The sequence below is a fragment of the Schistocerca americana genome, chromosome 1 (assembly GCF_021461395.2).
Source record: "Schistocerca americana isolate TAMUIC-IGC-003095 chromosome 1, iqSchAmer2.1, whole genome shotgun sequence".
Classification (NCBI taxonomy): Eukaryota; Metazoa; Arthropoda; class Insecta; order Orthoptera; family Acrididae; genus Schistocerca; species Schistocerca americana.
Genome location: NC_060119.1, coordinates 688095288 through 688239466, shown reverse-complemented (window position 1 = coordinate 688239466; position 144179 = coordinate 688095288).

Here is a 144179-nt window from a genome sequence, read left to right as displayed (position 1 = left end):
CAACAGCTCAGGGGCATCGACGTCTTTTGGCCGCTAGTGAGTGTTCATTTGAAAGCATAAAATAACCTTCGACCCGTGCAAGAATTGTAACGTTATGTCATTTTGTTCCATTAATGTTGACTATCAGAGAATGCCTACATTTTTCTGGACTCCTGTGTACACTCGTTTTCCTTGCTATGTGAAGCCTGCGGGTAGGGCAACAGTGCCTGCCGGATCATTAACCCCGAAGCCCGCACGTGTGAGCCCCGCCTTTAGCGCGCACATGCGACGCCGCAGGCCGTCAGCAGGGCCACTGCAGCGACAGTAAAGGCCCGGCGTGGAGGCCAAACACGAGCGTAAAATAGAACGCAACGCTCGCCGCCGCGTGCGGAGAGGCGCCGAGCTTCGCCGTGTTAGTGGGGCGCAGCAGTGCCTGCGGTCTGCACCAGCGGCATGTGGCCGGCGCGTGGCTGCACAGAGGGCGCCCGGTCCATTCTCCATTCCTTCCTGTCCCGTACTGCAGTGTGCCACCCGCCTCTTTCCGAGCGATTCTACGAGTACAATGTGTCACACATTGCCTGGCAATCAAACTTCCAACACCTTGTCGCTGCCAGTTTCAACGCTTCAGAGCGTCATCTTCAGGCCTGTATGCATAAAACATTAAAGATAGCATTATCAACTTATCGGTCAAGTTAGATAGAAACAGATTAAAACAGAAAGAGAAACAATGGCAAGATCCTACAAATGAATTTACACCGAACGTTTGACAGAAAGAACAGATACGTCCATTGTCACATATCTAAAATAATACAAATTTCCACTCAATATATCGTAAAATTACACTATCTATTAAAAATTTCTTTAAATACTATTCATGATTCTTATTGGACAGTCGGACACATTATCTGCACAACCCTGAAACAAACGTCATCCTATATTGTAACAAATAAGCCCTCGGTTACAAATATTAAGTCAAAATTTTTCGACGCTACTATGAGCGTCGTCTTCAGAATTAGACTAACTGTACTAAAACATTAGGTATATGGTACATTAATAAAATCAAAGTTTGTACTGACTCGAAAAGATGCAGTACTTACAAGTCACATATTAAAAAAGATCTCAGCCGGAAAGGCGACGTCATGAACACTTGTGAGATGGCGAGCCGCCAAGGGCTGCTCGTACAGTGAACAAGGGTTGCAACAAGAGCTGGCGATGCAACCGCCTTCGCCCGAACGTCAGATTTTCGTACAACGTATCAAAGCCCGTTTACTCTGCATCAGGGCTGAGCAGCTAGAAGGTGTCCGCATCCGTGCGAGAGTGCAAGACTGCATCCCCAACGAAATGGCGTCAGTCTATCACATTGTCCGCGAGAGGCGCCACCGCAAACGTCAGGTCATCATGGCGATTTACACTAAGAGGAGCGGACGTGCATTGACACAAATGGACGTTCGCCTGGTACTATGGGACCTTGTACAAGGAAAATACGCGGAACATACGTTATTATGAAGAGGCTGCACGATTTTCTCACCCGCAGGGACGTAGCACTCGATGATACCCTGGTGTTGCTTAGCACATCCAACGAGCTGACGTCGGCCTTGGCACGTGAAGCAACGAACAAATCGCCAGGGCCGGACGGTTTACCCCTGGTATTCTACAGCACTTTTTATGATCTTAGGGGCGACAAATGACTTAAAATGTTTCAAGAACTGATCCGTCCCGATTTGACTGTCCCCATGGAATCCTGACCCCAGTTCTGAAACCGAATGGTGGTTGTAGGTGGCAGGACTTTCGCCCGTTCACACTCCTCAACAACGACTACAAGATCTTCGCCCGCTTCCTCCGCTCACGCCTCCACACCACTATCTGGAAAGGACCCTCACCGATCAGACATTTTTGGGTTTCAGAAACATTTATACAGCGTTAGAACCATACCGCGACGTCATAGCACTGACGGCAGCCTGTAAAATACGAGGCGGCCTAGTTACCGTCGATTTCCACCTCACATTCGAATGCGTCGACCTCGGATTTTCACTCACAGTTTTTGAATGCGTGGGCCTCTCTCCAGAGACTGATCCACGGGGTGTGTTCCCGCATGGTGAACGGTTACCAGGCTGATCATTGTTGTTGGACGATCAGAGCGACAATGATGCTCCTTCCTGGGCATATTATTTGTGGCAGCTCTCGGACCAGCTTTGTATGGTCTACAGGAGCAATTGGCTGGCATTTGTGTGCGGGACGTGACCTTTCGTTGTGGTGCATTTGCCGATGATGTTTTCCTGGCCAGATTAGGGATGAAATACACACGGCGATTCAGTGGCTACGATAGTACGGGGAGGTCGCTGGGAGCGTCATCAACATGCAGAAAACAAAATACATGGATGTCGGAGGGGGCTTCCCCAAACAACAGCGATGCATTTTGTCAAGGTTCACGTACCCAAATGTTTGGGAGTGCTGTTCTATAACAATGTTCGCAGCACGGCTGCGAACACGTTATGTTAACACCTATCTTTTCTCCAAACTGAACTACTTTGCCCACTCCTTCCCTTGGTGGTTACGATGGCCGACAGATTTCAAGCAGCAGTTACACTTTCCGTGAGCACAGGTCTTGTTTTTAAAGTCCTATACACCATTGAAACGGTATCGGTTTATTTCATGTGTATAACGGTGCGCGATCGCTCTATCTCAACAGTGCGTCGCAAGTGGACCTTCCCATGCCAATCTGACAGGCACACTGATAGCTGAAGTGACACCGCGATCTCTACAACCCCCCGGTTTCTGTGTGCACGTCTCACCGGCACTTGCTCACGTCAGAGAGTTCTTGTTTGACCTCAGCTACGTTCGGACCTGCCGTCAACACGGACGCCCAGCACGAAAGACAATTATCGTCTTTACCAACAGCAGCAACCCATCAATACAGACAGAATGACCAATGAAAGGATAACGTTTTACGAGTCAGGGCATGGAATGTCAGAATTCTGAACATGGTAGGGAAGATAGAAAATCTGAAAAGGGAAATGCTAATGCTCAATCTAGGTTAAGTGAGGGTCAGTGTAGTGAAACGGAAAGATGCTAAGCATTTCTGGTCAGATGTGTATGGAGTAATATAAAAAGCAGTAGAAAATGGTATAACAGGAGTAGGATTCGTTATAAATAGGAAGGTAGACCAGGGAGTGAGCTACTGTGAACAGTTTAGTGACAGGGTTATTCTCATCAGAATTGACAACAAACCAACTCCGACAACGATAATTCGGGTACACATACCGACTTCACAAGCAGAAGACGAAGAGATAGAGAAAGTGCTTGAGGATACTGAATGAGTAATTGAGTACGTAAATGGAGATGAAAATCTAACAGCAATGGGGGATTGAAACGCGGCTACAGGGGAAGGAGTAGAATAAAGGGTTATGGGAGAATAAGGGCTTGGTACAAGCAATGTGAGAGGAGAAAGATCAGTTGAGTTTTGCAATAAATTTCAACTAGTAATAGCGAACACACTGTTCAAGAAAAACAGGAGGAGGAGGTATACGTGGAAAAAGCCGGGAGATACGGTAAGATTTCAGTCAGATTAAATCATGATCAGACAGAGATTCCGAAATCAGATACTGAATTGTAAGGCGTACTTTGGGCCAGATACAGACTCAGATCACAGTGTAGTAGTGATGAGGAGTAGGCTGAAGTTTAAGAGACAAATCAGGAAGAATCAAAGGGCAAAGAAGTGGGATATGTAAGTACTAAGGAATAAAGAGATACGCTTGAAGCTCTCTGAGGTTATAGATACTGTAATAAGGGATAATTCAATAGAATTCAGTTAAAGACGAATGAACGTCTCTAAAATGGGCCATCGCAGAAGTTGGGAAGAAAACCATGGGTACAAAGAAGGAAACTGTGAAGAAAACATGGATAACAGAAGAAGTATTTCAGTTGATTGATGAAAGAAGGGAGTACAAAAATTTTCAGGGAAATTCAGGAATAAAAAAATACAAATCATTTAGGAATGAAACAAATAGGAAATGCAGGGAAGTTCAAAAAGGCTGCATGAAAACAGTGAAGAATTCGAAAAAGTAATGATTGTCGGACGGACTGACTCGGCATACAGAAAACAACCTTCGGTGGAATAAAAATCAGGGGTGAAAGATTAAGAATCCAGTGGGCATTCCACTGTTAAATGCAAATAAGAGAGCGGATAGGTGGAAAGAGTATACTGGGGGCTTTGTGATGGGTTAGACTTGTCTGATGACATGATGGAAGAAGAACTAGTAGTAGATATGGAAGAAATAGGGGATCCAGTAATAGCATCAGATTTTAAATGAGCTTTGGAAAGTTTAAAAACGAATAAGGCAGTAGAAGTAGATAACATTCCATCACAATTTCTAAAATCATTGGTGGAAGTGGCAACAAGATGACTATTCACGTTGATACTTAGGTTGTGCGAGACTGGCGATATACAATATAACATTATCCACACAATTTCGTAGATTGCAAGAGCCGATACTTGCGAGAATTTCGCACAATCAGCTTAACAGTTCTTGCATCCATGTTACTGGCAAGAACCATATACAGATAAATGGAAAAGAAAACTGAGGATGTGTTAGGTGACGATAGTTTTGACTTTAGGAAAGCCAGAGAGGCAGAGAGGCAATTCTGACGTTGTGGTCGATAATGTAAGCAAGACTAATGAAGAATCGAGAAACGTTCATACGATTTGTCTACCTGGAAAAAGTGATCGACGGTGTCAAATGGTACAGAATGTTCGAAATAGGCGAATACAAAGATAGGTGTAAGTTATAGGGAACGACGAGTAATACGTGTACACAAGCCAAGAGGGAACAGTAAGAGTGGAAGGCCACGAACAAAGTGCTCGGATGAAAAAGGGTGTAAGAGAGGGATGTAGGCATTCGCGCCTGCTCTTCAATTTACACAGCGAAGAAGCAATGATGGAAATAAAAGAAAGGTTCAAGAATGGGTTAAAATGCTAGATAAAGGGGTATGAATGATAAGATTCGCTGATGTCATTGCTGTCCTCAGTGAAAGTGAATAAGAACTACAGGATGTGCTGAATGGAATGAAATTCTAATGAGCACAGAATATGGATTGAACATAAACCGAAAGACGAAACTAATGAGAAGTAGTAGAAAGGAAAATGGCGAGAAACTTATCAGTAGATGAAGTTAAGAAATTCTGCTATCGAGGCGGACGAACGGAGCAAGCAGGATATAAAAAGCAGAGTAGCACTGGGAAAAAAGACATTCGTGTCCAAGAGAAGTCTAATAATATCCAACACAGGGCTTAATCTGAGGAAGAAATTTCTCAAAATGTATCTTTGTAGCACAGCAATGTAATGAAACATGGACTGTGGAGAAGCCGGAGCAGAAGAGAATCGAACCACTGAGGACATACGTTGCAAGTGAAGAGGTTGGCAAAGGAGAGGAAATCTTGGCGGGACTCATGAAACCGGTTAGAGGACTGATGACTGAAGAGAACTACGATTAAGATTCGTTGGGCAGCAGTCGTTTTGCTGCCGCAATATGACTGGGTAACGTCGAGGGTGACTGTCATTCAGCCGAGCCAAGCTGTGGATCTGCGTGCACAGCTGACGGCGGCGAGTTGTTGTAACCTTTACGTCTTCTGATATCAGGTCTTTTAACTCTAGTACCGACATAAAATGTTCTAAGTCGTCATCCAGGACATGTGTTAATTTCTCTAGAAAGTCTAAAGGCAAGTCCGCCTTCGGGATATTTAACACGCCTTTATGAGAAATTGGTTCATCCCAACAACGAGTTTTACTCGTATTTCTCAACACATCTACGAGGAATACCCAACTGAGTATGGAAGAGCTCAGGATTGCCCTTTTGACATCTTGACGAGTACTTAGATAGAAATGCTCTTTCAAATTGTTCGTAAGTTCGACGAAGTTCTGTCGTGTTCACGGCCTAAGTGCGCCTTTACCTTGTATGTAGCCTGTTGTGAAGCAGATTTTTTTTGTTGTTCACTCCACGACGCTGTATCACGCCCATGAACGCCATTATGGACGCAACAGGATGTTACGTAATTTTATCTGTCAAAAAGCCTTGGAAATGTCTTTGCTTAATTACACTTTCTCCTAGCAGTACTGAATATAGTGTGGGTGTTACTGCAAACAGTATACTGTACGTCATGTGCTTTGCAGCAGGATTACTGTCACTATCAAGCGGTGTATTAGCAGAGGATGAGGTGTCCTGGACTATGCCCGTAACTGCAGACAATTTCTGTTGCACTGTCGTAAAATCATGTTCAGAAAAAAACAGTCACCTTGAACGACTAAAGATAGGGCGTTAATGGTCACAGGATATGTACATTAGTATGTTCTGCAGAAATGATTAGCATTTCAGTCACCTCGGTCAGCATGTCTCCCATTGTGCAGTAGGCACAAGGTCCGCCATGGTCCTGATAACTTCTTCCAATGATGATGGCATCGACGCGTATATGGCGCGAATGGCGACCTGTGGTATTGCCATCCACATTCCATTCACCAGGTTCCAAAGTTCATCTGTGGTGGTTGGTTGGTACTGGGTCACAGCATTGCGCCAGATATTTCACCATACCCCAGATATTTTCGATTGGCGACAAATCTGGTGATCCGACAGGCCAGGGCAATAGGCTGACATTCTGTGACGTGCAGAAAAATATGGTCGTGCATAGTCTTGCTGAAAAATGGCGTCAGCGGGGTGTAGGAAGGGTATGACTATGGGTCGCTGGATGTCATTCACCTAAGTCACACTGGCCAAAGTGCCCCTGGATACACACCAAATGCGATTCGTGGTTGTAGCCAGTGTCACCCCACACCACAATGCTTTGGGTTGGTGCTGAATGTCTTTTGCGAATGGAATCACTGTGATGCCGCTCTCCCTGTCTGCATCGAACCAAAATGCGTCCATCATTTTCAAAGAAACAGAACCCAGATTTGTTCGAAAACACTATCTAATGCCATTCCTGTCCCCAGTGATGTCGTTCCATACACCATTATGGTCTAGCATGTTTCTGTACATTCACCAAAGGTAGGCTGAGAAGTGGACGACGTGCATGTAAGCCTCGTCTTAATAAACAGCGGCGGACTGTCATCCCTGATAGTGTACGATGTGTTACACTGTTCCACTGTTGCGCCAGAGCCACGGACGACGCAGATCTGTTGTGCAATGCCATTCAGATGACGTGTCGATCTTCCTGGGTGATGGTCTGGGTGGTGCGACCTGATCCATCTCAGTGTTCGATAGCATGCGTATTCATATTAACATGACAGTACGCTATATTTTAGTCTCTCTTCCCCAATAGTCTGCAATGCATACAAGTCTACTGTTCAATGTCTGTAATTCAACTTCTACCGGGTTTACTGAACGTTGTGGTGAACAATAATTAATTCTGAGCAAATTTCAGACGCGCTTGTCCTTAAGCTTTATTTTTCTCTCTAATAAGTGATGTGAGTGCATTCCAGGGTGGTATATCTTCAATAAACGCTTATGAAATTTCTGAACTAGTTGAGATACTTTCAAAGAAGGAGAGCCCGTTGTCACGATTAATGCTAAAATGAGGCCTGATACTGCTACCCATGACAACAGGTATTTGATTATGTGTGGCCCCAATCCACGTGCTATACTATCACTTATTAACTCCACCAGTCTCCGCTTTCCAGACCTGCTGCATTTCAAACCATGTCTAGTGTAGTCCCATTCCCAAAAATCCCTGCTGGCACCAGTGCAAAGTGAGACAGGCCAGCAGTCAACAGCACTGTTTCCAGCTCCTTATTTACCAGCTGTACAGTGTTGCCAAGGCGAGGCCCGTCAACCCACTGGAAGAGCTCAACCATGCGCACATTTGTAGAGTTCGTGCTGCCAGTTATGGAAGTTTTTTGCTCAGTTCACGATCTATATTGTACACCTTGTCCATACACAAGATGTTCCCTGCCCCATCCGTTATCTGATCATAATTCTCACAAACAGGTTATAAACCTTCTATTACGTGGATGAGCCCAACACCTGGATTGTAATTGTTCCTGCCAAAATTTAGAACCTAAATCCCTGCCAGGGCTGGTACCTAGCAGCAATACTGTCTTCTTGCTAACTTTAGTGGTAGTCACTGTCTTTTGTACTCCTGCACTATCTTGAGACTCCCCTCCCCAATTGAACTACTGTTGTTGCAATTGCTTTACAGTCGATTCTGATGAGAATAATCCTGTCACTGAACTTTTAACGGTAACTTACTATCTGTCCTACCTTTCCTATTCATGACGAATCGCACTCCTGTAACATCGGTTTCTGCTTCTGTTGGTATTACTTCTGTATTCGCCAAATTACAAATCCGTACCTTCTTTCCATTTCACTTCACTGAACCCCACTGTATATAGACAGCGCGTGTGAATTTTCTATTTCAGATTTTCTAACTTCCCTATTATAGTCAGACCTCTCACATTCTACACCCCTTTTCGTTGTTTATTAGGCTTTTTCTCATGATGATCAGTCCGTTTGCAATCCGACTGGGGACTGATCCAGAATCTTTTGCCAATGGCGAGATCACCATGACACTTTTTTAATTACCTTCCACATATCCTGTGAATACACAGCATGTGTCTTTTATTCAGTGATTTCCATTACCTTCTACATCCTCGTGGCTAATTCTTCCTCCTTTTAGGGGCAGTTTCCTATCCCGAGTGCTAGAGGGTGCCCCAAACTTTTGTGCGCTACTCCTCCCTCTTTGACAAGTCTGTTGGCACAAGAAGGGAATGTTTCGGGTGCCATTGCTGATGATTACTGTATTCAAAATTTAGGGTGTGGCATGGATCGACCCCAGGACCCAGAATTTTTTAATTATTAAAAACGCTATCACCGGATGGCCGTGCCATGTACTAACTGCACGAAAAATTTAGGCAGCAGCTGCAGTGGTGACAGTTCAGTGAGAGAGCCGAGCGGGTCTTAACAAACCCAGTGGAACTCCAACACCGTAAACGTCACTGCCACCAGATGTAAGAGGTCTCGCGCTTAAATATACCCAAATAAACAATTTACCATCATATGCAGTAAAGCTGCATGCCCTCGGGAAAAATTACGGCTGTAGTTTTCCCTTGCTTTCAGCCGTTCGCAGTACCAGCACAGCAAGGCCGTTTTGGTTAGTGTTGCAAGGCCAGATCAGTCAATCATCCAGACTGTTGCCCCTGCAGCTACTGAAAAGGCTGCTGCCCCTCTTCAGGAACCACACGCTTGTCTGGCCTCTCAACAGATACCCCTTCGTTGTGGTTGCACCTACGGTACGGCCATCTGCATCGCCGAGCTGCATCAAACCAGTCTCAGGACTGAAGACCACAACAACAACAACAACAACACGAAGTTAAAACATGGCGTCGCGATAAACAAAAAGCCTCAGTATGGGGCTGATCCTAACGTTACATCTGTGCAGCGACCCGGGCAAGAGTTTGGCCTCCGGAGCGCATTATTCGCACGTAAGCCCTATGACATAACATCATTGTAACAAACTGAGGTCGTCTCGCTTGGCCTCGAGAGCTGCACCACAGTTCCGTCGACCAAAAAAAGCATTTTAGTGTCCTTGTCAGAACGAAGAGTCTTGTGAAAGCTGACGGAGCATTTCAGTGGCAGTGCAGTCGGGTGACAACGTAAAATTATTATGCTACCGTAACCACGAGGTGGTGTAGTAGCATTGCTCGACACTGGACGTGTATTTCGGAAGGGAGAAGTTTCAAGAAACTGTGTGGCCATCCACGTTTAGATTTTCGGTGATTCCTCTAAATTGCTTACGGCGAATTCTGGAATGGTTTCTTAGAAACAGCAGGACCGATTTTCCTGCTCGTTCTTCTCCAGTCAGAGTTTGTGCTCCACCTCTAATGACCTGATCGGCTGGGCGTTAAATCCTGAGCATCCGTCCTGCCTTCGTATTTCAGGATAGCACTCAGCTAATAACAACTGTTCAGCAGCGGAGAAGGTATCTGAGATACCACTGAGGTTCCACAGAGACTGAGGAAGTACTTGTTCCTCTTCTAGCGGTAGTTTATCGTAGTTCAAATGGCTTAACACCTGGGGTCATCAGTCCCCTAGAACTTAGAACTACTTAAACCTAACTAACCTAAGGACATCACACACATCCATGCCCGAAGCAGGATTCGAACCTGTGTCCGCAGCGGTCGCGCGGTTTCAGACTGAAGCGCCTAGAACCGCTCGGGTTTATCGTACTGCAAACATTATTTAAGGCGACAGTCTACAGCACGAATATATTTTAGAAAATGATTGTTAACTTTCCAGAATGAGATTTTCACTCTGCAGCAGAGTGTGCGCTGATATGAAACTTCCTGGCAGATTAAAACTGTGTGCCCGACCGAGACTCGAACTCGGGAGGCAAAGGTCCCGAGTTCGAGTCTCGGTCGGGCACACAGTTTTAATCTGCCAAGAAGTTTCACTGTTAACTTTGCTGTATTGAATTTTATTCATTTATCCCAACCGGTTTCGGTTGTCAGCTATCAGCCGTGGAAAATAATACGACTTTTACATTTCAAATATCATGCTACAGACAAATGCCACACTACAAGGGCATATTTTGTTAATCGTCAACAGCTGTCAGTGACATATTCTGACTTATTCAGCTGAGAGACTGAGACTGCCAACACCGTTACATCACCGCAACCAGTTGCAAGAGTCTCGCCCTAAATGGACCCAAATAAACAGTCTACCATTCTACGCTGAAGTTAAAACATGGCGATACGTTCGATGCAGCCACGACAAACAAATGGCATCAGTATTTGGCTAATCTTAACGTTACGTTAGTCTCTGTGTCTCAGCTGAATGAGTCACAATATTTCATTCATCGCTGCTGATTTATATCGTAATATGCCCTGAAGTATGGCATTCGTCTGTAGCATGGTATATGAAATGTAAAAGCCGTATTTTTTTTCACTGGCTGATGGTTGACAACTGAAACGGTTTGGCATAAATGAAATTCAATACAGCAAAGTTAAATGCATTTTCTAAAGTTATCGTAGTTCGCTGGAGCAACGGTAGCAGTCATTGGCCTCTATCGCTGACATCAATTTATTGTAGAATTATGGAACACGTTTTATGCTAATGCGCTATGCGCTTTTTAGAGAATGAAAACCTCCTTTATAAAAACCAGCAAGGATTCCGCAAACACAGATCCTGCGAAACTCAGCTCGCTCTGTTCGTTCGTGGAATCCAGAGCGCCGTAGCTAAAGGCACCTGGGTTGACGCCGCGTTCCTTGGCTTCTGGATCGCGCTTGATACAGTTCGGAACTTTAGTAAACAACATACGAGACCGCTGAGTATGGGACGAGATTTGTGCTTGGATATAGTGCGAACAGAACACACCAAATAGTTCTTAACGAAATGGACGGATATAACAGTAATTTTGTGATTACTCCAAGGGAGTGTTGTAGATCGCTACAGCATCTATTAGTAATAAAGTGGGTAATGTTTTAGGCTCCATGCGGATATTCGCGGACAAAGCTGTTGTTTACAGGGAGACTGCAACGCCAGACGACTTTTGAGATGTGAAAGGAGACCTGCAGAGGGACGACACTTTGTGCACGGACTGGCTTTAATCCTGAACGTAAATAAATGTAACTCACAGCGCATGAACGAAGAGGTCCAATACTGTACGATTATGCTGTTGGCGATAAATGACTGGAAACAGTACTTACCGTAAAAACTTTGCAGTAACCATACGCGGCAGCCTGAAGTGAAATGACTATATTAGTCTAATTACAGAAGAATCAAATGCAGGGCAAAGTTTCAGTGGAAGAATGTAAATAAATTAATTCATCCTCGGAACTATAACTATTCGACCTTTTTCACAAGTGTGGAACCGTTATCAAGTAGGAGTAATAAAAGAGATAGGAGAGTGGCGCTTTTCGTCAGGGGAGAGTTTAGACGGTGCGAGAGCGGTACGGAGACACGCAACAAACTGCAGCGGCAAACCCTACTAATGAGGCGTTGTGCATCACGGAGGGGTTCACTGTTGAAATTCCCAGAGAGTACGTTCCAAGAAGTGTCGGCCACCATATTACTACATCTCAGATAGGAGAAGGGTGAGCGTGATGGACACCCTGAAGTTTAGTTGCTCTTTAAACCTCACTACAATCTGTCTAGAAATTCTCGAATCACAGGGTGTAGTCAGACTAGCCTCCGACGTGCTTGATTTCTTTTTTGTTGGACAACAGAAAAAACCTAAATAATTAATAATACGTCAGATACAGAAGTGACCATTTTCACGAAGTAGTAGGGCTTAATGGCTACATAACTAAAAAGCGCTAAACAAATTAAGAAAAATCAATTTTAATTTTGGCCGGCCGGTGTGACCGTGCGGTTCTAGGCGCTTCAGTCTGGAACCGCGCTACCGCTACGGTTGCAGGTTCGAATTCTGCCTCGGGCATGGATGTGTGCGATGTCCTTAGGTTAGTTAGGTATAAGTAGTTCTAAGTTCTAGGAGACTGATGACCTTAGCTGTTAAGTCCCATAGTGCTCACAGCCATTTGAACCATTTTTTTTTTTAATTTTGAAAAAGCGTGTTGAGGGAAAAAGGAACTTATTTAGTAGAAATTGCGTACTGAAAATAAAAATTTAACAACAAAACAGAATTATAATTGCTTTCAAGAAAAAGAAAAGATTCAAAAAATTTTAGACGCAGTTTTCGCATAAACAGTTATTTTCAGCCTCACTACTAGCGTGGACTGTTTGTGAGCCCACGGCGCACACCCTGGGCACTTGGACTCAACCGCGATGTTCGAAACTTTTTCCGGGAACGGGGCCGGCCGAAGTGGCCGCGCGGTTCTGGCGCTGCAGTCTGGAACCGCGAGACCGCTACGGTCGCAGGTTCGAATCCTGGCTCGGGCATGGATGTGTGTGATGTCCTTAGGTTAGTTAGGCTTAACTAGTTCTAAGTTCTAGGGGACTAATGACCTCAGCAGTTGAGTCCCATAGTGCTCAGAGCCATTTGAACCATTTTGAACCGGGAACGGGCAGTCCACCCCCTTTAGCCATTCTGGTCTCCTTATTAAACTTATGAGGAAGAGTGCTTCATCTCGGACAGTCCGAATGCTGCACATCGCAGATCTGTAAACGTCTTGCCAAGAAACCTTAACGTCAGCCGACGCTCGTAATTTTTCTTTTATGTCCTCTGATAAAAACTGACTGAACCCCCAACCCCCAAGTACCTTCTTGCAGTCAGTACCACGTAGACTTCAGAACTCTACCGTTCAATGCCTTCCTTGGAAGTAGATATAGGGTTGCAGCAGTTTTGAAAGCCGTGGCATCCTTCGCTACCTGTACAGTTTTCCCTATGCCACATGGGTCCCGTCTCCTTTGCGCTTAGACTGTACGTGTATGCAATCATCAGTAAAAACGGAAGGACAAAAGTATTAGTTCATGCTGGGTATATTGGCCACAGCTGCGGGCATCTTGGCCACTGGCTGTCTATTGTGTCCACCAAGACGCCGTTTCACAAAAATAGTTGTCGACGGCCCCCGATGAAGTATTCACCGACATGGGAATTTATCACCAAGTAGCCACTTTTTCTTCACAAATATGTCAGAAGAACGTAACATGCTATGTATTTCTGTTATAATTACGTGAAGTAAGAACTTAGGTCAGAAGGGCCCAAAAGATGACTGCGAGGCAACGCTACACCCTGGCCCATTCAAACGACGCTGCGTTACTGAAGGGGTTGCGAGCGACACGTTTATGCGGTTGCCGAACGATTACAGAGCTGCACGGTCTTAAAAGTGCAAGTGGCCGTTATGCCCGCACTGGCCACTATGCCCGCACTTCCCCTACGCCTCACGAAGTGACCATCACGAGAAAATCACAGAAATTGCGGCTCTTTCATACGGAGCTTCACCGATAATCGTTCTGCACTCCTGCCGTTCCTGAGTGGTTCAGCACAAGTGGATAGAGGCAGTGATACCATGATACCCTCCACGACATACCGTAAGGTGGTTTGCGCTGTGTAGATGTAGATGTAGAGCGCTACCTGACCGATGTTTTTCCGTGAAGTGCCTCTGCATGTATAACATGGGAACGCACATATCGTGAATGGACAGCTGCTGTTCGGAGATCCTCTCCGGTATTCTGTTCTACTACTCGAAAATGTTCATTCAAGCACAGATGTCACAGTCAGGGCAGGAATTCATCCTGCTAATTTTTCTTTGTTTTTTTGTTTTTGTTTTTTAAGAACGTTTCTGGTAATGATGGATTATGAATTATGGAGACGAAAATGGGAAGTAGTGAAATTGACGATGTTGGAGAAAAAAGCACTGAATTGCTTCTGTGGTTTCTTTGACGTATAATTACTGTACATCCACACACAGATTTTTGTTACAGAAACGAACTAATGAAAACTTTTTGTAGAGATCTCTCTTGGAGGTTTAGATGGAATACGTCTAAAAATATTCTAATTTTTCGGAGGTTATTGTGACTGCATCTCTGAGTGCGAGAAAAACACTGTGTGTGGCAGTACTGTACTAATTGTTTGAGATTATTTTCTATCAAGCTTTCAAACACAAATCCAGCGAAAGCACTAAAATAGTACAAGATAGTCTCTATTTTAAAACCACGGAGAAAATGGGGAAAAGATATGGGTGCGCCCACGTAATTGGAAAGTGTCCATGAAAATTACAACAAGAATTTCGTCATAAAACCATTCTGAAACGTATACTCAATATAAAGGAGCTGTCACTGCAAAAAAATGCATTCTATAGGTATTTCCATCATGTAATAAAATTCTAGGGTTGTGAGGGAGAAATTCATGTCAAGAGTAAGACGAGGCGAGTGGGATGAAAGGGTGAATTGGAAGAACTATGTGGCAGACAATTTTTCGCTAAATGTAAAGAGAACGGTTACAAAGCTGTGTCGGGAATAACATGACAGCAACAGTCGTGAGCTAAATGCAGTTTCTGTGAACATTTTTATGCTGCAGTTACTAAAGGTCAAGCTTTCATCTAGTTGCTGCCATCGTGCATGTTGTTTGTATTTCTGGTGAAGCAAGCAGCGTCACTCACGTCATTTCTGGTGTTATACTTCAGCACAGGCTGCAGAACAGTCCAGTGTGATCTCTGTAACCGTCACATTACAGAGCTCTGCAGAGGTCTTCTCCTCATGTTAAGAGCATTTTCCGAATGTTCTTCCAAACACACTTAAGAAAGAAATGAAAGGGAGGGAACCTTAGTTGATTCCATATCTTAGTAGATAAAGTTATTGACACTGATAACACAGGGAAGTATTCGCTCTTTTGCTTGCAATATGCAGGAGATACGGATATTAATGTGCTACGTGGAACAGGAGGCCTTAAGTAATTTTATATACTCTTAACAAACATGATTCTGAATCGTGTGTTTCATCGTTACATTGTTGCACAGCAGAGCCAATTTCCTGGTGTGTATATTAATTTTAAAAAATCTTACTTGGCACAAACGTTAGAGAGCCAGGTACAGCTTATACAGGATGTCACAAACAGTATCTGGAGCATGAGAACGGTGCGCATATCGCAGAAGACGGGACACACTCGTAATACATTTCCATGTCCAGCCGAGCCCTACTCAGGCAGTGCAAACGATGCTATACGATAGTTTCCAATACGCTATTCTGCGAGCCACGCAGTACGGAGTAATAACATTTGACGTCCAAACTCAACCGCTCCACAGCATCCTAGCACTGATGGGAAGTGCTACGGTAAGGGGAAAAGACAATAACTGAGACACCACTGTATGGGGAAGTCCGCTGACACCTCTGGATGATGAGAAATGCTTCACCGACCAAGATGACGTTATGTCCAGCTTAAATACCCCAGTTTCAGAAGCCTCAGATTCAATGTCTATTGATCCAATCTGCATTTCTGTTTCAAACGGAATGACAGTCTCGCTAGTAACATGATTGAAGAATCGTGATATGTTGCTTGTCTGAGTGAAGACTTCGCCACCGAAACTGGTGCCAGCCGACTGCAGTGGAACTCAGCCACTTCTGTTCAGTGACCTCCATGACTGAATGAAGACGCGCCGATGAAAGATGGCACCAAGTGACTGCAAATCACTGGCTTCAACTCGTTGGGCAAGGCACCGGAGTACAACTCTCCTGGTAGTACATGTTGCTGCCTCCCAGGTTATGCATTCCTAGACTTCTGCTTTCACGACGACCTGCATACATGACGTGCTGATGGTACACGTCTAAGCACGTGCCCCTCTGCGAAAGCACTGAGGCGATCTGCACAAGCAGCTGGTGAGCCACTGTAGGCTTGCGCCTGCAGATTCCCGATCCGGCTATCTGCACGACATCGCTGTAGGGTCCTGACCACTGCGCGATGCCAAAGTGCTGTGTTCACATTCCTAGTCGCACTCGAATGTGTGATTCAGTATGCCGCCACGTCCGCAAAGACCATTCTTGTTGTGAAACCACGAGCGATAAACATGTTTCCAGACAACACTGTTCGGCTAACAGCTACCCTCAGCAGCTCTTAGGCTCAGCCTCATGCACCTGAAGTGCCCTCACCTCAGCTGCTCACCTTATACGCCTACTAAAAACTCTGACTCGAGAAGTGATCACTACAGTACTAATACTGGAACACAGTGAAAGCACGCCGAGGAGTGTAACAGAAATCGTTACTCTTGCTATAACGGTCGATTTGTCACAGAGAAGGAGCACAAGAAGGATTCTAATGGCCGAATTGCTTTGGTAGTGCTTGAGATCATATTTCACAGAATCATCGAGGAAGAGATGGTCGGAGGGATCACCGTCTCCAGTTATTTGCAGAGTAAGTCAGCCTGGAAGACACTCAGTTAGTGTGAGCCAAGAAGACGTCGACATATTTATTTTGACTTTCTTGGAAGTGCTCAATAAGTTCGAGTGCTGTGAATATTTCCGTTGGTGAACAGATACATTCTGTCTGGAAAGTGTCCTGTCTGAGGCGATTGTTCAACCAGTTTTTCTTGGTCCTTAGGTTTTTGTTTCTTCACGTGTGGGTCTTAAGCTTCGATGTAATTTCTGAATGTTAAAATTATTTTAAATGTCCATTTTAGGCTGTCAAGTTTTTTCTACAATTCTTCTTTATTGCAGTATTTATTGCATTACATTACTGGCCAGTTGAGGCCTATGCCCACTTTCAAATGCATTTGGCGTCTGTAACGTAATGAGAGTGTGACGCTGTTGTGTCAACTCGGTGTTTTCATAGATTTTATTAACTTCAGTGGACCAGAAATGACTTATTTTAAAGAATCAAGATGTAATAACAGTATACAGCAGTAAGACCTGTCCGACGCCCTTTGGCACCGTAAGAGATGTCTCCAGCGCCTTGACGACAACGACGTTCGTAGTCAGTATATTGAGTTAGATGCACCAGTTTCGCACTGGCATGAGACCTAGTGAACACTCTGCTGTATGGTCTCTTTCGCTGAGCTCATCGTTAGTAACATACTCGTGCTGCATCTCTCATATTCGCAGTAGCATGCCTATACATGAAATGGATGCCAAGCAAAAACTGTGTGAAGCCATGGCAACCGCTTAAAAAGCTACACGTACACACTATGTCTGCTGTTCACTGTACCTGGAACTAGGGGTCGTGTTTATGCCACAGCATCTTTGCTTGCAAATCGTCGGCCCGGACCGAACTTTGAACTGTGATTGGTTGCTTCAAGGTGACTTTTTGCTCCTCACCAACGAACTCATGAAACCGACAGCAATGTGCCAGTAGCGAAGCTACGTCATAAACGTGACCACACGAGGAAATCATTGGTATACTATTTGGTTGTCTAATGCAAGGAATACAGTTTAAAAGTTTCTAGGAGTAAAACGAAAATAACGGTATTCCAAGGAAAATATCCACGAACATCACAATTATTTTATATGATTCAGCTTTGAACAAGTCTGCTCCAATCTCTAATAAGTTTTGATTTTGACTCCGATGTTGAAAATAAAACACACAAATTCCAAGCTGTCTGTGGGACCGTTAGCAGAATACTGGAAGGTGACATTCTGCAAAATGATTGCGGCTTCTGTCTTATCCTACGGACGCGAAAGTTGAGTTACCAAAGGTTCAAAATGGTTCAAATGGCTCTGAGCACTATGGGACTTAACAGCTGAGGTCATCAGTCCCTTAGAACTTAGAACTACTTAAACCTAACTAACCTAAGGACATCACACACATCCAAGCCCGAGGCAGGATTCGAACCCGCGACCGTAGCGGTCGCGCGGTTCCAGACTGAAGCGCCTAGAACCGCGCGGGCATTGCGGCCGGCACCAAAGGTTCCTGAGGATTACGAATGGCTGCACAAGAAGAAACATTATTAGATATAAAAATATTAGAACAGAATTAAATATTTTCAACATGAAGGCAAAAATTCAAAGGTGTAGCGAGAACTGGAAATACCTCATGAGAATATCGGGTCAAGAATTTCCCAGACGATTCTGGGAAAATGGCTAGACATGATTTCTTTTTTGTGATTTAGGAATGGGAAATAGCCTAATCTTTGAAAGGAAGATGACGATGATGCTCGTTTCATTGTCCTACACTCGTCCCTTTCGTTTCTGCATGTGATACTTCGTATGTGTGTCGGATGAATCACCTTTGATTGTACTGGAACGCGGGCGATTTGGATGTAGTGGGTGCTTGCTAGTGTGACCCAATAATGTCGCTTCGGGGCCGATAAACTGAAGAATACTGATGACTGTAGGCAGGTAAATACGCAAAGTTCTTGATAATATTCATTCTCATCCACATGATAAGCATGATTAAAGTGACAACTAAGAAAGGATTGCTGCAGTGTAATTAAAGAATGCTGTCGCGGGTAGCAGAAGGAGATCCTATACGCCGTTAGGCACGAAGACACATCGGATGCAAGCGGCTTTCATCTGAGCTCGCCGCCTGTGCCCTAATGAACCACCAGCGGCGCTGCTGCTCAGTCGATAATTCGCCGCACACTGTGGTGTGTGTGTGTGTGTGTGTGTGTGTGTGTGTGTGTGTGTGCGTACTGTCACTGTGTGCCCAGTAAGCAGATGCTAGCGGCTAGCGTCACACACACACACACACACACACACACACACACACACACACACACACACACAGATGTTGCGTAAAGCATGTCAAGAAGAATTTTTAAGGATACGCCGAAAAAACAAAACGATGACTGGAGCTCTGTAAAGATGAAGTTTGCATCCAGTACAGTTCAACACAAAAAAATTCTTATCTGTGTGACCTATTATGTCAGCTTTTGCACATATCACAAACACGTTGGTAATCTGAAAATGTGTTAATTTTGCGAAATTACAGTAGACTTAATTGTGCTCGTCAGAGGGTACGGCACGAGTGATAAATTTTGTGTATTGCTGCTTTTTACTAACTAGAATGGGATATTGTGTTTATATCTATGAGACTTTTAACAGAGAAATACTCATTTGGAACTTTTTAAATTCGTCACTTCTGGAGTGTTGAGCAAATAGATGAATACATATCCTGCAAGCCACCGTATGATGCGTGGCGGAGTGTTTCTTGCACCACTACTAGTCATTTCCTTTCCCGTTCCACCCGCAAATAGAGCGAAGGTAAAACAACTGTCTACACGCTTCCGCACGAGCCCTAATTTCACTTATCTTCGTGCTACCTTCGAGAAATGTACGTTGGTCGCAGTGGAATAGTTCTGCAGTCAGTTTCGAGTGCCGCTTCTCTAAATTTTCTCATTAGCGTTCTGCGAATAGAACGTCGTCTTCCCTCCGGGGATTCCCACTTGAGTTCACGAAGGATCTCCGTAATACTACCGCGTTGACCGAACAATAGATATAGCAGCCCGCCGGTGAACTGCTTCGATGTCTTTCTATAATCCGACCTGGTCGGGATCCCAAACACTCGAGCAGTACTTCAGAATTGGTCGCACTAGCGTCCTATATGCGGTCTCCTTTACAGAAGATCCACACTGTCCTAAAATTCTCCCAATAAAGCCAAGTCGACCAGTCGCTTTTCCTACTACCGTCCTTGATGTCCATTCCATTTAATATCGAGTTGACTGCGTCAGACACTATACGACTAATGCCGTGTTCGAACATTACGGGTTTGTTTTTCCACTCATCTGCATCAACTTAGGATTTTCCATATTTAGAGCTATCTGTCATATACCACATCAACTAGAAATTTTATCTAAATCATCTTGTACCTTCCTACAGTCACTGAACGACTCCAACTTCCTGTTTATCACAGTATCATCAACAAACAGCCACACGAGTATATATTCTTTAAGGTTGTAAGTAAGATTTCATTGCATGACGGTAAAATAAATGTGCAGTGCTCACCAACGATGATCTTTGAGTCGTATGTTTAATGGCGTGTGCACTTTAAATACAATTTCAGAGTAGAAACATTCTTTCATCAAATTATCGTAATCACTTCATTAGTTCAGAAGGAATGTGATGTCCATGTTTACAATAATATAAAAATTAATATAATTACTCAATGTTAAAATTAGCTACAGATCATCCACAAACTCTTATCATTTAACCAATGATATACGATGTTCAATAAATCGGATAATTATATTCAGAACCCGTCAAAAGACTGACAACACAAAAAAAGCATTGGTCAGACTCACCTCAGCTTCTCTGTTATTCCCTCATTGATAATATTTGGTCCTCTTTTTTTCACGATGTCTTCTGGTGTTTCCTAATCTTCAGTGGTGTTCAGTGTCTTTGGCTCGTTGTAGGAGAATCTCCCCACGGCCCTTTAGCTATCTTGCTTATGTTGATTCTTTGCGTCTTTCCATCAGGTCTCACTATCACAGAGTCGTCCGCAAAGACTAGGTAGTCCACGTGGACCCTACCGTCCTTTTTGTGTCCCAGATGCACCTTTCGTTTCTTGTTTTCTACTGTCTAATCAATTTGTTCAGCGCAGTACTGAATAATATTTCTGACGGTCCTCCTTGTTTCACACCGGTATCGATCACATATTCTTCCGCTGGTGCTCCTCTGAATCTTACCATTGCTTTTGTGTCTGTAGAATTTCTACCCCCAGGTGAAAACGACCACCGGCTGCCCGACAGAGACATCGTCTAGTATTCGTTACAGCAGGAAGATTTCGAGATATCTTTGCTGATGCTCTATCCTACTTTACATCTGCCCACCTCATCATCTTGGCTGCTGTCCCATTTCATGCATTTGTTTATAATTCTTTCGGCCGATTAAAGCACAGGCAACTTATTCCCTGGTTGGAAGTCGTCATTGATTCTCTTTTGTGTCCGGCTTCAATTCCAGTTGTCCTTCACGCGGTTCACATTTCAGTAGATCGTGAAAGTATCGAGCAAGTAACCCAAAGTTCTCCTTCGTAATAATGGCCAGTTTCCGTCTCTTATCTCTTATAAACAGGTCTCTACTCATGTATCTTGTCAGCCTCTTTTTGAATTTCCAGAAAAATATCTAGTGTTGTTTTTCCTAGAGTTTTTCTTGTTCCATCCTCAGTGTTCTGGTCTACCTTATTATTCTGGCCACTTCCTTCCTCATTCGCAGGAAATTCTTTAATTTTTCCGAGCTTTGGTTGCTTTAGTCACTCCAGGCTTTGCTGCCGTTCTCTACTGCTTCCTGATAGTCTTTGTTGCATCATCAGTGTTTCTTTTTCTTTTCTTTCTTTCCTCATAGTTCATCCTGCTTCTCTGCGTTCAGTTTCATGTCTTCTTATTCGTTGTACATTGTTAATTTCTCGAATTTGTTCATGGAATTTGGATCCTGGAGGAATTTTATAAGGGGGACTATGCTCCAGACTAAACGCTGAAAGGCATCATCAGTCTTAAATGACGATGATGATGATGATGAATGGTCCGATGCTATTCTTGTATTCTTACTGACTTTCTCATTATTCATCATATCTTTAGTGTTTCTCCGACTGATTGCTATATAGTCAATCTCGAATTCGCCACTCACGGTGCATGGGGTTGCCTACATCTTTGTCTAAATGGGCTTGGTTCAGAAGTGTGTTGTAATCAGCCTGATTTTGGGTTCTTGTCACTGTTCAATCAATCTTTCTGCGTTTCTGTTTGTCCTCCAGAACTCGGGTTACTGTCCTGTTCTTTTAAGTTGGTGATGGCGCTATTTGTTGTCTTTAAATGTTAGTGTCATGGCAGGTTAAAATTGTGCACCTGATCGGGCTCGACCTAGAATCGTAGTCTACCCTACCCACTGAGTTATGCAAATAGAATTACACTGAGATTAGTATGCCCCCCCTGTTTTTTGTCCTCAGTCTTCTGACTGGTTCGATAAGAATTTCTCTCCTGCGCCAACCTCTTCATCTCAGAGTAGGACTCTCTTCTTCTAGTCAGTGTTTTCTATATATTCTTTGATTTTTGACTGGATTTGTGGTAAAATCCTATGGGATCAAACTGCTGAGGTCATCGGTCCCTAAGGTTACATACTACTTAATCTAACTTTAACTTACGCTAAGGACAATAGACACACCCATGCCCGATGGAGTACTCGAACTTCCGACGGATGTAGCAGCACGAACCGTGACAAGGCGCCTCAAACAGCGTGGCTACCCCGCGCATATTCCTTTCCTCACCAAATCTGCGGAGACCTTCTCACTGATACCTTATCAGTCCACTTGATTTTCAACATTCTTCTAAGGCACCACATTTCAAATGATTCGATTCTCTTCTGTTCCAGTTCAAATGGTTCAAATGGCTCTGAGCACTATGGGACTTAACATCTGAGGTCATCAGTCCCCTAGAACTTAGAACTACTTAAACCTACCTAACCTAAGGATATCACAAACATCCATGTCCGAGGCAGGATTCGAACCTGCGACCGTAGCTGTTCCAGTTCTCCCACAGCCCATGTTTCGTTTCCCTACAATGTTGTGCTCCAAAGGTATACACTCATAAGTTTCTTCTTTAAATTAAGACACGAATGCCCTCTTTGCCAATACTAGTCTGTTTTTTATATTCTCGTTGTTACGTTCGTAATGGGCTATTTTACTGCCTAGGTAGCCGCTTCATCCAGTTCGTGATCACAGATCGCGATGTTTTCTAGTTGTTCTCATTTCTGTTACTTTTCATTACTTCCGTCTTTCTCCAGTTTACTGTCAATCCGCATTATGTATTCATCAGACTGTTCATTCCATTCAGTACATCCTGCAATTATTCTTTATTTCGCTGGGGATAGCAATGTTATCAGTGAAATTTATCATTGATATCCTTTCACTTTGAATTTTAATTCCACTCGTGAATCTTTGTTTTATCTCTGCCACTGCTTCTTCGATGTATGGATTGAACACTACGCCCTTTTTAATCCCAACACTTTGTTCTTAGTCTCCACTCATATTGTTCACTCTTGGCTCTCGTACAAATTCTATATTACCCGTCTTTCCTTATAGCTCACGGCTATTCTTCACAGAATTTCGAACATCTTACATCGTTTTACATGGTTGAAAGCTTTTCCCAGGTTGATAAATCGTATAAACGTGTCTTGATTTTCCTGCAGTCTTGCTTCTCTTATTAACCGCAAAACCAGAACCGTCTCTCGGGTGCGCTTAACTTGCCTAAAGCTGAATTGATCGTCATCTAAAAGATCCTCAATTTTGATTTTTAATCTTCTGTATATTATTCTCGAAGGCAAGTTGGATGTGTGAGCTGTTAAACTGAGCCGGCCGGAATGGCCGAGCGGTTCTAGGCGCTACAGTCTGTAACCGCGCGACCACTACGGTCGCAGGTTCGAATCCTGCCCCGGGCATGGATGTGTGTGATGTCCTTAGGTTAGTTAGGTTTAAGTAGTTCTAAGTTCTAGGGGACTTACGACCTCAGCAGTTGAGTCCCATAGTGCTCGGAGCCATTTTTTTTTTTTTTTTTTTTTTTGTTAAACTGATTTTGTCCGATAATTCTCGCATTGTCGGCTCTTGCCATCTTCGGAATTGTCTGGATGATGCTTTTTCCGAAAGTCAGATATCATATCGCCTAACTCATACATTCTACTCACAAATGCGAATAATCATTTTGTTGCCACTTCCCGCAGTGATTTTAGAAATTCTGATGGACTGTTAACAATCCCTTCTGCTTTATTTGAATCTTAAGTCTTCCAAAGGTCTTTTAAATTCTGATTGTAATACTTGATTCACTATCTCTTCTGTAATGACGCCTGTTTCTTCTTCTATCACGTCATCAGATAAGTCTTCTCTCACACTAAATAATTTAGTCCCTGGTTAGTCATCGAGTACCTCGGAGTATTTTTGTTTTGAGACATAAGGTTTTGATGACCCTTATGAGTTATGGGGCTAAAACATTGTCACCCATTCTCGTCACAATTTATTGAGAAACATTTTAATTTTCAAAATATATGGGAGCAGTGTGGTTTTAAAGCCATAATAGTCGACCTGGATGTATTTTCAGTCTGCAGAGGAGTGTGCAGTAGTTTGAAATTTCCTGGAAGATGACTGTCTAGGATTGCGCTTCACGGCAATACCCTTACTGACTGAGCTACCCAGCCATGATTCAGGAGCTTCCCTCACCGCTTTACCTCTGCCATTATCTCTTCTGTAACGTTCCACGCTTGACAGAAGTGCACCTGTGTACGTTGCGTAGTCCCGCAAGTAAACTTGGAAGAAAGGAAATTGCCCAGAATTGGTTTAACCACAGCGAGAGGATTGTTTGCAGGATTATTTTCCACGGTGAAGTGGAGTACGTGCCTCCTGGAGGATTAAAGCTGTGCACCGGATTGACACGCGAACGCGGGTAGCTCTGCCTTTCGCGGCCAAGTGCTTTCGTGTGTCGTTAGGTAATGAAACCTCGCAAGTATTCCACCTGAGAACAGTGCAAAGCCCTGGAATGTACAGGCGTTTACGAGGGTTCTTTGTTTATGGTACAATGAAAGCACTGCCAGTGCTTTACAATGATATGGAGTGCGTTAATGCGTAGCACGAAGCATGAAATACCAATTCCAACGAACTGATTCCGCAAGGCGTCTCGCGCGCGGCATGGGGCGCGTGGCGCCTCCTGGAGGGCTGCTCGCGGCCCTCCGCCAGCAGGCGGCTCCACTCCTAATTAACTGGAGCCGCCGCGCCAGCCGTGCCTCGCCCCGCCGCCTGTGTTTGCCTTTGCGGCGAGCGCTGGAGCCAGCCACCTGTTCCCCTACACCGCCACCCGCCTCTGGCTGCGACGTCTCTCACTCACCGTCGTCACAGGCTGGCAACCCCGTACCCCGGCCGTCTTCTGCCTTCTGCTTCATTTCTGCATCCCTCGGATGTCATATGTACACTTCTCCCCCTTCCTTCCTCGTCTCCTCTCTCTCTCTCACACACACACACAAATATAAACAAGTACACGTCACATTAACTGCAATCTCAGAGGCCAGTAGAAGCCTGTGATTGGACGGATGTGGATACAGCCTTAACTTGATGGGACGCTTCGTGCCATCGAAATTTGCTGCTCTATGTATGTATATGCCTATTGGTCTTCAGATGGGAACATTGCACCAGGAGGTTCCCCTTTGCTACAGCAGATTTCATGTCAGAAATGGATATCACCATTCTACTGTTATTAGTCATCAGAAACACAATGTACTTAATACAGCTGTCTACATTCACAAATACACTCACGTGACAGGTCATAAGACCTCTCTAATAATAGTGTTGGGGCTCCTTTTTCCCGGTGTAGTGCAGCAACTCCACGTAGTATGCAGTCAGCAAGTCGTTAGAAGTCAACTGTTGCGCAATGCTCCTTCTGTAGCCATTGTAGCGGCACCACCGTTTTAGATGGGAAAAAGTTAGCTTCAGTGCAATATTTCTGAGCGCACAAGTTACAGCCAGGTGCGGGCCTGTTGACAGTGAGTTACGCTACCAGCGGTTGCGAAGTAGAATGGAGGCCAGAGCTCCGTAGACCTGCTGAAAAGAGTAAATGCAGTGGTTTGCATGGCGCAAGTTACAGGCAGAAGGGGCCCACTGGCCCAACCCAGGTGTTATGAGTACATGACTCGGAGTGGACGTTAGCAAAGCAGAAGCTCACAGCCACGTATAAATAGGCGCCGGTTCACTAACGAGGCATTCAAGTGTGACAGCTCTCCTGGACTGCGGGGCGTGTCACACCACGGACTACACACAGCAGCAGATGAGGCGCCTGTGTTACAGTTCGTGGGGTCCGCAGCCAGCTAGCGGCGGGCCACGCCATGGCTCGCTACTCCAGGCAGTCTTGTTGGCTCCCAACACATGCCAGATGCATCCTGAGGCGAGGGCCACAGATTCGGACGCCAGTTCTCAGGCACTAGCCACGCCGGCGAGGAAGCACACCATGGGCCACTTTGCAGGTCCCAATGGACGGCACTGACGTGGCAGGTATGGAGACTGCTGAGTCAACCGCCGGCACATCCTGACATCATCAAAACTCTGCGACCGTACAAGGCCGACACACAGCAGAGCTATGCACGAGTCGCTGAGGCAGCCATTCCGTACCAAGACATTTCAAAGACAGTGAAGTGGTGTCCTCAGCATTGTGGGACCCGGTGATGCAGACAAAGAGGAATGGGAGCACTGTAGCTGGAATTAATAAATCACTTGGGAAACTTGGATGAGTTTTAATACGGCGCATCCTGACAGTTTCCATCCGTGTCCAACATTTCTGTACACCGTCCACAACTGCACAGGTGTTACTGGCGCAGGATTTTGTGCACAAACTAACCTCTTGACTTTGTCCGTAAATGTTCAATGGGACTTATGCTGTACAACTCCAATGGCCTTGCAACGTTGGTAAAACTGGATCCTGCTCGATCACCTAAGTTAAGCAACAGTGGGCTCGGTTAGTATTTGGATGGGTACCAGTCCACGAATTATATATATAAATAATGTGTGTATGTGTGTGTGTGTGTGTGTGTGTGTGTGTGTGTGTGTCAGGCGATTGGGTCACCAACCTATCCACTTGAGTCGTACAGATTGTCCAGAATGTTCTTCAAACCAATCGCAGACAACTACTGTCACCTGGTGACATGATGCATAGTCATTCATGAAAATTCCATCGTTGTTTAAGAACATGAGGTCCATGATTGGCTGCAAATGGTCTCCAAGTAGCCAATCATAATAATTTACAATGATCGGTTCAGTTGGACCAGGGGACCCATTCCATTCCATGTAAATGCTGGTCATACAACTAGGAGACCCAGTGCATTCCATGTAAATACAGACCAGACAACTATGGAACCAGCACCAGTTTGCACAGTGCCTTGTTGGCAACTTGGGTCCATGGCTTCTGTGGGGTGCGCCGCACTCGAATCCTATCATCAGCTCTTACCAAGTGAAATTGGGGGTTCATCTGACCAAGTCGTCTGGGGTCCAACCGCGAAGGTCACGAGCCCTGGAGAGGCGCTGCAGGTGACATAGTGCTGTTGGTAAAGGCACTTGCGTCGGTCGTCTGCTGCCATAGCCCATTAACACCAAATTTCGCTGCACTGTCCTAAGGGATACGTTCGTCGTACATCCAACATTGATTTCTGCAGGTATACCACACAGCGTTGCTTGCTTGTTAGCATTGACTATCCCTCAGAAATGCAGCTGCTCTTGGTCGTTAAGTGAAGACCAACGACCACTGTGTGACAAGAGGTATTGCCTGAAATCTGGTATATCCTCAGAACAATCGACACTGTGGATATCGAATCATTGATTTCCCTAACGACTGCGGAAGTGGAATGTGCCGTTCGTGTAGCTCCAACTACCATCCCGCATTAAAAATCTGTTAATTTATTTCGAGCAGCCATAATCACATCGGAAACCTTTCCACATGAGTCACCTGAGTACGAATGACAGCTCCGCCAATGTACTGTTCTTTTATACCCAGTGTACACGATACATACATACAGATCATACAGATATCATACGTGTAACCTCAGTGTAACATGCAAGTCTCATTCATCGCAAGAACGTTGTCAGTGCACATGCAAAAACAAGAGGTTTATTGACAGAGTCACTCAAGCACTCATTGGGATTTTTTTTGAAGGGGGTGGTCTAAGCCATCGGTAATAAAGCAAGCAGTTATATTTGCTTGTTATTTATATAAAATGTTTAAGAGTGGGGATCTTGCGCTTGTAGATATAATCAGTGCTTACGTAGGTACACTACACAGTCACATCAAACAAAGTCATCGATTTTACTGTGCAAACCAACAAGCAGATACACCTATAGATACACTAGCTTTTAGTTTTTTTTCTGGAACATACCCTTTCCAGAACTGCACTAAAATAGTTCCCGCCCCCTGACTCTAACCAAGTTTTTTGGGAGGTTCACCTTCGCTGTAAGGCAAATGCTGGAACTGAAAATTCCCTCCAAAAAATTCCCAACTGGTATTCTCTCTGCCCCACTATCAACTCTTCTAATGTTTGGATGAAAAGTCCCCGACTCTAAAACGGGTCAGAACTCGAATAGTCCACTCTAGGGGAAGTGTATGAATATTGAACAAAAATTGAAATTATTGTTCATTGGACATGAATAAACGATCAGAATTTCTGGCTACAAAATTGACGGGGGTGGGTGTTCGGGGGAAGGGGAGGAGGCGTTGTATGGAGGGTTTGAGCCTTGGCACCTTCAAGGGAGGAATAGAATGACAATCACACAAGTTCCTGTGGACAAATAAGAAACTTCGTGAAGCAGAAGACTGGCCTCGGGTATGAAGTTGATTTTGAAGCCGCATCAGCTGAGTTAAGATTCTTCAGCTTTCGGCAGCTGTTACCATCACTCTCTTCAGAAGTTTCTATCGGCTGTCAGTCGATGCTTCACCTTCTTTGCTGCGAAAAAAAATTATATCTCTTGGTATGAGGCTTTTTCTTTGAATCATGCTGTTCATGATTCTGCAAAGATTTTCCACAAATTTAATCCAAAAGTAGTGTTTATGGGCACAATATGTTTGACATATGCTACAACATCGTGCGTGTAACTCTCGATAGGGTTGTTTCCTAATCGTCTACTGTACCAAACTCAGCCTTTCCTGTTGCCTTTCATAACAGGCACAATTGAGTATATTTAGGAAGCACGAAGACAATCCCATATCATTTTACAAAATCGGCTGTGCCATTTCAGTGGAATCTTCCCTGCATTCGCCATAAGTGACATAGGGAAATAATTGAAAACCTAAATCTGGATGTCTGTGCGAGGAACTGAAATGACGTCCTCCATGTTGTCTTTTTCCCCTAACTGAGGACAAAGGTACTCTAACATTTTTACTAGCTGCTCAGAACTTAGTATAAATAAAAAAAACTCGAATGTAGCAAATAATGTTCTATTTTACAGGGTCAACGAGAATGCCACCGACAAAATTTCAGAGGCTGTTTAGGGATATTTTCTGAGTACTTTGGTACAGCGGGCCTTTGGTATTTGGTGGCTCTTTACAGAGGTTTTACATGTCGTTTGATTTCTTACCCAGTTTATCTACGTCTCTGTAAGGTAAAGGTAAAGTCTGTGGGCCAAGTCCGTAACCAGGCTACCTATCGAACTGGAGGTAAGGTACAGCCTTTGTCTGGCGCGGCCAAGGAGGGGTAGGGTGGTTGACCGATCGCCCAGGCCGCCTTTCATCCCTGGGAGAGATCAGCAGACTTTTTATCGCTGTACTGAAAATCAGGTTGAAGAATAAGCTCCAGGAGAAGATGTTAGAGAAACAGGCAGGTTTTACAGTTGGAATATCTTGTATGAGTCATATTTTTATCCTTAGGCGAATAAGTGAGACGGTCATTGTAAGGGTCAGGAAATGTACCTAATATTTATGGGTTTAGAAAATGCGTCTGAATTTGTACCCATCAACGGGCTATGGAAAGCAATAGAGTATATACACTACTGGCCATTAAAATTGCTACACCACGAAGATGACGTGCTACAGACGCGAGATTTAACCGACACGAAGAAGATGCTGTGATATGCAAATGATTAGCTTTTCAGAGCATTCACAGTTTCCAACCGATTTCTCATACACAAACAGCAATTGACTGGGGTTGCCTGGTGAAACGTTGTTGTGATGCCTCGTGTAAGGAGGAGAAATGCGTACCATCACGATTCCGACGTTGATAAAGGTCGGATTGTAGCCTATCGCGATTGCGGTTTATCGTATCACGACACTGCTGTTCGCGGCGGTCGAGATCCAATGACTGTTAGCAGAATATGGAATCGGAGGGTTCAGGAGGGTAATACGGAACGCCGTGCAGGATCCCAACGGCCTCGTATCACTAGCAGTCGAAATGACAGGCATCTTATCCGCATGGCTGTAACGGATCGTGCAGCCACGTCTCGATCCCTGAGTCAACAGATGGGGACGTTTGCAAGACAATAACCATCTGCACGAACAGTTCGACGACGTTTGGAAGGGCATGGACTATCAGCTCGGAGACCATGGCTGCGGTTGCCCTTGACGCTGCATCATAGATAGGAGCGCCTGCGATGGTGTACTCAACGACGAACCTGGGTGCACGAATGGCAAAACGTCATTTTATCGGATGAATCCAGGTTCTGTTTGCAGGATCATGATGGTCGCATCCGTGTTTGGCGACATCGCGGTGAATGTACATTGGAAGCGTGTATTCGTCATCGCCATACTGGCGTATCACCCGGCGTGATGGTATGGGGTGCCATTGGTTACACGTCTCGGTCACCTCTTGTTCGCATTGACGGCACTTTGAACAGTGGACGTTACATTTCAGATGTGTTACGACCCGTGGCTATACTCTTCATTCGATCCCTGCGAAACCCTACATTTCAGCAGGAGAATTCACGACAGCATGTTGCAGGTCCTGTACGGGACTTTCTGGATACAGAAAACGTTCGACTGCTGCCCTGGCCAGCACATTCTCCAGATCTCTCACCAACTCAAAACATCTTGTCAATGGTGGCCGAGCAACTGGCTAGTCACAATACGCTAGTCACTACTCTTGATGAACTGTACACGCCATCCAAGCTCTGTTTGACTCAATGCCCAGGAGCATCAAGGCCGTTATTACGGCCAGAGATGGTTGTTCTGGGTACTGATTTCTCAGAATCTATGCATCCAAATTGCGTGAAAATGTAATCACATGTCAGTTCTAGTATAATGTATTTGTCCACTGAATACCCGTTATCATCTGCATTTCTTCTTGGCGTAGCAATTTTAATGGCCAGTAGTGTAGAAACATGTAGAAGTATGTAGAAGCACAACAGACATCCCTAATTCAAAGAACGAGTCGTAGGCATCAATTAAAATAGGGAGAAAGGTGAGTGAGATATCCCTAACATCGAAATTTCCTAGAAAAGTCTGCAGTATGTCGTGTTACCCTGTTTAAAAAATATATTCAGTATACACTGGAATGGTAGGACAAGTCATGCAGAGGTATGGAATTTCCTTCCTAGAATGGTACTGTCTACTCATTATTATATGCTGATGGTCAGGTACTGATATCACAAAGTAGGGAGGATTTAAAATTTATGATAAAGAAGTTAATGGAATGATCTGAAAGAGGCTGGCTTGGAACGGGTATGAACAAAACAGAATATCTAGTAGCGGGAGGAGATGGAAGGGATATTGTCCTGCTGCAGGGAATTATTAAAGCAGTAAAGCTATTAAAACCCTTAGGATCGAATATCCATTTCTCGGGAAGCAGATATGGAACCTAGGGCCCAACAGGCAAAAGGAGCAGCAAAATGCTAACTGGAGATCTGTGAAGCAGGCAAAAGATGATGATTCTGCGAATAGTAGTGAAAAGTATACTAACATACGGTGCAGAAGGATGGATCCTGGGAGAGCAGTGGAGAAGCAGAGTAGAGGCCGTGGAGACGCATGGAATAAGGAGGGCAGCCAGAATATCCAGGACAGAGCGGAGTAGAAATGAGAAAATTAGGGAGATTATGGACATGGGGCAACCAGTCGTGCAAAGAACTGAGAAGAGAGCTTTTCTGTGGTATGGCCATGTATGACGGATAGAGCAAGAACGATGGCCAAAAGCAATGCTGTATGGTCGCCGCCAGGAAGGAGGAAGCGTGGACGGCCGAGATCGGCATGGAGAGCGGGAGTAATTGGAATGATGAGGGAGAAAGGAAAGAGGAAGACAGCCACGAAAGTGAAAGCTAGCGAATGGGAATACAGGGCAACTGAGGAAGAATGGAGAATCCCTTAAATGTAAGTAAGTAAGAGAGATCACCAATACTGATCTTGACTGTAGGTTGAGTAGAATTCGGGCCTTCCTGGAGGATCTGGAACGAGGAAATATCCCTTCCGCTATCCAAGACTGAACCAGGACATCAAAGGGGATGGAGTTCGGTCCCTTACCAGCTACACCACCATGGCCACTGCTTTGCGTTGATACTGAACTGAAAATATGTTCAAAAAGTGCAAATTTCAGCGGTACGTTTGATTAATTCTCGGTTCTTGCTATTGATGACGCTGTTATCCATATTACTCGTCACCCTCGAGTTTCCATTCATTACTACAGGTACTTGATTGTATGGTAATGTTTTTTTCTAACATAAAGTAATTTCTGAGCATGACTCCCCCGCAGTACTTTTAGTGACTGGCAACCGTGTTTAAGTGTGGGTCACAGGAATTAACCGGTTGGAAATGTCTCAAAGGCCACGTTTAAATGTCCGCAGCTCGTGGTCGTGCGGTAGCGTTCTCGCTTCCCGCGCCCGGGTTCCCGGGTTCGATTCCCGGCGGGGTCAGGGATTTTCTCTGCCTCGTGATAACTGGGTGTTGTGTGATGTCCTTAGGTTAGTTAGGTTTAAGTAGTTCTAAGTTCTAGGGAACTGATGACCACAGATGTTAAGTCCCATAGTGCTCACAGTCATTTTCAGCTACGTTTAAATGGGTTCCCAAATCACGTATTCCATAAAACACTTTCTTAACACCGCTTCTGGTTGGCTATGTAAACACTCCAATATAAAAAAAGGAATTGCTGTTTTGGGTGCCAGATTTCCGCTTCCACAAGCGGTATTCATGCCATGGTTGTCACCATGCGACTTGCCTTTCAATATTTTGGGCAATATTTAGCGATTTTACGTAGAGTGAAGGAAAAGAAGAATCATTAGACTCGCAAGGAAGTATTCTTCATTTAACTGAAGAGAAGCACATATTGTCTTCATTACTTGGGAAGTAATGAGGGTACATTTGCTGAATTAGAAAAATCGAAGTGACTGGAACAACTTTACATTCAGTGGAGTTGAAAGTTCTTGTGATAAAACATTCGCCAATACTGTGACTCACTCTCTTGGCTGTTGTGGGCACAATGTTCTGCTGTGCAGTGACAGGGGGCAGTGTCCGGGATAGGGGCGACTGAGCGGACTGGATTAAGCATGAGTGACTTCACCATGACGACACGAGTTTTTCGGCACCTGTGAGAAAGAAACTTTTGGAAAGTCCTTGTAGCAAGCAACACCTCAATAACATGAGCCGACATTGCCTAACGCAATGCGTGCTCCTTAGACATTTTGGCCTTAATCTTGAAACAATTTTGCTACGCAGGAAACCAATCGCTTAACGCTCAAACGTGTTTCGCCACCTTTGTGTCTTTGACACTGTGTACTTTTATACAGGTCCGTACATGTTTCAAGTAATAATTACTGGAACGAAAGTTGTTTCGCCAACCAATCGCACAATAACAGCATTTCGATACAGATGGTAAGCTTGGTAATAATGCAACGGAAGTTCTGCAGGCCATGACGTTCTAGAGGATAAGGTAGTAATCGAAACATAAATAAACTGTGTTTAGGTCTCAATCTCGTTCCGTCAGTTTTTACTGAAAATATGTGTGTATTTAACAGACGTGAGTAATGTACCCCAATTGCATAGATGTGCAGAGATATGTTTGTGCATTAAAAAGCTATGCCGTTTCCATAACGGACGGTTCTGCGTTTCAAAATGGTTCAAATGGCTCTGAGCACTATGGGACTCAACTGCTGAGGTCATTAGTCCCCTAGAACTTAGAACTAGTTAAACCTAACTAACCTAAGGACATCACAAACATCCATGCCCGAGGCAGGATTCGAACCTGCGACCGTAGCGGTCTTGCGGTTCCAGACTGCAGCGCCTTTAGCCGCACGGCCACTTCGGCCGGCTCTGCGTTTCAGTAATTTGCCTTAAAAAGTCAGCTGCTGTTAGAGCTTTAAAGCCAGACGATGACAGTTTAAAAACGCCTACCTTTAGCTCTAAATTGCTCCCACAATCGTTCTCGCGTAGCTCCTACCCATAGACGTGACACAGTGGTCAGCGCTAGAAGCCCGGAGTATGGCGATTCGGAGTTACATTCTCTATGATTCTACTAAACAGCTTAATACTTGTCTCGATGGTTCATTTCCGAGCAGTGCTTCGCCTCTCATACAAAGGAAGGAAGATTGGATTTAGCGTCCTGTCGACATCGAGGTCATTAGACACGGAGCACTAGCTCAGATGGTGTCAAGGATTGGGAAGGAAATCGACCGTGTCCTTCAAAGGGACTATCCTGGCATTTGCCTGGAGTCAGTTAGGCAAATTACAGAAAACCTAAATCTAGATGATGGAACGCGGGTTTGAACCGTCGTGCTCCCGAATGCGAGTCCATTGTGCTAACCACTGCGACCGTCTCGCACGACCTGGTCGTTGACGGTACATAAGATCACTAATTTCCTTCCTTCTTTTATCACACAGCTCATTGGCAAGAGCACTGTGTTCTAAAGCACATCTTGGATTCGAGTTGCTGTTTGACGTATTGTTTCGTCATGCAGACTACATTGCGTGAAGTTCCGTCCAGCTAGCTGAGTGGTAGCCGGCACGGTAGCTCAGCGTGTTCGGTCAGAGGGACAGCTACCTTCTGTAACAAAAAATTGAGTGACTTCACCATGACGACACGAGTTTTTCGGCACCTGTGAGAACATAAACAAGTGTCATCGGACGTCCGCCCCGAACAAATTCAGCGAACAATATAGAACAAAATGTGATTTTTAAAAAAAGTGATCAGCGTGACGGACTGTCATGTCAAGTGGCCCGGGTTTGATTCCCGGCTGGGTCGGAGATTTTCTCCGCTCAGGGACTGGGCGTTGTGCCTTGTGTTGTCCTGATCATCATCATCTGATCCCCATCGACACGCAAGTCGCCGAATTGTTGCCAACTCAAAAGACTTGCAACAGGCGACCGGTCTACCCAACATTTCATTTCATTCCGTGAACGATAAAGTTCTCATTTTTGAGCAAAATGGGAAGTCCAGAAACAAGGAAAAATGAGATGGTTTGACACTCTTACTCGAATAGTGGCAATTTTACTTGTATTTTCGATACTTTAACCTTGTGCCGTGTGTGGCACAATTGCCTAGATTGGCGCTATCAGCCCTAAATACACTACTGGCCATTAAAATTATTACACCACGAAGATGACGTGCTACAGTCGCGAAATTTAACCGACAGGAGGAAGATGCTGTGATATGCAAATGATTAGCTTTTCAGAGCATGCACACAAGGTTGGCGCCGGGCGACACCTACAACGTGCTGACATGAGGAGAGATTCCAACCGATTTCTCATACACAAACAGCAGTTGACCGGCGTTGCCTGGTGAAACTTTATTGTGATGCCTCGTGTAAGGAGGAGAAATGCGTACCATCACGTTTCCAACTTTGATAAAGGTCGGATTGTAGCCTATCGCGATTGCGGTTTATCGTATCGCGACATTGCTGCTCGCGTTGGTCGAGATCCAATAACTGTTAGCAGAATGTGGAATAGGTGGGTTCAGGAGGGTAATACGGAACGCCGTGCAGGATACCAACGCCTCGTATCACTAGCAGTCGAGATGACAGGCATCTTATCCGCATGGCTGTAACGGATCGTGCAGCCACGTCTCGATCCCTGAGTCAACAGATGGGGACGTTTGCAATACAATAACCATCTGCACGAACAGTTCGACGACGTTTGGAAGGGCATGGACTATCAGCTCGGAGACCATGGCTGCGGTTGCCCTTGACGCTGCATCATAGATAGGAGCGCCTGCGATGGTGTACTCAACGACGAACCTGGGTGCACGAATGGCAAAACGTCATTTTATCGGACGAATCCATGTTCTGTTTACTGCATCATGATGGTCGCATTCGTGTTTCGAGACATTGCGGTGAACGCACATTGGAAGCGTGTATTCGTCATCGCCGTACTGGCGTATCACCCGGCGTGATGGTATGGGGTGCCTTTGGTTACACGTCTCGGTCACCTCTTGTTCGCACTGACAGCGCTTTGAACAGTGGACGTTACATTTCAGATGTGTTACGACCCGTGGCTCTATCGTTCTTTCGATCCCTGCGAAGCCCTACATTTCAGCAGGATAATGCACGACAGCATGTTGCAGGTCCTGTGCGGGCCTTTCTGGATACAGAAAACGTTCGACTGCTGCCCTGGCCAGCACTTTCTCCAGATCTCTCACCAACTCAAAACATCTGGTCAATGGTGGTTGAGCAACTGGCTCGTCACAATACGCCAGTCACTACTCTTGATGAACTGTGGTATCGTGTTGAAGCTGCATGGGCAGCTGTACCTGTACATGCCATCCAAGCTCTGTTTGACTCAATGCCCAGGCGTATCAAGGCCGTTATTACAGCCAGAGGTGGATGTTCTGAGTACTGATTTCTCAGGATCTATGCACCCAAACTGCGTGAAAATATACTCACACGTTAGTTCTAGTAAAATATATTTGTCCAATGGATACCCCTTTATCATCTGCATTTCTTCTTGGTGTAGCAATTTCAATGGCCAGTAGTGTATTTCCGGGTGCCTCGTGGTCTGCTCTCTCTGGTTTCAGAAGCATTTACCTGGCTGCACTGGAGAGATGAAAGTGATCAGTTGGCAAAGAATGTGCGGCGATTGGGTGTATTTAAAATGTGTTCACGGATCTGGCCATACATTGTATTCGTGTGATTCCACGTGAGACGGGCTTCGTATGAGTATACGCTATTACTAGACAATTGTTTGAGTACCTGATAGTTATTTCTATGGATCTGACTGCTGAATGCATTTAAATGTTGTTCTATAGCGACAGGTTTTGTGTGAGTGCACATTGGTGGTGAACAGCCGCCTTCTTCGACTTGTACATAAAACTGCTGTACTCTCTGGCTCTAGCAAAAAGCCATGGTACACTGTCCCGAATAGTGAGCTGGGGCTGCAGAGAACTGACGTCCACGCGCCAAAGCACATTCTATGACACAATGAACGCTAGGGATCGAAAGGGCTATGCTACGGAAGTTACCTACTGCTCATGGTGCAACGTAAATTCAGATTTGGTGCCGATCTATTTGCAAATTGTTAACATAAGCACGTTTTTTTTCTAAAATATGGTTAAATTGAAATTTTATTTGGTTTTAATTAAACTAGTGGTTGTCATTTTAAGTGATTCGATTAGATAGTGCTTTATTAAATATTTCATTTTTAAAACTGAATAAAAATTGGAAGTACTTGTTCAACTTGTCATTATTCTTATGACCAGTTGCTTGTGATACTAAATGCTTTAGAATTTTATTGCGTCTTAGTGTTTAAAATATTTTACTGTTCTCAGTTTGATTTCAGTTATTAGGGCAGTTTTTTTGGTTAAGTTCAATTGCGCTTGTTTTATTGATCTTGACTGACACTAGTTATTAATAATTGAATAAGTATCCAAATGTTAATCTCAATAAGTCGATTCCACCGTTTTATCCTGTCCCTCAAATTCACGCTATGACCTGGAAATTTTTATGCACCTACGGTTAATACACATGAATATTAGAACCTTCGAGCGGAAGTACATTAGTGTCTACTGTTGAATTATGGAACCTGGACTTATTCCGTTACCCCCAATGAAGGGCGGAAAGCATTTGACGTGTAGGTAACCTTGTCGTGCGGCCTGTGACTCGGGGAAGTTGTGCCTCATCCTCTCGCTGGGCGGAAATGTGATTTATGCAGAGGGCCGCAGACAACGGCGGCTGAGCCTACAATGGCACGTTCGCCGGCCTTTGTCGCGCCGCCTCGCTACTTGCTTTTCATTTTTGTTGCAGCCACGACTGCTGCTGCTTTTACCTGTATTGTTTATCTCCAAGTTTTGTTCTTCTCCGCCTTTTGTTCTGAGGGCTTTTGCTCTCTACTGCAGCGGCGGGGCGAATGGGGAAAATGTTTTACCATCCCTTCTTCCTGAGAGAGGCAGCGCATCTGGGCTTTCGCGGGGGGAGGAAGAACGCCGATGTTGAGTAGGCAAAAAGACGTAATGGGTTTTACGTTCGTCGGCGGCGTACGGCAACTGTTCCAAATGTCGTTGCGCCGGAAATTCCCTGCGGGACTGCCGAACTGCACCCGGCTGTGTCTGCTTCCCGCTGTTGTTGATCCAATTTCGGGAAGTGAGTTAGCGTCACTGCGTTACACACAGCTAAACCGCGGGATGCGTGGATGCCCAGTGCCCAAGTCTGCTCCTGACCATTTATTAGTTAGTTCCTGCTGCAAGATAATTCGTGTAAGTCCCGATGTAAATTCTCTTTTTTTTTTTTTACGAATCACCAGATTAGGGGAATATTGTTGGTAAGGCGGGTGCCAGGTTGACATTCATTGCGAAAGTACTTAGAAAATGCAGTCCATCAACAAAGGAGGTGACTTACAAAACACTCGTTCGACCTGTACTTGAGTATTGCTCATCAGTGTGGGATACGTACCAGGTCGGATTGACAGAGAAGATAGAGAAGATCCAAAGTAGAGCGACGCGTGTCGTCACAGGGTTATTTGGTAAGCGTGATAGCGTTACGGAGATGTTAAGCAAACTCAAGTGGCAGACTCTGCAAGAGAGGCGCTCTGCATCGCGGTGTAGCTTGCTGTCCAAGTTTCGAAGGGTGCGTTTCTGGATGAGGTATCTAATATATTGCTTTCCCCTACTTATACCTCCCGAGGAGATCACGAATGTAAAATTAGAGGGATCCGAGCGCGCACGGAGGCTTTTCCGGCAGTCGTTCTTCCCGCGAACCATACGCGACTGGAACAGGAAAGGGAGGTAATGACATTGGCACGTAAAGTGCCCTCCGCCACACACCGTTGGGTGGCTTGCGGAGTATAAATGTAGATGTAGAATATGTCGCAACTGGACAGTGGTCAATTTGGTCTTAGAAAATACAAAAGTTATCGAGAAGCAATTATGACGTTGCGCTTGACTTTTGAGGGAAGACTTCATAACGTACAGAGCGTCTTGCAGCGGTCACGACCGTTTTAAAATTAGATAGCGAGGTAAGTAAGATATACACTTGATTGAGGCAACGAACACCGTGTACCCATCGGGCGCAAGAGAGGGTATCAGCGCCATTCTTCTCACGAACCCCTACTTAAAAAGAGTATTATGATGTGGGTAAACAGAAATCTCTTCTATCTTGCCAGCCAGCCAGACCTAAAAATTCACGATCAGTGTCTAAGAAAGCCAGAATATGTAATATATACTGACGAGCAGCAAGTGTATGCAGAAGTATTTGTCTCGAAATCCAAAAGCTATTCCGCCATTCTACGCAAACAAAATGACAATGACCGAGTAGTAAAAGTTTCCAGTAGCGTTGTACCATCATTTTGCGACGTTCTCTTCCCGTGTTGCCACCCAAAATGTGAGTACAGAGAGTATTCGCAGAAATCTGAACGCAAACTGGCTCACAGGAAAGGAGTATGTACAACTCTCATACAGACCATATTCTCTCAGTAAAGTACGCTCGCTGTAGGTGATGGATACACTCTTGGACATAAGACCTGGCCAGGGGCCGGCTGTCACAGAGTCCGAGTCCGAGCCGAACGCGACGTGGGACAAATAACATCGCCGCGCTGATAAATTCATTAACAAGGAACACCTTGAGTGCGAGGTCGCAAGTTCAGTCTTTAATAACTCTCACTTGAAAGTGTTGTGTTAACAAACAAAAAAAAATATTAGCTGCTAATGCCTCACCGTATGCATAACGAGGGAGACTGAAAATGTGTTTCCAGGAGGTGCAGAGATCAACCTCCTATGGGATGTACGTACTTCTCTTCACAAAATGGTCATCTTCGACATTCAAGAAATGTTCAAAACAAACCATTAACTTGCACCATGAACACCGAATTTAAAATGGAGCAGTACAGTGTTTACAAAGATTAGCACCATCAAGATCAAAGGCGAACTGCTTGGGACTTACAAAACATGCAGAACGCTCAGCTAGGTATCCACTCTTAAGGAATGCATGTAGAATCATATTGGTCCACTGGGTGATCAGAACTGATGGAATGTGATGGCATGCAACTGAATGCGAAACAGTCTGTTGTGAACTTTATCGTGAAACTGACAATCCTTTATGGCGTAGCTGCAGATAGTGCGATAATGTGTTCTATAGGCACGGCAAAAACAAACATCTAGAGACCGGATTTATCCGCTGGTTCCAAGTAGTATAAACTGCAATGTCACACAATTTTCAGGAGGGATAGTTTGCTCTAAATGATTTGTATACCCAGACCAGAAATAAAGTTAAAGCAAGTTATTTTGCAGCTATTGGTCAAAAACAGTGCTCAAATCATTGTTGCAGTTCTCTTACGCCCATTTTCCCACGCTTGCTTGTTGTGACGTAAATATTGTCTACTGCCCTCGTAAGATCACGCACACGAGAAAGAATCGTAGGGGAAAGAGCACCTCCAACTTCTCGCAGCGGAATAAACAATTTTATAGCCATTTTATCATCCAGATTGACAGTCAACATAATTGTGTATGAATGCGTTAAGGCTTGATGTTAGCTGATCCTGACATAATTCTCCTGGTACCTCTAAATTCCAGGATTACTTTCATATGCATTTCTTCTTCGTATCCCGATTGGAAGCAACTCAAAACAAAATTTCCTTACTGTACGATTGGATAAGCTTGTTTATCTCATCTACAAATTTTCGGGCCAACTCCGCGGTGTGCTGTGTTTCGTCAAATTGACGCTTTGTTTTAAATTTCATTATGTCCTACACATTGTGTAGCACAGTTTGAAATTATGCAACTATCCATTGCATCCCTTGAAATCACTGTAATCTATGTCGCGCGCAATTTTATGTGCATGACATAGTAGGTCACTGCCATGCACTTCCCGTAAATTGTATCGAGCTTCTTTGAAACTCGCAAATACCAACTGTGGTAACAAGTGCACCTTGTCCTCCCTTGAATATCCGTAGTTTTTCTTATGTGTTACACGGTCATATTCTTGTGAACTTATTCGAAATCTGTTCATAATTTTTTCTTATATACTGCGGATGAGCTTGCAAGTATGTAATTGTATTTAGTACCCGCTCCTTGCACAACGATTGTCATTTACTAGATTTCACTGGATTTGTGGCTCCCAGTCCGATAAGGATAATAAAGTACGTGGTTCGGCACCTGTTTCAGTATTACTTTTACTTATTAAGCACGTATCGTCATCATTGTACTCCTCAGGTACGTTGTCCACACAGTCGAGCGTGTACGACACCACATGTTCCTGACTCACATTGCAGAAACACTAATGTTTCACCTGTCGCTGGCTGTAGTTGCTGCTTGCTGTAATTGCTGTAGTTCGTGTTATGAAGATTTCCTGTGAGATAAGTGACTTATGAAAAAGTATGGGTTATTGTTAGGATTTCTTGCAATTCAGGGCCATTCTTTTGTTTTAATTATTTGAAGCCATATTGTCATTGCATAGCATTCAGATTGCGTTGGGCTTGTGCATTGTGGGTAATAAATGAATAGGTTAAGTTTGAGTTGTCTTTGTCGGGGAAAATTTCGTAGGTCAGTGTTGGAATGATAAAAATAAGTAAAGTATACTCAGTAGTTTCACCAAGTGAAGAGACAGAAGTTTCAGTTTCACTCAGCAATTACACTCAGTAGTTTCAATGTCAAGAAAATTTTGAAGGTAGTTCGATATCGTGGTCTAAGGTATACATCGTAAAAATTTCAGAAATTTTCTGTGCATAGCCGACTTGGAATCCGCGGCTACGGTTTGGTCCGCTGCTGTGGGGGGGAAAAACTGGTGAAAAACGCTTTTTGGGTTTTTTCTTCAGGAACCGCCCATGAACTTTTTGTGGACTGGCAAGACAGCCAATCCACTAGGACGGGAGGCCGAAGGGCACGCGTTTAAACTCACGCAGGCTGGCGTGAGGTCTGGAAAATGACAAGGAATTGAGACTAGCGAAAAAGGTACGTAGCTTCTGGAATACTTAACTTTAATCCATAATTGGTGAACATCGGTCTGCGGTACATGCATCACAAGGCAAATAGCAAATGATAATGGCGCCTTGCTAGGTCGTAGCAAATGACGTAGCTGACGGCTATGCTAACTATCGTCTCGGCAAATGAGAACGTAATTTGTCAGTGAACCATCGCTAGCAAAGTCGGCTGTACAACTGGGGCGAGTGCTTGGAAGTCTCTCTAGACCTGCCGTGTGGCGGCGCTCGGTCTGCAATCACTGACAGTGGCGACACGCGGGTCCGACGTATACTAACGGACCGCGGCCGATTTAAAGGCTACCACCTAGCAAGTGTGGTGTCTGGCGGTGACACCACAGATCTAATGGTGCCTCTGTCAATTCCCATCAAGCGCACTGGAGACTACCTCAAATGCAGAAAGAACCAACCGATTTTCTCCATTTGTTTAAGAAAGAGGAAGCGTTTGATGTTCATACTTTGACCCTGTACTATAGGATAGTGGCACTAAGACGATCCTTTTGTTTGGTATACAAACAGTTCCTAGGCAAAGGGCTATCCAAAACTTTGGCCATACCTTTCTATCACCAATAGAACCTAAGGTATGAGCACGGGAAATTCGCGTTGTTATGTGCGTCGTTTAGGTAAGCATGCTGTCGCATACATGCGGATAAATGTGAATTCTGTTACGGTGAGTACAGAAAAGGGTCACCTTTTTTTACTGAAAATATGTAACGTAGACGACAAACTTCGTTAACGACCTTCGCAGTTTGCCGCCGTACAGTCACAGAAGTTCTGCAAGGTTCGCAGGAGAGCTTCTGTAAAGTTTGGAAGGTAGGAGACGAGGTACTGGCAGAAGTAAAGCTGTGAGTACCGGGCGTGAGTCGTGCTTCGGTAGCTCAGTTGGTAGAGCACTTGCCCGCGAAAGGCAAAGGTCCCGAGTTCGAGTCTCGGTCGGGCACACAGTTTTAATCTGCCAGGAAGTTTCATATCAGCGCACACTCCGCTGCAGAGTGAAAATCTCATTCTAGTCACAGAAGTATCTCAGTCTATGTTGCTACAACACTAATTTTACCGAATGTATTCGCGACAACTTCTTATGAATTGATGAGGTGAGATGGCTCACTGGTTGAGTCAGTGGACTTACATTTCGGAAGAATTCAAATTTTCACCAGGCTATTTAGATTCACGTTTCTCGTTGAAGCACTTAAGAAGAACGCCGGAATGAATCCTTTCGAAAAGTGATATATGATTTCTTTCCTAGTATTGATTTCGCCCTGTCTCCAATGAAATTGTTACCGGGACGTTAAGCTGTTATTTGTTTTCCTTCTCTCCGGTTGTACAACCTTGGCCACAGAGGAACAGTATAATGAAGGCTCCTAGAGTCCCATTTTTACTTCCGAGCTGAGAGGCAGTGGGTGAAGCATATCTGTGGGAAAATCCATATCTGTGGGAAAATCTTGAGAGATGAAACATATTTCACTACTTCAATAGCTTAAGAGGACTCGAATTTATAGCACGGTCTGCCAGGGACCTTTTCAGAGGTGAAACAATTGCATAGAGAGTTGAAAGGGCCTTGGATCTGTGGGGGCATTGCTTTGAGATTCCTATGTAATTGGAGGAGTTTCGTCTCTGAACACGTCCCCTACAGGAGAAGAAGAAACTTAGTAAAAAGTGACCTCGGTCTCTCAGCACGGCAACTTCAATTAGATTCTAGAAAGTTAATGTCGTATAGGTTATCTAGTTGAGTTGGAAACATTTGAGTATGACCTGGGGCCTACCAATTGAATGGTCACCTTGAGTTTCTAATCGCTTTGCAGTGTCGTCGCTTTTAATTGTCTGCGAGAAGTGGCCTAGGCTTGGAAGACTGAGGCCGCACTCGTGGTTTGTCAGCTCGGTGTCAGGCAGTGCGCCACGTTCTCCGCTTATCTGTCCTCTCCAGCCCTCCCTGGCGCCATTCGTCGACCTGCTCTTCTTTGCTACTCTGCGCGTCTTTTCTCCTCTTTATTCTTCGTTCTGGCCTGCGGCAGTCTTCAAAGAAATACCCGGGGGAAAGACGTGGACATAGGCGACGACGACGCTTTCTTTGAACACGGCGCTTTGACGGATTACTCGTATGTAATGCAAAAGCGGCCAGCGACCACGTCCAGGTCGCCTGTTGCGTACGGCCTATAATGCGGTGTAAAGTTTATACTACAATGTCTGTGTCATAATTTTATTTTAATTTTCTAAATGTCTTCCCATCACGTTGTATAGCGTCTGTTAATTCTCACAAGTTTCACGAATTTCCTGGAACACCGGGATGGTTAGATAAGTGGTCTAAAAAGTCTCAGATGATAAATTACGGTGTCTGCCTATTTTGAGAAGCCACTTCAAACTGCTTGCTGCGTTAAGATTGTTCTTTGTTGTAGTGCTGTAGTTATTAGTACCTAGATAAACATCTTTTTACAAGGGTGTAGCAGTTTAAAGCATAAAAGGCAATAGAATTAGTTTGGAGAAGCATTTGTAATTTCTTATGGCTCAAAAAAGTCATTTATATCTGTTGTAAAGACATAGGACACCTGTGAAGCTACGTTATTTCATAGATTGTTGACTTAATGTGTGATTCATTTGCCGGCCGGAGTGGCCGATCGGTTCTAGGCGCTACAGTCTGGAACCGCGCGACCGTTACGGTCACAGGTTCGAATCCTGCCTCGGGCATGGATGTGTGTAATGTCCTTAGGTTAGTTAGGTTTAAGTAGTTCTAAGTTGTAGGGGACTGGTGACCTCAGAAGTTAAGTCCCATAGTGCTCAGAGCCACTTGAACCATTTGTGATTTATTTAATTTGTACACAAAACATGTTTCAAGAGACATACTCCCATTATCAACCTCTTAAAAAATTACGCCTTTAAGTATAGTAAAAAATTTCCAAACTACACAAATGCATTATCAACCATAAATAGATAATGAAAGGAATTTACTGAGATAATAAGTAAGTTCCAGCAGTAATTACGGACTTTATACTATGTTATAGTAAAAAATAATGTAGTCTTGGGGTAGCTATTTTGACTGGTAATTAAAACATTGTGGGTCCCTGGTTCGACTCCAGTAAACCTTAAATTTAGAATATAAATTATTAGCAATGGCAGGCGAACTTACGGTACGAGGAGTCACATTTGTTCTGCCAAAGGTCTTGTGAAAGAGGTCGGAAGTGCCATAACCGTTGGGGGCGTTAGCTTGCTCTTGGGCTGCAAAACTGTCACTGAAAGGCGGAAAAATCAGCCGTAATCAACAACCTGAGGATCTACACTCCTGGAAATTGAAATAAGAACACCGTGAATTCATTGTCCCAGGAAGGGGAAACTTTATTGACACATTCCTGGGGTCAGATACATCACATGATCACACTGACAGAACCACAGGCACATAGACACAGGCAACAGAGCATGCACAATGTCGGCACTAGTACAGTGTATATCCACCTTTCGCAGCAATGCAGGCTGCTATTCTCCCATGGAGACGATCGTAGAGATGCTGGATGTAGTCCTGTGGAACGGCTTGCCATGCCATTTCCACCTGGCGCCTCAGTTGGACCAGCGTTCGTGCTGGACGTGCAGACCGCGTGAGACGACGCTTCATCCAGTCCCAAACATGCTCAATGGGGGACAGATCCGGAGATCTTGCTGGCCAGGGTAGTTGACTTACACCTTCTAGAGCACGTTGGGTGGCACGGGATACATGCGGACGTGCATTGTCCTGTTGGAACAGCAAGTTCCCTTGCCGGTCTAGGAATGGTAGAACGATGGGTTCGATGACGGTTTGGATGTACCGTGCACTATTCAGTGTCCCCTCGACGATCACCAGTGGTGTACGGCCAGTGTAGGAGATCGCTCCCCACACCATGATGCCGGGTGTTGGCCCTGTGTGCCTCGGTCGTATGCAGTCCTGATTGTGGCGCTCACCTGCACGGCGCCAAACACGCATACGACCATCATTGGCACCAAGGCAGAAGCGACTCTCATCGCTGAAGACGACACGTCTCCATTCGTCCCTCCATTCACGCCTGTCGCGACACCACTGGAGGCGGGCTGCACGATGTTGGGGCGTGAGCGGAAGACGGCCTAACGGTGTGCGGGACCGTAGCCCAGCTTCATGGAGACTGTTGCGAATGGTCCTCGCCGATACCCCAGGAGCAACCGGTGTCCCTAATTTGCTGGGAAGTGGCGGTGCGGTCCCCTACGGCACTGCGTAGGATCCTACGGTCTTGGCGTGCATCCGTGCGTCGCTGCGGTCCGGTCCCAGGTCGACGGGCACGTGCACCTTCCGCCGACCACTGGCGACAACATCGATGTACTGTGGAGACCTCAAGCCCCACGTGTTGAGCAATTCGGCGGTACGTCCACCCGGCCTCCCGCATGCCCACTATACGCCCTCGCTCAGAGTCCGTCAACTGCACATAAGGTTCACGTCCACGCTGTCGCGGCATGTTACCAGTGTTAAAGACTGCGATGGAGCTCCGTATGCCACGGCAAACTGGCTGACACTGACGGCGGCGGTGCACAAATGCTGCGCAGCTAGCGCCATTCGACGACCAACACCGCGGTTCCTGGTGTTTCCGCTGTGCCGTGCGTGTGATCATTGCTTGTACAGCCCTCTCGCAGTGTCCGGAGAAAGTATGGTGGGTCTGACACACCGGTGTCAATGTGTTCTTTTTTCCATTTCCAGGAGTGTATAAGGCAATGGAAACCACTGTGTAAAAGACACATACTGTGCATCCACAGGATATGTGGCCTGCAATTGAAAAAGTGTTACGATCATCTCAACGTTGGCGAAAGATTCCGGACCCCGATTCGAATCGCCTAGAGGGATTCCCAATGAGGAGGTGAACATGAGAAAAAGATCGAATAACCAACGAAAGCGTAACAAAGTGGTTCAAATGGCTATGAGCACTATAGGACTTAACTTCTGAGGTCATCAGTCCCCTAGAACTTAGAACTACTTAAACCTAACTAACCTAAGGACATCACACACATCCATGCCGAGGCGGGATTCGAATCTGCGACCGTAGCGGTCGCGCGATTTCAGACTGTAGCGCCTAGAACCGCTCGCCCACGGAAGCGTAACATTCTATTAGCCGGAATGTGGAATGTCACAAGTGTGAACGTGATAGGAAAGGTACAAATTAAATGCAGAGGCCGGATGCTGTGACCGAGCGGTTCTAGACTCTTCAGTCCGGAACAGCGCTGCTGCTACGGTCGTAGGTTCGAGTCCTGCCTCGGGCATGGATGTGTGTGATGCCCTTAGGGTTAGTTGGGTTTCAATAGTTCTAAGTCCAGGGGACTGACGACCTCAGATGTTAAGTCCCGTAGTGCTTAGAGCTATTTCAAGCATTTTTGAAATGCTGAGTCTCACCCTCAATATAGTAGGTGTCAGTGAACGAAAATAGAAAGAAGGGGAAGATTTTTGGACAGACTAATATATAGGGTAACATCAACAGTAGCACAAAATAGTATAACGGTAATAGGATTCGTCATAAGCTGGAAGGTAGGGCAAAGAATGAACTACTGTGAACAATTCAGTTCCAGGATTACTTTCATCAAAGTGGATAACAAACCACAACAACAAAATGTGGAAACCATCGTATAATTGGCTTAACAACTCATGGATCAAATTTTTTGTGTTTAGAAAAGGTAAAGGCACCAGAGAAGCAGTTCTGACTTTGCGCTTTATAATGGAAGTAAAACTTCAGAACAATGAAGGCATATTTTTAGGATCTCTCGACCTAGAGAAAGCTTTCGGCAATGTCAAATTGTATAAGATGTTCGAAATTCTCTGGTAAATAGTTGTAGCTATACAGTACGTACAATAACCAAGAGGGGGCAATGAGAATAGATGGCCAAGAACGAAGTGCCCAGGTTAAAAAGAATGTAATACAGGAAAGCAGTCTTTTGTCTGTACTGTTCAATCCGGTACGTTGAAGCAGGATTGATGGAAATAAAAGACAGGTTAAAGAGTGGATTAAAATTTGGGGTGAATAATGTAAATTATAAGGTTTCTTGATGACAGTAGTATCCTCAGTAAAAGTGAGGAAGTATAACAGGATCTGTTAAATGGAATGAATAGCCTAATGAGTATAGAATATGGGTTTAGGATAAATCCAAAAAAGGCGAAAGTGTTGAGGAAGAGTAAAAATGAGGATTGCGATAACTTAACAAAAAATCTGGGGACCACAGTGAAGACTAAGTGAAGGGATTCTACCTTGGAAGCAAGATAATAAATGACGAACGAAGTAAGGAAAACATAAAAAGAGACTAGCACGGGCGATCAGTGCATTCCCGACCAAAAGCCGGCCTGGGTGACCGAGCGGTTCTAGGCGCTACAGTCTGGAACCGCTTAGAAGTCGAGTCCCATAGTGCTCAGAGCCATTTGAACCATTTTTGAACCCGACCAAAAGAAGTTCGCTAGTATCAAACATCGACCTTAATTTGAGGAAGAATTTACTGACAATGTACGTTTGGAGCACAGTATTGTAATAAAAGTCGAGAGTCGAAGCTTTTGAGAAGTGTTGCTAAATAATGACGTTGATAATTAGGTAGACTGATAAGAAATGAGGTTGCCCACGAAATGTGCGAGGATAAGAACACATGGAGGATAAATGCGTTTTTCTTTTATTTTCGTCAATGATCACAAAACTTTTGGTTCTTAGATATCGGTTTCTTCAGATCTGCAGCAAAACATAGGAAATGAAACACAACTAATAGATAGATAACATCTTAAACAACAAAATGTGCCTTAACGAAAAATTTTTACTTTCGTGGATATGGAGACATGTGCTTAAAATAGTATGCCATGTGCTAACATAATAAATCTATAGAGTCAACGTCACAGAATATACAGGTCAGTATCAGGTCAGTATCAATGTACATATTTAAAACAGGGTCTAAATTAGGTCACAGTGCAGTCTAGGTCATAACTTTCAACAGCACCACTGTTCATAATAAACTGCAGTACAGTTGCCACAACATACTGTATGTTTGTGCCGTAGGCTCGTTAGCTGTCGCTTCTGTAAGTCAACACATAGTTGTCAGTTACATAACCATACAGAATGCGATAAATGAAGGACACAACAGTTAAAGTCTACAGTGGGCTTGACAAGTGTACAGGTTATTACAGTGATAAAATGTAATAATTGAAACCACATATGGAGAACACTGACAAGAAGAAGAAAAAGGATGACAAGTGATGTGTTAAAACATTAGGGAATAACTTCCATGGTACTAGAGAGAGGTGTACAGGCCAAAAAACTGTAGGGGGAGACGGAGATTGGAACATTCTCAGTCTTCTGAGTGGTTTGATGCAGCGCACCATGGATTCCTCTCCTGTGCTCCTCTCTTCATTTCAGTGTAGCAATTGCAACTTGTGTTCTCAATTATTTGCTCGATGTATTCCAACCTCTCCTACCTCTGCAGTTTCATCCTGTACGGATCGCTCTAGTACTATCGAAGTTATACCCTGATGTCTTCACAGATGTCCTATCATCCTGTCCCTTCTTCTTGTCAGTGTTTACCATATATTCCTTTCCTCGGCGATTCTGCGGAGAACCTCGTCATTCCTTACCTTATGAATTAACCTAATTTTCTACACTGTTCTGTAGCATCCCACTAAAATGTTTGGATTCTCTTCTGTTCTGGTTTTTCCACAGTTCATGTTTCACTACTATACAATGCTGTTGTTGAAACACATCAAACAAATAACTGAGGACGTTAGATGCAAGTGCTACACTAGGATGATGAAATTCTCTCAGAGTATGTCGTGGCGGGCCGCATCAAACGAATCAGAAGGTTGATGACAAAAGAAGATATCTTGTATACGTGTTACAAAGTATTTTTACAAGTATTTGACAGTGCTAATGAGACGATATCTGCCGAAACGCGCTGTGTTTTGTAATTAAAGAAATCACATATTTGAGCAACTAGCGCGCAGCAGTCTCCAAACTGAAATTTCTCCGATTTCTTGCCACGTGTTTACGCGACTTTTCGGAAAGCCTGTTTCCCTTTCCATCTTTTGGCGAATATTAAATCTTCAGATTTGGCGTCCAAATGATTGATCCATTAGATTCTGGGTATACATCCATAGAAATCCTATTTCTTCACGAGTCTGTTGGCCCACTCGGCTGATGGTCGAATGACGCAGGGCCGAAATATTAGATAACGAAATAGAGATTCAGTGCTTGCAAGCACGTAATCTAATGGGACAGTCCGCAGTTCGTGGTCATGCGGTAGCGTTCTCGCTTTCCACGCTCGGGTTCCCGGGTTCGATTCCCGGCGGGGTCAGGGATTTTCTCTGCCTCGTGATGACTGGGTGTTGTGTGCTGTCCTTAGGTTAGTTATGTTTAAGTAGTTCTAAGTTCTAGGGGACTGATGACCATAGATGTTAAGTCCCATAGTGCTCAGAGCCATTTGAACCATTTGAACCTAATGGGACATTAAACCGAGAAGATTTCCGAGATTCACTGACACCTCGCGAAAACCTTAATTTGCATGTATTTTTTTTCCTTTGCACTTTCTGTTACGTTTATCGAGGGTACTCGCTGTGTCGTTAAATGTGGCGCTACCGCAGATCATTAGTGACTGGTGAATGTGAAATGGCGACATGTGTCGGGCAGGTCGGAGATATCTGCAGAGTACAATTTTGTACGCCTGTGTGGTTTAGAACCTTTCGTCCTGTCTTGTATGTCCTTCCTCTCCGTGACGCGCTATCTTTCCGCACACTACTGGTTCCCAACCTAGTGTTTCCCTGCAGCTAGTATTAACCTTTCCTAGGAGTAAGACAAAAATGATATCATTGTATTTTATTCATGTCTCTGAAATATATAAAAATAGTCTTTATCATCACTATATTATTAGATTATAATATTTATTGAATATATACTCTCCTTGTGAAGTTTCAGTCCAATAGTGGAAGAGTCTAGCATCCTTTTAGAGCATTTGATTGCCTAGGTCGCAAGTTTTGTTACGTAGATAACCAGTTTGCCTGTTTTCGTCACCAGTACGACTTCAAATGGTTGCCATGTCATGCAGATAGCGCGTTGTATTGATTACGGTTACTATCTCACAAACGGTAAGATGTCATAGACATGGATTTCCGCTCCGTTTCTTTGCACTATGTGAAAGTGCTCAGTACTCTATACAATTTCTGGGATTGTGGAAGATGGCCACTGTACTGGCTGAAACTGGTTACCTACACAACAAATCTTGGGATCTAGGCAATAAAGTGTTCTAAAAATAGACTAGATTTTCAAATATACACACATCAAAAAAAGTTTCGCATCACCCCGGTTCCCAGAACTCCTGAACATAGACGTTGACTGTGGTTATTGTATCACAGACACAGTCCCTTTGACTGTTCAGAGATGTCACTAAATCCGCCCAAGATGTAAACAACCATAGATGAGCAGCGCCTATTAGACGGAGGGGGCCCGACAGCCGATTAGTTCCAGTCATTCCATCAGGAAGCAGGTACACGGCTCGTGTTGCTGTAGTTCAACCGTGCTTAGACAGTCAGTACCGCGGTTCGATCCCGTCCACGTTGTTACTTTGTGCTAGGAAGGCTCCTCAACAAGGGAAGTGTCCAGGAATGTCGGAGTGAACCAAAGTGATGTTGTTCGGACATGGGGGAGATACAGAGAAACAGGAACTGTCGATGACACGCCTCGCTCAGGCCGCCCAAGGGCTACTACTGCAGTGGATGACCGTCACCTACAGATTATGACTTGGAGGAACCCTGACAGCAACGCCACCACGTTGAATAATGCTTTTCGTGCAACCTCAGGACGTCGTTTTACAACTCAAACTATGCGCAATAGGCTGTATGATGAGCAACTTCACTCCCGACGTCCAAGGCGAGGTCCATCTTTGCAACCACGATTTCATGCAGCGCGGTACAGATGCACCCAACAACATGCCGAATGGACCGCTGAGGATTGGCATCATGTTCTCTTCACATATGAGTGTCGCGTATGCCTTCACCCAGACAATCGTCGGAGACGTGTTTGGAGGCAACCTGGTCAGGCTGAACGCCTTAGACACACTGTCGAGCAAGTAAAGCAAGGTGGAGGTTCCCTGCTGTTTTTGGGATGGCATTGTGTGGGGCCAACGTACGCCGCTGGTGGTCATGGAAGGCGCCGTAACGGCTGTACGATACGTGAATGCCATCCTCCGACCGTTAATGCAACCATATCGGCAGCACACTGGCGAGGCATTCGTCTTCATAGACGACAATTCGCCCCCCCCCCCCCCCCCCCCATCGTGCACATCTTATGGATGACTTCCTTCAGGACAACGACATCGCTCTACTAGAGTGGCCAGCATGTTCTCCAGACATGAATTCTATCGAACATGCCCGCGATAGACTGAAAAGGGCTGTTTGTGGACGACGTGACCCACTAACCACTCTGAGGAATCTACGCCGAATCGCCTTTAAGGAGTGGGACAATCTGGATCAACAGTGCCTTGATGAACTTACGGGGTGGTACAATATGCAATGCATGGTTTTCATGAGCAATAAAAAGGGCGGAAACGATGTTTATGTTTATCTCTATTCCAATTTTCTGTACAGGTTTCGGAACTCTCGTAACCGAGGTGATGCAAAACTTTTTTTGATGTGTGTAGAAGATCGGCTACTGCTCCCACTGACGACGTCATGTAATCATACCTTAATGGAAGCTTTCTCTCAAAACTGTGTTTAGTTACCAAAAGCTTTACAGGCCAAGTTTATTCTTCAGTTAATTTCTTTTACTGTCCACACAGTCTTAGCTGTGGGCAACTGTTACCAGCAATAGAGTCTAAATTGTGAAGTCTATCCCTGATTCGAAATCCGACAAATTAATTTCTTGAGTTTTTCGACTGTATACAGTTACTTTCATTTGAACCAAAATACTGTTCGCACCGGTGGCAACACTTAGTGGATCAGTATCCATTATTATTGGCAAAGCTCTTTATATTACCAGTTGCAGTCACCTCAACTTGCGGATATGAAACTAAATTTCTGACTACGGCAGCAACAAAAGCAAAGAAAGAAGGCAAGTTAATTTCTTGCATGAGTTACGATGGATGGATGGAACGAACGTGAACGTAAAAGAGGGTAGAAAAAACCAGCACTAACCATCTCATTGATTAACTATTCATTACTTTAATACAGAAAAACCTATAAAAACACATAGTATTGTTTATTAGAACATTATATAATCTATCATAACTTTACAAGAAGAAGAGTTAATGTAACCCCCTTCCTCCCATAGTCAGTACAGTGCAAAAATTTGTTGATGGTGTCTGATGTCGTTCTGCATTAATCGTCTGACAATAGTTTTGCTTCGCCGCCAAACACGCTAGATCGATCGTCTTCAACGATGTGTCCAATAGTTTATATACTTTAATGAAATCGCCATTGCTTAGATTAATGTTTTACGTACATCTCTCATTCTGGTAAGGGCTACTCATAAAATGGTTCAAATGGCTCTGAGCACTATGGGACTTAACATCTGAGGTCATCAGTCCCCTAGAACTTAGAACTACTTAAACCTAACTACCCTAAGGACATCACACAAATCCATGCCCGAGGCAGGATTCGAACCTGCGACCGTAGCAGTCACGCGGTTCCGGACTGTAGCCCCTAGAACCGCTCGGCCACCGCGGCTACTTATAACATTTTCCTCTATATTCTTATCTAATATTATCCATTTAATTCATAAAATTTTGTTACTGACAGGACCTCATGTTGGAACTCAATAACGTGTGACACTTCTGAAATGAAAATCTGTGAGAAAGTTTTGTTTCATAATGTTTTAATCGCAAGAGTCTGTTCACGTTTCAAGAAGGATTGTCAAATAAACACACACAACTAAAGATCTAGATCATAACTGATGTCAATTTGTTGTAGAATTTTAGAATACATTCTATGATCGTGTATTACGAGCGAAATTCTCCTCTGCGGAAATCAACATGGATTCCGCGAAGACACTGTTCAACCAAAAGACATAGGAGGCAGTAGGTACCGCCACACAGTGGGCCAACTCGCTTCAAAACCCAAACGTAACAGAAAAATTGATGTAAAATCTTACAAAACGGTGTTCTTTTTAGATTGTTTGGGTCACTGATTAGGATTCCGATGTCGGAATTACAAAATTCGAAATAGCTGATCCAATTTGGTGGATAAAAAATTATGAATTTAGCGATTTCGAGTAAAACTTCGGGTATGAAGTACTGAGATCGTCGATAACAAATTAGAAGTAGCAATTACCGTATTGAAATATTTGATTCGTTATTTTACATTTTTCAATCGAAATCATAGTCACATTCGTCGCTTGTATCCTTATTGCTTTCAGAAGGGTTGCTGTCAGTTTGTCCTCTAGCAGGTGGTTCGAAAAGCACATCTTTTACCTCAAGTGGCATCCCATCATCTTCTTCAATTGTCATTTTCTGGACTGTGGGGAGGAATGGATCCGAAGATGCAACACGCGTCTTTTTCTTACGGAAATATTTGGTTCTAAAATCTTCTCGGTAACGCCGGGTATCACTATATCGAGTTCGCATCTTCAGACGATCAATCGACGAAGGAGCAGCTTCTATTACGGCATATTGGTGGATCCAGTGGTCTGATGTTGACATCGGGCATTATTGTAGAACGTTGCGAGTCCGATGAAGTTGGCACCCGACTTTCGAGAAGTATAAATTTTTTCAGAGTTCTTAATAGGTATGTTTTAGTTCTGGAGTCATCTGTACAAAATTTGCGTAGTTTTGGGGAATTTCGCGCAAAAAAAAACAGTGTTAGTCGAGGAAATATTATCTTCCAAAAAATTATTTGGCAGTTTGAGAAGAAAATTATGATCGCAACTCTGAATAGCCCCTAAGAATTCTAAGGAAAACCCTAAAGACATTTTTTTTGCAAATAGTATTGTGTGAGATAAATCCAATAATGAGGGACCCATTTTCACCATGGCACACTGTTGCATGGTAGAAAAATGAGCGTCCACAAAAAACCGTGCAAATTTGTGCACCCAAATACATTGAACCCATTAACTATACTTTAAAGTGATAGGAGAGCTATTTACGAAAGTGAAGCCATTTAAAGGAAATTTTGTAGGGAACGATTTTGAATAATATCGCTAATAGCTTAGTTTTAAGCCGATGTGTGTCGTTACACCGATTAAAAAACTATAAACATACCTTCTGGAGTGCTACTCATCTGATCGTATCCCGACAACTATGCAGATTCGCTGCCTTATATTAAACAATCAACACAATAACCTCTGAAATATGTGTCGTTGGCCGAGTCACTGTTTATCGTCAACTGGAACCGCATGCATGAAACCACAGCATTGAGCAAGTATGCAGCAGTGAAACGTACAAAAGATTTCGCAGGACTAAAGCCGGAACAGGCACCTATTTTTCTATTCTGTCCTGGTTTCGAAGAGAACCGTCGCACTGTGAGCTGACCCACTGTGCGGTACCCAGATTGATACTGCCTTCAATGACTGCTGCCCAAGGTGTTAGATACAGTTCCGTACTATCACCAGATCAACAAAATACAAATGTCTAGGATATCAGACCAGATCTGTGACAGCACTGAAGATTTCCTAGCAAACAGAATACAAAATATCATTCTTAACTGGGTAAATCTTAAGGCGAAAAAATATCTTCGGACCTACTCCAAAGAGAGCGTTATATGACCATTACTTATCAGAATATACATAAATAATCGAGTGGATGACCCCGGAAACATGACGAGGCTGTCTGATGATGATGGAATTGCATACAGAGAAATCACGACGCTACAAAATTGTAGCGAAATGCGGGAAGGGCTGTCTAGATCCAGGAGTAGTGCAGGGATTCACAGTTGACTATCAACAAATACAACTCAAAGAGCTTAAATCCACGGAAATAGCCATTCTTGTACGATTACACCATACGCACCGAGCGACCTAAAGTGGAATGTCCACATAAAACTAATCTAAGAAGTCGGAGGTTTACTGGAAGAATCGTCAGGAAGAGTAGTCCACCCACGTACGAGGCAGCTTACAAAATCGTATTTCGACCGATGCTTGAATATTGTTAGCCATTCTGGGATCCATATGACGAGGATTGATGGAGGAAATAGATAAGCATAGCAGCGCGTTCCGTCACTGGGTCGTTTAGTAAGCGCGAAAGCGTCACGGGGATGCTGACCCGTCTCCAGAGGCACACGTTTTAAGAGAAGCGTTGCGTACCGCGGTCTGGTTTGCTCTTACGATTTCTTGAGCGAATTTTCCTAGAGGAGTCAAGCAATATACAGCTTTCTCCTACTAATATCTCACGAGAAGACTATAAATTGTAATTGTGACATAGTGTCACGCAGGGAAGAGTTGACCGTATTAAAAATCAACAGGTGTACTGCACATTCATGTATTGATCACTTAATAATAAGCAATTGGCTGATAAACCGATGACTTTATTTGACGTATTTCGGGTAGAACCCGTCCTCAAATTGTCATGAATATCTTGATGATCAGGTATATATAAAGATAGTATGTCAAAGTTGTCATGACAGACTACGACAACATTGTTACATGCTGTCTTTATATATCTGATCACCAAGATGTTCACGATAATCTGAGGATGGCTTCTACCCGAAACGCATGAAATGAAGTCATTGGTTTATCAGCTAGTGGATTCTTATTTAGTGACGAATATAGCAGCTGTACAATACTCCTGCTGACAAATGTGGAAATATTCGAGTTCACACCAACACTCGTTCTTTCAGTGCACCATTCGCGGCTGGAACAGGAAACTGGGTAAGTGACAATGGTACACATAATAACCTCCACACACACCATGAAGTATCTTGCAGAGCATAGATGTAGACGTAGATTGTAATATATCTTTTGATAAAGACGCAATGACGTACTCTTGTGCCTGATTATACAGTCCTGAAAGGACATAATGAAGAGAGCCGGCCGAAGTGGCCGCGCGGTTCTGGCGCTGCAGTCTGGAACCGCGAGACCGCTACGATCGCAGGTTCGAATCCTGCCTCGGGCATGGATGTGTGTGATGTCCTTAGGTTAGTTAGGTTTAACTAGTTCTAAGTTCTAGGGGACTAATGACCTCAGCAGTTGAGTCCCATAGTGCTCAGAGCCATTTTTTTGACATAATGAAGAAACAATGTCAAATGATATTCCTGCTTGTGGACTGCCATGTAACAGCGAATAATATTAATTTAAGTAAAAAGTTTGCGATATTATGTCAAGACTATCTGAATTAACAGAAAAACAGTATTTCTTCTTGTTGTACTTTCGTAAAACCAAAGGCTTAGAAAAATCAATATCTTTAACACACTGATGTTATAGCAATCATTCTTCTCCATTAATTATTCGATCTGTGAAATATGCGACACTAGATTATTTTGTTCCTCTTGTTCTGACAAGGACATGATTCGTATGTATGCTGTACCAGATGTACCTTTTGTCAGTAATAATTGGAATATTGCATTTTAAAACTTTTTTATTCTGTAAAAAGGCAAGCCAGTCAGTTCTCCTGTTTTAATTAAATCGAACAATTAATTTCTCGCCATTTAAATTAAGTTGGAGGCGGCTAGTCTGGTGACGCAACTATCGAGCTCCATAATCGCTCCATCGTTAGTTATTTTAATAGAAAATCGAACCTGCAACATCAAAACAAAGTCTGAATAACTTTTTACGAAATAAAATACTTCCTTTGTATCAACATTAACTATTTACACTGTCTATTGACACCAAACGCGGCGTTAACCAAGAGAATCAAGAGAACTAAGAGAATTTTCATTCAATCTATTAAAGTCAATGAGTTTAGTTATTTCATCTGAAGAAAAAATGATCAGCATTTACAAAATGAGATAGTTGCACAACCCTGTTTATAGCCTTTGGGCCTCGCAGGATTAGCCGAGCGGTCTAGGCGCTGCAGTCATGGACTGTGCGGCTGATCCCGGCGGAGGTTCGAGACCTCCCTCGGGCATGGATGTGTGTGTTTGTCCTTAGGATAATTTAGATTAAGTAGTGTGTAAACTTAGTGACTGATGACCTTAGCACTTAAGTCCCATAAGATTTCATACACATTTGAACATTTTTATAGCCTTTGGAATGGATCCTTTTGTTTGAGACTTTATAATATCCCATAATTTGCAAAATTAATCAATTTGTATGAAAGGGACAACTTCAAGATGTAGACATTGTAGATTATCACATCGGATAGACGAGGCATAAGACAAATCACTTCTCAGTTTAATGCTTTATAACAACTAGCGGGCAGCCTTTCCATCGACAACTACCTCGCACTAGGATTTTATCGCCCCAATGTTGTTGGAAGTAAATCAAGTAAATCATGAAGTTAGTCTCCTTAACGTGTGTTGGTGTGGGCACTACGAACATGTCACGACCCTCTTCCTGCTGCCGGAGGGGTTCTTTGAAATGTTGGTTCAAATGGCTCTAAGCACCATGGGACTTAAAATTTGAGGTCATCAGTCCCCTAGACTCAGTACTACTTAACTTAACCTAAGGACATCACATACTTCCATACCCGAGGCAGGATTCGAACCTGCGACCGTAGCAGCAGCGCGGTTCTGGACTGAAGCGCCTAGAACCGCTCGGGCACAGCGGCCAGCGAAATGTTGGTCCTTGTATATATCTACGAAAAGAGAAGATCGAGAGAACGTAGGTAAATGTGGAAAACCTTAAGGAAAATCCGTGTGAGCCCGCATTTTCCTTTGTGACACAGTTTCGCGCAACCGTCAACGAGTGTATTTCTGTGTTTGTAGTAGTACTTCCAGCTACTTGTCGTTGGACGTGCGGCTTTAATGTACTTAGTAACATTGGAGCACAGCCATACAGTGAAGCACAGTTAGCTGCGGCTGTTCAGTGAGCTGTAGTTTATCAGTGTGGTTTGGCGGTGCCGACGCCTCGGACTCAGCGCGCTCGCCGTGTCCGCTGCCTGCACCCCGTCCCCCGGCTATCGAACGCAGGAAGGCGCGTGCCGCATTTCATCGCGTCGACCCCCACACCGGGGGAGCGCGCTTGTCCGGTTTTACGGTGCGAAATGAAACCACCCGACTCCTCGCAATATCGGAAAATCCTGCCGCTTTCACGAAGCTTTCTTCCCAAAGCCGTTCCTGCCCGACAGCAAGCCATTTGTTCTTAGGCTGCATAAGGCCGACACCGTGAAAATGAATGCAGAATGTTTCAATCGCTGTAACGGAACTCACAATGGACGCCGCAAAGATTGCACCTCATATCAGATTGAAAGAGGTGAACACTCCAGAGATGTCGCCTTCTGGAAAACCTGTGCCGAAGCCCATCCTGCTACTGCAACCTACATCTACATCTACATACATACTCCGCAATCCACCATATGGTGCGTGGCGGAGGGTATCTCGTACCACAACTAGCATCTTCTCTCCCTGTTCCACTCCCAAACAGAACGAGGGAAAAATGACTGCCTCTTATCTTATCTTTGTGGTCTTTCCGCGAAATGTAAGTTGGCGGCAGTAAAATTGTATTGCAGTTAGCCTCAAATGCTGGTTCTCTAAATTTCCTCAGTAGCGATTCACGAAAAGAACGCATTTCCTCTAGAGACTCGCATCCGAGTTCCTGAAGCACTTCCGTAACACTCGCGTGATGATAAAACCTACCAGTAACAAATCGAGCAGCCCGCCTCTGAATTGCTTCTATGTCCTCACTCAATCTGACCTGATAGGGATCCCGAACACTCGAGCAGTACTCAAGAATAGGTCGTATTAGTATTTTATAAGCGGTCTCCTTTACAGATGAACCACATCTTCCCAAAATTCTACCAATGAACCGAAGACGACTATCCGCCTCCCCCACAGCTGCCATTACATGCTTGTCCCACTTCACATCGCTCTGCAATGTTACGCCCAAATATTTAATCGACTGTGTCAAGCGCTACACTACTAATGGAGTATTCAAACATTACAGGATTCTTTTTCCTATTCATCAGCATTAATTTACATTTATCTATATTTAGAGTTAGCTGCCATTTTTTACACCAATCACAAATCCTGTAATACAATTTCATTCGCTATAAATAAGCTGAAATGTTTCATAGAGACGGGGATCCAGTTCAAAATCTGTGGCCAAGTCCAGACTAATACTACAGTGTAATATCTACTCTTGAAAAGTTAAATCTGCGAGATCTCTGATGTAAATTAAGACGTATTTTTCGTCCTGTGCCAGATAAGACTGTCTTGTGGAAGACAGCCATGGTTAAATACACAAATGAAATAATTACTTCGAAAACAGCTCTGTGAAAGATTCAAATGAAGTCAAATCGTTGATAAAAACAAAAACAAACACGAAAAAAGAGAGCTATGTGAGAAATGTTGGAAGACTGACATCTTACGGGGCAAACTTGACAAATAAAAGCTAAAAGTAAAATTAGTAAATAGAAAAAAATTACCTGTCCAGACACTCGTTAATCGTTACACCGATACAGAAGATAATAAAATAGAATTAAATTCTGTTGCTGATGTAGTTTGATTCAACTCTCTGTGCTACTCTGTGATGTGCCAGTTGCTTCATCTATACATAACTACTGCAGCCTACATCAGTTTGAATCTCCTTACAGTCTCGAGCCTTGGTCTCCCTCTAAAATTTTTGCTACCACCCTCCCCCCCCCCCCCCCCCCCAAAGCCCCCTCACTTCCTTCCAATATGTAACAGACAATTCACTTGTGCTTCAGAATGTGTCCTAACAACCGATCCTTCTCATAGGCAAGTTGTACCATAAATTTCTCTTTTTACCAGTTCGCTTCAGTATCTCCATATTAGATACTCGATCTGCCTATGTAATCTTCAGGAGGACGAGCTTCTACATTTGAGAAGAGTTCTTGAAGCCAGAGGGTACTCTCCACAGCAGATACGTAAGGCACTACAATTGAAACCAAAAGTGGGCATAAGGAGTGCAGAAGAAGATACGAAAAGTTTTAAAATCCATGCCTTTTCTGGCATATGTTGGAAGCCTATACTTAAAAAAAAAATGATGGATCCTCATCAAACACTAAGTGAAAGTGATTTTTTGCCCTCCACCAAAGACAGCAGCTTTCCTGGGTTACGTTAAAGATAATTTGGTGCTTTGGGAGCTGTGAGAGTGGCCGTTCATACATGGGACAGACGTACAGTCCTTGGGAGATGCCCTGAGCATCGCAGGTACATCCCGCACTTACAACCTAATAAATCGGTGGCAGAATACTGTATTAACACTGGGCACTCTGTGGTGTACGATAACGTCGTAATTTCAGCCTCGACTTCATCCTTCTGAGACTGAATAGTGAAAGAAGCGACTGAAATTCCGTTTGCGTCGAATTTAATTAATAGAAATATTGGCTTCTGCTTGGAGAAATCATGGAAACCGGCACATTCTAGGATAAACTCACAAAGGCGTCGCGACGGTGAAGCTCGCAGTGATACATCGATATCACCGCGCGGATCGACCGTGCAGCCACAGATCTAATTTCATTCATAACAGTTTGCCGCCGATCACCGTCTCGGGTGGCTTGTATACCCGTGGCCGCATGCGCAGTAGCGCGTTCCGCGGGTTTAAAAGTGCTGAAATGTGAGTCACATCGGCTCACTCTGAAGATGGCTGGACGATACACAGCAGAAATATTAGAATTTATGCGGCTGCACGCCCAAAATTTTATGAGACAGTCACTGCGCCGCGAAAATATGAGTCCATACCGCTCTCTCTGAACACCGCCTAAAGAACAGTTCCTGCTGGACGAACAACAGTATTTTCTTTTCACCAACTCCTGAATGAAGATTTAGACACAGAGGACTCTAACATTCAATCGCATATGTTCCCCGACATCTTATTTTTTCGTAGAGTTTTCAACAAGGTAATTTTGTGATGTTGTGCAGATTTTATTTTATTCTGTTACGTAATTCTCTGTACGTATACTTTATACATCTCAATTGTGATTTCGCTCGATTCTCCTGAATGCATAGTCTCGCTTTCTCATAATCTGAAGAAACTCTACAGTTAGACAACGAACTAATTAGTTTGCTCCATAAGCTATAGAAAACAACTCCTCCATTTATCTACGAAGCAGGTATTTAAAGAGATGTCTGCACACACTAAAATGATATTACACATGGACAACTGAATGTTAGAAGTAATACGTTTTGGAGACAGATTCTACGAGACATGATATGCATATTCAGATAGACAAGAAAATGGACGTCTGCATTTCCCACTGGAGAGCTGGCGTGTGGTGGCAGCCAGGAAGACCTCGTTACAGCTGTTAGCGCCAGCCAGCTGGGGGGCGTCCAACACGGACGTGTCATGACCCACTTGCTGCTGACATGCTCGAGCGTGCAGCTGTCACATTACGATATCTAGATTTACATTGCATTTCCACACCGAGATGACAAACTTCATGAGTTTGATATGCACATATACACAATGTATAAGGGGGCAGTGCATTGGCCGAGCTGTCATTTGTGCTCAGGTGATTCATGTGAAAAGGTTTCAGATGTGATCGTGGGCGCACGACGGGAATTAACAGACTTTGAACACGGATGGTAGCTGGAGCTAGACGCATGGTACATTCCATTTCTGGAATCCTCAGGGAATTCGATATTCCGAGATCAATATGTCAAGAGTGTGATGAGAATACCAAATTTCAGGCATTACCTCTCACCACAGGCAATGCAGTGGCCGACGGCTTTCACTTAACGACCGAAAACAGCGGCATTTGAGTAGAGTTATCAGTGCTAACATACGAGAAACACTGTGTGAAGTAACCGCAGAAATCAATGTAGGAGATACGACGAAGGTACCCGGTAGGATAGTGCTGTGAAATTTGGATTTAATGGGCTATGGAAGCAGACGACCGACGCGAGTTCCTTTGCTAACGTCACGACATCGTCTGCAGCACCTCTCATAGAGTTGTGACCATATCAGCTCGATCCTAGACGACTGAAAAATCATGGCCCGTTCAGTTGAGTTCCGATTTCATATGGTAAGAGCTGATGGGAGGGTTCGAGTGTGGCGCAGACCCGTCGAAGCCATGGACCAAAATTGTCAACAACGCACTGCGCAAGCTGATGATGGCACCGTAATGGTATGGGCTGTGTTTACGTGGAACGGTGTGGGTTCTTTGGTCGAACTGGAAATGTCTATGTTCGGCTACTTGGAGACCATCTGCAGCCGTTCATAGACCTCGTGTCACCGGGCCACCATTGTTCGCGATGTTATGAAGATCATTCTGGTCAGTTCGAGCGAATGATTTGACCATACAGGTTGTCCGACATGAAAGCCATCGAATACTAATGAGAGGTCATTTCGAGCACAAAATCCTGGCCCGGTAACGCTTTCGCAGTTACGGACGATTATAGAGGCAGCATGGCTCAATAATTCGGCAGTGGAGTTCCAGCGATTTGTGGAGTCCATCGTACATCGTGTTGCTACACTACGCCGGGCAAAAGGAGGTCCAAATGGCTGTGAGCACTATGGGACTTAACATCTGAGGTCATCAGTCCCCTAGAGTTAGAACTACTTAAACCTAACTAACCTGAGGACTTCACACACATCCATGCCCGAGGCAGGATTCGTACCTGTGACCGTAGCAGCAGCGCGGTCCCGGACTGAAGTGCCTAGAACCGCTCTGCTACAGCGGCCGGTGCAAAAGGAGGACCAACACGATATTCTGAGGTATCTTATGACTTTTATCAGCTCAGTTTGTTCATCGTGATACCACGAATAAGGAACTCTTACGAAAGAGCAATGAATCAAAATAACACAGAAGTTATTCAACCGTTTACTGTCTGCTTTCATAAAGGAACCTGAATCCGAAAACGTGTGATTTTCTGAATGTGTATTTTCACCTCCATATTTTTGTGTCAAAAATAGTCTCACAGCTACAGTAACGTTTAAGAGCCGTAGGCACAAGAAAAAACGTCCAGAATGCTTGCTGAACGGTTTTACTGCGTCGTAGTTATATTTTTTTTCATACCGCATATGGCAGCCAGAAAAGGCTCGTTACAACTGTTTACGTCACCCAGCTGGCGGACGTGCACTGCGGAAATGTCGTGAACCACTTGCTGCTGACATGGACGCGGGAGCAACAGTGTTTCATACTTAATACCACCTCATCCTCGCAAGCTACAGTTGACAACAGTTTCATTTTGTTCACACTTATTCGGGTGTATAAAGACGTCTCGCTATTAGTTGTATCCTTACTGGTAGATGAGAAATTGCTTCAGCGACTGTACGGCGGGTATCGTTGCATGTGACCTGTCTCCGTGTATTTGAGAAACACATTGTCTGAGAGAAAAACGTGAAACACCCTGATGGGCACGAGGAAACGAAACGATAGTCCATGGGTTGAGAGGGTATGTGAAATTACTTCAGTGCCTAAAGGAGAGTCAAATTCACAAATAACTTGGCAGTATGAGTCCACTTGTCAGTACGACGCTGCACGCCATCTCACTGGGATACTTTCAGATTCCCAAGATGTCGTATAAAATAATAATTACTCGCTGCTACAGCTCTTCAGTTGTGTCGATGATGGTACTGTACACTTATCTCTAATTCGGGGGAGACCATATTCTTTTTTTCTAAAAAAAGAAAGGGCTTAATATGGATCTGTAGCGATATTGATAAGAGTAGTGCGAAGAGTTGGGCCTAGGCTTGTTGAACAAACATTGCGGTATTCTCCTCCAAAGGAGAGAAAACACAAATCTGGATGATCGGAGCTTGTTTGAAACCTCAGTCTGTTAATCTCTGTGCCACCTTTCCCGGTAGCATTCTACCGTAATAAGCAAAGACAGAATATTTGATGTCGAAAACAGTCAAAGTTGCAAGGTACAGTTTTTTTTGTATAGTTGATACCTTGTTTCGGATTACGTGAATCCATTTTCAAATCATCCTGCGAGACAGAATGTAACTGTTACAAAAACTGAGTACAAATTACTGGATACAGAGGATATCCGTACCACACAAACAGAATGGTATATTCCGTAATAGCAAGCAAACAACACGTATATCAAAGTTCAGTTTCTTTATGAACATCGGCTTAACAACCACGCAACTGATAGTCTACTTTCTACGCTGCCACAAAGAAGCCTCAGGTCGGTGCCAACCTATCAGAATGCACAGAGTTTCTTTATTACAATTCCCATTCATCACGGATAAAACAATTAATACAATGAAAATACAAATCTACTACCACTGTTCAGCTTCTTAAAATTTTCCATTAACAACAGGTCATTTAAAAGTTTTTCCAAAAATAGCAGGAAGTAATGATCAGAAAACAATAGCAGCGCATACAAACAAAAGTCGTATGCTACAGCAAGACATAACATCGTTCGTTGGCCTGCTGTTTGTGTTTGGAAAAATCTTGAAAAGCTTTTAAGTCTCCTGCTGTTTCTGGAAAATTTTAAGAACCTGAACTGTGTTAGTTGTATTGTGTATTGAAACCGGGGACCTAGAAACGACGGAGAGGCTTCACCCTGCCGTAGCCCTCAGACAGCAGTTCACTCACCCTACCGTCGCCCGTCACCCACTCACCGAACCCAGGGCTATTATGCCCCCAGTGGAACCCCCCTCCCCCCTCCCCCGCGGGAATGTCTCATGCCAGACGAGTGTAACCCCAAATGCCAAATGTTTGCGTGCTAGAGTAATTATTGTTTGTTCGCGTACGTGAAAGCAATGTTTGCGCAGCAATCGCCGACATATTGTAACTGAGGCGGAATAAGGGGAACCAGCCCGCATTCGCCGAGGTAAATGGAAAGCCGCCTTACAAACCATCCACAGGCTGTCCGGCACACCGGACCTCGACACTAATCCGCCGGCCGGATTCGTGCTGGGGACCAGAACGCCTTCCCTCTCGGGAAGCAGCGCGTTAGACCGTGCGGCTAACCGGGCGGGCGTGGTAGTTGTACTCCCACTGCATCAATTTCTTTATCCTTGATTAACGGAAATTGTGCTAAAGAAAGTCCTACATCCCGATAGCTCGCCCCCTACCTGATTTTTCTTTGTGGCAGCGCAGGAAGTAGACTGTCATTTTTTCCTGCAATGTTCGTAAAAAAAAAGTTACTTTGATATACGTGTATTTATAGTCTTAATATGGTTTCTTCGCCATTTATCGCAGGGTCTGTTTGGTGCGTATGCTCTGTATCCTGTAATATGCACTGAGTTTTTGCAACAGTATATTGGATAAATTGTAATTTTAACTTCTCACAGGATGACCTGGAGATGGATTAAGATAAGCCAAAACTAGTCATCAATTAGTAAAAAACTGAATATTGCAACTTTGGTTTCTGCATCAAACTGGTTAACAGAAGACTAACACAAGTTGAAATCTCATTGTCAACCAAGCATACTGAAAGTCAGCAAATCATAGTTATTTTACAATTACGAGCTACATGAAAAATCTACAGTTGTTTAGCCAGCTCACCATGTCGTTCGCTACTAAGCTTTGCATGTGCATGAAGGTTGTGGTCATCATCAAGTCACTGCTCGTAGTGTATCGCGAACCCAGCTACATCTGCATCTAAATACACTACTGGCCGTTAAAATTGCGACACCACAAAGATGACGTGCCACAGATGCGTAAATTAACGGACAGGAAGAAGATGCTGTGATATTCAAATGATTACCTTTTCAGAGCATTCACACAAGTTTGCCGCCGGTGGAGACACCTACAACGTGTTGAAATGAGGAAATTTTCCAACCGATTTTTCATACATGATCGTGTAAGGAGGAGAAATACGTACCATCACGTTTCCGACTTTGATAAAGTTCGGATTGTAGCCTAACGCGATTGCGGTTTATCGTATCGCGACATTGCTGCTCGCGTTGGTCGAGATCCAATGACTGTTAGCAGAATATGGAATCGGTGGGTTCAGGATCCCAACGGCCTAGTATCACTAGCAGTCGAGATGACAGACATCTTCTCCGCATGGCTGTAACAGATCGTGCAACAACGTCTCGATCTCTGAGTCAACAGATGGGGACGTTTGCAAAAGAACAACCATCTGCACGAACAGTTCGACGACGTTTGCAGCAGCATGGACTATGGCTATGGCATGGAGACCATGGCTGCGGTTACCCTTGACGCTGCATCACAGACAGTAGCGCCTGCGATTGTGTACTCAACGACGAACCTGGGTAAACGAATGTCAATACGTTATTTTTTCGGATGAATCCAGGTTCTGCTTACAGTCTCATGATTGTCGCATCCGTTTTTGGCGACATCGCTGTGAACGCAGATTGGAAGCTTGTATTCGTAATCGCCATACTGGCGTATCGCCCGGCGTGATGGTATGGAGTGCCATTGGTTATACGTCTCGGTTACCTCTTGTTCGCATTGAAGGCACTTAGAACATTGGATGTTACATTTCAGATGTGATACGACTCGTGGCTCCACCTTTCATTCGATCCCTGCGAAACCCTACATTTCAGCAGGATAATTCACGACCGCATGTTGTAGGTCCTGTACGGGCCTTTGTGCATACAGAAAATGTTCGACTGCTTCCCTGGCCAGCACATTCTCCAGATCTCTCACCAATTGAAAACGTCTGGTCAATGGTGGCCGAGCAACTGGCTCGTCACAATACGCCAGTCACTACTCTTGATGAACTGTGGTATCGTGTTGAAGCTGCATGGGCAACTGTACCTGTACACGCCATCCAAGCTCTGTTTGACTCAATGCCCAGGCGTATCAAAGCCGTTATTACGGCCAGAGGTGGTTGTTCTGGGTAATGATTTCTGAGGATCTATGCACCCAAATTGCGTGAAACTGTAGTCACATGTCAGTTCTAGTATAATATATTTGTCCAAACAATACCCATTTATCATCTGCATTTCTTCTTGGTGTAGCAATTTTAAGGGCCAGTAGTGTAAGTAATCCGCAAGACACTGTTCAGTATCTTGCCGCGTATACGTCGTACCGGTGTTATCAGTTCTATTCCTATTTCATTTGCACATTGATCGAGGGAAATACGACAGTGTGTACATTTGTGTTCGTTAAATCATCTCCCTTATTCTCTTGATCCCAACACGAGTAAGGAGTTCGTTGATAACCTTGCTGTTTTGCGCGCTGCGCCATAAATCCTCATCATTATCGAGAAACAATTTACCCAACAGGCTTTCTTCCATCCAAGGATTCCCACTTAAGTTCCTCGAGCATTTCTGTGTCTCTTTCGTATGGACTATAGCGGACTGTTACAATCCCAGCAACACGTCTCGTAAATCATTCAAGGTGTTCCGGGGATCACGCTTAGTCTGCAGGAAGGGTAAAACGAATCGAAGCAGAACAACCAGGCAAGACGGCAACGCTACGCGAGACAAATGCCCTTTTTGTGCGTGACGTAAATACAAATGTGTCCCCCCTCTGCCCTCGAAGTGCTCGCTGCACACACTGGGTGTGGAGGACGGCGGCCCCCTCTCGGGGCCAGGCCGGGCTATTTATCGGGCGGGCCCTGTGTGCCCGTGACGGGCGCGCTGCCCTGGTACCGTATCGCGCCGTGGTGTGCCGTTCTGGCACGCGGCTCATGAAACATTCATTGGGCGCCACCCTTTCTACGGGCGTTGTCTCCGGACCCGTGAGCTACGCAGGAATTCGGGTCGCCTCCCCGGCACCTCGTGTCGCACAGATTCTCCAAGGCTCGTTTCTTATCACGTGCCATTTTTCTTATTTTCGCCAAAAATTACTCTTTATTGAAAATTTAGTACGAGGTCACACAGCACAGTATAGTATATATGGTAATTTATTCGTCCTGAGATTATTTTACCACATTTTTATTACGATGATTATTTGTCTGGCTGCGTGTGGTACAAATTTTGCATCTAAACTAACTTCCTGATGAGTTAGAGACCTCAAATTTTAAAAATAGGTCTCAAGTGGATCGATGGAAAATTAACTCGCCTTCTGGTCGGTCTGATCCACCTAGCTCCCCTAAGGGGGCCGGGGGGAGCGGAAAGGTTTAGTAACGTCTGATGTCCTACCTGCAGTGCAGGAGCCGTCCGTTGTGGCCGAGCGGTTCTAGGTGCTTCAGTCCAGAAACAGGCGGCTGCTACGGTCGCAGCTTCGAATCCTGCCTCGGGCTTGGATGTGTGTGATGCCCTTAGGTTAGTTAGGTTTAAGTAGTTCTAAGTTATAGGGGACTCATGTTAAGTCCCATAGTGCTGAGAGCCATTTGAACCATTGGCGGTGCAGGACTGAGGTGTTGTATGAGAAGTAGCGGAATATGTTCCAGGCGGCATGCGAGACGACGGGCATTGGTGAGCAGAAAGAGGGGGTGAGAGGAGACGGATCTCGTTTTCTTATCTGTTTTTTGTTCGATAGAAATTTTTGCAGTTGATTTTAAACTGATATCCCAATGAGCTAGAGGCTTCGAATGTTAAACATAGCTCAGAACTAGGAAACAGTGCAATACTCGAAGAGGGTACTTGGTGGACGGTTGCCATTTCGCCCTTTTCGCTATTCCAATCGCGAACAGTTCGCGGCAAGAACTCAAATCTCTTTAATTTTACCTTCGGATTTTTTCAACAGATACATATGTAGGAGGATGCAATGTATTGGCTGAATCAGGCGAAGAAAAACTGAAGTAAACTTGATTTTTACCGTATGTCTGTGCTGTAACTTCATTAAAATCCTTGAAATCTATTCAAAACTTTCACACACATAACAGCAAAAAGCAGAAACTGAGTATTCAAACAAAAATGAATTTTTCTAGCACCACGTTTTTAAATCGGAAAGAAGTGTAAAATAATTTCTCGTTATACCATACAGATTTTTAGCCCCATACAGATAATCCTGAAAACTTGTGACTGTGAATTTTTAAAAGCTACGAAAACACTTGTAATAGTTAATAAGATAATAATAACGATTCACAAGTTGCGTCAGGGTCACAATAAGTTATTCCAGTGCTACAGGAAACATTTATTTTATTATAAACCCAGTCGCGGACTACAAATATTTATCTGGTTGACTAACATTTGTGGTCCGTGATTGGATTTTTAATAAAATAAATAGTAAGGGCGTTCACTATTTGTGCTTCAACAAGTAAGTAGTGTAATACTAAGGAAGTGAACTATTCATTCTTAAAAATATGTTCATAGTTATTAAAAATGCACAAAGACAAATTTTCATTACTATCAGTACGTGGTTTGGAAACTAGTCTGTAGTTACAAGAGTCGGAGGACATGAAAGGGAAGCCATAGTTGAGAACGGAGGAAGACAGCACTGTCTATCCCAGACACTAATCAATCTGTACAGTAAGCAAGCTGCAAAGGAAAACAAGGAGAAATTTGGAAAGGGCATTAAAGCTCAGGGGGGAGGAATAAAACATTAAGGTTAGCTGATGACATTGTTATTTTCTCAGAGACGGCACACAACTTGGAAAAGCAGTTGAACGGAGTGGATATTGTCTTAATGAGAGGTTGTAGGTCGAACACCAACGAGGGCAAAACAAGGCTAACGGAATGTAGTCGAATTAAATCAGCGAATGCTGAGGGAACTAGACCGGGAAACGGAACACTAAAAGTAGTAGATGAGTTTTGCTATTTGTGCAGCAACATGACGACGTCCAAAGTGCTACAGAAGACTGTTGAAGATTAGATGAGTAGATCAACGAACGAATGAGGAGGTACAGAGTCGGAGGTAAAACAAGTTTTTGGTACAACTTGACTAAAGGACGGGTTCGGTTGATAGGACAGCCTCAGACATCAAAGAGTTGTGAACTTGCAATGGAGAGAAGTGAGTGGTGGGAGCGAGGGGGAGGGAGTTCAGCAAATTGTATAGCAAGATAAAGGCTTGAATACAGTGAGCAGGTTCGCATAGATGTACGCTGCAGTAGTTAACGCAGAGGTGAAGAGGCCTGTACAGTGTAGACAAGCGCGGAGCACCGCGTCAGACCAGTTTTCGGACTGAAGACAACAAAAACAACAACAATAACAGTGCAGATATATTTGATTCGATTTCAGTTAAATACCCGTGTTCTGGCATTTGGATAAAATACTGCACTCGCCTCTGCATTGAGCTCCGAATTTTTGTAAATGCCCTCATTGCTACAAGTGTCTACAGACATCAAGAGCTATATTCAATTGGTACAAAGTCTGGAATAATAATATTAATGCCGATAAGAATATCACAATAATGATCAATACCAAATTGGAAAAAATAGTTCTCGCACCCAAGAGTCAATTCAGCCGTTAAAAAGACTGAAGTGCTTCTACGATTTATTCAGGCTCTACGATAAATAGGGGACTAACTTATTACATCAATAGAACGCGCAGTAGACATTGCATTGCATTCCCTCATAAGAGAGGCTTCCTCTTCGCTTCACAAATCCAGCGATCTGTGAGGCGCTCAGTACCCCAACACTCCGATACGCAACTCCACCCTACCTTCTACATTCGGTATAGTTGTTGCAAAATGTCTGTAATGCTGTTGTAGTGATTGAAAATTTTACATTACGGCAGGAATCAGTAACTCTGACAACAGATCTAACTCTCTGTGAAATGTAGTGAAACGAGAGACAGAACAACAGACCAAGACCAGCATAACAGAAACGTTGAATTAAATGCAAGGACTATAAATATTATTCGCAGATAACAGATTTTGCTACGTTTCGCAAACGTAGTGGAAAATGTAGGGACAAATAGTTCGTGATAAAAATCACAGTAATGTGTTGAGAAAGCAAGTCTCATAAAATTCAATCATATGAATGTCTCGTAACTTCACCATCTGAAATTAACGAAACCATATGTTCTTTCAGAATAGAACTTCAGATGGATTTGATGGTGTTTCCAAAAGTATACTTAAGACTTTTCCCCTTATAATAAGCCCTTTCTCTTCTGAAATATGTAATGCATCAGCAACTCAGTACATTTTTGCAGAGAGATCGAAATATGCCATTATTAAACCCTCTATAAAGAGAGTGTCAGGAGAGACGTCAGTGTCTACCGATGCATTTCTCTACTGACACCATTAGATAAAATTTTTGAGAAGGTGATGTACTGTGGAATGGTATCCCACTTCAGCAGCTATAACAGCCTCCGCAAATCATACTTTGGTTTTTAGAAGAGTTGTCCACTGAGGGTACCATTTACACAGTCACTCACAAAAGTTTGCAAGCATTAAATAACAAAATAGCACCGGTTGGTATTTTCTGTGACCTAAGACATTCGACTGTGTGAATCACGATATTATCCTCGGACAGAAAAAGGCTATTTTTCTTATATATATATATATATATATATATATATATATGGATGGAGAGCTGCATCAAACCAGTCTCTGAAGACCACACACACACACACACACATATATATATATATATATATATATATATATATATATATATATATATATATGGTCTTCACAGACTGGTTTGATGCAGCTCTCCATCCATACTACTGTATCTTGTGCAAGCTTCTTCATCTCCCAGCACCTACTGCAACCTACATCCTTCTGTATCTGTTTAGTATATTCATCTCTTGGTCTCCCTCTACGATTTTTACCCTCCATGCTTCCCTCCAGTACTAAATTCGTGATCCCTTGATGGCTCAGAACGTATCCTACGAGCCAATCCCTTCTCCTTGTCAAGTTATGCCACAAATTCCTTTTCTCCCCAATTGTATTCAGTACCTCCTCATCAGTTACGTGATCTACTCACGTAATCTTCAGTATTCTCCTGTAGCACCACATTTCGAAAACTTCTATTCTCTTCTTGTCCACACTATTTATCGTCCATGTTTCACTTCCATACATGGCTACACTCCATACAAATACTTTCGGAAACGACTTCCTGACACTTAAATCTATACGCGATGTTAACAAATTTCTCTTCTTCAGTAACGCTTTCCTTGCCATTGCCAGTTTACATTTTATATCCTCTCTACTTCGACCATCATCAGTTATTTTGCTCCCCAAATAGCAAAAGTCCTTTACTACTTTAAGTGTCTCATTTCCTAATCTAATTCCCCCAACATCACGCGACTTAGTTCCACTGCATTCCATTATCCTCGTTTTTCTTTCGTTGATGTTCATTTTATATCCTCCTTTCAAGATGCTGCCCATTCTGTTCACCTGCTCTTCCAGGTCCTTCGCTGTCTCTGACAGAATTACAATGTCGTCGGTAAACCTCAAAGTTTATATTTCTTCTCCATGGATTTTAATTCCTACTCCAAATTTTTCTTTTGTTTACTTTACTGTTTGCTCATTATACAGATTGAATAACATCGGGGATAGGCTACAACACTGTCTCACTCCCTTCTCAACCACTGCTTCCCTTTCATGCCACTCGACTCTTATAACCGCCTTCTGGTATGTCCTTCCTAAAAATCTCGACAAGTTCTTGAGCGATTAACTTCAAATTTTTACATGTTATTCTAGTGAATATTCGAACGGACATAGACACTGTATATATATATATATATATATGGTCGGAGAGAGGGTTGAGAAGACAGAGAGGGGATGTAGAAGGAAATGGACACGGAGGAGAGGAGGAGACGGAGGGAGAGAGAGAGAGAGAGAGAGAGAGAGAGAGAGAGAGAGAGAGAGAGAGGGGGGGGGCGGAGATGATGGGCAGAGAGAGGGAAGAGGAGGAGACGGCAGAAAGAAGGGGAAGGGGGAGGAGTTTAGGATGTTTATCCAATTCCCATATATATTTAGCAATCGCGAAGCATTTCCGGGTTCGCTAGCGTCGTGTCTAACTAGAAGAGTGCAGAAAGTTGTATTCAGTGAGTCAACCAATGTAATCAGATGAGATTCTTCTTACCGGAGGGAGATCACTTATGGGGGTTCAACAAGTGTGAGTCTTTGGTCTACTATTGTTTCTGATACACGTAAACGGACTTATGTATAATACACAACAAGCAGAATTAGTTGATTGGCGACTCCATAGAGCTCTGTGTGCACAACCACCATATACGTGAAATTAGATGGAAGGTCAGATGGCAATAAACCATCAATATTACGGCCAACGCTGACCTTCCTTCTAAACAGAATTAGTTCTGTAATCAGTCCAAACATACTTACGGCAACAGATGAAATAATAGATAATTGTTTTAGAGCTATTATTGAGTGGTTTTCTGCGAATGGTCTCATTCTCAGTTTAAAAAAGACACAAAATTATCTCTTCAGCACATCTATAGGTACTAAACCAGTGATAAGTGTAACACATAGAGAGAAAATAATAACTAGGGTGGAAAATTCAAACTTTTCAGGTGTCCCTATTGATGAGCATTTAAACTGGAGAAAATACATTTTGAAATTCCCAAAATATCTTAGTTCAGCCATATGTGCACTTACAATTATAATCATTGCAAATCTCGGAGAGAGAAAAATCAGTAAATTGGCATATTTTACGTATTTTCATTCAGTAATATCATATGGAATAACGTCCCAGGCTAACTCATCTTTAAGAAAGAAAGTTTTCATTGGCAAAAACATTCTTTGGAAATAATACGTTGTGCCCATCCACGGTCGTCTTGTAGACATATATTTAAGGAGTTAGGCATTCTGACTATTGCCTCAAAGTATATTTATTCCTTCATGAAGTTTGTTGTAAATGATCCACTACTGTTCAAATTAACAATGATGCACGTAATTAAGATTATAGAAGAAAAAACTGACATTCATTGCTTCACATTAAGTTTAACTCTAGCTCAGAAAGTGCACATTGCTGAAACCAAAATTTTTGATCGTTTACCAATGATAAAGAGTCTTACAGAGGGCAATGTTAAATTTGAAAAAAAGGGAAAAAGTTTCTTTTGACAACTCCTTCCGTCCCGTAGAAGAACTTCTGTTTTGTAATGTAGTGAGTAGAATTACTAATTCACCTTGGAAAAGGTCAGCATGCAGCCATATTTACAAACGAAAGTGTAATGTGAATAATAAATGACTCCTTCCACATCATTACGATTTGCCATACAAATGATCCATGGAACATGAAACTATCTAACTTAAAAAAATAATGGTCGCCACTCCTTGCTTGGAAATAATTAGCAGTTAGTATCTTCTGTCCTTCTTCGGCTGCACACTGAAAAGTGAATTGCAAATGAAACATTAACAAAATCTTTTGAAAGACTTAAAATTTTTGTAAATTTTTGAGTAATATGTTAATTCAAACCTGTTAAAAATCATGCATTAACGATGCATTTAAGAGACAATTTTATACTTTTCGCCACTAGTATGATATATCAATAGTTAATTTACGACGTTAGATGAGAACTTATCCTAGAAGAAAAAGGCATGCCGAAAAAATTACTTCCCCTTTTGCACCCTTCACTCTACATCCACCCCCCCCCCTCCCCTCCCACCACATCCCGCCACCGCCTCCAAGCTTATTTCGCATGTTGCTCCTCATTATTTTTCTCCAATTCACTCTCCATACCACTAATTTGCACTTACTGTTCATCTTTGCTTTCTCCCCTCTTCTCCCTCATCTACTCACCGTTAAGATTTCCAGCTTCATCACTGCTCCTTCGTTTCTCTCATATATTAAATAAAGACATAGAAACATAATTAAATTGAATAACAGGCAAATAACAAGCTGCAGAAAGATGAAAAAATAAGAGTTTTTAGATAAATGAGAGACTAGTGGCTAAGTTGGCAACACTACTCAAAACACTTGACACATATGTAGCCGGAAGGATCCAAGTAGTACTAAACTACGTTGCGTTTAACAAAAAAAAAAAAAAAAAAATGCATAGTTCTGCAAAGGAGTATGCGATCAGGTCAGCATCAACAGTAACAAACGAAGAAATAATCTCAAAAACGTGCAAGGAGACGATATTCTTTGATGTGAGCGAAAAACCACGCATGGAATACTGAAAGGAAAAAAATATCTTTTGTAATGACCTGTTTTTCAATCAACAAAGCAACTCAAATTTTAAATATCTCTGATTACAGTCCACTGCTGATGTTTCAATAGAATGAAACAAAACGCGTTTGGTGAAAAGAACACTCCGGCCGGAGTGGCCGAGCGGTTCTAGGCGCTACAGTCCGGAACCGCGCGACCGCTACGGTCGCAGGTTCGAATCCTGCCTCGGGAATGGATGTGTGTGTTGTCCTTAGGTTAGTTAGGTTTAATTAGTTCTATGTTCTAGGGGACTGATGACCTCAGATGTTAAGTCCCATAGTGCTCAGAGCCGTTTGAAAAGAACGCGGATTTTCTTCTATTTACAAAGACAGGATTAAAATACCCTCAATAATTGAAAAGTAACTACTAAAATAACATGCACACGCAAATGAAGAAATTAAATTTTCGAGTGAAATTAAAAGTTTTTCAGAAAATTTGGCGCGGTGATTATTAAGATTATTTTAAAACGCAGGGTATCGCTATCTGCTGGGTACAGTAGGTCTCCTACGAATTCTACAATAAATATGGTGGTACAGCTAGCGGCCTTGTCCATTTCCTCCATCTCACACTCTCCTTGTGGTCGCAGCTGCTGTTCACGTACGAATATAGAAGCACGTACTTAATGCCTGTTTCTGTACGTGACAGGTAATCGAGAAATACAACGAAAGCCTTTGAGCCGGTTTTAAAAGTTGGCGACGCCGAGCAGCCGCCTCTCGGTGGCAAGAGGAGCGCCGTGGCTGTCTCTGGAAGCGCGGCAGGCGCCGCCGGCGGCCGGCGCGCCTCCGGAGGCTGGCGGGCGTCGCGTGCGCGGACGCCGGCCCCGGCGGTCGATACGTGCCGGCTTCGGCGGCCGTGCGTGAAAAACGCGTGTCCCTGTTATAAAGGCGCAGCCGGCCACTCGCCAGGCCGCTAGCACCACCCGACAGACGCCCACCCCATCCCCGAGGGGGCGAAGGTGGTTCTCGGCTTCCACCCACCTCTGATGACTCGTTGCTGACCGACACAGCGCTGTCAAATTCCCACGTTCTGTGGCGCCGTCTTCGCGTCAGAAAGAAACAACTATGACAAGTTAACCAGAATTGTGTGTTACGTGACTGTCGTCAGCAGTCTCAATGAGATCATCTGGTACACAGTGAATTTCAGGAGGAATAATGAATGTCTTACGAGCTGTTAACAGAGACTAATTCGAATAAAGCATTCCATATAAACTGAAGAGCCAAAGAAACTGCCTGGTATCGCGTAGGGCCCCCGCGAGCACGTAGAAGTGCCACAACGCGACATGGCAAGGACTCGACTAATGTCTGAAGTAGTGCTGGAGGGAATTGACACCATGAATCCTGCCATGATGTCCATAAACCCATAAGAGACCTCTTCTGAACAGCACTTTGCAAGGCATCCCAATAATGTTCATGTCTGGGGAGTTTGGTGGCTAGCGGAAGGTTTTACACTCAGAGGAATGTCCCTGGGGCCACTTTGTAGCAATTCTGTACATGTGGCGTGTCGCGTTGTGCTGTTGGAATTGCACAAGCCTGTCGGAATCCACAGTGGACATGAATCGATGCAGGTCGTAGTAACATTGCCACGGAGACTACTGCAACGCCGCGCCAACACAAGGTTGGCAGCCCGTCGTCTGCCGAGGACAGCGCACTCTAGCGGGCTGTGCAGCTCGACGGAACTGGAGTGTGCCTCGTTCACTTCTTAGCCAGATTTCAACCTAGGCAGACGCGCTTTCATAATCGACCCTCAGCCAATTCTGTAATGTTTGCATTGATTCTCTGAGGAGGGCCGCCGGCCGATGTGGTCGAGTGGTTCTAAGCGCTTCAGTCTGGAACCGCGCGACGCTACGGTTACAGGTTCGAATCCTGCCTCGGGTATGGATGTTTGTGATGTCCTTAGATTAGTTAGGTTTAAGTAGTTCTAAGTTCTAGGGGACTGATGACCTCAGATGTTAAGTCCCATACTGCTCAGAGTCATTTGAACCATTTTCGACATAGCGCCGTCAAATTCCCAGGATGTGCGGCTCCACCAGCTTGAACAGTTCCCTGCTAACATGCAGGGTCCTTGGATTCACGAGGTTGTCTCCATACCCGTGCACGGCCATCCGCTCGATACAATTTGAAACGAGACCAGGCCACATGTTTCCAGTCATCAACAGTTCAATGACGGTGTTGACGGTCCCAAACGAAGCGTAAAGCTTTGTGTCGTGCGTGGGGCTTCGGCTCCTCAAGCTCATATCGATGATGTTTCGTTGAATGGTTCGCACGCTGACGCTTGTTGATGGCCCAGCATTGGAATCTGCGGCAATTTGCGGAAGGGTTGCACTTCTGTCATGTTGAACGGTTCTCTTGAGTCGTCGTTGGTTCCGTTCTTGCAGGATCTTTTTTCGGCCGGAGCGGTCCGAGATTTGATGTTTTACCGGATTCCCGATATTCACGGTACACTCGTGAAATGACCGTACGGGAAAATCCCCACTTCATCGCTACCTCGGAGATGCTGTATTGGCTTGGCTCTGAGCACTATGCGACTTAACTTCAGAGGTCATCAGTCGCCTAGAACTTAGAACTAATTAAACCTAACTAACCTAAGGACGTCACACATATCCATGCCCGAGGAGGGACTCGAACCTGCGACCGTAGCGGTCGCCCGGCTCCAGACAGTAGCGTCTAGAACCGTTCAGCCACTCCGGCCAGCAGATGCTGTGTCCCATCGCTCGTGCACCGTCTATAAAACCATGTTCAAATTCACTAAAATCATGATAACCTGCCGTTGAAGGAGCAGTAACCGATCTAACAACGCACCACGCACTTGTTATTTTATATAGGCGTTGCTGACTGCAGCACCGTATTCTGCCTGTTTACATATCTCTGTATTTGAATACGCATGCCTATACCATCTGCTTTGGCGTTTCAGTGTAGCTTGTGTCCAACTTCTATTGCTTCCAAAGATATAACTGGTTGCAGGGATAGGTTTACATTTCGCATGTTGGTACTTCTATTGTTATGGGTTCATTTACCGATTGGCATTTTTGCTCTCATGTTCAAAACAACACTGACGTCGATCAGTGTTACAGGTTACAGTTTTGGAACATGTTATATGTTCGCTTATTATACATTCCTGGAGGCCGGACGTCTCCGTAGGAACCAACATGGATTCTGAAAAATTGTAAAAAGCAGACCAATGCTTGAAGACAGTAAGAAGGTCAAAATGGATGTACGAGTAGGTTGTGGTAGTTACGTAGAGATGAAGAGGCTTGCACAGGATAGACTAGCGTGGAGAGCTGCATCTAACCAGTCTTCAGACTGAAGAACAAAACAACAATAAATGTGAGTGAATCCGGTGAGACAGTTCGTAAACCGCTTGCAGTTCAAATGTTCAAATGTGTGAATACCTAAGGGACCAACCTGCTGAGGTCCGCTTGCTGTGTTGCCACACTGGCAGACGTCAGCTAAGGCGCAGTTTTGAGACAGTTAGGTAACGTCTTCCGCCCTTAGAAGTCAGAGCTCAAAGAGCCGTTCTTCGTGAACTGGTTAGTAACTGACAGCCACATAGAAACTACGCCTGGCAACGCTAAGTCCTCAGAGAAAAAAATAGGTCTTTCCAAAAACGCCATCTTACGTTAGAACGTGTCTGCAGCTGCGTGCACTTTCAATACTTCAAAGTTACGCAGGAAAATGATTTCACACGAGATATTTCAGCTGCATCCACTTCAGAACGATATTTAGCGCATTGTATTCTTCATATCTCGTGTTTAACAATCTCCATACAGATTACGTGGAAAATCAAGGCCCATTCGGTAGTACTTTGCACTTCTTTACCGATCGTTTGCCAGTATACTGTTCAGCAATATGTGTCGCAGCTGTTGTCGGATTCAAAACTCGATGTATTAAATGTGGTACGGACACACATGTATGGCTGCCCTTCATGTAAAATCATCCACTAGCTCTGTAATACAAAAATTGGACATCCATTAGAAAAAGGTACGCGTGTTTATCAGACAACAGAACAGTTCAAAGTGGTTCAAATGGCTCTGAGCACTATGGGACTTAACTTCTCAGGTCATCAGTCCCCTAGAACTTAGAACTAATTAAACCTAACTAACCTAAGGACATCACACACATCCATGCCCTAGGCAGGATTCGAACCTGCGACCGTAGCGGTCGCGCAACAGAACAGTGCAGCACTTCACACATGGAGAACATCACGAATAAATGACATAGCACACAGAAAATGCACTTCAAATAGTGACAGTTTTCGAAACGCGTCGTCCAAAATACAAATAAAAGAAAATCGTAACTGGTAGCAGAAAAGTTATTTATAAACAGACTCATTATTTTGCACCAGTCAGATTTCTTAAACCATTTCTCACGGGCCATTTTAAATCGTTTTTCCGATCACATTTCGTGTTAGTTATTAATTGTGTAGACGCATTCCATACATAAAACTTCCTAATTATAAACGGTTAAAATTGTAACCAAATAATTCCGCTAGCGCGAATGCTTTCAAATCAAAGCGACAACCAATTCATTCTTCTGTTAGTATATCTCTAAATCAGTACAAACAGCGCGGTAGCGGTGTCTCACAATCTTCAAAGGCTTCCTTAATTTTTCTGTGCCCGTTTTACTCTCCTAGTTGTTATCTTAAAGGTCTGTGTATTTCAAAGACTTCTGACTGCCTGCGGAACTGTCCACAAGAGTTCTCCCGGGACTCTGCCAAAACGGTTCACATCTCGAGACCACACACAGCTCCTTATCCTACACATCCTAGAGATACAACCTGTATTGTGAGACCTGAGTTTCTCCTGGCGTATACAACTTTCAAATAACTTTCGGGAATTCAGCCAGGTAACACTTTCAGCGACTGCCGATATTTCGGCGGGAGAACGCCCCGCCATTTTCAAGGCAAACTGCAACGGACAGGCGGCGTACATGCAAATTTAAAACCTCGGTTCTCGGACTGATGCAGGAAAGATAACACACGGGGCACTAGTGCCACCAAAGATGACCAAAGTCAGAGCTATCGATAGTGAGACTATGAATTCGCAGGTAAGGTAGCACTGGCTCTGTCTCTCTGTTTTTTGACAAGGGAGGGAGCCGGACTCAAAACAGAGTTTAAACAAAAACCTCCATCCCTGTTGCTCGCTAATTTAATCTCAACTGCCTCCTTAGTAACACTGTCCCAATAGCTGGACGTGCATGCCAGTATCTCGGTGTTATATAATAACATGGGGTGACCAGTATCCAAGCAATTTTCGGAAATAGCAGATCTACTTGGCTGCTGTAATCGTGTGTGCCGTTTATGGTACAGAGGGCACATGTCATTTCTGACGCTGACACTTTGCCAGCTGAGCTGTTCCATCTTGAAGTTACATTTCGTCAAAATGGTTATAGTGATAGACAGATTGAACATGCGTTGCGCTATCGACCAACTGTACATCGGGTGATTGATGATAGTTCTGAGTCAACACCTAAGTCTACTGCCTTTTTGCCTTACGTAGGAAACACTTCCAACAAGACCGGTCGTATTTTACGGAAATACGATGTGAAATGTGTTTTCCGACCTCCATCTAAAATTAAAGCACTTTTCGGTTCCGTTAAGGATGATCTCGGACTGCGCAAGGCGGGTGTATATCGTACTACTTGTGGCTGCGCCGTGGCATACACTGGTCAGACTATCAGGACCGTGGAGGACCGATGTACTGAGGCATAAACGGCACGCACGATTACAGCAGCCAAGCAGATCTGCTATAGCCGAACATTGCTTGGATACTGGTCACCCCATGTTATATAATAACACCGAGATACTGGCATGCACGTCCAGCTACTGGGACAGTGTTACTAAGGAGGCAGTTGAGATTAAATTAGCGAGCAACAGGGATGGAGGTTTTTGTTTAAACTCTGTTTTGAGTCCGGCTCCCTCCCTTGTCAAAAAACAGAGAGACAGAGCCAGTGCTGCCTCACCTGCGAATTCATAGTCTCACTATCGATAGCTCTGACTTTGGTCATCTTTGGTGGCACTAGTGTTCAGTGTGTGTGTTATCTTTCCTGCTTCAGTCCGAGAACCGAGGTTTTAAATTTGCATGTACGCCGCCTGTCCGTTGCAGTTTGCCTTGAAAATGGCGGGGCGTTCTCCCGCCGAAATATCGGCAGTCGCTGAAAGTGTTGCCTGGCTGAATTCCCGGAAGTTATTTGAACCTGTACTGTGTCTTTTCATCCGTCCAATGCTAAATCAGGTTTCCTCAAAGAATTTGCCACATAGATCACCCAGCGACGTACCTCGAACTTGTGCGTGTGGAGAGAATTTCTTCAGGGGACTGTTTGCCTGCTGGCTTTTATTGTCCTATAGCACTTCTCCTTGCCAACAACTGAATCAAACTTAGTCCTAAAGTGGCTTCTTCTTTAAGGTTACATGGACTTAAATATAGGAATTTGTAATTCGTGAGGAGAGGAAAATGACTGGGAAAGGGAAACTAACTGTCGTTAGGCACTAAACATGTTGTTTAATTTTTGGTTCACAGATTCTTTCCAACTACTTTTACCTACATGGCACTAGCTGTGGAGGAGATCCATAGTTTCCCCGTGTCCGTGAATGTCGCAGATGGCTCAGATTCAGGAATATCAGCAGCCGGTGTTGCTGTCTTCAGCGCTGTAATAAATGTGGCGGACGACACCAGCCAGCCAAGCGCTTCCTTTTCGAAAGAAGGGGAGCCCCTCCACGTCCGCACTAACATCGTGGCCATCATAAAAAACACCTGCTGTCATCCCCATGTCTGTAAGAAAATACATCGAGGAGATCACAGGATGCGGGTCTACGATGACTGTGCATCTGGATAGGATTAACCACTAATACGGGCCCATCGGGATATAGTACTGGATAGAAACATATGAGGAAATAGCGGATTTAGGCCAGAAGGGGAAAAAAGTGCCATGACAAGCACCATGGGTAGAAAACCTCTACGACAGTCTGGGCTGGTAGTATGGGAGTAGCGGAATTCTTTGCTATGTGCGACAGATCAAGCAAGGGTAGGCTGTGTTAATAGTGGGAATCATGCAGTGTGCAGCTCCATTCCGCTCGATCGTCATGCGCTGCAGTGGAGAAGGCAGGTGGCCCACGTCGGTGTTAGTACGGTGTGGGACGTTTCTTCGAATGCCAGGGAAGGGGCCAGGCAGCCTCTGCTTCAAGAATCCGCCGAATCTCTGCAACCAGTGAGACGAGTCCAGTTTCGCTCGACTGTTCGGCTCTGCTCCATCATGTTCCTTGCATCATTTCTTGCGGCTGTTCCTTTGGATCGTCCCCCACTTGATGACGGCTTGCAAGTCATCCCAGTTTACTTAGTTTTGTCGTCAGTAGTCCGTGGTGGCGCGGGAGTCTCTTCCGTTGAAGCGGCGGTGGATATAGATGTCTCCTTGTCAGGGGTCCTCGCAGTGGCCTCTCGCGCTTCTGAGGGTACCAAAGGAGTTGTCGTCCGCTCGGTGGCTCCTTCCTCCAAATCCGCTCCGTGGATGAGGCGGTGGCAGGGGCGCGCTTCTCTGCTTCCTCTGGTCTCGGTCTGCTCGCGAGAGCCGCGTGCAATTGCCGCAGTTGGCGGCACGCCTCCTCGGTCTCCGATGCCAGGCCAGTTGCTACGGCGGCCTTGAACGTTGCAGTAGCCACCACAGTTGCAGCTGTCCCGTGTCTGCAGTGGCAGCGTCGGTTGTCTCTCTGCTGGCGGCCAGTCCTCCTCACTCCTGCCCCTGATGGGGTGGGTGTTCCGGCCGATCGCGGTCGGCACCATTTTGCCCCGTGGTTGAGCCGCCGTCGTCTGTCTGCGCGTTCCCCTTCTGCAGCATTTCTTTTTAGTCGTTGTGGTCTTCTCTTCAGTGACTTGGCTGTGGCTGGAGGTGGCTGGGCAGCTTCGTCAGTTGGTGACATGTGGCCCGCCTTGGCGAGGACATGTCGGAGTTTGTTGTTTTCTTCTTTCACAGGCGCGACTGCCGTGCTCTTCTGAGTATTTGACACACAGTTGAGTTTTGCTGTAAAACTTAGCCACACTGCTCTCTCCAAGGCACCTGTAGCACTGACGTTTAGGGTGCAGATCTGGAGGGAGAGCTTCCACTGTGATGGAAAAGCCTAGGAGCTTCCGATTTCAAGTAGCTGATGCGGTAAGCGGCCGAGGAAGAATGATCAGAGGATTGGCGCCTTCCAATCTGTGATCCAACCAGTAATTAGAAGCTCTCCCTGCTTTCGAAATTTTCGTGCGAGGAGGAAGCTGATAAGCAGCTTAGTACGAATGCTTACCAACTACTATAGTTCGACTCTTTCCCAACCTGCCTAGTACTATGGGAACAAAAAACAAGATGCAAACCAGTTGCTGTTTTCCTACAGATCCTTCGAATCACAGCAAAAAACGTCCACCGAAAAGCCTTCTAAAACTGAAGATTTGTTTTATACCATATAGTATCGTGCATTAATGAAATTTTGTTTTCTATCTGTGGTTGCATCACACTAATCTCCAAGTGTATGCTTCTTAATCCCTGTAGTGTTTTCTCCCTTACACTGAAACGCCAAAGAAACCGGTATAGGCATGCGCATTCAAATATAGAATACGGCGCTGCGGTCGGAAAGGCATATACGTGTAAGATAACAAGTGTCTGACGCAGTTGTTAGATCGGTTACTGCTGCTACAGTGGCAGGTTATCAAGATTTAAGTGAGTTTCAACGTGGTGTTATAGTCGGCGTACGAGCGATAGAACACAGCATCTCCGAGGTAGCGATGAAGTGGGGATTTTTCCGTACGACTTTTTCAGGGGTGTGCAGTGAAGATCAGGAATCTAGCAAAACATCAAATCTCCGACATAGCTGCGGCCGGAAAAAGATCCTGCAAGAACGGGACCAACGATGACTGAAGAGAATCGCTCAACTTGACATAAGTGAAATCCTTCCGCAAACTGCTGCAGATTTCAATGCTGGGCCAACAAATTTCAGCGTGCGAACCATTCAACGAAACATCATCGATATAGGCTTTCCGGACCGAAGGCTCACTCGTGTACCCTTGATGATTGCACTGCACAAAGCTTTATGCCCAGCCTGGGCCCATCAACACCGATATTGGACTGTTGATGCCTGGAAAGATGTTGCCTGGTCGGGCGAGTCTCGTTTCAAATTGTATCGAGCGGATGGACGTGTACGGGTATGGAGAGAACCTCCTGAATCCGTGAACCGTGCATGTCAGCAGGGGATTGTTGAAGCTGGTGGAGATTCTGTAATGGTTTGGGGCGTACGCAGTTGGTCTGATATGGGACTCCTGATTCGCCTAAATACGACTCTAACAAGTGACTCGTACGTAAGCATCCTGTCTAATCACCTGCATCCATTCATGTCCACTGTGCGTTCCGACGGACTTGGGCAATTCCAGCAGGACAATGCGACACCACATGTCCAGTATTGCTACAGGGTGACTCCAGGAACACTGTTATGAGGTTACACACTTGCGCTAGCCACCAATCTCCGTAGACATGAACATATTTGAGTATATGTGGGACGCCTTGCAACAAGCTGTTCAGGAGAGATCTCCACCCCCTCGTACTCCTACGGATTTATGGGAAGCCCTGCAGGATTCATGGTGTCAGTTCCCTCCAGCACTACTTCAGACATTAGTCGAGTCCATGTCATCTACATCTACATCTACATCTATACTCCGCGAGCCACCTTACGGTGTGTGGCGGAGGGTACTTATTGTACCACTATCTGATCCCCCCTTCCCTGTTCCATTCACGAATTGTGCGTGGGAAGAACGACTGCTTGTAAGTCTCCGTATTTGCTCTAATTTCTCGGATCTTTTCGTTGTGATCATTACGCGAGATATATGTGGGCGGTAGTAATATGTTGCCCATCTCTTCCCGGAATGTGCTCTCTCGTAATTTCGATAATAAACCTCTCCGTATTGCGTAACGCCTTTCTTGAAGTGTCCGCCACTGGAGCTTGTTCAGCATCTCCGTAACGCTCTCGCGCTGACTAAATGTCCCCATGACGAATCGCGCTGCTTTTCGCTGGATCATGTCTATCTCTTCTATTAATCCAACCTGGTAAGGGTCCCATACTGATGAGCAATACTCAAGAATCGGACGAACAAGCGTTTTGTAAGCTACTTCTTTCGTCGATGAGTCACATTTTCTTAGAATTCTTCCTATGAATCTCAACCTGGCGCCTGCTTTTCCCACTATTTGTTTTATGTGATCATTCCACTTCAGATCGCTCCGGATAGTAACTCCTAAGTATTTTACGGTCGTTACCGCTTCCAATGATTTACCACCTATGGCATAATCGTACTGGAATGGATTTCTGCCCCTATGTATGCGCATTATATTACATTTATCTACGTTTAGGGAAAGCTGCCAGCTGTCGCACCATGCATTAATCCTCTGCAGGTCCTCCTGGAGTACGTACGAGTCTTCTGATGTTGCTACTTTCTTGTAGACAACCGTGTCATCTGCAAATAGCCTCACGGAGCTACCGATGTAGTCAACTAAGTCATTTATGTATATTGTAAACAATAAAGGTCCTATCACGCTTCCCTGCGGTACTCCCGAAATTACCTCTACATCTGCAGATTTTGAACCGTTAAGAATGACATGTTGTGTTCTTTCTTCTAGGAAATCCTGAATCCAATCACAAACCTGGCCCGATATTCCGTAAGCTCGTATTTTTTTCACTAAACGTAAGTGCGGAACCGTATCAAATGCCTTCCTGAAGTCCAGGAATACGGCATCAATCTGCTCGCCAGTGTCTACGGCACTGTGAATTTCTTGGGCAAATAGGGCGAGCTGAGTTTCACATGATCTCTGTTTGCGGAATCCATGTTGGTTATGATGAAGGAGATTTGTATTATCTAAGAACGTCATAATACGAGAACACAAAACATGTTCCATTATTCTACAACAGATTGACGTAAGCGAAATAGGCCTATAATTATTCGCATCTGATTTATGACCCTTCTTGAAAATGGGAACGACCTGCGCTTTCTTCCAGTCGCTAGGTACTTTACGTTCTTCCAGCGATCTACGATAAATTGCTGATAGAAAGGGGGCAAGTTCTTTAGTATAATCACTGTAGAATCTTAAGGGTATCTCGTTTGGTCCGGATGCTTTTCCGCTACTAAGTGATAGCAGTTGTTTTTCAATTCCGATATCGTTTATTTCAATATTTTCCATTTTGGCGTCCGTGCGACGGCTGAAGTCAGGGACCGTGTTACGATTTTCCGCAGTGAAACAGTTTCGGAACACTGAATTCAGTATTTCTGCCTTTCTTCGGTCGTCCTCTGTTTCGGTGCCATCGTGGTCAACGAGTGACTGAATAGGGGATTTAGATCCGCTTACCGATTTTACATATGACCAAAACTTTTTAGGGTTCTTGTTTAGATTGTTTGCCAATATTTTATGTTCGAATTCGTTGAATGCTTCTCTCATTGCTCTCTTTACGCTCTTTTTCGCTTCGTTCAGCTTTTCCTTATCAGCTATGATTCGACTACTCTTAAACCTATGATTAAGCTTTCTTTGTTTCCGTAGTACCTTTCGTACATGATTGTTATACCACGGTGGATCTTTCCCCTCGCTTTGGACCTTAGTCGGTACGAACTTATCTAAGGCGTACTGGACGATGTTTCTGAATTTTTTCCATTTTTGTTCCACATCCTCTTCCTCAGAAATGAACGTTTGATGGTGGTCACTCAGATATTCTGCGATTTGTGCCCTATCACTCTTGTTAAGCAAATATATTTTCCTTCGTGTTGCGGCACTTCTGCGTGCTCGCGGGGCTCTACACGATATTAATAGGTGTACCAGTTTCTTTGGCTCTTCAGTGTATATTCTGTGTATATGTCAAGTTTCCTTAGCTATACATACTGAAACTACGTGAAAACTGAAAATAATTTAAAACCGTTGTTCAAACAATTCTGTAATTTCTCTGTGTATATGCTTTTACATCTGTGTGAAGCTTCAGTAATCCCAAGCCAAGAAATAAAATATAAAAGTTAAATTATCATGAAACGGAGAAATAGTAGGCTGAAAGGAAAAATGAAACTGGTAGGCAAACTCTACTACATTTCATGAAAACACACCGGCATACGGTATGAAGGATAGAAACTACTACTCCAGAATCATTAGAGAAGGTAGATACCGTAAAAGAAAGAATAAGGTGTAATAAGACTGGGTGTACAGTAAAGCTACGTTCGCTAACTTACCTTACTTCGTGTTTTCAACATGCTGTGCCGCACTTGCAGCAAAGCAAACATTTCGTTCCTGTGCAGAGCTTTTCCCCTCCGGCAAACTTCCGGCGACACTCTTTACGGCCCATTGCGCCACTGGGTCGCCAAGTGCCGCAGTCACTTGTCACCAACGGGAGCCTGTGGCTGGAGCGTTTCCAGTCGCAGACGGGAATGTACCACCTCACGTTCTGCACATCGCATGTTCTTCCTGCATGTTACTTTACTATGCGCCTTCAGTGTTTATTGCGTTGTTGTAGCCTTAAGACAGAAGACTGTTTTGCTGCAGTTCTCCATGATACTTTATCTCGTGGGAGCCTCTTCATCTCCGAGTAACTACTGCAACCTACATCCTTTTGAAACTGCTTAACGTATTCAGCTCTTGGTCTCCATCTATAATTTTTGCGCACCCACCCTCCTGCCCCGCAGTTCCCTGCAGTGCTAAACAGGGGATATTCGTTTGTCTCTGACTGTGCCCTACGGACTGATTCTATATTTTAGTAAAGTTATGACACAAATTTCTTTTCTCCCCAGTTCAGTACCTCCTCATTAATTACATGATCTCCCCGTTTAATCTTCAGCATTCTTCTGTAGCACTATATTTCAAAAGCTTCTGTTCTCTTGTCTAAACTGTTTATTGGTTACGTTCATTTTCCATATAAGGCTGTACTCCAGACAAATACCTTCTGAAAAGATTTACTGAAACTGAAATCTAAATTCAGTGTTAACAAATTTCTCTTCTTCAGAAACGCTTTTCTTTCCATAGCCAGTCTACATTATATATCCTCTCTACTTCGCTCATTATCAGTTATTCTACCTCCCAAATAGCTTTTGTAGGCTTGGAGGAAGCTTTTGACTCATCTATTACTCTGAGTGTCTCGCATTTTAATCCAATTCCTATAGCAACGCCTGATTTAATTCCATTACTTTCCATTACGCCTGTCTTGCTTTTGTTACTGTTCACCTTATACCCTCAAGACACTGTCCATTCTGCCCAACTGCTCTTCCAAGTCCACTGCTGTCTCATAATGTCACAGACAGACCTCAAAGTTTTTATTTTTCTCCCTGAACTTTAATCCGTTATCCAGTTTTTTTATTTCCTTTTCTGCTTGCTCAATGTAGAGATTGAGTAAAGTCGGGGTAGCCTATGGCGCAGCCTCACTCCCTTTTCAACTACTGCTTCTCTTTCGTGTCCCTCGATTCTCGTTACTGCCGTCTGGTTTCTGTACAGGTTGTATGTAAAGTCCCGCTCCCTTTATTTTGCCGCTGCTACAAAGGGTGTATTGCGGTCAGTTTGGACAAAAGCTTTCTCCAAATCTATGAAAGTTATAACACAGGTTTGCCTTTCCCCAACATATTTTCTAAGATCACGTATTTCTACATTTCTCCGGAACCCGAACTTATCTACCCCGAGGTCAGTTTCTACCAGTTTTTCCATTGATCTGTAAATAATTCGTGTTAGTATTTTGCAGCCATGACCTATTTTACTGATGGTTCTGTAATGGTCGCACCTGTCAGTGGGTCCTCTCTTTGGAATTGGAATTATTACATTATTCTTAAGTCTGAGGGTATTTCGCGAGTCTCAAACATCTTACGCACCTGGTGGAATAGGTTCGTCGTGGCTGGCTGTTCCAAGCATATGAATACTTCAGGGGCCATGCTTCGAATGTGGTCTTTCAGTGCTCTGTCAAACCCTTCCCGCAACGTCATATCTCCTATTTCATCTATGTCCTTTTTCCGTTCTACAATATTGCCTTCATTTCCCTTATGTAGCACCTGTATATACTCCTCCCACCTTTCAGGTTTCCGTTCTTTGCTTACTACTGGTTTTCAGCTTGACGTCTTGATAGTCATCCAGCGGTTTCTCTTGTCTCCAAAGTCCTCTTTAATTTTCGTATAGGCAGTTTCTATCTTTCCTCTAGTTATATGTTTCTATATCCTTACATCTGACCTCTAGCTGTTCATGTTCCTCCTGCTTAGCCATTTTCCAATTCCTGCCAGTCTCATTTTTTAGACGATTTTATTCTCTTTCACCTACTTCGTTTGGCACACTGTCATATTTTCTCTATTCATCTATTAAATTCAATATCTCCCATGATATCCAATGATTTCTGCTACTCCTTGTCTTTTTACCTATTTGATCCTTTACTGCCTTCACTATTTCATCTCTCGAAGCTCCTCATTCGTCTTCTACTGTATTCCTTTACCCCATTTCAGTTGCCTAATGCTCCGTCTGAAACTTTTGTCAAGCTCAGTATCCAGGTAACAACTTAATTTCCCACCTTTTTACAATTTCTTATTTTAATGTGGCTAATAACCAATAAATTGTTCTCAGAGTCCAGATCTTTCCCAGGAAATGTCTTATACTTTAAAATATGGTTCAGATAGATCTGTCTTACAATTATACACTGAGGTGACTAAAGTCGTGGGATAAAGGTACGCCGGCCGTTGTGACCGAGCGGTTCTAGGCGCTACAGTCTGGAACCGCTCGACCGCTGCGGTCGCAGGTTCGAATCCTGCCTCGGGCATGGATGTGTGTGTTGTCCTTAGGTTAGTTAGGTTTAAGCAGTTCTAAGTTCTATGGTACTGATGACCTCAGAAGTTAAGTCCCATAGTGCTCAGAGCCATTTGAGATTTTTGACAAAGGTACGCACGTATACAGTTGGTGGTAGTATCGCGTACCTAAGGTACAAACGGGCAGTGCATTGGCGGAACTGTCATTTGTACTCATGTGAAAAGGTTTTCGTCATGATTATGGCCGCACGACGGGAATTGACAGACTTTTTGAACGCGAAATGGTAGTGCTAGATGCCTGGGACATTCCATTTCGGAAATCGTTAGGTAGTTCAGTATTTCGAGATCTACAGTGTTAAAAATGTGCCGAAAATACCTCTCACAACGGACAACTCAGTGGCGTCACTTGAGGTCCGAGAGAGGCGGCGTTTACGTAGAGTTGTCAGTGCTAACAGACAAGCAACACTGCGCGAAATAACCATACAAATTAATGTGCGACTACGACAAACATAAGTTTTAGGTCAGCGCGGCGAAATTCGGCGTTAATGGGCTATGGCAGCAGACGACTGACTCGAAGAATGCCTTTGCTAACACCACGACATCACCTGCTGCACTACTTCTGGTCTCGTTACAATATCGGCTGGGCTCTAGACGACTGGAAAACCGTGGCCTGGTCAGATGAGTCCTGATTTCAGTTGGTAAGATCTGATGGTAGTGTTCGAGTGTGGTGCAGAGATACGAAGCCAAGTTGTCAACATGGCACTATGGAAGCTGGTGGCGGGTCTATCATTGTATGGGCTGTGTTTACATGGAATGGACTGGGTGCACTGTGTCAACTGAATTGATTGGAAATGGCCGTGTTCGGCTACTTGGAGACTATTAGCAGGAACTCAAGGACTTCGTGGAACTGTCATCGGGCCACAACTGCTCGCCACTGATTTGAAGAACATTCTGGACAGTTCTAGCGAATGATTTGGCCACTCAGACCGCCCGACGTGAATGCCATCAAACATTTGTGGGACTTAATTGAAAGGTCAGTTCGTGCACAACATGTCGTATCTGCTACACTTTCGCACTTATGGACGGTTATAGAGGCCACGTCGAGCTGCTGTGCTACACCGATGAATAGGAGGCCCGACACGAAGTTGGGAAGTATACCATGACTTCTGTCACCTCAGCGTATAATCAGTCTGAAACTTTTCTGTCTCCAGGTCTCTTCTTCGTGTACAGCCTTCTTTCACGATTCTTAAACCAAGTGTTAAATAGGATATGTGCAAAATTAGGCGCCTTCCTCTACCATTGCTTTCACCCATGTAGTTGTAATTGATATTTGAATGGATCGCTAAAAATTGGGACACGTGTTTGTGAGTAATAATTTTCATACCAATTCTCAATAAGTTTAATTATATATATATATATATATATATATATATATATATACTTCTGACCATTAAAATTGCTACATCATGAAGATGACGTGCTACAGACGCGAAATTTAACGGACAGGAAGAAGATGCTGTGATATGCAAATAATTAGCTTTTCAGAGCATTCACACAAGGTTGGGGCCGGTGGCGACACCTACAACGTGCTGACATGAGGAAAGTTTCCAACCGATTTGTCATACACAAATAAGCAGTTGACCTGCGTTGCCTGGTGAAACGTTGTTGTGATGCCTCGTGTAAGGAGGAGAAATGCGTACCATCACGTTTCCGACTTTGATAAAGGTCGGATTGTAGCCTATCGTGATTGCGGTTTATCGTATCGCGACACTGCTGTTCGCGTTGGTCCAGATCCAATGACTGTCAGCAGAATATGGAATCGGTGGGATCAGGAGGGTATTACGGAACGCCGTGCTGGATCCCAACCGCCTCGTATCACTAGCAGTCGAGATGACAGGCATCGTATCCGCATGGCTGTAACGGATCGTGCAGCCACGTCTCGATCCATCAGTCAGCAGATGGGGACGTTTCCAAGACAACAACCATCTGCACGTACAGTTCGACGATATTTGCAGCAGCATGGACTATCAGCTCGGAGACCATGGCTGCGGTTACCCTTGACGTTGCATCACAGACAGGAGCGCCTGTGATGGTGTACTCAACGACGAAACTGGGTGCACGAATAGCAAAACGTCATTTTTTCGGATGAATCCAGGTTCTTTTTACAGCATCATGATGGTCGCATCTGTGTTTGGCGACATCGCGGTGAACGCACATTGGAAGCGTGCATTCGTCATTGCCATACTGGCCTATCACCCGGCGTGATGGTATGGGGTGCCATTGGTTACACGTCTCAGTCACCTCTTGTTCGCATTGACGGCACTTTGAACAGTGGACGTTGCATTTCAGATGTGTTACGACCCGTGGCTCTACCCTTCATTCGATCCCAGCGAAACCCTACATTTCAGCTGGATAATTCACGACCGCATGTTGCAGGTATTGTACGGGCCTTTTTGGATACAGAAAATGTTCGACTGCTGCCCTGGCCAGCACGTTCTCCAGGTCTCTCACCAATTGAAAACGTCTGGTCAATGGTGGCCGAGCAACTGGCTCGTCACAATACGCCAGTCACTACTCTTGATGAACTGTGGTATCGTGTTGAAGCTGCATGGGCATCTGTACTTGTGCACGCCATCCAAGCTCAATTTGACTCAATGCCCAGTCGTATCAAGGCCGTTATTACGGTCAGAGGTAGTTGTTCTGGGTACTGATTTCGCAGGATATATGCACCCAAATTGCGTGAAAATGAATACCCGATTATCATTTGCATTTCTTCTTGGTGTAGCAATTTTAATGTCCATGTATAATTTATTGTGAAATACACGATCAGAATCTGTGATGCCAGTACACTTTACTATATTGTATGCATATAACTCATTAGACGATATTTTACGGCATATTTTGTTTCAGAGTGACTCCTAAAACATGTTTTGTGATATTTAGTATGCTATGGGAAATATAAAACTTGAATGTCGTTCGCTTTTCACTATGAAATGTAGTACTAAGAAAGCGGACTAGATCAGTACATTTAGCGATCGCAAGAAGACAGGGATGTGCCACGTACAGGAAGACTATGTCTAGATAATCAAATCAAACTTAGGGTTTGAGTACCGCCTAACTCGAAGGCACAGCACTGTACGCTACGCCTCCCGTCGATTTCCTCACTTATCAGTCTACTAACTTGTTTGATGTGGCCAGCCATGAATTCCTCTCGTGTCCCGGCGTCTTCGTCTTGCCCCTTACATAATCATACACTCCACTACACTTTCTACAGCTCCTTTTAATACTAAGAATGTTCTTCGATGGCACGTTAACACAAAGCCCATCATCTATCGCTTCCTCTTGTCAATATTTCCTATACGTTCCTTTTTTCGCCGGCTCTGCGACTAAACTGCTCATTTCTTATCACCTAAGTTTCAATATTATTCTATAGGACTGCATCTTAAACGCTTCACTGCATTTCCTTTTCGGTTTTCCCGCAGTCCATAATTCCCTATTATACAATGCTTTGTTGCAAAGGTACATTTTTAGAAATTTTTTCCTGACATTAAGGCCTATATTTGATACGAGTTTTGCCAGATATGCTCTGTCTGCACGTGCTGGTGCGGTGTCCACATACTTCTTGCTATGTCTGTCTACTTCGTGGTCACCAGTTTTGATTTAAGTTTACCGCTAATTTCATTCCTGCTACACCTCATTTTTTCTTCTTTCTTCAGTTTACTCTCAGTTCTTGATCTGTACTCATTAGAACTTTCATCCTATTCGTCAGATCCTGCAAACCTTCAATTTCTCTGAATATAGCAATGTCACCAGTGAATCTTATCACTGATATCCTTTCCCACGAATTATAATCTGAGTCTTGAATCTTTCATTTATTTCCGTCACTGCTTCTTCGATGCACAGATTGAACAACAGGAGAGGAAGGCTCCTTTGTCTTACGCCCTTTTTAATACAAGCACTTACTTCTTGTCCTTCCAATCGTATCATTCCTCTTCGTTCTACTGTATAATGTATATCAATAGTTTTCTTCTACAGCTTACGCGTATTTTCCTGAGAATTTCGAACATCTTGCATCATTTTACCAAACGCTATGCTCAGTTACATTTTATTCAGAATTTTGAACGTCTTATACCATATTAGAATATCGAACGCTTTTTCGATATCAACAAATTGTATGAATGTGTATGAATTTTTCTAAAATCTTGTTCTCATTATTAATCATAAGTTCACAGTTGCATCTCTGGTACCTTTACCTTTCGTAAATCCAAACTGATCATCAGTTAACAGATTGTTTTCTTTGCCATTCTTCTGTATATTATTCTTGTTAGCAGCTTGGATGCATGAGATGTTGAGCTGATTCTGTTCTAGTTTCCGTACTTACCTGCCCTTGGTATCTTCGGGATTGTATGGACGATGTTTTTCCTAATGTCTGATGAAATGTCTCCAGCCTAACGGATTATATACATCAACTTGAATGGTCGTTTGGTTGGCACTTGCCGTAATGACTTTAAAAATTCCGAATGAGTTTTCTATCCCTTCTGCCTTATTTGATCTGAAGTCTCAAAGTCCTATTAAACTCGAGTACTGGACCGCTATGGCTTCCATGCAGACTCTCATTTCTCCTATCACATCATCAGTTTTTGGAATTCCCACAGCACCGGGTTCGATTCGCTGCTGTGGCGGATTTTTATAACTTGTGGTACAGAGCAGAGTTTACTCAGTGTTGTAAGACCAAATGAGAGGCTGCTTGAGTGTATCAGCGGCGAAGCCGAAACGCGATCCGCTGAAGTGGCGTCTAATTGTAACAACAATACCAGGGTGGGAGCCATCCTTAAACGTAAACTTGTTGCTCTCTAGTGAGAGAATGAACAAACATGGTGAACAACCTGTTATTTTTATCGCTGCTTAGTTGATGAGGATCATTGGTACAGGCCAGTGGAACTGAAGTAGGTAGTACCAGATAAGAGGACTATTCATTCCGAGAGATCCAATACAGTAATAATAATTAAAAAAAATAGCTTCAGACTGGCAATATACAGGGTGATTCAAAAAGAATACCACAACTTTAGGAATTTAAAACTCTGCAACGACAAAAGGCAGAGCTAAGCACTATCTGTCGGCGAATTAAGGGAGCTATAAAGTTTCATTTAGTTGTACATTTGTTCGCTTGAGGCGCTGTTGACTAGGCGTCAGCGTCAGTTGATGCTAAGATGGCGACCGCTCAACAGAAAGCTTTTTGTTTTATTGAGTACGGCAGAAGTGAATCGACGACAGTTGTTCAGCGTGTATTTCGAACGAAGTATGGTGTTAAACCTCCTGATAGGTGGTGTATTAAACGTTGGTATAAACAGTTTACAGAGAATGGGTGTTTGTGAAAAGGGAAAAGTTCTGGACGGCCGAGAACAAGTGATGAAAATGTAGCACGCATCCAGCAAGCATTTGTTCGCAGCCCAGGAAAATCGACTCGCAGAGCTAGCAGAGAGCTGCAAATTCCACAATCAACTGTATGGAGAGTCCTACGAAAAAGGTTAGTTATGAAACCTCATCGTCTGAAATTGGTTCAAGCACTGTCTGCAGCTGATAAGATTAAAAGAATCGATTTCTGTGATTTTATCCTTGCTCAAATGGAAACAGATGAATCTTTCGTTTCAAAGATTGTGTTTAGTGATGAAGCAACGGGAAAGTCAACCGTCACAATGTCTGTATATGGGGCACTGAGAATCCGCGGGAAACAACTCAGTATGAACGTGACTCGCCTAAGGTGAACGTTTTCCGTGCCATTTCAGCCAATAAAGTTTTTGGTCCCTTTTTCTTCGAAGGTGCTACTGTAACTGGACTACAGTATCTGGAGATGTTAGAGAATTGGCTGTTCCCTCAGCTCGAACTAGAAGCACAACAATTCATATTTCAGCAGGATGGAGCGCCACCACATTGGCACTTATCTGTCCGTAACTACCTGAACGTCAACTACCAGAGGCGATGGATTGGCCGCCAGGCAGCCCGTGACAGAGCACTTCATCACTGGCCTCCAAGAAGCCCTGATCTTACCCCCTGCGATTTTTTCTTATGGGGGTATGTTAAGGATATGGTGTTTCGGCCACCTCTCCCAGCCACCATTGATGATTTGAAACGAGAAATAACAGCAGCTATCCAAACTGTTACGCCTGATATGCTACAGAGAGTGTGGAACGAGTTGGAGTATCGGGTTGATATTGCTCGTGTGTCTGGAGGGGGCCATATTGAACATCTCTGAACTTGTTTTTAAGTGAAAAGAAAACCTTTTTAAATACTCTTTGTAATGATGTATAACAGAAGGTTATATTATGTTTCTTTCATTAAATACACATTTTTAAAGTTGTGGTATTCTTTTTGAATCACCCTGTATAGTTCGCAAAAGCTATGTGAATATACTGTCTAGTGTCTAAATCTACAAAACTTGCACGAACATCATTCTGTTCTTTTTTCTGTTTTCTTTTTTTTATCCTACCAATAATGTTAGTGAAGTTATACCATGACGTATCTACGTGTTTGCACTAGGTTCTGAGCTTATATACCAATTTAGAAATTATGTAGGCCAAAAGGCTACATGGTTGTACGAAGAAATATGGTATATTATTTCCTGCTCTTCAAACCAACAGCAACCAGTAATCGACTGTCTTCTTCGATTAGGTTTAACTGTCGTTGGAGTTGACAACGATGGATTGTACCGTGCTATAAAAGAAGATGCAGGGGCAACGTACTGTTAGTTCAGTTTGGGGAGAATGTTAACTTTTCTGTATGGGCTTTCGCCAGTGCTGTGTAGTGCTTCACTGTCCAGTCTACTCAGGGGAGGGAGAGGACGTTGCTTCATCTCACAGAGAAGAAGCGGGCGCCTGCCATTGGCAGTTTTTGATCGAGAGCACCGGCCTCCATGGCTCTCATGCAGAATTCCGACCGCCAGTGGGTTGCTGTCGGCGGCAGGGCTCACGTATGCGTGGCATTTTCTCAGTTTCTGTTGTTTCTACTAACGGTTGTTTGGCCGAGAGCATGACGTCAGTGAGATGCTCGATTCAAGTCTGATGGGGTGAGAGCGAAAATAACATTAGACTTCAATGCATGCTTGCTAATAATATATCAAGGAAAGTATTTTACTTTATTCCCACTATACTATACCCTGACAAAGGCCAGCTGCCGTACTGTCTGAAAAAAATGTTCAGTAGTTGAAAATGACGTTTAAATGTAGAACATAACTGTGCAAGGTAATATAACTGACATGTTGTAAAATGCTTCTCTCCGCAAAGGGAGTTATTAAAAATAATTCTAAAATATTCCAATTACTGTGAGAAGCTTCAGAAGACACCCACATGCAGATACAATTAGAACAATACGACAGAGATATCCTTTATTCTTATTCCTGTACTAATTTGAAACTTCACTACTGTAGCGCGCATCGCAGCTCGTCAGCACAGAAGCAAGAACAAACTCTCTGCTTAACATTCTAATGATTACATGGTATGGATAAGGTAGCGCCAAATCCACTTCTGGCCATCGTTATACAGGGTGTAAATTTTAAGTTGACAAACCAGAATAACTCGAAAAATAAATTTCACATGAAAAAATGTGTAGAGTACAAAGTTGATTATTTTCGAGGGGGACGTCTGCTGGTGCTAAATTTAGCCCTCCTCCCCAGCCCCCTGGGGATGGGACGGGAGGCGACATTAAAATTTCAAATAGGAACCCTCATTTTTATTGCAGAATCAGATTCTACATAGAAAGCTACGCACATTATGTCTTAAACATTTGTTTTGATTCTTGGTAGTTAGCGCTGTAATTCAAGTAAATCCGTGGTCTCAATTTGCGTGTAAAATGGTTACGTTTAAATAAAAATATTTATTTACTTCGTAGGATGTTTGGTTAGTTAGCTAGTTAGATGATTTGTTTGATAATTAAAAGTTGTGTGGCCTCATGACTACGAAACAAACAACACTTATCTGAATTTGCGGAAAAATTTAATATTTGGGCCAATATTTGTAAACTCTAATTACTCTTTCTCAATCCCCACCATATGGGAAAAGAGAGACAGTTTTAGTTTTAGCGAATCAAAATTTACGAAGTAAATAAGTATTTTTTATTTATCCGTAACCATTTTCAACCCAAAAATGAGAACATGGATTTTCTTGAATTACAGCGCCAACTACCAAGAATCAAAACAAACGTTTCAATCAAAATGTACGTAGTTTTTTATGTAGAATCTTATTCTGTAATAAAAAATGGGGGTTTCCATCTGAAATTTTAAAGTTGCCTCCCGCCTCAACCCCAGGGGGCTGGGGTGGCGGCCTAAGTTTAGCACCAGCAGATGTCCCCCTCGAAGATAATCAACTTTAGATTCGACACATTTTTTCGTGTGAAGCTTATTTTTCGAGTTATTCTGGTTTGTCAACTTAAAATTTATACTCTCTATACAGGCAGATACCATGAATTCTTTCTTCGGCTTTTGCATATTGGTTTCTATAAGGACGTTCCAAACAACTACCACAAGGTCTGGTGACGGCGACGTGTTGTCCAGCACACCGTATGGTGAACAAGTGCTGATGCAACTATTCCTGTGCTGTTACTCTTCGATGCCTCAGGGATGTTTGAACCATTTTCTAACATTTATTTACTGATTTTGACAATTGGTAAGTTACAACACTGAAGACGATTCAAAAGGGGTATGCTTGGAAAAATTTGAATATCTTATTCGTGATTTACGTTATAATTTAACAACAAGGTAACATACGATGAAGGCTGAATAGAGCAGAAGCTGGGCGATGATCGGTATAGTTCTCCATTCCCATAAATGTGTTCGATCAGTCCTTAGAGCTCAGCGGAAACGCAGATCTTCATTTTTCACATATGTTTCCACACATAATTTCCGAACTCTGCTACCAGAGTTCCAGCCGCTAGGTTTGTGGGGACAAAACCACTTGGAGAACGAAGTTTGTAGCGTACTGTGGTTTACCCTGCCACAGTAGATTATATACTACCCAGTACCTACGTAATAGCCAATATCCCCACCTTTGGCAAGAATAACTGCGGTCAAGCGTCGTGGCATGGAAGCAATGAAGGTTTTAGGTCGCTGGAAGGATTTGGCACGACATCTGCACGTACAAGTCACCTAATTCGTGTAAATTACGGGGAGGGGGGCGGTGAACTCAGACGCAACGTTCAATCACATTCCAGATGTGTTCGAATGGCTTCAGATCTGAGGAGTTGCGGGAGCCAGTGCATCAACTGGAACGCATCACTGTGTTCCTATAAGCACTCCAACACATTCCTGGCATTGTGACATGGCGCATTATCTGGTTGACGATACTTCCTGGCCGTCATAGTGCTTTGTACGGGAAATGCCCACTTGAATATTCCCCAGAGCATAATGGAGCCGCGGCCAGCTTGTCTCCGTCCCGCAGTACAGGTGTCAAAGAGCTGTTCACCATGAAAGACGACGATTTCTCGCACTGCCATCAGAATGATGAAGGTATCGGAATTCTTTAGACCATGCGAAGCTCTGCCGCTTCGTCAATGTCCAGCCCCCATTTCAGTCGTAGTCGCCGGTTTTTTTTTTTTTTTTCTTCATCAGTCTACTGACTGGTTTGATGCGGCCCGTCACGAATTCCTTTCCGGTGCTAACCTCTTCATCTCAGAGTAACACTTGCAACCTACGTCCTCAATTATTTGATTGATGTATTCCAATCTCTGTCTTCCTCTACAGTTTTTGCCCTCTACAGCTCCCTCTAGTACCATGGAAGTCATTCCCTCATGTCTTAGCAGATGTCCTATCATCCTGTCCCTTCTCCTTATCAGTGTTTTCCACATATTCCTTTCCTCTCCGATTCCGCGTAGAACCTCCTCATTCCTTACCTTATCAGTCCACCTAATTTTCAACATTCGTCTATAGCACCACATCTCAAATGCTTCGATTCTCTTCTGTTCCGATTTTCCCACAGTCCATATTTCACTACCATACAATGCTGTACTCCAGACGTACATCCTCAGAAATTTCTTCCTGAAATTAAGGCCGATATTTGATATTAGTAGACTTCTCTTGGCCAGAAATGCCTTTTTTGCCATAGCGAGTCTGCTTTTGATGTCCTCCTTGCTCCATCCGTCATTGGTTATTTTACTGCCTAGGTAGCAGAATTCCTTAACTTCATTGACTTCGTGACCATCAATCCTGATGTTAAGTTTCTCGCTGTTCTCATTTCTACTACTTCTCATTACCTTCGTCTTTCTCCGATTTACTCTCAAACCATACTGTGTACTCATCAGACTGTTCATTCCGTTCAGCAGATCATTTAATGCTTCTTCACTTTCACTCAGGATAGCAATGTCATCAGCGAATCGTATCATTGATATCCTTCACCTTGTATTTTAATTCCACTCCTGAACCTTTCTTTTATTTCCATCATTGCTTCCTCGTGTACAGATTGAAGAGTAGGGGCGAAAGGCGAAAGGCTACATCCTTGTCTTACACCCTTCTTAATACGAGCACTTCGTTCTTGATCGTCCACTCTTATTATTCCCTCTTGGTTGTTGTACATATTGTATATGACCCGTCTCACCCTATAGCTTACCCCTACTTTTTTCAGAATCTCGAACAGCTTGCACCATTTTATATTGTCGAACGCTTTTTCCAGGTCGACAAATCCTATGAAAGTGTCTTGATTTTTCTTTAGCCTTGCTTCCATTATTAGCCGTAACGTCAGATTTGCCTCTCTCGTCCCTTTACTTTTCCTAAAGCCAAACTGATCGTCACCTAGCGCATTCTCAATTTTCTTTTCCATTCTTCTGTATATTACTCTTGTAAGCAGCTTCGATGCATGAGCTGTTAAGCTGATTGTGCGATAATTCTCGCACTTGTCAGCTCTTGCCGTCTTCGGAATTGTGTGGATGATGCTTTTCCGAAAGTCAGATGGTATATCGCCAGACTCATATATTCTACACACCAACGTGAATAGTCGTTTTGTTGCCACTTCCCCCAATGATTTTAGAAATTCTGGTGCAATGTTATCTATCCCTTCTGCCTTATTTGACCGTAAGTCCTCCAAAGCTCTTTGAAATTCCAATACTGGATCCCCTGTCTCTTCTAAATCTACTCCTGTTTCTTCTTCTATCACATCAGACAAATCTTCACCCTCATAGAGGCTTTCAATGTATTCTTTCCACCTATCTGCTCTCTCCTCTGCATTTAACAGTGGAATTCCCGTTGCACTCTTAATGTTACCACCATTGCTTTTAATGTCACCAAAGGTTGTTTTGACTTTCCTGTACGCTGAGTCTGTCCTTCCGACAATCATATCTTTTTCGGTGCCTTCACATTCTTCCTGCAGCCATTTCGTCTTAGATTCCCTGCGCTTCCTATTTATTTAGTTTCTCAGCGACTTGTATTTCTGTATTCCTGATTTTCCCGGAACATGTTTGTGCTTCCTCCTTTCATCAATCAACTGAAGTATTTCTTCTGTTACCCATGGTTTCTTCGCAGCTACCTTCTTTGTACCTATATTTTCCTTCCCAACTTCTGTGATGGCCCTTTTTAGAGATGTCCATTCCTCTTCAACTGTACTGCCTACTGAGCTATTCCTTATTGCTGTATCTATAGCGTTAGAGAACTTCAAACGTATCTCGTTATTCCTTAGTACTTCCGCATCCCACTTCTTTGCGTATTGATTCCTCCTGACTAATGTCTTGAACTTCAGCCTACTCTTCATTACTATCATATTGTGATCTGAGTCTATATCTGCTCCTGTGTACGCCTTGCAATCCAGTATCTGATTTCGGAATCTCTGTGGTGTTAACATTGGAACGTACGCGGGTCATTAATTGCGGAGGCCCATCGTTAGGAGTATTCTGTGCACTGCGTGCTCAGACACACTTTGTCCGCCATTAAAATCTGATGTTAGTTCCGCCACACTTCGCCGCCTGCCCTGTTTTACCAATCTACCCAGCCTACGACGACCGACATCTGTAATAACGGGGCCGGCCCATCCTCACGACGTGTGGACGTGGTTTCAGCTTGGTTTCGCCACACGTTGAAGACACTCACCACAGCACTCCTCGTACAACCGACAAGTCATGCAGTTTTCGAAAACTGGTGCCGAACCTCCGGGCCATCACAGTCTACCCTCGGTCAAACTCAGATCGCGCGCCTTCCCCATACTGCACGCACCGTGCGTGTGTCTGACTGGCAGTCATTCCTCGCCAGGTGAAGCTGCTATCGCCTGGACGGGTTTGTATCGATAGTAGGTCGGTGGTCATACTGTGGTGGGTGATCAGTGTACCTGAAGTGAGTAAAATGCGCTGAAATGAAATGACGCAGTGACATGAAATGATCCGGTAGGAAACAAAATTTATTTTACATGTAACACAGTTTGTAGGAACTTTTTTCGTGTTTGGTTATTTTCCATGCAACACCCCAAATTTCCCCAGCTAGAACTACAATGAAATCATCTTGATCATATTGAGCTGGTGCTGGTGCTGACGCCAATTTTAATGGTTCAAATGGCTCTGAGCACTACGGGACTTAACTGCTGTAGTCATCAGTCCCCTAGAACTTAGAACTACTTAAACCTAACTAACCTAAAGACATCACACACATCCATGCCCGAGGCAGGATTCGAACCTGCGGCCGTAGCTGCAGCGCAGTTCCGGACTGTAGCGCCTAGAACCGCTCGGCCACTCCGGCCGGCCAATTTTAATGATTAATGAAAACAACCTCAGCTACGTAATTACACACTTACTGTGTAGCGACCTGTTTCGTTCGTAGAACATCTTCACATTGTCGAATTGTGCTAAGGCCATGTTATAAACGGTCTGGTAGTGGTACGTAATGTTCAAGACCAAACCCACAAACATTTTGCAGACCGTCTGGCGGAAGTACGGGGAGCAGACACTTCGTGCTGCTGTGGTAATACACCTGAGTGGGTTTTCATTAATCATCAAGATACAATGAAACCGTCCTTCGTATACAATCTTTGCATTCATCGTTAATTCCTAAATTTAATTACCGTCAACTGGAGCCTAAAGTCAAATCTCATTGTAAATTGCCGCGTTGGAGCATAGCAAATATTCATAGATTTACGTAAGCGAAGTTCGGAGGCAGTATTAAAACAGAACGGGAACAGTAATACGTTAAAAACGCTTGAATATCTGCTCACCTGAAAGAGCGGTACGAAAGAATGTCGCTAGTTGTTAATACAATGAACAGCCATAAAGACTGGTACACCTGCCTAATGTCGTGCAGGGCCCCCGCGATCCCCCAGAAATGCCTCAGCACAACATGGAATGGACTCGACTAATGCCTGAAATGCCCTCCCGCTCAGTCGTGCGGTCTGACGCACGGCTTTCCGGACTGGGAAGGAGCGCCTGGTCCCCGGCACGAATCCGCCCGACGGACTTCCGTCTGTGAGCCGGCCAGTCTGTGGATGGTTTTTAGGCGGTTTTCCATCTCCCTCGGCGAATGCGGGCTGGTTCCCCTTATTCCGCCCCAGTACACTATGTCGGCGATTGCTGCGCAAACAAGTTCTCAACGTAAGCATACACCGCCATTACTCTACCACGCAAACTTAGGGTTTACACTTGTCTGGTGTGAGACGTTCCCTGGAGGGAGGGGGGGTCCACCGGTGGCCGAATCGCACGATAGCCCTGAAAGAATGGTTCTGGTTCGGTGTGAGGCGGCGGAGGCGTGAAGTGGACTGCGGTAGTGGTCGTGTGGACCACTGCGATTACGGCGGCAACGGAGCCTCTCCGTCGTTTCTAGGCCTCCGGTTAACATACAATACAATAAAATACAATGTCTGAAATAGTGCTGGAGGGAACTAACAGCATGAATCCTGTAGGGCTGTCCATAAATCCGTAAGAGTGCGAGGGGGTGGAGATCTCTTCTGAACAGCAAGTTTCAAGGCATCCCAGATACGCCTAATAATGTTCATGTCAGGGGAGTTTGGGAGCCAGCGCAATTGTTTAATGTCAGAAGAGTGTTCCTGGAGATACTGTAGCAATTCTGGACGTGTGTTGTGTCACATTGTCCTGTATCTTGATAACCTGCCATTGTAGCAGCAGTAACCGATCTAACAACTGCGCTAGACACGTGTAGCCTTATACAGACGATGCCGATCGCAACTCCGTCTTCTGCCTGGTTACATATCTCTCTATTTGAATAAGCGTACCTATACCACTTTCTTTGGCGTTTCAGTGTATTTGCTACGGCGAGTAAAATTGGTGCACGTGTAGTTATTTAAAAGTAATCACTAATACGGGCGTGCAAACCAGGCGTATGAAGTACGTCTGTTTTACCTGCGAGTGAGACAGTGGGGAAAATTATGGCCATTCAGAGATAGAATGCAGCCAGGAATTAATGAGGGCCTTCACGCGCTGATGGTTGAGCGCGACAAAATTATCATACTACCGCTTCAAATAAAACTTCGGTTCAGACACATTTTGGTAAAGGTAGTCTACAGATAATGTCTCAGATGATTTTCTGCATCTGCGAAAAAGTTGTGAGTTACGTCATGCGAAATGTAAGAACGTGTTTTCATCGGTCCGTAAATAAGGAAGATGATTCCTGAGAGACACGTCCATGACTACTGAGTCGTGCTCAGAGACACTAGTTCAATCCCGCGTCCGGCCATCGTGATTTAGGTTTTCCGTGATTTCCCTAAATCGCTCCAGGCAAATGCCAGGAAGGTTCCTTTGAAAGGGCACGGCCGACGTCCTTCCCCATCCTTCCCTAATCCGATGAGACCGATGATATCGCTGTTTGGTCATCTCCCCCAAAATAACCCAACTCAGAGACACTGTAATCTACATGTTGGAAACTATAAATTTGCTTACTGATGGAACGAGGGGACAATTTGTGCTAAGACATGCAAACAGGTGGGTCGTAGCATGTCATTCAAAATCACGCTACTTGATTTCGCCCAGTCAACAATACAATGAAGTTTTCATCAGGGCGATGGGATGTAGCAATGACTACTGCTGGACGTTCCGGCAGCACACGACATATTTTCATAACAAACGTAGGTCTACAGTCACTAAATTCGAGCGTGACACTCTTTAAATTAAGGAAATACGTTTATTACGAGTATGTATTTATTTTCTATGTGTATTACACAAAAAGTCATGTTCCTTAGCATTCCATGTAATAATAAACGCTTTAGTGGAATTACTACGCGTATGTAGTCTGCCTTCATATGACGTTACACGTATAGGGTCGTTATGATTAAACTTTCACTACTTCAGAGAGCCCACGTCAAAACCGTTGATCGTACGACAAAAAAAACGTTGTGGAAACATATATAAGAACATGAGGAAGACAAGTAACGAATAAACCGTGGAAGAAACACATTTTAATTTTCACATGAGAGGGTAAAATTTGCTAACTGCGTGCCATGTTTACGTTCCACGTTATAAACTTTCCTCGGTATGACGGCCATCTGCCTCCACGACAGCCTGGAACCACACTGGAGACTGCTTTACGGCTGCCCGCAACAACGGTAACGGTGGACCATGGAATGTTCAGCGGTAGTGACAGCTCGTGCGCTGTTTGAAGATTGCACAATGCGTCCAGCGTTCTCGGCCATGGCAACAGTAACCTCTTCATCAATTTCTGGCGCAGTTTGCCTCTCCCAAGAGTAATTCTCAAATCGCTAGTTAACTCGAATCATGTTCTTCAGCCTCGGTGCGGAAAGAGGACCTCTTCGCATTCCGTTACTTCGTCGATACTCTCGAAGACCTACAGTACTGTTGCTTCTGTTCTGTTAAAACAGCTTTACGGGTAATAGATCCCTGCTCATGTTGTCCAGACCCATGTTGACTGTCTGTAAGTGTAATCCACACAAATGCTTGTGTTTCAACGCTATGTCGCCATATCAGTACGGGCGTGTAACGGCAAGTCATGACACTCACACTACTGACAACGCAATTCTTGCAGCGCTCAGTATGAACATCGTTACTATAAACTTGGGCACCCATGCGGTAAATAGTTTTCCGCCTACACTAGCTCAAGTAGCGAAAGTTTAATTATAGCCACCCTGTATGTCAACAGCTGATGTCACACGTCGCAAGAACGATGGATAATTGAGACAAATGGTTTGCATAATTTAAAACAGCATGTTTTAGTTGTCTTAGAAAGAGTGTTGGGCACAAAGTATTTTATAAGGTGTAGTATAATTACGTCTATCAGTCACAATGGATGGTGATTTTATTTAATCCATCACCAATTTCGACCTTCTGACTATCTTCAAGTGGCTTACATTCAATTACATGTTTCCATGTACGATTTTGGAGATGACTGTTTAAATAAGCAACAGATAATGTGATGATGGTCGAATGTGCCAAACTGAAACAACTGGAAATTGCTAAACGACATATCCTGTAAAATATTACAGTACTTTGATGTAGCTGGAGTATCCATGTCGCTTTCAGATTATACTCTTCCCATTTTTTAAAAATATTTCTCGATTTTTTTACACATTAGCTGTATATTATTGACGATGGTAATTCTTGATACTTCCATGTTAGGCTTTTGATGCAGTATATGCTAATAAATTAAGAAGCACATGCACTCACAACATCTAAGGTGCTTACATAGCAAAACAGAGGTTATGGTCAAAGTGCTTACATCTAACTAGTCCAGAGTTGACACACACACAGAAACATAACGGATATTAAAGATTATGAAAATGAAATTGTTGCGTGCTTATGGAACCAAACTTCATTCTCAATGAAGAAGTAGGCCTGGCAAACAAGGCACTTCTACACAACTTTAATGAAACTTTTAGAAGCAAAAACTGTAATTCATTGCCCCTTGGCAACTAGAAAAAACAGAAAAAAATTGGCAATGCCTTCGACGTTATATAGTTTGACAGCAACCGTTCTAAACACGTCAAGTTCCATCACCTGGTGCAAAATGTAATAATAAAAACATTCTGTTGCGCGGAAATGAGAGGGAATCTTCAAGTCTGAATATCAAATAAGGGACTGTGCTGCTAAAATTGAAAATTAAAAGAAATTAAAAGAGAAAACAGGACGTCACTTAAAAATAAAATCACTTAATCATCTGAGCTCATCCTCACCTCAGTCTTGACATGGAACCAAATGTTCCGTTTCGAAAGAGTTAAAGAGATCTAAAAAAATCCGAAAAAACAGATACCACGACCGGACACCAGCAGATACCAAAATAATGAAACATATAAGATACAATAAATCCATAACAACCGTTCCCTCATGCTGCTCGACGGGGAACAGAAACAGGTAGACTATTTAGTAGTAAATATTAGTAGTGAGTATCGAAGCCTCACACGGGGATTGGGTTGTTTCGGGGAGGAGACCAAACAGCGAGGTCATCGGTCTCATCGGATTAGGGAAGGACGGGGAAGGAACCAACCCGGCATTTGCCTGTGGCGATTTAGGGAAATTACGGAAAACCTAAATCAGGATGGCCGGACGCGGGATTGAACCGACGTCCTCCCGAATGCGAGTCCAGTGTGAGCCGCACACGATCCAAGCGCAGAAGTGGTACGAAATAGATACGCGATTGTTTAGGTTGGAAAACTGGAAAGTAACAGCAGGAAGGAGACGGAACCATCACAACATTAAGAGGGAAAAGGACGTGTACATTTAGAAGAACAAGGAAGAATATTAACGTTATAAGGCCACCTTAAACTGCCAGGACAGTGTCAGAATTAACTAAAATATTTCTTGTGATACAGATCATTCGTTCATTAAATGTATCGAGAGGATGGTAGTGAAGATTTCTTAAGATTTCAATTTCTTCCAGAACATTGAGTGACGGTTCCCTCTCCTTTCTGCTGATACTTCCCGCTTTTCCAATTTAAACAATTCACCAATTGCATACGCATTTTTTACCGCGCTTGCGGTTGGGGAATGCGCGGTTTCAGGTACCCACTAGTTTTTGCAATTGATAATTTTTCTGTTTGTTTTCGGTCGAGCAGCATGGGGGAACGGTCGGTATGGAATTTTTGTAACTAATGCCGCAACCCCCCCTCCCCCATTGTATTGAATTTTAAATGTTTCGTTATTTTAGTACTTCTGGGGTGCTGTCATGATATTGTTTTTTTTCGGAATTTTAGGTCTCTTTTACTCTTTTGACACAGCAAGTTTGGTTCCATGACAGCACTGGGGAGAGGATGACCTCAGATGATTAAGTGATTTTATTTATAAGTATCGTCCTGTACTTTCTTTTAATTTGATTTAATTTAGAAATTTTAGCCGCATAGATCCTTATTTGATTCAAATGGCTCTGAGCACTATGGGACTTAACATCTTATGTCATCAGTTCCCTAGAATTTAGAACTACTTAAACCTAACTAACCTAAGGACATCACACACATCCATGCCCGAGGCAGGATTCGAACCTGCGACCGTAGCAGTCTCGCGGTTCCGGACTGCAGCGCCTAGAACCGCACGCTCCCCGCGGCCGGCTCTTAAACCAATAAAATAGTGTCGGAAGTTCCATGCGGCTTTTCGCGGATGATGCTGTAGTATACAGAGAAGTTGCAGCATTAGAAAATTGCAGCTAAATGCAGGAGGATCTGCAGCGGATAGGCACTTGGTGCAGGGAGTGGCAACTGACCCTTAACATAGACAAATGTAATGTATTGCGAATACATACAAAGAAGGATCCTTTATTGTATGATTATATGATAGCGGAACAAACACTGGTAGCAATTACTTCTGTAAAATATCTGGGAGTATGCGTGCAGAACGATTTGAAGTGGACTGATCATATAAAATTAATTGTTGGTAAGGCGGGTGCCAGGTTGAGATTCATTGGGAGAGTGCTTAGAAAATGTAGTCCATCAACAAAGGAGGTGGCTTACAAAACACTCGTTCGACCTATACTTGAGTATTGCTCATCACTGTGCGATCCGTACCAGGTCGGGTTGACAGAGGAGATAGAGAAGATCCAAAAAAGAGCGGCGCGTTTCGTCACAGGGTTATTTGGTAAGCGTGACAGCGTTACGGAGATGTTGAGCAAACTCAAGTGGCAGACTTCGCAACAGAGGCGCTCTGCATCGCGGTGTAGCTTGCTGTCCAGGTTTCGAGAGGGTGCGTTTCTGGATGAGGTATCAAATATATTGCTTCCCTTTACTTATACCTCCCGATGAGATCACGAATGTAAAAATTAGAGAGATTCGAGCGCGCACGGAGGATTTCCGGGAGTCGTTCTTCCCGCGAACCATACGCGACTGGAACAGGAAAGGGAGGTAATGACAGTGGCACGTAAATTGCCCTCCGCCACACACCGGTGGGTGGCTTGCGGGGTATTATTGTCGATATAGATGTAGAAAATGCCGTACTATACCATATTATACAAACACTGCGACGGCGCTTAACTTCGATGATCAGACGGGAACCGGTGTATGCACCACGGCATGGATGTTGACGGGATGGATAACTAGTAACAAAATATATATAGACAACTGCGTGACACGTGCCTTCTAAAACGTACCTATAACACTTGTTGGAAATCGCGTATAAAAAAAAAAGTTTAACAACAGGCATTTCGAAAAAGTGTATGTGTCTGAACGCTACCGTGGATAGGGAATGTCCCAATGTCCCTACGCTTTGTGGATTCCCCTCCCCCCCCCCCCCCCCCCCCCCCGTCCCTCCGCATCCGTGCCGCCTGACAGTGGTGAGCGTTGCCTCACAAGTGGTCCCACCGCCAGGGCCGCCGCGGCTGCCCCGGCCAGGCTGCGCAGCCTCCCCTAATGAACAGGCCGGTAATTGGGCACACCGCACACCGCACGCCACACGCCCCACGGACTCGCAGAGCCAGCCGGCCGCGCCGCCCCGGGCACCTGGGCCTGTGCAAACGCCGGCCCACCTCCGCCTAACTAATGAGCCCGACTAACGCCTCTCAGTTTACGGGCGCCGCCGACTCCACGCCTCTGCACACAAAACATTTGCACGCTACAACGAAGTGAGCAAGCGACCCGGAAACAGGCGGCTGCGGGGTCCAGTATGTCGTGGTCCGACGCCCGCTGTGGAGTTCTGAATACATTAGGAAAGTTTTCTCATCTCCATGTAAGCAATTGGCTCAAAGGATTGCCGCGCGAGGTAGCCGCGTGGTCTATGGGCGCCTTGCCACGGTTCGCGCGGCTTGCCCCGTCGGAGGTTCGAGTCCTCCATCGGGGATGGGAATGTGTGTTTCCTTAGCATGAGTTAGTTTAAGTTAGTTTAAGCAGTTAGTGTAAGCCTGGGGACCCATGACCTCAGCATGTTGGTCCCGTAGGAACTCACCACAAATATCCATTTCAAAGCACTCTTAAGGCATACATCTACATCTATGTCAATTCTCCACAAGGTACGGTACGTTGGATGGCGTAAGATATCTTCTACGACTGCTGCTCACTATTCCCTATCCTGTTTCACTCGCAAATGCTGCAACGGAAAAACGGTGTATATGCTTCCGTACGAGCCCAGATTTCTGTGGTCTTGGCGGTCTTTACGTGACATGTACGAGGGGCGTTCAATACGTAATGCAACACTTTTTTATCGGTCAGTTTCGGTTGAAAAAATGCGGAATTTATAGTGAGACGTCGTCTAATATTCCCGCTTCAGGCTTCAGCCCCTATAGTTTCATGAATGTCAAATTAAATACCTTTCAGCCGTGAGTTGTCAATCTTAGTTTGTTTGGAAACCAGTTTCAGTGATTTACTACGTCATCTTCAGGCCCCTGAGCGACGTGTAGGAATAATCTACCTCGCCTGTGATCAAAACAGGGACCAGCAACACTGGTATTAGTAAATATTTGCTGCAGTGACCACTACCGGCAAGTGATGGTTGAAGTGGTCACTTAACAAATATCTACTAATACCAGTGTTACTGGCCCCTGTTTTGATCACAGGCGAGGTAGATTATTCCTACACGTCGGTCAGGGGCCTGAAGATGACGTAGTAAAACGCAGTAACTGGTTGCCAAATAAACTAAGATTGACAATTGACAGTTGAAAAGTGTTTAATTTGACATCCTCTGTCGAAAAGCCGAGTCCTGCAACCATCGCTAAAAAGATGGTCACAGAGTTTCATGAATTTCCAACAGGTCGGGGCGTTATCCGTAGCCTTCATAATGGCTTCTGTAGTGGAGATGCGTTACGAGCGGAGAGCTGTCATTGAGTTTCCTTTGGCGGAAAACAAGAGCATCCGCCCGGAAAGCTATGATGATGGTCTCCTGGCACTCTGAATGGGTGAAACGATCAACTCTGAAGTGTATTGTACTACCCTCAGGAAACTGAAGAAACGACATAAGCGTGTTCATCGTCACGAAAGGAATAACGAACTTCCCCTTCTCCATGACAACGCAAGGCCTCGCACAGGTCTGCGCACCCGAACTTCATTGGACTGTTCTTCGTTATCCATCCTATAGTTCGGATCTCGCATCTTCCGACTTCCATTTGCCTTAGCCAATGAAGGATGTGCTCCGCGGGAAGCAGTACGCGGATGGTGAGGAGGCTACTGATGCAGGAAGACGTTGCATCCGACGTCGCCGGTAGAGTGGTGCCATGCGGCCATACAGGCCCTCCCAGAAAAAAATGGCGTAACGCCGTCGCACTGAACCGAAACTATGTTGAAGAATTGTGTGAAATCTTGTTTCGCAGGACAGAGCGGATCAGGTTTTGGAAAGGGGCCAACATCAGTTCCAGTTAGTTACACAAGAACACACAACTTTATTCCTCGAAAACCAAAGCACAGTTTTCTCTTTAAAACAAGAAACATTAATTAACAGCTGAGAGCCCAAGTAACTTCTCAATACTAAAGTTTAAATAATTCCTTTTAAAACACAAGGATTTAGAGAAACGGCTGAAGGTCTTACTTAACTAAAATTCAAATATCCTTAAGTAATTCCTTCTAAAGCACAAGCATTTAGACAGACAGCTGAAGGCCTTACTTAAATAAAATTAAAATATCTTCTCGGATAAAGGCCCAAATTATATTTCAGATCAGCAAAGGAAATTCTTAAAAGGCAAGCATTTACAAATTTCGGCTAAAAGCCATATTAAGGAAAATTTAAATTAATTCCTCGGCTGAAAGCCCAATAATATTTCAACATAATAAAAGGGAACCTTTAAAGACAAGCATTTACACAATGCAACAGAAAACCATCTTAAGAAAACTTGGAATATCTTATGATGTAATTTCTTAGACTTTCCCGGCGATTTGATGACATCTCGTGGAAATCGGGTTTTATGCTGGATATCAGCGTCTTCCAAACACGTGTTTGGAAGACGCTGATATCCAGCAGAAAATCCGATTTCCACGAGATGTTAAAATATTTTGATGGCTGAGTACCCAAACAATTACTCAAAATAATATAATAAGATAAGTATTTACACAGTACGGCTCAAGGCCATTTTAAGATTTCAAGATAATTAAAGAGGAACCTTAGAGACAGGAATTTACGCATTACAGGCTGAAAGCCACAGATTTTAAAACAAATGCGGCTGAAGGCCTAAATACAGAGCAAACAAGAATTTTAAATAAAACGCGGCTGAAGGCCATATACCGAAGAAAGAACAGGCAAAATTAATATGTGGGTGAAGGCCTGGCACAGTACATGCGGCAAAAGAAAATCACAATCACAAACAGCAGAACAGTGGTGGTCAGAAGTGTTCCAAGGGTCAGCCTGGGGAGGAAACTCTAACAACAGTAGGCCAAGCGTAACACTAAATAATCGGGTGGCAGCACAACCGCTGACGAACCAACCAACAACCTAATCAATTCTCTTCCACCCGACCATCCGCATGACAGCCGAAAATATCAGTGAGTAAGAAGATCCTAGCAGCACTACATCTTAACAATTGGCGTCTAAACACAGTCAACGCACAATAACCACTCAAAGACCAAAAATGAAAAACACCAAAGCTGCCAAGCTACACGCCGTGCTGGACAGCATCAACGGCGAGGAAAATACACTGCCGAAAACTACGCTAACGACCCAGCCAGGTAACCAAAACCCAAAACGTTAACGGCCACAAGGCAGAAGATACTGCTGCCGCACTTCACTAATAAGTTACAATCATTTCAATAGTTAAACACCATACAGAAGACGGCTGCAAAATTTGCAGACTTCAGCACACCATACATTGCTGCTTGTGGGAACAGCCCAGGAAGCAACAACTGGCAATGAACGAAGAGATGTCATGGCAGTTCAGGTTTCATATCAGGTTAACTGACTACTCAACGCCAGTATGCAGGTTTTGGGCGACGAACTTTGCAGCTCTCGCAGCTGGTGCCTCACAACTCCGACCGCGCATAAACTCATGCTGTGGATACTTCCTCGTTGCACTGTCACAACCGACCGACTGGCTACTGCAGTACGCAGACAGCATATATCTGCTCAGCAGAAATCACAAAAGCTACACACAGTTCCACATAAATACTTGCACCAAGAACTCTGACAATCCTAAAACCAATCACCATGGAACAACAAGGAGAAATGACAAGCCACACACACACAGATTTTTCATAAGCGGTCGGCGACCAGATACACCTCGTCCGATGATACAGCCGACCGAACGACCAAACAATGTCGTCCCCACTCAAGTTATGAGTGTCTGCAATGGCCGGGCGGGTCTTGGCGGCTGTCCAGAGATCACTGCAGCTCCAACCTGACCCAGCTTGATGTCCGTTCGGAATTCGGAGACATGGCGACCTGGGCACACTGGCTCAGACCCAACCATTCAGAGGTAGCTCTTGCCCGTCGGCGACGGCGTCTCCGCACGAGGAAGGAAACGACCTTCATCCGGCAAGATGACTGATAAGACAGAGAAACGGTCAAAAGGCCAAATACACGTCGCCCAATGAGACGACCGACCGAACGACCAATGGTCGTTCCCGCTCCAGTCTCCTTCCGTAGGAAAGTACGTCTGTGTCGACAGCGTTCGGCGGCGGGTACTGGCTGTCCCCACCTCACTGGCGCTCCGTCGCCGACTGAACTCCAGACACACGACGACCCGGAAATACTAGTGGTCGCTCCAGAGATGGTACGACAGTGCACCTATCGATAAACGCTGTTCCTGCCACTCACGGGCAAGCAAACCAGCAACCTAGTGACTCCAGTAACTCGAATTAAAAGAAAAACGAGGCGACATAACTACCAAAACAAGATGACGAACAATTAAACGGTATGACCGCGAGCCGCACATGGCTCATTGTGCTTTGTAGCCAAAAGAGTCGGGAATAATATACGGTATTGCAATCCTGAGTAAAAGCAACTTGCAGTCAGAAAAAAGTGTTGCATTACTCATTGAACGCCCCTCGCAGGGTAGTTCTGTAGTCTGACGGAAATACCGGTTCTCTGCATTTTCTCAATAGTGTTTCGTGGAAACAAGGTCGGTTTCCCTCCACTTGTGTTAAGGGAGCATTTCCGTAATATTCTCTTCTTGATCGAACTATTCGGTAACAAATACAGGGTGAGTCACTACCTATTGCCACTAAGAATTACTCCGAAAGTATGTTAGGAGCTGAAAAGTTTTTGGGACAAATTTTGCATGGGACAACAGGGGCCATAATATGACGTTGGGTTTTGGATGCTACATTGGGTCACTTCAGAGATATGAAGCTCAACCTTTTTTTTTTTTTTTTTTTTTTTAGTGGGATGCTATAGATGGGCACTTATTTTCTGACAGTGGTTATCGAGACGAATCCAATGATTTATAACAGTAAGGTCTTTGAAGGTCAATGAAGGTCACAAAGATGGCATGAACGTCCATTTACAGAAGGTATTCGAAGTGATGACCATTAGTATCAATCTCCTTATTACTTCGGCACTTATCGAAGCACATGCTCTGACAATTCTCTCTCGCATATCTTCAGGTGTAGTTGGAACGTCTTTATAAACAATGTCTTTTACTAATCCCCACAACAAAAAAACCAGAGGCGTCAAGTCTGGGCCGGCCGATGTGGCCGAGCGGTTAAAGGCGCTTCAGTCTGGAACCGCGTGCCCGCTACGGTCGCAGGTTCGAATCCTGCCTCGGGCATGGATGTGTGTGATGTCCTTAGGTTAGTTAGGTCTAAGTAGTTCTAAGTTCTAGGGGACTGATGACCACAGATGTTAAGTCCCATAGTGCTCAGAGCCATTTGAACCATTTTTTTTCGTCAAGTCTGGCGAACGAGCCGGCTACGACCCGTCTCCTCCGCATCCAGTCCAACGATTTGGGAATTGTCTCTGCAACTCATTTCTAGCCATCAGCGAGAAATATGTCGGACACCCATCTTGTTGACACCACATTCTGTTCCTTGTTCCTAAAGGTATTTCTTCCAATAACAGAACTAATGTTTCTTGCAGGAATATGGTGTGCTTCCTACCATTAAGATTTCCTTCGATGAAATAGGGGCCTATAATTCTGGCCTCCAGAATCCCACACCACATATTCACCGACTACGGTTTTTGGTGTGCAACTTGCCGCATCAAACATGGATTTTCAGTTACGAAATAATGCATGTTATGCAAATTAACATTTCCGTCGTTCGTGAATATAGCCTCGTCAGTAAATAAAGTCAAATTAACAAATATGTCATCCCTCTGAATCTGAAGTTGAGCCCATTGACAGAATTCAATGCGACGCATTCAATCTGTACAAGTTAATTCTTGGTGGAGATTGATATCGTAAGGATGATGTTAATGGCGATGCAGAACACGAACAACACTATTCTGGCTCATGCCAGATTCCCATGCGTTTTGATGCGAACTAACACAAGGATCTCGAACCACAGTGACAAGAGTACCAATTTCCGTTTCGTCGTTAGTAACTTTTCTTTGCCGGATATGTTTCCGATGCGTTAAAGATCCAGTTGTTCTCAATTTATCATACACATATTTAAATGTACGACGTGTAGGGTGAGTAGGTTGAGGATATCTTTCAGCGTATAAGTCTCTAGCTCTCACTGAATTTCGGTGGCATTCTCCGTAAATGAGAAGCATATCGACTTGTTCTTCGACGGAATACATCATTCACATTCGCTTGATTCGACAATACTGGTCTTACCGTTCCTATTAGTGTTCTATTGCAAAACCGTCGCATGGTGTTTATATGTCAATGATACGCCGTATTCGACGAATATTTACTATTTGCAGGATATACGAGAGACAATTGTCAGAGCATGTGCTTCGATAAGTGCCGAAGTGATAAGGAATACCACTCAATCCATGATAAGAAGATTGCAGCACTGCGTTGATGCCAATAGTCATCACTTCGGACACCTTCTGTCAATGGACGTTCATGCCACCTTTGTGACCTTCGTTGACTTTCAAAGACCTTACTGTTACACATCATTGGATTCGTCTCGATACCCGTTATCAGAAAATAAGTACCAAACTATAGCATCCCATATATATATTTAAAAAAACGTATCTCTGAAGCGACCCTACCTAGCAACAAAAAACCAACGTCATATCATGTCTCCCGTTGCCCCATGCTACATTTGCCCCACAAACGTTTCAGCTCCTATCATACTTTCAGAGTTATTTTTGGTGGCAATAGCTAGTGACTCAACCTGTATAGTATCACACCTCAGAATTGCTTTAAAGTTTTCCCTTAATCCGACCTAGTTGGGTCCCAAACTTTCGAGTAGTACCCAAGAATGAGTCGCACAAGTGTGTAGGCGTTCATTCTTGTATACAGTGTCAGCAGCGTAGTGCCTTACTCAAGTAACGTCAAATAAATATACACGTGTCCAGGCACAACATTGCAAAGTGACATGACATGGGACGATCGCGTAAAGTCGGCTGTAATGAAGGCGAATCGTCAACTTGGCCCTTTTAGCAGAACTGTAGGAAAATGTCGCTCATCTATAACGCGAACCCGCATATGGTGAGAAATGGAATGCACACAAAAACATTGTCGAACATGCTCGTTTCGGTGGTCCAGGTTTTATGACGTGGGGGTGGGAGGGGGGGGGGGGGGGAAGGAGGCAGTACACTCACCACTCAGCGTTGTTGAACACTACGCCTTCCCCATGTGCGTTTCTCAGGGGTGCATTCGACCGCGACTTAGTTTTATGGTTGGCAAAGCGCGACCGCATGAAACTGCGCAGATGTGGAGGAGCTCTTAAAACGAGAGAATATTCAGCAAATGGACTGGACTGCCCGGCCCCCCCTCTCCCACTCCCCGACTTAAATCCCATCGAGCACTTGTGGGATGTACGTCAACATTCACCAGTGACCATCCCGAAGTTGTCAACCACGGAGGATGTATTGCCGTCCGCGGTGATCAAACATCCCATTAAAATCCATATCCCGTCTTTCATAACGTCCAGCAGACCATCATGAATCTCGTTGATTTCAGTGTGACTATTGTCTTGCATAAAACCTCTTTATTCCCAAATATAGTCTAAGTTTCATTAATTATGTCATTCGGAAGTGACACGTCATGAGAAAGTTACATTCGTCATTAATTTTTGCACGTCGGTATACGAAGTGCATTCAAGTTCTAAGGCCTCCGATTTTTTTCTAATTAACTACTCACCCGAAATCGATGAAACTGGCGTTACTTCTCGACGTAATCGCGCTGCAGACGTACACATTTTTCACAGCGCTGACGCCATGATTCCATGGCAGCGGCGAAGGCTTCTTTAGGAGTCTGTTTTGACCACTGGAAAATCGCTGAGGCAATAGCAGCATGGCTGGTGAATGTGCGGCCACGGAGAGTGTCTTTCATTGTTGGAAAAAGCCAAAAGTCACTAGGAGCCAAGTCAGATGAGTAGGGAGCATGAGGAATCACTGCAAAGTTGTTATCACGAAGAAACTGTTGCGTAACGTTAGCTCGATGTGCGGGTGCGTTGTCTTGGTGAAACAGCACACGCGCAGCCCTTCCCGGTTGTTTTTGTTGCAGTGTTCTTCAAAACATTTTCGTAGGATGTACCTGTTACCGTAGTGCCCTTTGGAACGCAATGGGTAAGGATTACGCCCTCGCTGTCCCAGAACATGGACACCATTTTTTCAGCACTGGCGGTTACCCGAAATTTTTTTGGTGGCGGTGAATCTGTGTGCTTCCATTGAGCTGACTGGCGCTTTGTTTCTGGATTGAAAAATGGCATCCACGTCTCATCCATTGTCACAACCGACGAAAAGAAAGTCCCATTCATGCTGTCGTTACACGTCAACATTGCTTGGCAACATGCCACACGGGCAGCCATGTGGTCGTCCGTCAGCATTTGTGGCACCCACCTGGATGACACTTTTCGCATTTTCAGGTCGTCATGCAGGATTGTGTGCACAGAACCCACAGAAATGCCAACTCTTGATGCGATCTGTTCAACAGTCATTCGGCAATCCCCCAAAACAAATCTCTCCACTTTCTCGATCATGTCGTCAGACCGGCTTGTGTGAGCCAGAGGTTGTTTCGGTTTGTTGTCACACGATGTTCTGCCTTCATTAAACTGTCGCACCCACGAACACACTTTCGACACATCCATAACTGCATCACCACATGTCTCCTTCAACTGTCGATGAATTTCAATTGGTTTCACACCACGCAAATTCAGAACGCGAATGATTGCACGCTGTTCAAGTAAGGAAAACGTCGCCATTTTAAGTATTTAAAACAGTTCTCATTCTCGCCGCTGGCGGTAAAATTCCATCTGCCATACGGTGCTGCCATCTCTGGGACGTATTGACAATGAACGCGGCCTCATTTTAAAATAATGCGCATGTTTCTATCTCTTTCCAGTCCGGAGAAAAAAATCAGAGGCCTTAGAACTCGAATGCACCTCGTAGTTCCTTACCTGAGACGTGGAAAGTAGCAGGAGCACTTTGCAAGTGCGGTCGGCCTGTATCAACTTTTCGTAGCCACGCGGCTGTGAGTTGAGGTGAGGTGTGTCGGCTAAGGTTGGGAGGCGGCGTTGTGGTCTGTGGTTCAGCCGCGATACCCAACCCTGCGTGTGGCGTGGCTTTGCGCTGAGGTGGCGCTGCGCAAATCCACACTCCAATACTTGCTTTTACTGTGGCAACGCTGAAGTGCAAGTTCGGATAAGTATTTCTGTAACGAATTTTCTCTCTGCAGCAGATTGTGCGCTGTTTTGAAAATTCTTGGCAGTTTAAAACTGTGTGCCGGACAGAAAAACGCAAGGCATCCAGGTTCGATTCCCGGTAAGACATTTAATTTTAACTACCAAGTTTCAAGTATCTCTATGCCCAATGATACAAAGTCGGCTAGGATTGTATGGACTATCGTTTCAGTAATGCGACTGGATTCGTCATTTCCTGTCAGGAAGATTCAGTTCGTAGTAAGTCGTCTACTGAAACCGAAGTGATATCTGGGGTTCCCCAAGAATGTGTCGTAGTTTCGCTGCTGATCTTATTACATAAAAGCAATTTTGAAGACAATCTAAATATTAGTTTTCTATTATTTACAGCTGAGGCTGAGAAATAACATGATGTGAAGTTCAAGACAAACTGCTAAATGAATACCTCAAGATACCTGTATGGTGCAAAAAGCTATAATTGATCTTAAAAAATAAAAGGCCTAGTGTCCTTCCCATGAGAACTAAAAACAAATTCGTTAAATTCCGGTACACGATAAATTTTTTCAACATGTTTTCTTTTATCCATTCTTTCCTGATACTTTTGAACATCTCAATTCCTAGTACTTCTTTTTCAGCGTCCATGAGTCCTTCCCTCATTTCTATTCAAAGCATCTCGAAGTTTGATTTTTTTAAATACTTTACCTCTCTAAACTCCTTCAAATTCACTCGGATTTCTCCCACTGCAAGGTTGTGGGCTGAGTGTATGTCTGGTCCTAGGTAAGCTCTGGCATTCATCAAACAGTTCCTAAGCCAGAATGAGATTTTCACTCTGCAGCGGAGTGTGCGCTGATATGAAACTTCCTGGCAGATTAAAACTGTGTGCCCGACCGAGACTCGAACTCGGGACCTTTGCCTTTCGCGGGCAAGTGCTCTACCATCTGAGCTACCGAAGCACGACTCACGCCCGGTACTCACGGCTTTACTTCTGCCAGTATCTCGTCTCCTACCTTCCAAACTTTACAGAAGCTCTCCTGCGAACCTTGCAGAACTAGCACTCCTGAAAGAAAGGATATAGCGGAGACATGGCTTAGCCACAGCCTGGGGGATGTTTCCAGAATGAGATTTTCACTCTGCAGCGGAGTGTGCGCTGATATGAAACTTCCCGGCAGATTAAAACTGTGTGCCCGACCGAGACTCGAACTCGGGACCTTTGCCTTTCGCGGGCAAGTGCTCTACCATCTGAGCTACCGAAGCACGACTCCCGAGTTCGAGTCTCGGTCGGGCACACAGTTTTAATCTGCCAGGAAGTTTCAGTTCCTAAGCCATTTTTCTATCAGAATGTAGTCCAACTGATAACGTTCTCCACTCAAATTTGAGGTCCATGTATAACGTCTCCTTTCAAATAATGTGTTATCTACCACTAGTGAGTTCTATTTGCAGAAGCTAAATAGCAGTTCCCCTCTCTTATTTCGTATCCCTAATCCAGATTTTCCCACTGTATCTTCATCTCTCCTTCGTCCAACACTGCATTCCAGTCCCCCATAATGATAAGGCAAGCATTTCTACTTTCTTTCTCGATAAGTTTCTAAGTCTTCTCATAATGAGCATCGCAGTAAAACAGCTCATAAATCGCAATGAAAGATGTAAGCACTCATTTGCTCCACGTGCTATTCGACAGAGGACTTGTCGATGAGTTGTTTGGAAGTGGTTCTGTGAATCCTGTGTCAAACACATCCGAGTGAATTGCAGAATAGTCATGCAGATGTAGATGTTGACGCTGGATATGCGTCATTTCGACGACCTCATCTGGACGGTAACCCAAGAACTTTACATCCAGTTTGCCACCAAAGACAACGAGGTCATACAAATACATCTACTTTGACGCCTGAGTGAAACCTTCTGTCTCAGTGGAAGAATAAAAGTAGTAAAATTAGATAAACAAACAGTGAGCATGTGGCGGACGGTGTAAATAGAGACGTAGTATGTGAGTGTGTGAGTCCCGCAGTCCTACGCGAGCTTGTGTGCGGCTGTATTGAGCAGACAGGTGTCCCCGGCTCTGCTTGCCTGCCCCCTCCCCCGCCCACCACCGACTCAGCCGCGTGTGACGCCGGGCCGGCTCAGTGGGTGGGCCTCCACCTCCACCTCCACCTCCGCCTCCTTTCACAGCGTGTCTCGCCACGCCGCGCATCGATCCGCCCACGCCCCCGCCGCTACCTCGCAACCCAGACTCCGCCGCCTTCCCAATCAACCATTTTCACGGCCCGCTGGTCGCGCCGTGGTTTTGGCGGCGCGCCCGTCAGGAGCGCAGGTTAGATCTCGTTACCACGCCGTCAACTCTGCGTTTGAGTTGGAGAGAGCGTCACCTCAACAGGAACGCTTTTAATTTCTAACAGTACTCGACAACTGCCACTGTGTGAATCAGTGAGGCTCTAGAGCACATGGTCACAATGTATGTGGTGCGTGAGAAAATGAATGTGATTTTTTATCTACCAAATTTTTTATTTCTTTCAAACAGTGATATTATCCCCTTCAAAGTACACTACTGGCCATTAAAATTGCTACACCACGAAGATGACGTGCTACAGATGCGAAATTTAACCGACAGGAAGAAGATGCTGTGATACGCAAATGATTAGCTTTTCAGAGCATTCACACAAGGTTGGCGCCGGTGGCGACACGTACAACGTGTTGACATGAGGAAAGTTTAAAACCGATTTGTCATACACAAACAGCAGTTGACCGGCGTTGCCTGGTGAAACGTTGTTGTGATGCCTCGTGTAAGGAGAAGAAATCCGTACCATCACGTTTCCGACTTTGATATAGGTCGGATTGTAGCCTATCGCGATTGCGGTTTATCGTATCGCGAAATTGCTGTTAGCAGAATATGGAATCGGTGGGTTCAGGAGGGTAAAACGGAACGCCGTGCTGGATCCCAACCGCCTCGTATCACTAGCAGTCGAGATGATAGGCGCTGCAGTCTGGAACAGCGAGACCATTACGGTCACAGTTTCGAATCCTGCCTCGGGCATGGCTGTGTGTGATGTCCTTAGGTTAGTTAGGTTTAACTAGTTCTAAGTTCTAGGGGACTAATGACCTAAGAAGTTGAGTCCCATAGTGCTCAGAGCCATTTGAACCATTTGATAGGCAACTTATCCGCATGGCTGTAACGGATCGTGCAGCCACGTCTCGGTTCCTGAGTCAACAGATGTGGATGTTTGCAAGACAACAACCATCTGCACGAACAGTTCGACGACGTTTGCAGCAGCATGGAATAACAGGTCGGAGACCATGGCTGTGGTTACCCTTGACGCTGCATCACAGACAGGAGCGATGGTGTACTCAACGAGGAACTCGGGTGCACGTCATTTTTTCGGATGAATCCAGGTTCTGTTTACAGCATCATAATGGTCGCATCAGTTTCTGGCGTAATTGCGGTGAACGCACATTGTAACTGTGCATTCGTCATCGCCCTACTGGCGTACCACCCGGCGTGATGGTATGGGGTGCCATTGGTTACACGTCTCGGCCACCTCTTGTTCGCATTGACGTCACTTTGAACAGTGGAAGGTACATTTCAGATGTGTTACGACCCGTGGCTCTACCCTTCATTCGATCTCTGCGAAATAATGCACGACCGCATGTTGCAGGTCCTGTACGGGCCTTTCTGGATACAGAAAATGTTCGACTTCTGCCCTGGCCAGCACATTCTTCAGATCTCTCACCAACTGAAAACGTCTGGTCAACGGTGGCCGAGCAACTGGCTGGTCACGTTACGCCAGTCACTACTCTTCTGAACTGTGGTATCGTGTTGAAGCTGCATGGGCAGCTGTACGTGTACACACCATCCAAGCTCTGTTTGACTCAATGCCCAGGCGTATGAAGGCCGTTATTACGGTCAGAGGTGGTTGTTGTGGGTACTGATTTCTCAGGATCTATGCACCCAAACTGCGTGAAAATGTAATCAGATGTCAGTTCTAGTACAATATATTTGTCCAATGAATACCCGTTTATCATCTGCATTCCTTCTTGGTGTAGCAATTTTAGTGGCCAGTACTGTAGTTCCCTTCGGTAGCTATACATAGGCGCAGTCGTTGTTCTCAGGCTTGGTAGAAGCGCTGAAACGCTTCAACTGGAAGGTTCTTCAACATATAGGGCGACAATTATTGAATTACATGAAATAAAATCGTCATAACTTCTGAACGATTTGCGTCAGGACGTTCAAACGCCACGGTTGGTCGCGGGACATGATGCGAAGTAGAATGTGAATATGGTTTGGTTTAGCGACGAAGCCCACTTTCATTTGGATCGGTTCGTCAATAAGCAAAATTGGCGCATTTTGGGGACTGAGAAGCCGCATTTCGCGATCGAGACGTCTCTTCACCCCCAACGGGTGACTGTGTGGTGTGCGGTGTCCAGTCATCCATATTCCATGACGGCACAGTGACTACTGAACGGTACGTGAAGGTTATGCAAGATGATTTCATCCCCATTACGGAAGTGACCCTGATTTCGACAAGATGTGGTTCATGCAAGACGGAGCTCGACCTCATCGAAGCAGTAGAGTGTCTAATGTACTGGAGGAGCACTTTGGGGCCGCATTCTGGCTCTGGAGTACCCGGAGGCCACTGGCATGGGCCTCGATTGGCTGCCATATTCTCCGGATCTGACACATGCGACTCCTTTTTGTGTGACTATATTAAAGACAGGGTGTAAGGCAATAACCCCAAAATCATTGCTGAGCTGAAAACAGCCATTCAGGAAGTGATCGACAGCATCGATGTACCGACACTTCAACGGGTCATGCAGAATTTCGTTATTCGTCTGCGCCACATCATCGCCAATAATGGCACGCATATTGAACACATCGCAACTAAATCCGAATATCTGAAGTGACGTTTACATGTTGAGTAAAGTGTGTTTACCCAGTAGTTTGTAACTAATTTACGTTCTTCTTCATTTAGTTCAACAACTGTCACTCTATATCAGTCACAGGGGCAACGGTCTTGCTGCAGTGGATACACCGGTTTCCTTCAAATCACCGTAGTAAAGCACTGTCGGGCGTGGCCGGCACTTGGATGCGTGACCATCCGGGCCGCCATGCGCTGTTGCCATTTTTCGGGGTGCAGTCAGCCCTGTGATGCCAGTTGAGGAGCTACTCGACCGAATAGTAACGGACCCGGCCAAAGAAAACCATCATAACGACCGGGAGAGCGGTCTGCTGACCACACGCCCCTCCTAACCGCATCCTCACGTGAGGATGACACGGCGGTCGGATGGTCCTGATGGGCCACTTGTGGCCTGAGGACGGAGTGATGCTGTACTGTATCAGTCAAATTCTTTCGAATGTTCTCCAGAGTCCCAAAATAAAGTACTTATAAGACATTTTTCAATTGCGAGAAAAGAAAGAGGTCACAAGGACTTAGACCAGGTGAATATGGAGGCTGTGGAATAATAAGAATGCCATTTCTGGCAAAAATTCCATGCTGGAAGTTGCCGTGTCTCATGAGGCGTTGTCACGATGCGGATTCCACTGTGGCACCCAACCTTTCGCATATGCAAAACTTGGGTCAAAATTTGATAAGCAGTGGAAGTGCTTAGTTTTAACAGGTCACCCATCTTTCTTATTGTCAAACGTCGCTCCAGTCCCACAAGAGCACGCATTCTCATCCACGTTTTCATCTGTTTTTGAAACTAAAAGTCTCCCTGAGTGAAGTTCATCTTCAACGCCTTTTCGGCTTTTCAAAAATGAGTTGTGCCAGCGAAAACTTATGCTCTTGATGAGGAATGTTGCCCCTACGCATGTTTCAACTTTCAAAAGATCATATTCACGGATTCCCCAAATTTAATAAAAAAACTCGATGCCATACCGTTGTTCTAAATTCCATTCTTTTACTTTCGTAACACACAACACAACTATAACTTCACTGATGGCGCTCTCAGAATTTACTGGATGGCTGTACGGAGTCGCAGCTCGGGCTGAGCATCTGGAAGGGATGAACATGCCGGTCTACACACGTAGAACAAAAGAGCGTTGCCAGATCGCTCGCATTGTTGTCCAATTACTTTTCTCACACATCTCATATACTCAAGGCCTTCTTTTACTAAGGATGGAAGGTTTTAGCAGCATCTTCAGGGACTGGAAATTCAAATTACAAGGGGCGTTCAATAAGTAATGCAACAATCCTTTTGCTGGCGGATTTAGGTAGCATAAAATACTGAACTTTTTTTGGGACATCATGGAATATTCCCTCTTCAGCCACTATAGTTTCATGAAGCTCCGATAGGTAGCGGGCTATATGTAGCCTCCAAAATAACGTCTGTAGCGGAGTTGCGTTCCAAGCATAGATCTGTCATTCTGTTTCGTGTGGCGAAGCATCACAGATATTCATAGGAACTTGCAGAATGTCTGCAAAGACCTGGTAGTCACTCTAACCTGCAGATCTCATGCGTGCCGACCGGTCGCACACAATTGTGACTCCCGCAATGCTGGATCTTGCGGATACTCTCATTCGAGGTGATGGACGGATTGCAATCAAACACTTCCCTGGACAATTGGACTTCTCTGTTGGCAACGCTGATGAACTCGTCCACCAGTTAGGGTACTACAAAGTGTGTGCCTGCTGGGTTCCCCGGTGCCTAACAGAAGACCATGAAGAGTAACGACGGACCTTCTGTGCGGAATTGCTTGCGCGTTACTAGGGTGATCGTGGCAATTTGTTTTTTGAACATCGTCACAGGCCAGACGTTGGCTCCAACCCCGACCAGCAGAGTGGCACCATTCAGGCATATATGCCCTCCGAATAAAGCGACGTAAGTCCGTCGCAATGAACGGTGCTTATATTCAAAAAATATTCAGTAACGAAAAGAGTGGGGAATAATATGGCGTACCGGAATCCTGAAAAAAATCAACTAGTCTTCAAAAAAAAGTATATTGCATTACTTACTGAGTGACCCTCGTATGATTATATCAGTTGTCATATACTCAAGCGAAGAGTCGTTATCATTGGCGAGTACAACGTCAAGTGACATGTTCATAAAAACAACTGATGATGATTGTCATACTGGACCACGGCGGCAGGTACCTCTCTGGTAGCTGCATGCGAAACGTGGTGAGCAACTACGAGAAGAGCAATATAGAACTTTACAAGTCATGCTGCAACTGACTTGTAATGCGCTTTGACGTCTAGACTTCTGCTCCACATGAGAGACTGCACACCATTGGTCTCCGTATCCTTCTGTGTCGTTCGTAAACGAGTAGTGTCGCCGTGCTAGGGCTTACATTTTGCCTTGTCGTTCGTTGCTGAGTCGTCACTTCTCTCCCAGTTTCACATTTTTCACCACACCTTGTCGACCACACACGTCTCGTACCAACGTGACGCACTTGTCTCTGCCGTCTTTCTGCAATATAAACTTCGTCCGAGGGGGCCTCGGAAGGTCCAACGATACCGACCGACCGCTGTGTATTTCTGTCGACAGATTCACTGGTTGCAGATATGGAGGGGCACGTGGTCAGCATACTGTTATACCGACCGTTGTTGGTTCTCGTGACCGGAGCAACTACGTCTCCATCAAGAAGCTGAGTGCATCCCGCTTGCAAACAGCGTTCGGCAGACCCGAACGGTCACTCATCCAAGTGTTAGCCAAGCCCGACAGCGGTTAACTTCAGTGGTCTGACTGGGACCGGTGTTACCAGTTCGGCGCTATCGATAAATGAACGAAATACGAACTTACTGATTATCAGACTACGTTTGTGACTACCTAACAAATAGAACTAGACTCGCTGTTCTTAATGGGACGAAATTGACAGCTATAAACGTAATCTAGAGAGTACGTCACAAAAGTATTACAGAACTTTTAACAGTTGCAGTGCATATAAATAATTTAGTGCACAACTTTGGGAGTATCATGAGGCTCTTCACAGACTATGTTGTTTTCAAAAATATCAAAAACACAGTCAGCCGTAAATTCATTTCCGATTTATTTTAGGGTACCGGTTTCAGTGATATAATGTGCCGTCCCTCAAGCGTGCATTAAAAGACACCCACGACCACCGAAGCACTGGAACGCGTGGCCCACAGTGACATGCGTTCGTGATTAAAAAGTGCAATGGCCAAAATAGATATTAGCTCCTTTAGTTCAGGTTTTTACTAGTTATTGTTATCTTTAATTTGTTTATTACAACAAGTGTAAGTTCATTCGAATAAATAAAAATTAGGCCCTCTGTACCAGATAGTGGCTGAATTTACCAATGAGAAACGTATTTACGTCATGTGTGAAAACAGCTATTCTTCGCGCTGGCTTATGCACAAGTCACATTAGCACACGACTTCGAACACAAAATTTTGTGTTCGAAGGGTTGTCGTGTTCTAATGTTGGGCATGAATAACCTGGTGTGAAGACTGGCTGTTTCCACATATGACATACATATATTTGTCATTCGAAAATTCAACCACTATCTAGTATAGAGAGCCTCATGAGGGTGCATTACGTCGCTGACTTCGGTAGGCCGTAAAGCAAATTGGAGATGAAATTACAGCTGATGGTGATCTTAATATCATTTGCAAACATATAGGCTGTTGTCCTGTCATTCAGAAAAGCAAAAATCGATGCACCCAAGACTATGCTGTTGTCTACATGATGACTGGAACGCAGAAGACTGAAGTGAAATGCAGGAACACCTGCAAAGATTGACGCATGACTACCAGTTGAATAACTGACAGAGAAGAAGATACTGTGGATGAACAGGCGAAAAGATCCATTACTGTCACGTTACATCATGGTCAGACAGAAATTCCGAAATTAGATACTGTATTGTACCCAGGAGCAGATATGGACTCAAATCACAATGTAATAGTGATGAAGAGTAGGCTGATGTTCAAGAGATTACTCAGGAAGAATCAGTACGCAAAGAAGTGGGATACGGAAGTACTATGGGATGACGAGATACGCTTGAAGTTCTGTAAGGCTGCAGATACAGCAATTAGTAACAATAAGGAATAGCTCAGTAGGTAGCACAGTTGAAGAGAAATGAACATTTCTGAAAACAGAAAGAAGAACGTAGATACAGAGAACTGACATGAAATCATGGGTAACAGAAGAAATAGTTGATCGATGAAAGAAGAAAGTACAAAAATTTTCAGAGAAATTCAAGAATACAGATATACAAGTTGACGAGGAAAGAACTAAATAGTAAGCGCAGGGAAGCTAAGAAGAAATGGCTGCATGAAAAAAAAAAATGGTTGTCGGAAAACTGACTCAGCACATAGGAAAGCCCGGCACACAGTTTTAATCTGCCAGGAAGTTTCAAACGATTAGACGTTTGAGACTTAGCTCACAGACAGAGGTGTTGTCTTGTGACCAGAAACGGCACGCCAATATCTCTCCGACCATTTCTGGCCTTATTCCGGTGATGGAATTTTCTTCTACCGCTAGTGTTAGAATCGACTGGATTCCGGCCGGTTGCAGTCGCAGTGAATAACGTTAGCGTCCGTGTCTAAGCAGACAGGTTGATTTCCTATAGGGATATGCTCTCGAAATAAATTGAAAATTACGAATTTCAAGATCGTGGTAAGAATTTATTGTGGATGTATTACAGCTCAGTTGCTCTGCATTGAACGCCTCTTCTAACTTTTTATGCATGTCTTCTTTAACAGTGCTTTGAAATTATAAGACAGATTCATTAGGAAGCGGACATTAATGTTACTGTTGATACGACCGTCGTCATTATTCGAAACCTAATGAACTAATTTTTTATAGCAGCAAGCAACAACATGCGAGTTCGTATCTCGACATCGATTAACGCCCTTACAAGAAAACTGTATCTGACAACACCATATGAAAATAACATTGCAAAAAAATTAATACAGGAAATAGTATATAATTGCTCTTTTCCTCTTTGTACTTTCTCTCTTTTCAGTACTCAGATACGCGTTCCTTAAAATCGAAATGAAACGTTCAGTAAAGTAAGAGTAAACTTACAAACGACTACACTTCGAGGCCCCTTGTTGTTGGAACAAACAAACGCATAAAGTGCAACCTACCAGCTCCTGTAATACTAGAGCCTAGTGATTACGAAACTAAAATGATATTTTTTTCGATTTTCCATGTCATCGTGAAATACTAGATTTTCTTGCCGCTCTGTGTAGTAGAGAGATAGTCCGAAGACTTGCCTGATGTAGCTCTCTAACCTAACGAGTCCCTTTATCACTATAACTAAATATTCTGTATCGATCTGAAACTGCTTTCTGTAGTCCAGCATTGGTCTCTCTCTACGGTTTTTACTCCAGTTTTTACTCCCAACAGTTCCCTCCAGTATCAAATGGATTAAGATATGTCACACCAACCGAACCCTCAATTTGGTTCTCTGATAAATTTGATTCCTACCGGTAAATTCTCATTCGTTATCCGATCAACCTCTCCAAAACGGCGTGACCCATTAGAAAGATGTTCTGACTGGACCCATCATCGTCTGTGTTAAGACACTCGTTACCTTTGTGTGAACACCTGGAGATCTTCCACGCACTATGAGGGTAAATGTATTAGATTTTTTTGATACAATTGTTGACTATTTCCTCACATAATCGCCATCCCATTCAATTCACGTGATGAGCCGCGAGACAAGGCTTCTTTATGCCCTACTCGAAGAAATCCCCGCCAGCTCCTTTCCCTTTTCCAGAACCTTTTTCTGTACCAACCCATCGGTTGGAAATTTAAGTCCACTCATACGTGTTTTCAGGGAGGTGAAAAGAATCTAAAGGCACCATGCAACTGGAATATGGGGGGAGGGAGAAGGAATTCGAAACATTCCAACTAAATGAATCCGAGAGCGCCTTAGTGGCTAATGCTGCGTGAGGACGGGCGTTGTACTGCAACAGGCACACTCCCCTCGTGAGCATTCCTCCCCTTTTGTTTTGAATGCTCCTTTTGAGTTTTTTTTACTATGTTCGAATACCGTTGTGCATTGATGAACACCTCCTGAGGCAGAAATTTGATCAAAATGTTGACTTTTGGTCCCAAAACACGAAGGCTATGATTTTTTGCCCGATATTGCGGTTTTTAATTTTTTCGCAGATGGGGGAATTGGTACGATTCCACTCCGACGACTGTCTCAGGCGTGTAATGAGCCACCCGTGTCTCATATTCAGTCACAATGGAGCTAAGAAAATCCTCACCTTCCAATTCTAGTTGCCTAAGAAACTCACAGGCGCTATTTACCGGATTTTTCTCGTGCTGCTGTGTCTGTTTTGGGACCCATATTGCGCTCAGTTTGCGGTATCCTAGCATTTCTGTGAGTGTCTAGTATAAAAGAGTTCTGGAAGGTTGTGGAAATATTGCAGAAATTTCAGGCTCCGTCAATCGTTGGTCTTCACGAACAACTACCTCGATTTCTTTGCACTAAATTATCAATCAAAATGGAAGGTCTTTCCACTCCTCCCCTAAACTCCCCACACCACTTACACACATTCGTTCTGTTCATAATGCCTTCGCCGTAACCGCTCTGATCTTCAAAAAAATTTCGTTAGGTGTTACTCCATCGGCGGATGTGACTCGCACTTGGTGGGATTTCTTATCGACACTACAACGTGAATTTATGTACTACCGTGTTCCTGCGAAGCTCCCTATGGTCGGGGGATCCCCTTTACATCGCAGTGTTACCAGTCCTCGAAAGAAATCAAAGGACTGTGGTCCTTTGAGTCACTGTACACTTATGCTCTTAACATGACTCGTTTATGGTTTCTCGTATCGGTATATGATATGACATGTGACTAATAACTTTTTCGTACTGGGAAATGGTACAGTACCGAAACAGTTGCAGTCAAAGGTTATTAATACAGATGTGTGTCCCGCATTTAAAGAAATCCATAAAGAACTGATCATCGGAAGGACTGACTCAACACACAGAAAAACCAAGACTATCTTTGGTAAAAGAAAAGCAAGTGCGGTAACATTAAGAGTCAGTGGGAATTCCACTGTTAAAAGCAGAGGAGAGAGAATGTACGTGCAAAGAAAACATTCAGGCCTGTAAGATGGAGAGGACTTGCCTGATAACGTGATTGCAGAATAAATGCTAGTGCCATGGAAGACGTAAGGGATCCAATATTAGAACCAGAATTTTACAGAGCTTTGCAAGATGTGCGATGAAACAAGGCAGAAGGAATAGATAACATTGCTCCGGAATTTGTAAAATTATTGGCGGAAGTGGCAACTAACCGATTATGAATTTCAACAAATATTCGGAATTGGAAATACTAGTATACTGGAGCTGCACAGCTTACAAGAGACAAATGGAAAAGTGTGCCGGATCGGGAATCGAATGCGGCGGATTTCCCTCTTTACACAAACGGTCGCCTGAACCATTCCGCTATCCGAACACGCTTCCGTAACCGACCCTAATCTCCATATATCACTGAGTGTCCATATTCTGCGCTCCCGCATTTCTTGTGATTCCCGTAAAAAAAATAAAAAAAAAATGGCTCTGAGCACTATGGGACTTAACTTCTGAGGCCATCAGTCCCCTAGAACTTAGAACTACTTAAACCTAACTAACCTAAGGACATCTCACACATCCAAGACCGAGGCAGGTTTCGAACCTGCGACCGTAGCGGTCGCGCGGTTCCAGACTGTAGCGCCTAGAACCGCTCGGCCACATCGGCCGGCCTATTCCCGTACAGGAAGAGACTTTATTATTATTGTCGCGCAATGTCTATGCGTGTAATACTATTTGTAGTGTCTGTGTTTTTCGGTGTACTATGCAACGTCCTTCAGATACGCATGCATGCAACAAACTAAACTGTTATAGTAGAGTTTTAGCTGTAGTGTCGCAATTACTCTTAACCAGCACAGTGTTTTTTTCTATGGCTGACACTGACAGATGCAATAGTAAGAGACTCAATATACTAGAAACTAGAAACGCATAAAGAGATACCAGGAAAGCTTTCCTTAAGACACCATTTCGGGTAATTGTTAACCATATTACCAGTTTCAGCGATTGTGCTCCATCTTCAGATACTGTCGCGGGAGCGTTCGAATAAAACAATAAAATTTTCGCATTGTTATAAGTAACATTGCACCTGAACATGACCAAATATGTTTTTTTTAACATAAGGAAATAATAAATAAAATGCTGGTTACATTTTCGGGTTTCGCTCAGTAATCGACATTGTAACGTAATTTGTGAAATGTAGATTTAGTTGCTTTGCTATTTCAATTAAGCAAAGAACGATGTATACGATGTCTACATTTACGCGCTTTTGAAAAAAAATCTTATTTTGTACTTATTTTGATAATCTGTTTTAACCATTTGAACTGATATCTCGGGATGTCTATTTCTTTGTTAAAGAAATATTCGTCGCAGAATTACTTACCACAGTAACTTTAAACTACTCTCTTCAGGTCTATAAGCACACGCAGAGGTATCGTATACGCGTTTGTTGGCGGAGCAATTTACATTCTGTGCAAGCACGCAGGCATATGAGCAAGTTCGCAGATGGGAACTTTACAAACCAACAAAAAGTAGCGATTTATGAACCGGAGCAATTGTAACTGTATTCAGAGAAAGGAAAAGCTAAAAGATCCGAACTGTAGCTCTGTTAAGTCTCGCATAAGATGGCAGTCCCTGGCGTTCGGAGTTTATCCGTCACCACGGAAACTTATTTTACGGGCATTGACGACAAAAAGAGTAGCGTCGTGAATAGCGCTGAGCGACTGTGGACAGCGGCTGCTGCCCTCTGTGAAGCAACAGCGGAAGACATAAAAGCGCCGCTCCCGAGGGTTAACAGAACAGCCGGCGGACAGCCTCCAGTGCGGCGAGACACGTGTGGATAGGGCGCACATCTCACACAGTAGGTTCTGAAATAGCGCTGCACGTAGCCAGCTGCTAGCAACCTAAGGCCTGGACAAATGTTTGCAAGCAGTACAAGCCAGATTCGTAAATCTCCCCCTCGGCACAGTCTCTCAAACTCCTGCTCTCTCTCTCTCTCTCTCTCTCTCTCTCTCCGTGTGTGTGTTGTACCGGTACCGCCCAGGTCCGGACACCGTCTCAAGTATAGTTACGGTGTACTCAACGAATGTGACGAATAGAATATAAGAAGAACTTAACGCCTAACTTTAGATATTCACTCCCGGCAAGAGCGTGAATAGAGCATTTTCTTGGCGGAGCGGACACAAGAAAGAATGATGATGATATGGGGGACCGGAATCTATACTTTCGTAAAACAGTTCACTGAGCACTGATTATACAACAGCACACGACTCACCGCCTTGACAATATAGGATTGCGTGAGGCGCTTTCAGAATATGTTAAAACTGATGTATACGAGGAGTGTTCACAGAGACAAAAACGTAAACTTAATTCTCAGGTATTATATTTCGTGTCATCACATTAATATATTACTGCAAGATATCTTTACCATAGTGAAAGTTAATTAAAAGAAATCTTTGAATTAAAGGAAGTATTTCCTTTTTTAAACGGAATAATCTTTGTTTTGCCGAGATGCGGCCAATGTCTATACCGAACTGAACGTTCTTAGTTTTTACTTTAATACGAAATAAATTAATTTGTACGCTTCCTTTTATTTACTAATTATGATGTGACTCTTTTAAAGCGTCCGTTGATGACGGAACGCAATGAAATTATATTGCAATTATTCCTACGCAAGATGTCTGCCAAGAATGGTCGATTTTTCGGCCGTTCTTGTTTACCTAGCGTACTGAAAACCTCACAAATAATATTTTTACTTCTGTATGAAGGTCTCCATGCACATGAAAGAAAAATGCACAATAAGCATAAATTACCCTATATTTTTTAAGATTCACAACTTACAATGCGAGACGGTCGCCGTAGCGTGCGTTTTCTCCAAGGCTAAAACAGAGAGTGTGTCTAATAACGCTGGTCTTTTTGGTTTCTTGGACCAGCGAGTAAAATAACAATTACATTGTTACATAGATTCTAAACAGTTTTCTTATAGAGTCTTCTGTTTCGTTGTCATTTCGTTTCATTACAAATTACCGTTCTGATAGTTAATTACACGCTCATTTTCAGAGTTTTACAGTTTTCTTTTAATTTGTTTTGTGTCTCAATGTCGTTTACGATTTAATATTTTGTACCGCGTATCGGTACAGTGTTTCTTACTGTTAATCAATTCACCAGCATCTGTGAATGGTAAATTAGAAAGATGCCGCTAAGGTTAAGCAAAACAAAAAGGGGAGGGAGAAAAAGAGAGAGAGAGAGAGAGAGAGAGAGAGAGAAAGAGAGCGCGGAGGATGAGGGGGAGGGAGAGAGGGGGCGGGATGGAAGATGGAAGACGCTAGACCACCTTGATTGGAGAACAATTGCTGACCAAGCGGATGGCAGTGGAGAAAACATTTCAGCACGCCAGTTACGTACTAATAGCAACTTTTTCAGCTATTGACATAAAATGTATTGAAGTCGAATGAATAAATATGAGCAATACAGTGTGACAGTTAGCCACCACAGAACGGAAATGAAACAGAGTTGTAAGCTCTCCTGTGCAGGTGTAAGGAATATAATTATTCAAAAGTTATATACAACAAATTAAATGATATAAATAAGATGTTTCGGTTCAAATAGCTTTAATTTAATATACACTGAAGAGCCAAAGAAACTGGTACACCTGCCTAATATGGTGTTGAGCCCTCGCTATCACGCAGAAAATCCGCAACACGTCGTGGCATGGACTCGACTAGTGTCTGAAGTAGCGCTGCAGGGAACTGATACCACGAATCCTGCAGGGCTGTCAACAAATCCGTAAGAGTACGAGGGGGGTGGAGATCTCTTCTGAACAGCACGTTGCAAGGCAACCCCGATATGCTCAACAACGTTCATGTCTGGAGAATTTGGTGGCCAGCGCAAGTGTTTAAAGTCAGTCCTGGAGCCACTCTGTATCCATTCTAGACGTGTGGGGTGACGCATTGTCCTGCTGGAATTGCACAAGTCCGTCGGAATGCGCAGTAGACATGAATTGATGCAGGTGATCAGACAGGATGCTTACGTACGTGTCACCTGTCAGAGTCGTATCTGGACGTATCAGGGGCCCCATGTCACTTCACCTGCAACACGCCCCATATCACTACAGAACATCCACCAGCTTGTTCAATCTCCTGCTAACTTGTAGGGTCCTTGGATTCATGAGGCTGTCTCCATACCCGTACACGTCCATCCGCTCGATACAATTTGAAACGAGTCTAGTACGACCAGGCAACATGTTTCCAGTCATCAATAGTCCAATGTCGATGTTGACGGGCCCAAGCAAGGCGTAAAGCTATATGTCTTGCAGTCATCAAAGGTACACGAGTGGGCCTTCGGCTCCGAAATACCATATCGATGATGTTTCGTTGAATGGATCGCACGCTGACACTTGATGGCCGAGCATTGAAATCTGCATCAAATTTGCCATTTTGTTACGTCGAACGATTTTCTACAGTCGTCGTTGATCCCTTGCAGGATCTTTTTGTGGCTGCAGCGATGTTGGAGGTTTGATGGTTGACCGGATTCCTGATATTCACGGTACACTGGTCGTACGGGAATATTCCCACTTCATCGCTACCTCGGAGGTCCTGTGTTCCAATGCTCGTGCGCCGACTGTAACACCATGTTCAAATTCACTTAAATCTTGAGAACATGATATTGCAGCAGCACTAACCGATTTAACAACTACACCAGACACTTGTTGTCTTATATAGGCGTTGCCGACCGCAAAGCCATACTCTGCCTGCTTACATATCTCTGTATTTGAAAACGCATGCCTATACCAGTTTCTTTGGCGCTTCAGTGTATAAATGTGGTGTCTCTTCGTTTGGACAGGCGAAATACCGCGAGTAATGAGGATAATGGGCAAGGGGCAATATGTTCGTAGTGTTTGGATAACTTGAGAATTTGGTCTGACGGGAGGGATGCAAGGGTAACTGTGCAGTTGTGATGTCCACCGTGTCCGGATGGCCTAGTAAGCAGGAGACCCTGCTTCGAGTACCGGTGTCGCACAAATTTTCAATTTTCCCGTTGGTTTACATCACTGCCCCACTTCCAGCCAATGTCTAAGACCTTTGTTCTTTAAATTTTACTAGTGGTTACCTGTTTTGGTTATTCATATAACAACCACCATGAAATGAAAATTAATCTAATTAAGATTAATATTTCTTGTTTGTATTAAGTACAACCGCTAATGCTCCGTCGTGATGCCGAAACCTATTCATTCAATCATATCTTTGAAATAAACCACGTTAGAGAATCGGAAACAACTAGAAGCTAAGAATAGTTTTAAATATTATGATTTCAGACCTACGGAACTCAGAACACGAAACTTGAAGCTGTAGGGTTTATTGCAGCGAAACGCTGACGTGGCAACATGGTAAAACAACATCAGGAAAAACAGGAAATAACTGAGACAGGAGAACTGCAGTTTGAACGTCCTCCTATTTTGCTGACACGAGACATAAAAGAGAGAAAGTAACACCAAGATTCTTGTGAAGAAAAAAATGGTAGGGGAATGGAGGGTGACATGAAAATAAAGCAATCTTTAGAGGCTGCGATCCGATGGTATAAAATGTTTTCAGCATTTTGTTTCACCAACTTACTAACGCCTTTCTTCCTCTCAACTGAATTTTCATTATTATGAGACTATAAGTATTTGTCCTTCGGCTAACTTCTGGCTTTCGTAGAATGATTTGGGGAAATATGTATTCATGCCATCACATACATGCAACGGGTTTCTCTGATTAGTTTTAGTGAAAGCGGAAGTAATAAGCCGTAACAGAAAAAATGTGGTATGTTTTCCAAATAACATTACGTAAATATTTCCACAAGGTAAACTGAACAATCATGAGATGCCATGCAGTGTACTAAAGGAATCCCCCACCTTCCAGGAGCCATTATTCGGCGTATGTGTTTTTCATTGCGTTGTCTGTTGACTCTCCTAGTGATAAAGACATACTTCTTCAGGACTGCTGTTTGGACCTCGCCCAGGCAGGTACTTTAAATTTCATACCCCTCATCGTTTGTAAAAAGTTTGGATTACGTGTTGTGTTCTTCCATTTGTAGCACACGCGAACAACTCACAGGCCAACTAAAAGCTTCAAATTGTCTCAGGCTGCTCTCCATCTCATCCTAACTCGCTTTGTAGTAAGCAGTACCGCGAGAAAGACTACATATTACATTTTAAATGTCGCGAAAGCTTTTGGATTGTGTCTACTGATGGTGAAATATAGGCTACGCTGATATTTTTTGACGTTTTCGTGGAGTATCGTTAATCGAACAGACAGACAGAGAGAGAGAGAGAGAGAGAGAGAGAGAGAGAGAGAGAGAGAAGGAGAGTGAGAGAGAGAATTTTGGGCGTATATCTCATTTATGGAATGTAAACGGACAACCGCATCATGTGTGCTAATATACGCGGTAAGATTAGCTACATAGAATATTTTTCACCCATTGTCGCCCATGTCGTGCGTTTTCGACGTAAGTATCAATAATTCTCTCTTTGCTGTAACATTTAATATCCTCATGCAGGAACAAGTTCCCCGAAACGACGGAATTCAAGCTGAGCGGGTCAATATCAGCTCTACCTGTTGAATAAACTAGCAGATATCTCGTGTGAACGTTCCTGAATATTATGTGATAGTGCCCGTCATGCTGAAGTAGAGTAGTTAAAGATAGAATCTGAAAGAGTGCCTCCCATTACAGTTTTTTAATTCTATGTAAAGCATGCTGCGACTAACACCACCAATGTTTTAAAACAGATGCACGTGTTTAAACTTAATTCTTTTTCTGCGAAGCAAGTCATCGTTTTATGCTATAAACGCGTTCCGCAGCCGTTACTCAGCAGAGCGTCACAACGCAAGTCCCTGTTTTCACTCACCTGGATTGTTACTCTCCTTAATGGAAGTGGGTTGCGCTGCCTTCGTTTACTAGGGAAGCTTCCCCGTTCCTGCGGCCTACGGAAAATAACAGGTAAAAGCAAGGAGAGTCCTTTGGTCCCTGTGGTACCTCCGACTCCAAGAATTTCGAGTCGTCTCCACATTCTTTTTCCCAGTGTATTCACATTCCTTTCAATGCTGTTAATGTGCGAGAAAAAATTTCTCTTCTTGGCATGGACATGTTGCTAATTATGGAACTTTGTTTTTTATGTGTTGGTAGACGTTCCGCAAAACATAAGTTTACTGTCAGTTTTGAATAGTTTTGTTTACACATTTTTTGTAAGCAGTCGTGCTGTTTGTGTTTTGTCCAAACAGATAAACTGGAATACTAAGCAGACATAAAGTAGTTTGATTTGGACGTCTTATCACGATGAAAATTCATCCAGGGTTGGTGAAAATTAATAGGGAGTAACTTCTTTCATTTGTATAGAATTCAGCGTGGCTGTACTCTTGCGATGATCTATGTGAAGGACTACCCAAAACTGAAACCATAGACGAAACAACGTCCAACGTGGCATGGACGATTTCTGAGTGAATCTTTAGGAGACAGCTGACTCCATAGGCATATCGTAATTAAATTTTGAAAAAATATTACTCGATGAGTGCCGCATTTGTCGGAAATTCATCCACAGCAAATACGAAAATAATTTCCAATCAATGTTTGCAGTATGTTAAAATGAATCCACTTTGTTTTATGAGCTGATCTGTAACTTTGGACTTGACGTGGATTCAGGAGTTCACGGCAAAAAAGGGAAACCTATCAAAGCAATGAGTGTAGTATCTATCTCTCTGCGTCTACCCAGAAGTCCATTTCATCTGCCGGCAAATCTCTGAGACACAAAATTTAATCTTCTTATTGAGTGCCTTACAAAAAATAAAACAATAACTGGCCAATACTATCAATATGGATGAAATGCTTGAGTCAACGCAAGTACGATTTTTGCAGCCTAAAGAAGGATTATCGATTTGGCACTTGTCCATAAAGACGTTCTGACAACAAGAAAACTGGCCGGTTTGAAATACGAATTATTGGGACATGAAATTTCCTCGCCAGATCTGATACCTACTGACATTAATTTACCTGTTAGACACTAATGAAAGCTGTAGCTGAGAATTTTGCAGACGTTTCCATATCACATTTCAAGGATGAAATCTACTCACAGGATAAAGGTTGGACGGAATGTTAGATGACAAGGAGGCTACATTGAAATCCAATTTGATCGTAACATACAGTCTTTCGTTAAAGGAGAAAAATGTTACGTGTGTGCATAGAATTCATCGAACATCATTTTTATATCTTTCAAACTGAAATCTACCTATCACTTTAGTGAATCCACTTTCAAAATCTACTTAGCTACTACCAGTAACAGATGAAAATGAATTACGTTATCGTACATGTTGTAGTGAACTGGTTCGGCAAACTTTCTTCAATTTTGTTTATTTAGTTTTTTTTTCATGTTTGTTGCTTAGCACAATAACATAAAAACACATCGGGTCTTGGCTATGTTCGTCGTAGTCTTACGTGAAATGTTTTTAATGTAGAGCATATTAAATCGCGTCTGTTTAAGGGCTTAAGCTACTCTGCATTCAACTCGCAACCGTCCATTTAGGGGAGAACCGTTATCATGTCACGTATTTCTCCCGACTCTCGGCACGACAGGAACAGCCGTATACTTCTTTTTCAGCAAGGGCAGAGTATCTCAATGGTGTTGTAGTAGTTCTTATGATTTCACTTCCTTAAAATACTTCAGTTTGTTTCTTATTGTAAGTAGCTACAACAGAAAAGTTTAGCAGGTGCCTGCAAGTGCTTTCTTATCGCCGCAGGTGCTAAACGAGATTTATTACAAACGTACCCATATGCTTAGCTTCTGTTGACTCAACAGTCATCCTTCCACTTCGAACAACAGTGATTCAGTTACCTTACGCAAATAACCGGAAAGCATTCTGAATGCCAAAATTTATGTGCTGGAAATGAAGACTCGATTCAAGTCACCAAGTTATAGAAGTAACGTATGACATTTGCAATTAACCAAGTGTTATTGCCCATGTTTTAATCTCAGCAAAAGTTATCCAAATGGCAAAAGTGTTTGTTAAAAGATAAAATCATTTAACTTCAACGAGTACTCATGGAATCACACGCCTAATTAGCAAGGACCTCCGTGGCAGTTGACAGGAGGCACTAACAGGAATTTCCTGGTGTATTCGTGAACGTGAAACTGATTATCATCCGATGTGAGGAGAATGTGAGATGCAGTGTGACGCATGATGACAGTCTGAAACTATGTTCTGAACACACCACTCCATGGACGTGAAACTTGAACTGCTGGAAAGCCCGAAAGTATGGAACTGAGGTGTTTGTAACGGAAGGTAATAAGGGAGAGCAACTAATCAGTCGGAGAAAGGACGACACGAATAAAAGCCGAGGGAAAAGTTTCCATGGGTATTGTCTACTAGAAGAGTACAAAGTATGCTAAGGCATCCATAAACACTTACTTGGTGCTGAAATGAGCAAGAGCTCAGAATAACATCAGAGACCAATATTAGTTAGTCGAATTTGATAACGAAACATACCACACATTGAAAATGAAAGACAGGTATTTTTATTTGAGGGGGATGATAAATTACAGTTCATGTTTACGGAATGTTTCGTAATAGCACGGTGCTAGTTCGTTTGTTACCAAAACAGCTTCTGGGGGGTTCTTCGAACTAACAGAAAATACAGACGCCGATCGATCATGTCTAATGTTACGATGGCAAGATAGGCAGAACTCGACGCATGTATTGCAAATTACTCTTACTGAACTGCTAGTAACATTTTTAAGTTACGGGTAGACTAATTTACCGACTTATCACAGGGATAGTTAGTTCCTAATTCAAAAATATTAAATAAAATCTAACACTAATTGTAAATAAAAATGAGTTTAAGTAGTAAAAGATTATCGTAATAAGACAAAGTGTTCAGGAAAGTTCAGGACATGTATGGGGTGATTATAATTAAACTTTCCCTATTTAACACTTTATAGCACGGGAACTAAGTACCGTACAAGAACCAAATTTGGTAGCATTAACGTCCAGAGTATGGGGTGCATGACTTCTATGCGTCTCAGCGCCACCGTCCAGTTAGAGCTTCGTGAACAGTCATCGTATTTCATAGTCTCACACACCTGATTAGTCGAAGTGCTCTTGTTTATGTGTCACCATGAGCTTGGACAAAAGGAAATTGGCGTTATGGATGAAGCTCTATTATCAAAGCAACAGTAACGCTGCAGCTGCACTTCGAGAATATTGCCTGCTGAAAGGATTACTGAAGGGCCCTCTTCCTCTACCTGCTGTGCGAAGCATGGTGAAGAAGTTCGAATCAACTGGAGAACTTGGCGTCGCTCCGGGAAGGGACCGACGACCGGTTGCACCACAGGTGGTTGGTGAAATTGCTGTTACTATGGCAGAAAGCGTTGCACGCAATTCCCGATCGTCAGGCAGTGCACGTGCAGTGTCACGACAGTTGAACATCCCGCGGTCTATTGTTCGGAAAGTGCTTCAAACCATTCTAATGGTATCCGTACTGCAGCTTGCACCACGGGACGGACAACGACGTGTTGACTCTGCTCTCCACCTTCACGCAAGGATTGAAGTTGACGAGGGCTACCCCTGAACCATCCTATGGACAGACGAAGCTCGTTTTTCTCTGACTGGTGAGGTGAACACACAGAATTGCCGAGTGTGCGGATCTTCACCTCCAGTCACTGCGCGTGACGTTCGTCTGTAAGATGAACGTGTCCCGATGTGGTGTAGCTTCACGGCTATGTTCATCACTGGCCCATTCTTTTTTGAGCAAGTTGGCGCTCAAGGACCAAAGACGTGCAGTGTGACCGGCCAGCGTTTCTGCGATATGCTTCGCCAGCATGTCAAACTCACCCTGCAGGAGATAGACGCATTGAACTCAACAGTTTTCATGCAAGATGGGGCCTCACCGAACATCGCTCATGAAGTTCATCTGCTTCTCCGAAACGCATTTGGAAACAATCGAATTATCAGCCGATCGTTTCCAAATGCCTACCCGACACGGTCACCTGATCTCACTCCCTGTGATTTTTGGTTGGGGGGGGGGGGGGGGGAGGTTACCTGCAGTACAGGATTTACCAGGGAAACATTCGCACGTGTACTGATCTGAAAGGCAGCATATCAAGAGAGGTAGCCAGCATACGTACGGACATGCTTCGTCCTGCTGTGCAGAATGCAATCGTGCGCTTTCAGACTGAGCCCCCTTTGTAGCAGTAATCGTACCGGTATGTAGTGATATGTACCTTAGCGACACGTTAAAAGTGTTTCAATTGAACCGAGTCTGCGTTATTTCTCTTCCTCGTGTCGTTGACATTAATGCTACCAAGTTTGGTACTCCTACGGCAATTAGTTTACTTGTTACAGCGTATCAAACACGGAAGGTTTAATTACTCGTATAACCACCCGGCATAGACGAGCGACGAGCGAGGATTTGAAGTGACTGCTTCAGCTGCGTGCGGCGGAACTGTAGTTTGGTTTTATCAGTGGATCTGAAGCGAAACGAAAAATCTGCAGCTGTACTATGGTTTTATCAGTGGATCTGAAGCGAAACGAAAAATCTGCAGCTGACATAAGGGAGGGAGACAGAGAGAGAGAGAGAGAGAGAGAGAGAGAGCAACTCCAACTACAGAATGAAACATCTCTCTGCTCTTTAATACAACGGGGAGTCCCCCTCGGCGAAGTCGATGTTGGTCTGGGCTGCAACACTTCTCATAAATAGGGTCGTGATGTCTCATCCGACCATCAGAGATCTCTATTCAGTACTTCGGCATTAATACACGAGTTTGAACTCTGTCGAATTGCTAAGACATGAGTCATATTCTGGATGACGGGGTATCATATTTTCGTCTTTTGAACTCCCAGTAGTGTAACCGTCTTTGAGCAAATCTGCCGCCGTGGTGGACAATAGGAACTGTATAACGAAAATGAAGAAGATTTCAGGCTTGGGAAACCTCGTAAGGCGGTAATAGCAGCATACATACATTAAAGAACCTGCTCACTGAAACCGTGTCTGTGATGGACGTTGCAGTGAGAATGAACGTATCTGAAGGTCTTGGGATATAAATTCAGATGCTTAAATGCTCTGGGTTCAAATTAAATGGCAAAACTGAAAACAGCAGCAGAAAAATCCAAATTTTCAGGTTCTTATTTATATAAACTAGGTGCTCTCACATGTTGATTTTTTTCTTTCCTTGTAGATGTAGAAGCTTATATCACTGGGGGTAAGAGAGATGCTGCCTACAGGAAAATTAAAGAGATGTTTGGAGAAAAGAGAACCATCTGCATGAATATCAAGAGCTCGGATGTAAAACCAGTCCTAAGCAAAGAAGGGAAAGCAGAAAGGTAGGAGGCATATATAGAGGGTCTATACAAGGATGATGTACTTGACGGCAGTATTACGGAAAAGGAAGAGGACGTAGATGAAGGTGAGAAGGGAGATATGATACTGTGTGAAGAATTTGACAAAGCACTGAAAAACACGTCGAGACAAGG